Genomic DNA, 113488 nt, shown 5'->3' on the forward strand with positions numbered 1-113488 from the left:
AGCTTCAGAGATGGGGGTCAGGATGGCCACTTGGAGATCAGAAGGTGTTCTCAGAGAAGAGGTGGGGTGCTAGGCAGCATTCTAAAATGGCCTATGATTCTCACCCCGGGGTAGCCCCCTCTCCTCGTGCGAGTGTGGGTGGAAACTCTGACTTGCTTCTCACCAAAACAACGAAAGAAGTTAGCCGATTTAATTAAGGTCCCTAATCAGTTGACTTGACCTGATCGAAAGGGAGACTGATTATCCTGGGTGGGCCTGACCTAAGCAGGTGAGCCCTCTAAAGGAGAGTTAGGTCTTCCCGAAAGAAGGGATTTAGAGCACAGAGATGCTCTCCTGCCTGCCGGCCTTATAGCCCAATAGCCCTGTTGTGAACTGCCTGTGGAGGGGCGGGCCCCAGCCGTGGAGGGCCTCAGTCTTACAACCAACTTCATGGAACTTGGCTCTGCCCAAATCTGAATGAGCTTGACTGGACACTGAGCTCCAGGTGGGGCCTCAGCCCAAAGCCTCTTTGCAGCCTGGTGAGACCCTGAGCAGAGGACCAGTCAGGCTGTGCCCCAACTCCTGCCCTATAGAAACTTTATGATCATGTCCTGCCCTATAGAAACTGTAAGATCATCAGTGGGTGTTGCTTTAAGCTGTTATATTTGTGGCAACTTGTTACACGGCATAGAAAACAAATACAGGTGGAGATGGAGCTTGGCCGTCCACCTTGAGCTTGGCCTTCCTCTGCCCATGACACACCCAACAACTCCAGACCCACTACACAGGAGAAACGAAGCCTTTGCTCAAATTATTTGCCAAGCCACAGGGAGATCCTCCCGTCTTACCTCCTTCCAGGCCATTCTGCACAAGCTGGCAGATTTCTTGCCTTAAAACCCAGTCTTGATCTCATCCCTCCCCTGTCTAAAGCCTCCTGTGGCTCCCGAGGTCTCTTTCGGCAACATTCCATCACCCAGGCCGGGTGTTTGGGGCTCGACCATCTGGCCCTGCTCTCCCTGTCCAGCCTCAACTCCCCCCCCCCCCCGCCCCACCTTGCCCCCTGCCCTAGACTCTCCAGATAATCCCTCCAGACAGTCCCTTTTCCCTGCCACACTCCTTCCTCAGGCTGTTCCCCTGTGGCCTTGAACATACATTCCAACAAGGGTTACAATGTTGTGCAAAGTCAAATTCTAGACAGTCAGAAGATAGCTCCGTGTGTCTGGGGGAGTTCTGTGTAGTTTGAAAAAGAATAATTTAATGTTATAATTTTTTATTTGGAAATGAGAGGAAAAACCCTATTATTTTCATAATTCACACTTTAAAAAGTGAAGCTACTCCAAGTCTTCTTGGCAGACACAGATACCGAGGGGAGCAACCTTTGTCCCGTGAGTGGCCACACGGCAGGCCTTCCAAGGACCAGAGGTACAGAAACATGACCTACCTCACAGTCTCTTTTGGAGATATTATACACACACACACACACACACACACACACACACACACACACTGATACATGGTGTATCTGTGTCTATACATGTTAAATACATACAAATATTATATGTATTTAGATGCATATTATATGTATTTAATATACATAGATACATAAATATATTATGCCTATTACATATAATATGCATATACGTAATAAGCATTGTAAAAAAAATCTGGAAAGTAATAAACCATAATGTGAACAGTGATTTTCTCAGGGACGTGGGATTGTGGGTGGTCTCTGGTCTTTGTATATACACTTGTAAATTTCCCGACTTGGATACTAAAACGTGACAAAACTCTTTTAAAAATCCCATCCAAATTGGAACCATGTTTTTGGAGGACAATATATGCCACAAACCTTAAACACATGCCTTCCACTCAGTAATTCTATTTCTGGATACGTACCTTCAAGAAACGGACACGCACAGAGATTTCTGTTCGCAGATGCCCATGACGGTACTGCTAATGCTGACGCAGCCTGGAGAATTAATTTCTCCAACAGTAAGGGCAGATCAAATAAATGACAAGGTTACCCAGGATGACGGAATACCAGGGAGCTGTTAAAATTCGTGTTATTGACCATAGAGAGCCCCGGGAGGAAACGCAGAGATCCGTTAAGGAAAATCTCGAGTGATGACAAAAGAGCCAGTCTGACCTGTTGGCTGCAAGCCGGGGAGCCACAGGTGTCACTGTGAGCCGCTGATGCCACCCACAACTGTGACACACCGTCTCCCCAGTGCCGAGAAACCCTTCACAAGCACTTTCTGTCGAGGATCCCACGCCGGAGAAAAGCACTTGTGAGTCCCGATCTCTGTTATATGTACACACACGCACACAGAGATAGTCATTTTACATGCCATTCATTCACTTCATAGACACATCCTAGGAGCCAGGTACTCTTCCAAGACCTGGGGACATGGGCACAGCAGGAAACAGCAGGGACCCAAACCCCTGACTCCCAGGGGCGCACGGTCTAGGGGAAGAGACCAACAGTGAAGAAGATCAGGAAGAGGCCAGCCTCTTGAGAACACAGCCTCCCTCCGAGGGGGCTGGAAGCCACACAGGAGAAGCCTCTGGCTCTGGGTGGGGAGTGCACCGTGGGGTCCCAGGGTAGGCTCCAGGATCCGGCTATGACCCAGGCCCCCATGACCTCGGGCACAAGTGAGTGTCCCGGAGCGCCCGGAGCGTGACCCAGGACGGCCCCTGCATGCTGAGGGTATGAGGGGTATGGAAAGTGTTTATTTTCTTCTTTGAGCTTTTCTGGAGTTTCTGAACCTTCAACATTGACCCTTCCTCATACATATAATTAACAGCTAAAAAAAAAACCCAAAAAACAAAAAACCCATCCCCTTTTCAGGTTCCAATTCAAAGGATACCTCTCCTGGGAAGCCTGGCTGGATTCCCCCTGCCGGACAGACACCCCCTCTTCTGTGACTGCCTGAGGCCCAGCCCCCTTAGAACTAGAAGGGGTTGGTCTATTTGCCCTGGCCAGCCTGGAAGCCCATTCCCGAGGGCAGTGGCCTCCTAGGGACACACACACACACAGAGGCTTCTGTGGGTCCCGTGGGAATTGGGCTCTACTTCTGCAGGGGGTCGCCAGATCCTGTCCCTGCCTCCAGGATGGTGAAATCAGGCTTCCTTGCCCTCTCAACACTTGCCTGTGACTCTAGGTCTCTCTCACACCAGGAATCCACTGGACCAGGGAGCCCCAGGAGTTCCTGGCGGGGGACCTCATGGGACAGAGACCACCAGCCATCACCTGTCCTGGGCTTCCTGCAAAGCCCTCGCCCACAGCCCACCCTTCACCCCCCCATCCCAAGCTTGGGTCAGGAGGGTGGAGTAGCTCCAGAGAGCAGGCCCAAGTCAGGTCGGGTGGTGGCAGGCACGGGGACCAGGGCAGGACAGCTCGCACTCAGTACCTGGCGCCCTAGGCGGCCTTGGGGGTGGTCGAGTGCACCAGCTCAGCAGTGTGGTCTGGTCTCAGGGGCCCTGCCTGGCTCATCTCGCCTGCTATGAAACAGGCGCTGGCTTCCCGGGGCCTGGGTGTGCAGCCTCAGGGCAGCTGCTGCCAGGAGGCTGCTCCCAGCCCTCCCCTCTCCTGGACTGTGTCCGCCCAGGGGGCAGGAGCAGAACAGGGCCCTGGGCGTCCTCTTCCCCTGCAAAACCCTGCAGCTCCTGCCAACTGCCCCTTGACAGCACCCTGGACGGGCCCCTCCCTGCTCTCCGCTCACACCTGCCTTTCCCCTGGCCCTCCCGATCCCGGGCGGGCAGGGGGGTACTGTCCATGGCGCTCAGTGAGCAAGGACCCCTGCCTGGCCGTCAGCTCCACTTTGCTGGCTTTCTCAGAGCGCCTCCTAGGACACAGACCCAGCTACACTGATCCCCTCCAATGTCCCCAACATGGCCCCAAAGCCTCAGATGAGCCCCACTGCTGCTGACCTGCTTAGCTTCATTCCCTGCATGTCCCCAACTCCTTTATCTTCCCTCCACCACCCACCTCCCCTCGCTCTTCTCCCTCCCACCCCTCACCTCCTTTCTCCCCTCCTCCCCTCTGCCTCCCACCTTCCTTATGCCTCCTACCACCCCTCCCCCTCCCATCTCCCCTCCATCCCCAGATCTTCCCTCCACCCCCACCCTCTCCTCCACCCCACCCTCCCCTCCACACACCCCACCTTCCCTCAGCCCCTTCCTCTCCAACTCCCCCCATTCCTCCATCCCCCCATCTTCCCTCCATTCCCACAACCCTCCACCCTCGACTTCCCAGCCACAAGACCCCAGGAGACTGAGCTCTGCTCAGCATTGCCCCTCAATTTCCTCAGCTTGGATATTCCCCCTAAAACAAATCTGTCTTACCTCCATTCTCGGGTGAGTTGCTGCCTCCCCCTGGAAGCTCCTCCCCAGCAGGGTTCTAAGGTTCCCCCTGTGCTCCCACTGCCCCATCTCCCCCATTAGGGTGCTGGCACTTGGGGTTGTCACCATCTGTCATCCTGCTGCCCCCCTCCCCTGCTTGGCACCACACCTAAGGGGATTCCACAGAGGTGGATGAATGGGGGACAAGGCACAGGGGCTCCATGGGGCCACCCCCTTCACGCAGGCCCTGAGTTCACAAGGTTCCCGTCGGTGTCAGATGCCCTCGTCGCCCAGCTCTGCACTGGGCACGGCGCCCCCTCAGCCCCTCTTTGCCCCAGGAAGGAAAATATTACAATATAAAAACACTGGGTCTGTCCCTCTGGCCTTAACCATACCCCAGCTCAGGGACGTTGGGCAAGTGACTCCTCCCCTCTGAGCCTTACTTCCCTCCTCAAAAAGCAGAAATGCCTCCCCCCTGGGATCGGTTTAAGGATAAGTGAAAAAAGATGGTCACTACGGCGCCCAATCAAGGCTTAGCAAACAGCAGGCTCTCCAGCCCAGGTGCCCTTTCGGTTCCAGACGCGCAGCGGCCGCCTGAAACTTGACGCCCATCGGTCCACTAGGGGACAGTGTTGCCCCCTCCCAGCGCAGCGCACAGAGCGCGGGGGGGGGGGGGGGGGGGCAGGGGCTAGTCCGGGATTTCTAGTGAGGCCAGGGGTGGCCTGAGCCTCCCTGAGGCCCCCACCCAGCAGGTCCATCAGCCCCCGAGGGCAGAAGTTCAGGGGCTGCAGGCTGTTGGGAGGGAGACGTGCCCAGGGGCTTCCCCAGATCCTGGGGAGAAGGGGCGGCAGTTAGGGGAATTGAGGCAGTAGGGACAGTGGTTAGAGCAGGGTTTCAGAAGCTGAAGGCCAGTTGCAGAGCTGGCCCCGCGCTTCCGGTGCTCCCCTCCTGGAGCCTCAGTGTCCTCATCTGTGAACACGGACTTGATAGACCCTCTTACTCACCCGAGGGAGGCGGCGGCTGGGGGTCCGAGCAGCTTGTTTGCTGCATGGCTTAATACCCCGATCAGGCTGTGTTTGTGTGTTTGCCAGGACCCTGTCCTGTCAGTTTGGCAGCCCCGCCCACCAACAAACTGTCCAGCGAAAATGATCAACTTGGGGGGGTGCACCCCAGGAATTGGCAGGCAAGATGTCACAAGGTGGTGGGCCAAGCGGGACAGACTCTCCATTTAATGACGAAAGCCACATATATCTCAGAACAAGAGTCTGGGAGACACACACCTTGTAGATACTGCAGGGGGCCAGAAAGTTCCTTCAGTGGTTGGTCCTTCAAGCCCCATTGTCCTTGCTTGACAGCCCTTAGGAGAGACTAACTCCTGGGGAAGAGCAGTGAACTGTCCTGGGGGCCCCTCCTACCGGCACCAGCACCTCGGAGACGACGATCCAGTAAAGGAATGGGGACTGAGCCCAGGGAGTGTTGACCGGACACAAAGGAACATAATCCCACCCACACCTCACCAAACTCTCACCATAAAAGAAATTGCAAAAGCACACCCTACCCTACCCTGGGCCCTGCTTCTAGAGGGAACTGGCAGGGACTCCCAGGCCTGGCCATCAATGGGACACAGGGGAGCTTTTTAAAAATGCAGATGCCCAGGCCCCCGCCCCCAAATTAGCTGAACTGGACTCTCTGGGGTGGGTCTAAGAAATTTGCCTTTATTAGAGCCCTGGATCTGGAAGGTCATTTGGTTTAGGAACCTGGACTGAGTCTCCCATCGCTCTTCGCGACGAAGAAGGAATGTGCTTTTTAATGTTCTGGTATTTGAGTGGAAGGTTTTCTACCAATCTTGACTTCTCTACGTGGTCCAACAGCCACTTCCCCCAGAAATCCAAGGGGCACACACGCACTCGTGTGTGCACACGCTTATGCAAACACACACAGGCCCGCGACGCCCAGGATCCCATGTTCAGCGGGTTGCCAAGAAGCCAGGTTCCCGGGGCCTATCACAATCTTGAAGGGATGCCCAGTCCCCCAGGTACAGTCACCGTGGCTCGTGGCCCGTGGTCTGGTGGCTGAGGAGGTGTCCACGGCGGGTCACAGGTGGCGGGCTGCTTCCCAGATGATTTGCAAGGCCATGGAGGCGCAGGGGAGCTGGGCCACGGTGTAGGCCAGGGAGCGAGTGGGCGCCCGCAGCTTGCCCAGGTAGGCCACGGTGTGCACCATGCGGCCCAGGAAGAAGACGAGGAAGTGCATCCGGGCGACGAAGGGGTCAGGCCCCAGGACGGAGTAAACGAAGCCCAGGAACAGGAAGGGGTAGATGGTCTCCATGTCATTCCGGTGGGCTCTGGGAAGGCAAGGGCAGGCGGTCAGCCGGGGTGAGCAGTGAGCGTATCGTGGAGGCTGGGGCCCCCTGCCCGGAAATGCCCCGCGTCACCGGGTGCCAGACTCAAGTCCATTCACCGCCAGGACAAACGGACACCACAGAGGCAGGAGAGACGGCCCCACTTATGGGCTAGTAGCCACCACAGACAGCAGGCTGGGGTTCTCTTGCCAAGCCCTAGGTCTTTCCAGGACTGGGGTCCGGCCACATGCCCCACCCTCTCCCCATCCGGCCTTGGACACCAGGTGGGAAAAGTGGGGCTCTGAGGGGCTGAGAGCCGGGGTCGGGCCTAGGTCAGCCTCGAACCCATGCCCTTTACCACTAGGGCAGGCTTCTCTGAGGCCACCCTCCTTCTGAATGTAGGTGCCTGGGCCTTCCTGAGTGGCACAGGCTAGAGCCCAAGAGCCTGCATCCGAAACCCTCGCCTGTCTTATTCTGCCCCATAACCCAGCAGCCCTCCTTCCCCTTCCAGGGATCATGGTAACAGAGCTGCACGCACTCCGAGCCGACCCATCGCTGGGCGCCGGGGAAACTCTTCATTTCATCCGTGCTATCCTGCTTCCTCTTTGTTGTGTTTTGTTTAAAATGATCAAGTGTGTGAGTATGTGTGGCGGTGCCGGTGGAGGGGGGGCGTGGAAGGGCTGTGCACAACCCCCACCATAACTAAATGACCAAGAAAGAAAACTCACCCACTTCTGCTAAGAGTTGGTTCACATTTTCCATGCCTCCCGCTACCGGGCAGCTTCCTTGGGGAGAGGTGGGAAGGTCAAGTCCCGTAAATTAGAGACTGAGCCAGCGACTGATGGCATGTTCGAAGAATAAACAAGATCCCAGCACCGGGGCTGTGACCTCCCCCAAGGCCGGGCCGCATGTGTTGAGGCATGGAACCCAAGCTCCTTCTCCAGGCCCTTCCAGCTGGAAGGCGTCTCACCGATGCTGTGCCAGGAGGCCAGGCCCAGTCCAGGAGCTCCTGTGTGCGCCCTGCCGCAGAGCCCTCCTCTTCCCTGCCGCTTGCCAGGAGAGCCCGAGGCCAGGGCTGACCTGGGGCTTAGGGAATCGGGTGGGCTGCTCAGGGCCGGGAGGAGGCCTTCATTGGCAGCCCAGTGCTGCAGGGGTCTCTGCCTCTCGACGGGGGTGGGGACCAGGGAGGAGACGCTTGCACCAAAGCCTGACTGATAAGGGGTCATCCACAGGTCGTCCCTACAGGGGAAGAACTTTCCAGGGAGTGAGATTGGCAAATGCAAAGGTGGGGATGAACATCGGGTGTTCGAGGCACAGGAAAGTGACCCAGGTGTCTGGAGTGTGGTGGCATGAGAGGGAGCGAGGCAGGATGGGAGCAGGAGAGGGGTCTTGTGAGGTGGGGTATGGAGCCTGGAATTCAGTCAGAGTGGATACAAGCTCCCGTTCACCCAGGGGGCCTGGATCTTCCTTAGGCCACACTCAGGACACAGCAGCTGGCGTCCGTCCCCACATCCTGGAGCCAACACGAGCCCTCCTGTCCTGCTGAATTTCCACCACAGCTGCCAGCCTCAGGGAAAGCAAGTCCGCGGCAGGGCAGGTCGCACTGGGCTGGGGGGAAGGCTGCTGCTCCCCAGTGCCCAAGAGCGGGAGGCCAGGGAAAGGACTAGAAGGGGGAGACTAGGCGGGGGGCCGCTCCCCGATCAAGCAAGCCCCTCAGCTTACTCGTGAGGTACGAATGAGGGAGGGGACCACAGGGGTCCCTCTAAAACCACTCTACCCTATGGAAATGGGGCTTGGTATCCCCACAATCCCCCTAACACTGTTAGAGGGACACCCCTGGAAAACCTACTTTGGAGAAGACGAATGCATGTGTCCCAGAATGTGGTTGCCAACCACAGATGACCCACCTGGACGAGCATTTCTGTCACACTTTTATTCTGAAGTTTCCAGAATAGTCTCACTAACAGACGAATCCCATTCATTCAGACACTTCTTAAAGCATGTATTCACTGAGGAGTGAGTCAGATTTTAGAAAGCTGTTAAGAGAGTCACCGGCCAAACCCCAAAGATGAGGGGGAGCAGGGTGGAGAGGAGGGTAGGATGGGCAAGGTGCACAGCCGGTGGGGCCCCCCACTCTGAGCAGTCCCCCCAGAAACCCGAGCAGAGGGGCTGAGCCCACCTCCCAGCTCCAGCTCTGGGGGAAGGGACGGAGGGCCTGAGGGTCACCAGTGAGGGGGGAGAGGTGGCTGGGGCCAAGAATGCCCTGGGCTCTGACTCTCAGTCCCCGGCCTGGCCCAGCCGTCATCCCTCCTCCCTTGGGTAGGTCTCAAACCACAGCGGGGGGGCCCCCACGAAACCACAAGTGGTGCCAAGGGCAGGGAGCTGTGGGGAAATCAAAGGTGAGGCAAGAAAACTCCTTCCCCTCCCTCGGGCCCGGATATGCACTGACAGACATGGAGGGAGTCACGTATAGGAGAGACGCTTGGGCAAAACGTGTCATTCCCATAATAACCACTTTTTCACATAAAAGTCACCCAAAGCCAATCCCCGCTGCTAGACTGGACTTGCTGGGACCTCCGGCGGCACCGGGCCGCCCCTCCCCCCTCCAGACGTTGCGCCACTGGCTGCTGGAGGGCAGGTGACGGGTGGGGAGAGGGAGACCTGGGGGGGGTACCCTGAGGGAGCTGGCAGGGACAGCTGCGGTCTGTCCTGCTTCCTGGACCTCCCCGTCGCCCGCACGGGCCGCATCGATGAATGACAGTTGCTCAATGTCAAAGGCAGGTATAAGGTGGAGTAAAATCGCGTTCGTGCAGAGCCCGGGCTCAGAGGGCCTGGGCAAGCCGGCTCTGCCTTCGGACCTCACAACACCCTCCTGGGGGGGCTGCTGGGGGCCCCGGGGCGTTGGCATCTACAAAATGCTTGGAATGCTGCCGTCCCCGAGGGGCTGCGTCTCTGATTCACCTGCCATCTTCCTCGTCGCCCTCGCTGCCATCACCAGCCTCGACCTGGACACGACGGTTAAGGCTCATCTCACCCTCGGCTTTGCCAGCCTCCCCGACACCCCCGGGCAGGAGCCTGGGGTTCTGCGTGCTGCTAACCCGCCCCTGGGCCTCGGGGCACCCCCCACAAAAGGCAAAATGAACGCGCTGGATGACGTCTAAGGGACTTCTAGGGCTGCGGTTTGGGGACCAATCTCCTGACAAACTGGTTCAGTGGGATTAGGCCCACACACTCCAAACAGAAACACTGCAAAGCGTGGGTCACGTGTGTGTCTTTTTTCTTTGGGGGTCACTCAGATACTTCCTCTCTGCAGTTTCATACGTGTAGACTCAGGCTTTGGCCCAAATGCACAGGAGACTCGGATAGGCTTCACGGAAGACCGTGGCTGGGTTTCATCGTTTCCCTCGAAACCTGGTTCCCGACTCCTCCCGGAGCGGGGCTCATGTTTCGGCTCTGGGGTGTTGCTAACTTGCAAGCAGATTCATCCTCCAAGAACCAAGACCTAAGGGCTTTCCTGTTTGTGCGGAAGGGTGACCCTGGCTGCACCATAAACTCTGGTCTAATATTTAACTAACTTTTGCTTCCAGAGCCTGTCCGCCTCAGGTTGCAGCCCGTTCTCTGGCAGTAGATGACGGATGTGTGCTGCTCTGAGCTCTGCACCTTCAAGGTGCCACGATGTTATGTGAGGTCAGGAGGAAGGGGAGGAGGAGCCCCAGGGGGCCAGGAGCCCCCAGGTCTGGCATGGTAAGTCCCCAGTGAACACTGTTATGTGCCAGGGTCCCCCCACGAATAAACACTTGCCGAGGATGTAAAACATGGTCTGATAAGAGGTGCTGGAAAAGTGCTGAACCGAATTCCAGCCATTTGAGCATCACTACTACAGATAGTGGGTCACTCTGATCAGAAGGAAACATTGTGTCGGGTAGGCGGAAACACCTTGTACCACGTGGGTCTGTTGTCGCTCCCTGGCTTGGTTACGGCCACCGAAAAGAAACCAAGTGTCCGACAGCTCACGTAACCACTCCAATGTCACAAGTAAGCTTTGCTACACAGAACCCCCGAACCCCATGAGAGGCTAGGCACACCCCCTCGGTGGCTGCGGGAGCCGGCTCTGGCTACCCACAGTCTCAACTGCTCAGGTCCTTCTCTGCTGCCCTGGAGAGTCAAGCCCCCAGGGGGAGGGTGGGATACGGGTCACTAGTATGGACTCGTGTATGGGTAAGGCTTTGTCCACTAACGTACAGCGCCTTGCACACAGCAGGTGCTCATTACATGTCGCATGGATGAAGTACTACACACTGTAGTTAGATTAGAAAGGGTGCATCAGGGGCGCCTGGGTGGCTCAGTCGGTTGGGCGTCTGCCTTCGGCTCAGGTCATGATCCCGTTCCCAGGACCGAGCCCCTCGTCAGGCTCCCTGCTTGGTGGGGAGCCTGCTTCTCCCTCTCCCTCTGCCCCTCCCTCTGCTCCTCCTCTCTCTCTCTCTCTCTCTCTCTCAAATAAGAAAAAAAATCTTTAAAAAAAAAGGGTGGGACAGCAAAGAATTTTACTTTCTACATTTACTTTACACATTTCTGTAATTTTTAAAAACCACAAGTATGTCATTATGTTCAACAGCCAAGACAATTAAAAGGGAAAAAAAATCACTCTCTTTCAATAAAAGAATCTCTATTATTCATACGACGGCGTCCCACCCATTTCTGCCCGGGATGCACAGAAATGCACTGAGAACCGTGTGTGTGTCTCCCGTCTCCCTCCTGTGCAGCTACCCATCCTCCCACTTCTCCCCCCAACTCTGCAGACGGTTCCCACCCCCCCCCCCGAAATGCTGCCTTCCACTCTCCAGCCCGTTGGTCTGAACTAGAGCAAACTGCCCAAAACTGGGCCATTCAGATTGGTGACGTGAAATTAACACTGAGTCTCCGATGGGATTTTACACACCCGTCTCTAAAATACCATTTTTTTGAGTAACGTTTGCTGACATGGAAAATGCTCGCCAAATAATGTTAACTGAAAAAAAAAAAATCACAACCCCAAACTGGGTATACGATGTGTACCTGATTTTATGGAAAACATTGACACAGAGGAGCTGGATGGAAACAGTGTTCGATGTCAGCGGGGATTAGAATGGGGACTGGTCTCCCTTTTGCCGCTGGGGGTTTGCAACAGGACCCAAGTTGTCTGCAACGGCCAGCCATTCTGACTTTTATAATGAGGAAAATTGTTTTGGATGGACTGGGGGGTGCTAGGCATACAAAATGAGGTTCCACTTCGCTCCGAATACGGGAGATGCAAAGGAAAATCAAAACATGACGTAAATTTTCGCCCATCGCCTTGGCAGTGTAGCCCTCCAGAGGGGAAGCTCGGAGGGGGCAGGGGAGACCTCTCCCACACCCGTGGTGAAAGTAGATTTGTGACTATTCAGCAATACTCTTCACCCCGCTCGAATGCACCCCGCAGTTTTGCTCACACATACCCGCGAAGGCAATGCGAGGTTTGGATGCACTCTGTTCATACCCGGGAAAGACTGAGAACAGCCTTAATGCCCACTGGAGGGGAACGGGTCAGACAGCTAAGGGCGATCCGTTCGGCAGGGTAGCGGCCTAAAGCCTGCAGAGCTGAGCCAGCGGGTGACACCCCGCCGTGAGCTGATGGGTTACAAACCCTGTGAATGGATCAGCAGGTGAAGGGTGACCCTTTGGGGGCAAAAAGGAAAAAGCACGCATCTGTCAGTGCAGGACGCGTCCCTGGGAAGATGCAGAGACACCGTGTTTTGCCCCCCCGAGAGCGGAGCTGGGTAGGGCCTGGAGGTCAGAGGCCGGGGGGGAGACGGGAGTTCTCACTGAGTGGCCTTCTCCAACTCTGGAATCCTGAGTCATGAGCTGGTATTACTTTTCCACAATTAATTCGAAATTGGATTGATGAATAAATGAGAACGGTCCGAGGGGATCAGGAAGGCAGAAGACCTTGGTCCTCTGGGTATCCCCCAGGTCCCGCTGCTCAGAGCTGGGCCTGGAGGGGCAGGCCGTGGCCAGGTGGAAGGGCAGGCCGTGGCCAGGTCAAGGCCCCATAGTACTTGCCTGAGGCAGCGATCCACGTCCTGGTCACTCCGACAGTACTGGAGGCCTCCGTGTCTCAAGGCGTCCTCGGGGTTGGCAAAAGCCTGGAATAGATCAGCCGAGAATGACTGTTCGAGCTCCTACTATGTGCCAAGTGCTGGCACTCGCCACAAACAAGGCTGCTATGGACTGAACGTTTGTGTGCCCTGCAAATTCATATGTTGAAAGACAAACTCCAAGGTGATGGCATTAGGAGGTGGGGCCTTCAGGGGTGATTAGGTCATAGGGGTGGAGCCCTCGCGAATGGGATTAGTGCCCACTACCCCCCCTCCCTGAAAGCTCCCTTGCCCCTTCTGCCACCGGAGGACACAGTGAGAAGACAGCCATCTGTGACCCTGAAAGCAAATCCGAATCTGCTGGCACCTTGGTCTTGGGACTTCCCAGACTCCAGGACTGTGAGAAATCAATCTGTCATTTGTAAGCCCCCAGTATGATATGTTGTTACAGCAGCCAGAATAGACTAAGGCTAAGGCCCTCCTGCCCCTGCTCTTGGGAAGTTCACAGTCTGATTGGGGAATTGCCTATGAACCAGGGAAGACCAGGTGGTGAGTGTTAAAAAACAGAAGACAAGGTTGGCCTTGAGACTGGTCACAGGAGACCTGACCAAGTCTGGGGGTCAGAGAAGGCTTCTCTGAGGCAGGGCCAGTAAAGCTGAGGTTTGAAGGATGCAACAATATTAACCAGATGAAGAAGGGTTGGAGAAACAGCATTGAAGATACACAGAACAGCATGTGCAAAAGCCCTGGGGTCAGAAGATGGGCATGTTTGAAGAACAGAAAACCAGTGTGGCTGGAGTACAGAGAACAAGGGACAGAGGCCCAAGATGAAGGGTTCTGGAGGCACTCTAAGAATTTGGACTTTGAGCTACGAGCAATGAGAGGGTTTGATGGTTGAGGGCAGAGAACCCCAGTTCTGCACTGACTAGCTGCACATTTCATTTGAAGATTTATTTATTTATTTGAGAGAGAGAGCACTTGTGCAAGTGTGCATGGGGGTTGGGGGGGAGGGCGGGGGGGGGGGGGAGAGAGAGAATCCCAAGCAGATTCCCCACTGAGCATGGAGCCCAAGGTGGGGCTCGATCTCACGACCCCAAGATCCTAACCTGAGCCCAAATCAGGAGTCAGATGCTCAACGAGCTGAGCCACCCAGGTGCCCCCAGCTGCACATTTCTTAACTTCCCTGAGCCTCAGCTCCCTCATCTGTGAGCTCTGGATCAAATGGAGCTCATTTCCTACGTGAAGAGAGAAGGGGAGATCTGGAGAGGCCTTCGCACAATGCCTGGCACCACGAGGGCACGCGATGAATGGTCTGTGGACAGCAGAGACTGAAGGTCGCGCTTGGGTCCTCGGCCGCCCACGCCCTGCACTCACGTGCCTCTGGAAGCCAGCCGCGCCAACCCCACGGCAAACCTGGATGTCAGCAGCGGCTTTCTAACGTGCTCCTCTGACGGCAACTCCTGCCTCCTCTGACTCACGAGCCCTGCTGACCTCTGCCCCCGAGCGCTGGTTTGTCCTGCCTGGTGGGGCTGCCCCTGCCCCACCCCAGAAGTGAATGCGGCCCAGGCCCGAGGCCAGTCGCTGTCAGGATCAGAGCCCCCACACCCAGAATTCCTCTCCACTGGCCCTTCAGTCGTGGCATCACCAATTCGGATGGCTCTGGCCCAGAGTCCGTGGGCCCTTTGGAGGGAGTCCTAGGGCTGTTCAGGAGCTGTTCATGGAGGTCAGGTCCATGGGGTCGCTCACCCCTAAAGAGAACTGGAGTCAGAGCCCCTGGGGTCAGAAGCGAGAGTGTCACCTCCAGCTGGGACAGGGGGCAGGCCTCTGGGTGCGCCCCCACAAACAAGCTTCTGCTGCTGCCCTCGACTGTTAATAAGTAATGAGAACCAGCAAGGGGAAACTTCAGTTCTGTGCGAGGTACTGAACCCTCCCGGCACTGCCCTGACCATCCCCTGTTTACAGATGAGGAAACTGAGCTCCCGGACTTGCCCTTAGTCCACAGCTGGTGGGTGGAGGAGCCTGAGGCCCACGTCCATCCCCTTCCCAAGGTGTGGCTCCTGGGCTCTTTCCTGGTTGACGGAACACCGAAACAGAAACCAGAGGGAAGATCCCAGATGCTAAGGAGCTTCTGGGGACAGCCCGAGGGAAGCTTGCTTTCTTCCCCAGCGACCAGGGAGAAAGGCACTCTCAGGCTTATCTCTTTCTATCCCTGAAGTCGCGTTAAAAGGGAAACTCTGTCGAGAACTCCCCCCCCCCGCCCCCCGGGCAGCTTGTGGAGCCAGACAGCCCCCTCCGCATTCCTGGGGCAAACCCCGCTAGGTGGTCTTCACAGGTAATGTCTCCTCTCAGCCCAGGGTCCTCACCTGGAAAACAAGGTGAAGGTAGTTCCCGCCTCCCCCCCCCCAAGAGTCACGGTGGGGAGTAAACACTCAGCTTCAAGGAGGGACTTGATGGGTGAACGCAGCTGTCCCCGCTGGGTGCCTGCTGCTGGGTCCCCGCTGGGTGCCTGTATCCCATATCCAGGATGGACCAACGCGGGGGGAAGGCAGGGGCCACCCACGTGCCTGTGCCTCTGGGCGTTATCTGCGCAGGGAGCGGCTCCGCCTTCAACCCTGCCTGCACCTGTGTCAGGGGCTGAGTCTGACCCCCAGCAAGATCCCGGCGCCCCGGTGTCCACCCCGCCCCACTCGAGGCCAGAGCGAGCCTTGCCTGGCTTTGGAACTGGACAAAGGGGCACAGTTTCTGGAAATGATTCCTCTACTGAATAACAGGACAGCCGGCCAGCTTGGCCCGAGAAACTTCTCGGGATCTGGCTGTCCAAAGCGAGAGCGGAGTTGTTCTGAATGGGTCGGCCCACCCACCAGCTCACCCGGGCTCAAATCTCAGCCTCTTTATTGCTGTTTTGGCTCTGGGGCTTGGATTAGTGGGGGAAATTCCTCCTTGAAAATTCCAGTGGAGGGGCGCCTGGATGGCTCAGTCAGTTGAGCATCTGACTTTGGCTCAGGTTGTGATCTCAGGGTCCTGGGAATGGAGCCCTCTGGTGCTCCCTGCTCAGTGGGGAGTCTGCTTCTCCCACTCCCTCTGCCCCTCCCCCCACTCATCCTCCCTCCCTCCCTCTCTCTCTCTCTCTCAGATAAATAGATGAAACCTTCAAAAAAAGAAAGAAAATTCCAGTGGAGCCTGTCTGGGACCTGGCCTCTGGAGGCTGCCGCGGCTTTGTAAGCGCCCTTGCCAGTGAGTTGGGAATTTCCACTGAAGGGTTTCTCGGACTCCTGGGTCGCTAGTTCCCGCTCCACCCAAATACCCAAATATCAGATCTCCCGTGCTGGGAAGCCACCAGGTCCAATGGAGGCTTTAGCCTGTCTCACTCCAGCCTCCGGGACCCGCTTCTCCGAGACACCCGCAGCCACAGTAGCACTCAGCCAGAACCCACCTGGTGGCCCAGAAAGTGAGTAAAAGCTCTTAAAACAGAGGACAAGAAGGTGCAGGCCCTGCCATCCCACAGGACTGGGAGAGGCACCTAGGTCCCCGGTCCCTCACACTCGGGCCCTTGAAAACACCTTGGCCAAGCCTCCCAGCCTGACAGCTTCCCGGCAGGGCAGCAAGAGAGCGCACGAGGGGATGTGGGGCTCGGGGTCCTGGGCAGCCTACCTTCTTCCGAAGCCGCACTTGGCCCGTGATGACAGCCACCACGTACATCTTGATGACCAGCAGTGTGCCACAAAGCAGGAAAGCCGAGAGCGCCTGGCCGCTCACCAACGCCAGGACAGGGGGAGGCATGTTGGTGGGCAGGCGGCAGCTCCGGGAAGACGGCGGAGCAGGCGTGCGGCCGTGTCTCCGGGAGCTGGAGGAGGCGGGGAGAGCCGCCAGGAGGCCTGTCTGCACTCAGCACCCGCCCACTCCGGCGCAGAGGCAGCTTCTGCCCCCAGATGCTGGGAGAAGCTGAGGGCTGAGAGGTGTCCCTGGTCCAGCCTCCGGCCCCAGACGCCCCTCCCCGGCAAATCCTCAAACCCGTTCTAATCTGCTTCCTCATCTGTAAAATGGGGGTATATGGCAGTGCCTGCCTTCTGGGGGTGTGTCAAAGCCGGACGCCTGGCAGGAGCTCCTCGGGTGGCAGACATTGCTGATTTATGCCTATTTCCCAGAGGGTCAGGGCAGGTGGTAGGCACGAGGACTGAGCTATCTGTCCCCACTCTCAGCCTGGACATTTGAACCACAGCCATACCTACGTGAGGTGACTTTGCTTTTTTGTAGTAGGTTGAATACGGGCCCCCCAAAGATGTCCGCTCCCCAATCCCCAGGACCTGGGGTTATGGCGCCATACCTGACAAAAGGGAACTTTGCAGATGGGATTCAAGTTAGAATCTTGAGCCGGGGAGATCATCCTAGATTATCTGGGTGAATCCAATTCGATCACAAGTGTTCTCCTGGGAGAGAGGCAGTAGGGAGGAAAGACATCAAGACAGGAACAGAGGTCAGAGAGGAGAGGAGACGCTATGCTGCTGGCTTCGAAGATGAAAGGGAGGTGGGCTGTCACCCAAATGATGCAGGTGACCTCTAGAAGCCGGAAAAGCCCAGGAAACAAACTCTCCCCTAAAGCTTTCGAAGGAACCAGCCTTGGGAGAGCTTGACTTTTCGCCCACTGACATTGGCTTTGGACTGCTAGCCTCCAGAACGCTAAGCTAGTAAATTGGTGTTGTTTTCAGCCATGAAATCTGGGCTGATTGGTTATAGCCACCATAGGAAACTAGAGAACACCCTTCTGTTATGTTCTGTAGCATCTCTGGGCAGGCGTACCTTGGAGATGTTGCGGGTTCGGTTTCCAACCACTGTAATAAAGCGAGTCCCGCCATAAAGCAGCTCAAAAGGAATTTTATTGGTTTCCCCGTGCACGTCAAAGGTATGCTTACACTACACTGTAGTCTGGTAAGTGTGCAAGAGCATTATGTCTAAAAAAGAGGGTACGTACCTTCAGCAAAAAATACTTTATTATTATTATTTAAAGGATTTTATTTATTTGACAGAGCGAGCACACAAGCAGGGGGAGCTGCAGGGACAGGGAGAAGCAGGCTCCCAGGGAGCCTGACATGGGGCTCAATCCCAGGACTCCGGGATCATGACCTGAGCTGAAGGCAGACACATAACTGACTGAGCCACCCAGGCACCCCCAAAATACTTTATTGCTACAAAATGGGAACCATCATCCTAGCTTTCCCTGAGTCATCCTCCCTGATCACAGATCGCTCTAACAAATACGGTAATAATGAAAAGCTTTGAAAGATTGTGAGGATTACGAAAATGTGATACAGAGAGGCAAAGTGAGCAAACACTGTTGGAAAAGTGGGGCCGACGGACTTGCTCAACAAAGGGTTGCCACAAACCTTCAATTTGTTCGGAAAAAAAACAAGAAACAAGCCCAAACCCACAGTATCTGTGAAGTGCAATAAAGCAAAGCACAATGAAATGAAGAATGCCTGCGCTTTTCTGGGAGACTCCCAGGCAAATGGTTTTATTATTTACAGGAACTTCCCGAAAGACCCATCAGCTCTTCAACAAAAACATCAACATTTTGCGCCGTCACATTCTTTGAATCTCTTGCTTCAAGACCCTCACCTTAATGTGCTCCCCCTCCTTCACCCCCTTTCCCAGGTTGGGGGCAGGACCTCCGCAAAGGCAGGAAATCTTGTCCCTTGCTTGTTTTGCCAGCACTGCTTGCTTTGCCAGGAGGTGCCCTGGGGCGGTGCGCAGGAGGAAACAATCAGTTTTCCGTGTCTTCTTCACCCTTGGGTCTGGCCAGAGGGACAGCAGTATCAGTCTGGGCCTGTCTCAAAGCAGCGGAGGCCAAGGGAAGGACTGGCCAGGGGGCAGAGACACTGGCCACGTGCGCGGGAGCAGACTCAGCTGATGTTGAATCCAGAGCCAGCCCTTGGTGACGGCAGCTTCATGGCCTTGGGCAAGCAGGTTCCTTCTCTGAACACTTTTCATCAGCTGTGATGCACAGCTGTTGTCGCTCGGCACAGCAGGTGAGAGAACCGAAGGGAGTCGTGTCTAATTATTAAGCACCTGGCACACAGTCAGCCCTCATCTGTATGAGCCTCTGAGCCTCAGTTTCCACCTCCTCAAAATGGGATAATGCTTGGGTTGCCAAGACGGAGGCTCTTGGAAACCCCTGTCCTTGCTGCTGGGGTTGGGGGGAGTGGGGTGGGGGGAGGATTGCTTGTCCATTTGCTCTGCGCCAAGCCTTCCATTATCTGGACAAAAGATGTGCTTGTAAACCTACACCCATGTTTCTGGAACATGGGGCCGCCAGCCCGGGTTGTCCCAGCCCCACAAGATAAATGAGAGGTCATGATCAGGGATGGGACATAGAAAGTATGGGATGTCCTGAATTAGGTTTTATCTCTGCCTGTATGTTTGAAGGCATCGTGCAAGCTTGCTCCTTGCTGATGTTTCTGAGAACAGAGGGTGCCTGTCGGTCCTGCCCCTGGATTGGGGAAACCGCTGGAGCGGCTGCCCGCCCTGACGACAAGTTCAGTTGTGGGGGTTGGGGTCTGGTGGCTGCACCAGCCCTAGAATCGTGGACCAGACACAGCCTAAGAGGCGACCCTGGGCGTCCGCCCTTCCCTGGACTAGGCAGCAGGCTCTGCCCTGCTTGGTCTTCCGAAACACGACAGAAAACTCACTGGCAGAGGCTAGGAAAACCAGCGTGGGCAAAGAGTGGATTCTTATCCACCCTTACCTGGAGCCAAAAATAAGAGGGACTTCGTGGGGAAGCGCTGCTGACTGACGTGCATGACTTCATGGTAGGAATCTTTTCCTCATCGTCTGCTGAAACGAACCAGCTAAGCCAGGACCTGGCAGGGAGTTCAAGCCCTTCTCTGATCTCTGGCCAAGAATTTCCCTAAAGCCTCCCGCAGCCCGTGGAAGCGGCCGCTGTTGTTTTTGGTGGTGGTGATGATGCTTCTCTCTGAGCTCCGGTGACCGTGACGTTCGTTGCCCGTAAGAGCAGGGCTCCTGCCTTGCAGGGGGTGGGCCGATGGGAGACCGTGTGTGCAAAGCACTGGGTGGGGATGGGGGTGCTCACCTGGGCCTGGCCCCGAGGTTCACGGGAAATACAACAGCGAAGGCACGAGAAGCCCCGGGGCCGCCCAGGAGGAGGCCTCCCAGGAATCAGAAATGTGTTCATATCACCCCTGGGTGGTGGCCACGCAGGTGAATATAGACGTAAGAATTTGCTGCAATGGATCTTCAGAAGTTGTGACTTTACTGTGTTAAAAGAACAAAAAACAAAACAACGAAAACAAACCCCATAAGAGGTCTCTGGTCACTGTGTACAACTCCGAGCAAAGAGGAGCCGCTTCGTGTGAGCCGCCAAGTGGCTTCTTCCAGCTCAGGCTCCTCGGCATTTCCTGAGGATCAGAGCCCCGGCTCTGGGGGCTGGTTCATTGTCTGTGACTTCAGAGGACCTTCAGAGCGAGGAGGAAGCGGCCCCACCTCGGCCGCTGGGTCCTGACCTCGGTGAGCACTGCTGGGGCTTTCTCCAGCCAGGGATGGGGAAATGCAGCGATAAAAGAAAGTTACTGCGGCTCGAGTGACCTTTGAAGTCAGATCCGTGCTTCAGTCATCAGAGCGGCATCAACCGCTTCTCCTCATTCTGGAGAAGCGGTGTTTGTGAAATGTGGCGTGTGCTCTGCGGAAGGGGTGCGGTGCAAACACAGATTAGTGCGCGTTTCCGGTGGCTCCGCAGCCCCTGCTGCGGCAGACGGTTGGGGGGGTGGGTGTCCCACAGGCCGGACCCCCTGAGGAATCCAGGATGAGCAACTCGAGGAAGGGCTGTTGTTTTTGTCGGAGGCGGCCAGCTCCCCTCTCCCTCCTACCTTCTTCTGGGAAATCGCAACTTTCCCTTTAGGAGCTGGACCCCTATTGCCTGTAATGCCGGTGGCTCGGCCAATCCGAAAACACCTCTTCTTGGGATGGGGTGGCCATGTGATCCAGGGAAGCCAATCACAATGTCCCTGGCATCAGGCCACTGTGATTGGTCCAAGCAGAGCCAATCAGAGACCTTCCCCAGGAGTTTATATTGTGACCCCACTGGAAAGACCACTCTTGGCTGTAGGACGGAGCCCTGCGACTGTAATGGCCTGAAGCTGCGCGCGACTGCTCCCTGCTTCGTGTGTGTGTGTGTGTGGGGGGGGTTGTTCTGGAAGCACCAAGGTCCCGACCCGTTGACTCACCCAGGGCCTGGGAGTTTAGGAGTTTCCTTCTTTGCTTAAACAAAACATCAGTCAAATCACGCTTGTCCTTGGCTCCAAATTGCAGTGGCTCCCATCTCGCTCAGAGTGAAAGCCGAAGTTTGGCCAATGGCCCGTGGCCTCATCCCATCTGGTCTCCATCTGGTTCTCTCTGGATTCCTTCTCTACTCACTCGGTCAGCCTAGCCACACTATCCTTTCTCTGGGCCTTCGCTCTGGCTGGGGCCTCTGCCTGGAATTCCCACCCCCCCCCCCCGCATTTGCTGCGTGACACTCACCTTCCAGTCCTTGCTCAGATGTCAGCCCCTCCAGCCCCCTCAACCACCTTCCTGTGGTTCCACAGCCTGTCCCCACCCATGGCCCTTCTGATGTCACTTCCTTGCCTCTGCTTTCTCTTTTCTTTCCACAGCTCATTTCACTCAATGACACACCATATAATTTATTTATTATCCTTACTGTCTTAACACCTGGCTTCTTAGGGCAGGGGTCTCGGTTTTGTTTGCCGATAAAGCACAAGTCCTGGTCCCATGCCTGACATAGAGACCTAACTGTAATTTATTGAATTGAATTAAGCTCCTTTGCTTAGGATTCCTTTCATTATAACCCAAAGAATCTAGACCAAGATAAGTAAAAAGCTCCTGAGTTCAGTTCTGGGTCCTGACTCCTGCCTGCCTACCTCCTAGAATCCCGGGGGGAGCCTGGCTGCCTCTCCTGACAGGCACAGAGCCCACCTGGGAAGAGGCCTGTGTGTCTCTGAGTGGGACTGGCTGCCGGGCAGGCTGGGACCAGAACAACAGAACCCGCCTCCGGTGCCTAGTCGGTTAGGACTGCAAAGACGATGCGATTTTAAATTTAGTTAGGTTACGCACTGACAGCACAAAAACACCCATCCCGCAGTGCAGAAACACAGCCGCTCACGGTTACTGACAAGGATACATGGTGAACACTAGAAGCTGCCCATCAGAGAACTGGGCTGATCTGGGGCTATGTGCCAGGCCGCTTCCCGGGGCTCTCAAGCCCGGCCTGGCCCCAAAGCCCATTCCTGCGATGGCCAAGATGGCCTTCAGGGATGGTGTCATCCCACTTAAGGACAGCAGTCGGACCGGGTGATTTGGCCACAGGATCGCTGGGCAATGTTCTCACACCCAACGCAGGCCTGATCACAGATGCCACCGTAGTTAATCCTCCAGAAGGAGGTAAGACTCTTAGACCCATTTTAGAGATATGAGGCCTGAGGCCCGGGTGGATGGTTGTACTCGCCCCGGGTCCCACAGCTGGTGGGTTCTGGCTGCGGGGCTGTATGTAGCAAGCTCTTAAGAGGCAGCAATCTTTAGTGGGTAACATAAGGTTCTTCTGCTCGCAGTACGCCTCCCTGAGGCAGGAAACTCCCCGGGAGCTCCTCGGGGGAGTGAGGAGTAGCAAGGCTGCTCAGCTCTAAAGCCCAGCAGTGAGGAAAGCCTGGGAGCCAGCCAGTAGAACCTCGTTCGGCCATCAGAAGGACCAATGTACCAACACACGCTACATCACGGATGACTCGGGAGACATCATGCTAAGAAGCCAGACCCAAAAGGCCACATAGCCTATGATTCTGTTTGTAAGAAATGTCCAGAATGGGCGAATCCTTAGAGGCAGAAAGGGGGTCGGTGGTTGCCAGGCTGTAGGCGGAGGGGGAATTCGAGTGACGATGTCAGGCGCATGGGGCTGGGGCTTTCTTTCTGGAAGACCAGACGAGAAAGTTCTAGAGATGAGACTGATGGTTGCACAACGATGTACATGGACGTAGTGCCATTGAACCTGGACACTTAGAAATGCGGTCTTTTTCGTGGAAAGGAAAAAGAGTAAAGAAAAGCCGGGCCGCCGGCTTCCTCACGGCTGTGTGTACAGCTCCCGGTGGGGTGTCTGCATAGAGCCGCGCTTAGTAAATATTTGTTGGAAGATGGGCCACCTGACTGTGTGCCCGAAATGCCGTGAATTCCTGGGCCATCCTCTTCCCCTGTCTCAGCAGAGAGAAACACACGTGTGGCTCTTCCACGCTCTGGCCCAGCGCGGCCCTTGACGGAGCCCAGCTGCTGCAGCCTGACCCGGGGCCTCGGATCCCGTTCCTGATGCACGGGGCTGCGGTCGGCAGGAGCATTTCCTGGATGCTATTTGGGGACAGCACGCAGCTGACAGGAGAGGAGCATGGGGGACGAGGGAGCGGAGAAATGTTTGTCTCAGCACAAATGCCTGCCAAGACATTTCCCGAGAAGCTGCAGTCCTCCGAGTGTGGCTCCAGGCAGAGGCTCGGGGGTCGGGGAGTGCCGAGAACTGCCCGTGCATGCAGCCCAGCACACGCTTTTGCACGCCGCCCCCGGATGCTGCTTTCCCGTGGGCATTTCCGGCGTCCGGCTTTCAGACACATCAGGAACCCATTTCCCAGAGGCTTCGCAGGAGAGCTGTGCATTCCTGGGATCACGGTTCGGCCAGCGATGGCTCAAGGGACAGCTAGCCGGGGCTTTCCCATGCAGGAAGGATGGGAATCCTTCCCGCTCTTCAGCAGCCTCCCGGACCCCAGAGCTCCTCAGTTCGACAAGAAGCGCCACCCTCTTTCTGTCAGGCCGTTGTCACAAAGACAGTATTTCTCGACTGCGGGTTTTTAAATGAATCATCCAAACACGCCAGATGCCAAAAGGGTTAAGGGGGCAAAGTGTGTGTTTCCTCCATTACCCCTGATGCCCGGGGTATCTCTGCAACTCCATGATGGTCCTTCTCACCTTGAACCCTGCCAATCTGGGGGACTCACTACTTTCTAATAATAATAATAATAATCAATAACAACGACAACAGCAGGCAGCTATCATGGAGGTAGGCGCATTTAGGTGCTTTGGGTATAAACCCACCTTGTTTTATCTTTAGTGTGCTCACCTGTGTAATGGAGAAAGAGGCTCGGGGCTATGGATGACTTCACCTAAGGACACAGATCTGGGCAGGGGTGAAGCTATCTGCAGCCAGAGCCTGGGCTCTTCACCCCCAGGCAGAGCTAAGATTTGAAGTCAAGCCAGCTGTTCCCTTCTTGCACAACTCTTGCGCAGAACTCCTTCCTTGGGCTGAGCCGGATCTGTCCTTTGGGGCCATAGGGGACACGCAGGCTCCCTTCTCCTCCCCACAGCCCTTAGAAATTGGAAGACACCGCCAGGTCAACCCTAAATCTCCTCTTCCAGGCAAAATCCCAATCAGCTCGTCCTTGGATCCCATGTTTTCCCAGCCCGCATGACCTAGTTTGTGAAGGTCCCTCTAGGAGGGGCCATAACCCTGTGTGCCACAGACCGAGTGCAGGTCAGAGAGGATCACGGCCCCTTGCTGGAGTCCCCTCATTGCCACCAGCACAGGATGGGCTGTGACGCCAAGCTACATAATTTGTGGGGCCACTTGCAAAAGGAAAATGCAGGGGCGCCTGGGTGGCTCAGTCGTTGGGCGTCTGCCTTCGGCTCAGGGTGTGATCCCAGGGTTCTGGGATCGAGCTTCACATCAGGTTACTCCGCTGGGAGCTTGCTTCTTCCTCTCCCATTCCCCCTGCTTGTGTTCCCTCTCTTGCTGGCTGTCTCTCTCTCTGTCAAATGAACAAATAAAATCTTAAAAAAAAAAAAAAAGGAAAATGCAAAGCCCCTTGTTCAAAAGTCATCGAGAGTTTCAAGCTGCTGACAGTGGAGCAGTAAATGGAGCACATGGGACCCTGTGTGGCTCCACGAGCTGGCCCTGATTCTGAGCTCAAGGTCGCTCGCTCAACATGAGCTGAGTAAGGAAGGCGTGTCTGATTCAAAGCCAGAGAAAGGATAACATCAGAGCTTGAGAGAACTTTTCATCACCTCTAATATAATAGATGACAACATTTTCTCATAAATAACAGCATGAACAACAGCAGCTTCCCCTGAGCCAGGCGTCATGCAGTATTTTTTTTTAAGATTTTATTTATTTATTTGACAGAGATAGAGACAAGCCAGCGAGAGAGGGAACACAAGCAGGGGGAGTGGGAGAGGAAGAAGCAGGCTCATAGCGGAGGAGCCCAATGTGGGGCTCGATCCCAGAACGCCAGGATCACACCCTGAGCCGAAGGCAGACGCCCAACCGCTGTGCCACCCAGGCCCCCCCCGCCCCTTTTTTAACAACACTTGTACAGGGGCACCGGGATGGCTCAGTCGGTGGAGTGTGCAACTCTTGATCTCGGGGTCATGAGTTCAAGCCCCATGTTGTGGGTAGAGATGACTTAAAAAAGAAAGAAAGAGGGCGCCTGGGTGGCTCAGTCAGCTAAGCATCTGCCTTCGGCTCGGGTCCTGATCCCAGGGTCCTGGCTTCTCCCTTTGCCTCTGCCCCTACCCCCACTTGTGCTCTTTCTCTCTCTCTCAAATAAATAAAATCTTAGAGAAAAAAAATACGAAAGAAAGAAAGAAAGAAAGAAAGAAAGAAAGAAAGAAAGAAAGAAAACAGCACTTGCATAATGTTCACTGTGTCCCTGGGAAATGATAACAATCTTCAACATCCAGTTGAAATAGGTACTAGGATTCTTCCCACCTCACAGATGAGAAAACTGAGATATGGAGTAGCTGAGTAACTCACCCAGTCACATAGCTAATAAGTGGTCTCACACCAACATTGCGGGCTAAGTCCCTTACCTCCAGGTGTCAGAGCAGATTCCTGAGGCTTGTGGGAGAGGAAACAACCATAGTAAAGAGGTCACGAGCAGAGGGATCGAACCCAGGACCACACAGTTGTGAGGCCCACACCCTCTGCAGTCCACCTTCTACCAAAGACCCAGGTAACAGGCCTGTAGTGTACGGAACAATGTCCCCCAAAAAGATATGTCCAAGTCCTAACCCACAGTATCTGGGAATGTGGCCTTCCTCGGAAATAGGGTCTGCGTGAGTCAGGGTTCTCCAGAGACACAAAACGTATATCATCACTCCTGCAATTCTAGAGGCCGAGAAGTCCCACGCATGCGCTGCCATCTGCCAACTGGAGATGCAGGGAGGCCAGGGGTGTAATTCAGTCTGAGTCCAAAATCCTGAGAACCTGGGGATTTGATGGTGTGAATCCCAGTCCAAGGGCGGGAGAACCTGGGAAGCGATGTCCCAGCTCCACGGTGAGGTTCTCCGTTCCATTCAGTCTTGGTAGATCGGCAGATCGGCTGATGCCCACCCAGCCTGGGGAGGGCAATCTTCTTGTCACTGGGTCTGCTGATTCAAATGCTAATCTCATCTGGAAACACCCTCCCGGACACACCCAGAAATAATGTTTCATCCGGGGGAGGGGAGCCCATGGCCGGTCAGGTTGACAAATGAAATGAAATCTCACAGGGTCTTCACAGAGCTACGGAAGTTGAGGACTTGGAGATGAGACCATCGCTGAAAGTGGACTCTGAATCCGATGATCCGTGTCTCTGGAAGAGGAAGGGGAGGGAGACTCAGACACGCAGAGGAAAAGGCCATGTGACGAGGAAAGCAGAGATTGGAACGATGAGGCCACACGCTGGGGAATGCCAAGGCTTCCCGGCAGCCACCAGAAGGGAGCCACGAAGAGGATCTCCCCCTCGGAGCTTCTGGAAGGAACCAACCCAGCCAGCACCTTGATTGCAGATCTCTGGCCTCCAGGACCATGAGAGGATACAATTCCGTGGTTCTCAGCCACCCAGTCTGTGGTCATTTGTGACAGCAGCCCGAGGACACTCACACGTGCCTTGTGTTTTTAGAGGTGTTTCTGTGTCCACAGAACATGCGTAGCTCCTGGTTGGATCTCCAGAGAGTGCTTACTTCATATAATCCAGCCAAAGACCGAAGATTTATTTAGCTGATACTGGCAATTTGGAAATAAATCTACCGGGGGGGGGGGCGCCTGGGTGCCTTGGTCGGTTAAGCGTTAAGCGTCTGCTTTTGGCTCAGGTCTTGATCTCAGGGTCAGGAGATCAGCCCTGCCTCAGGCTCCTTGCTCAGCAGGGAGTCTGCTTCTCCCTCCCTCTGACCCTCCTCCCCGCTTGTGCTCTCTCTCTGTCTCAAATAAATAAAAATAAATAAATAACAGCTTTAAAAAAAATCGTCAAGTTACCAGAAACTCAGTGACTTAAAGGAACAGAAATGCAGTCTTTCACAATTCTGGAGGCCAGAAGTCAGAAACTAAGGTGCTGGCAGAGCTGCGCTCCCCGCCACCAGCGTCAAGGGGAGACTCTGTTCCTTGCCTCCCCCAGCTCTTGGTGATGCCACGAGCATTCTTTGGATTGTGGCCACATTGCTCCAGCCTCTGCCTCCACCCCGCTTCCTCTCCTCCAGGTGGCTGTGTAAATCCCCCTTGGCCTTTCACTTACAAAGACACGTGATCACAGTTAGGGTTTACCTGGATAATCCAGGATGATCTCCTGATCTCAAGATTGGTAACCGGTAACCGCATCGCAATGGCAAAGAAAGGCCCCTTTTCCCTATAAGGTAACACTTGGAGGTTCCAGGACTTAGGAACTGGTATCCTTGGGATATTATTCAGCCTCCTCTAATAATCTATTTTATTTAACCCAATATATCAAAAGTATTATTTTAATATGTAGCTAATATTTTTAAATTATGAGTGAGATATTTTACTTCTTTTCATATTAAGTCTTTAAAAATCAGTGTGAATGTTGCAGGCACGGAGCATCTCCGTTTGGACTCAGCACGTCGGGGGAGCCCAAGGCCCACATCTGGTGATGGCTGCCACCGTGGGAGCCCGCTTCTTCCTCTCCCACTCCCCCTGCTTGTGTTCCCTCTCTCGCTGGCTGTCTCTCTCTCTGTCAAATAAATAAATAAAAGCTTTAAAAAAAAAAAAAAGAACCTCAGATGAAACTCATATGCCTTTCAGTTCCGATCCCACGACCTGTGAATCAAGACGTTGGAGCTGTCCTTGAGGCATGTGCCCAAATCGTGGGCTGATTTCGAGCAAGCTGAACTTAAAGGTCAAATCTGCAAAGCCCAATTTGTTGCTGAAAGAACAGCGAAACCTCCTCTTCCCATCTGTGATAATAATGCCGACCCCGGGGTTGAGTTTTACAGTTTGAAGAGCGCCGATTTTTCTGTGACCGGCTCCTATGTTGAATCTTCTTTTTTTTTTTTTTTTTTTTTTTTAAAGATTTTATTTATTTATTCGACAGAGATAGAGACAGCCAGCGAGAGAGAGAACACAAGCAGGGGGAGTGGGAGAGGAAGAAGCAGGCTCATAGCGGAGGAGTCTGATGTGGGGCTTGATCCCATAACGCCGGGATCACGCCCTGAGCCGAAGGCAGACGCTTAACCGCTGTGCCACCCAGGCGCCCCCCTATGTTGAATCTTCTTATCTCACTTTTGGAGAAGGGGAAACTGAGGCGTGGAGCGACCAAGGAACCTGTCCCCCATGGCTGGGCAGCTGAGGAGCAGGGAGGAGCACAAGCCCCAACCCAGCGCCTGGTTACTGTCGGTACCACTGCCTCCTAACCGAGCTCCATACTTCACCTCTCCGGGCCTCGCTTTCTCCATCTCTAAAATGGGCGTGATGATAGAACTTCCTTCGAGGATTCCTGAGATAAGCCAGGTGACACGTGGGACTGTGCCCGGCGTTAAATGTAAACTATCACTGCTGTTGTTGTCTTAACAACCACACCGCTGTCGCCCCAGAGGCGGAGCCCAGGGGCTGGAGATACCTGTGTGGAGGTCCATCCCCACCCCTGCTCCGTGAATTATCAGTCCAGGCCGGTGGAGACTGGTAAGGAACTAGTTACTTCACAACAGGGTAAGGATCATGATGTGTGTGTAACGGGTGAGAAGTACAGAGGAGAAAGGGGGGCTTTTGTTGGACCCTCCAGGAACCTGGTTAGCTGGTTGGAAGCCAGAGGGTGGGTGTATGGGACAAGGCCTAGAATGGGAGCCCTGCCTGAGCCGCCGTAAGGGGTGCCCCTGTACCCGCACCCAAACACAGCTAGACACACCTCTGCCAAGGAAGCACCCCAGGCAATTCCTGGGTCTGACCACCACGGCTTCCGCTGATTGGACAGTGGACAGCACCCCACTACATGCAGCCAGTGGGAGGCTAGCCAGCAGCCGATGACCGCAACAGCCCAAGAGCTACGTCTGAGCCGGTGCTCCTCGGGTGTGAACAGAGATAACCTGGAGGGCGATGGAAAGGTGGACATGGGCGTGGGAGGAGGCTGAGCTCAGCACCCCGGGGCGGGGGCGGGGGTAGAGGGGTGCTGTGAGTAGCAGGAGCAGTGCAGAGAACCTTGACAAATAAACCCCTCCGTGAATCCGCTTCTGGTCCTGGCCAGCCCTGGGGTCCTCCTCTGTGTTCCCGAAACCGGCTCAAGAGGTTCCCCCTTGTACCACCATGAGCGTCCTCACCGTAAGCCCCTCTATCCCAGAATCCTCAGAGCGGCTCTGCCTTGGTGACAACAAAAGGAGCCAGCTGCCATTAACCAGAGCTAGTTAGCACAGGTCCCTCACCTGCTCTGCAAGGCGCTGGGGTCCGTCGGAAGCCAAGGTCCCACCAAAGGCCGTTTGGGATCCCACTTGTTTTCTGGGGACTGGAGGGTAAGACGACATTTTCTGTGCAAGCCTCTAAATGCTTCCCTGTCCAGTCCCCCCAACCCTAACTCCACGCCATGAAGGCCTCCCTGCTCTCACCTTGTCCCAAGAGCTGGGTCCTCCCTGGCACGGAGGAGCACAGTATCGGCCCAGATGAGCCCCTTGCAGCCAGCAACCCCCTCCGCACTGCGTGTTTCCTGCCAGACCCTTCTCTGGGCACAACTCGGACTACATGTACCCATCAAAGGCCTCTGGAGTTGGGGGTGGGGGGTGTCACCGCCGAGCATGTCAGAGGCAGCGGCTGAGGGAAGACACCCACTAACGCTCCGGGGAGGGGGCCCAATGCCTGGGGTTAAGCAGGCACAAACTTGTCTAAGACAAACATAGGACCTGGCAAAAGAGAACAGGTTTTTCCCTCCTGGACCGGGCAGCTGAGAGATAGAGCTTCAGCTAGGGTGGGGAACGTGAGCCGGGTAGGACAGCCTGGTGATAAAATAACAATTATTATGTAACCAAATTAACAATACTACCAAACTTTATTCCTGCTAGGCACTGTGTCCCGTGCTTTATACATATTAGCTCAGTGTCTTCTCGGAACAGTCCTAGGAGGTGGGTCTGTTATTATCCCCATTTTCAAGATGAGGACACTGAGGTTCGGAGGAGTGAATCCATTTCTGTGCGAAACTGCGGTGCTGGGTACACATACACGACAGGTGTGCGTGAAGAAGACCCTCCGGGGAGCCCAGGGGATGAGGACTTGCTGGGAGGGGCCTGCTGCCGGAGCAGGTGTGGAGAGCCCTCGGGCTGACCTCCTCCGGGGCCGTCTGGTTTCGGTCCAGACTGTCCATCTCAGAGCTGCAGGCAGTAGCACGTGGGCTGTAATCGAGTGCTCCGCCCAGAGCACTGGGCTGCTGGGGGTGGGGCGGTGTCCCCGAAGTGTTCTGAACTCAGAGTCTGGAAAGGACCAGATAGGTCCCTCGCTATCCCCCCCACCCCCAGCACAAGCTGCAGCCAGGAACCCAGGTGACCGAGTTTGACAATCCTGGGAGGCTCTGACTCTCCTATCCCGTCCCGGGGACAGCAGTTTTGGGCCTCTGAATTGCATTTGCACAACATTATCCTGGAGGGGGGAAAAATGCTCTTCCTCCTGGCTGGATGCCAACTTTGCACCCAGCTTTCAGTCACTCCCCAGTTCTGCCCCGATGAAGCCACACGCCTGAGCCTGTGAGAAGGGCGGGCTTCGGATCACAATGCCAGGGTGAGTCCTTGTGGGAAGCAGGGACCTGTGATGACCCAGAATGGCAGTTTCTGAAGGTTCTAGAATGAAAGTGGGGGACTGGAGTGCCCAGCAGAGATGCCGTTCTGGCTCATTCGTTCCTTCTATCCCTGCACCCTGAGCCCAGTGCTGGGTGCCAGGGACACAGGCTCATGCCGGAGGCTTCCGGCCCTTGGGGGTGGTTTGGAGCTGTCTACCCCGTGACCTCTCTCCAACCCCGTTCTCCACCGCATGACCTCTCTCCGACCCAGGCTTGGAGTTCCGCTGGACTAGCCTCAGCCCTCCTCCCTCCTGTTTCTTAACCCTGTCCCCAGGCACCACTGCCTGAGCTCATCGGTGATGACTTCAGAGACGTCACACCCAAGGCCTTGGCCCGCTTGAGATCCGAGGGGCTTCGGCTTCTTGCCTTCCCCTCCCTGTCTCTCTCGAGCATGACTCAGGCAGGGACAGGCCCCAGGCCGAGGTCAGGCTCTCCATTTTGATGCAACCGCTTTCTTCACTCAAACCACAGGCCCCGCCGGGTGGCCCCCCCCCTTGCCTGCCTCTCAGCCCTCTGACGTCCGTCTGCCCAGATGCCGGGCAGACAGAGATCCTCACCTCTGCCGAGGTCAAGGCCAGTCTTCTGTTCTGTCCTGGCTCTGGCTGCTCAGGGGGCAGGGGTGACTGCGGGGAGGGGACCAGTGAGGAGCCTGGTGCTGCTGCCCAGAGGAGAGGCGATGGGGCCTGAGGAGAACCAGAACAGAACTGGCGGGCCTCGGTGGTAGGCTGGCTGTCTGGTTTAGAGACAGAGGAAGTGTGAAAACAAGAATGCCAGTAGCCGTCGGAAGAGTGGTTACCTCTGGGCAGAGGGCGGGTATTGACTGGGATAGGACACGAGGGAGCTTCTTGGGTGCTGAGAAATTTCTGTCTCCATCTGGGTGGATTTCATTAAAGAAGAAGAAGAAGGAGGAGGCGGAGAGGAGGAGGAGAAAGAGGAGGAGGGGGAGGAGGAAAGAAATAAAATCCCAATGGCCCAGATGTGCCTCGAATAGCTGAGTAGGTAGGGATGCCATTTACTGCGGTGGGAGCCTGGAAGAAACGCTGACTTGGAAGAAAAGATCAAGCATTCCGTTCTGTGTTAACCAATTGCTGGCCATCTAAATTGTTCCCAGTGCATTCCCCAGGAGAAACAATGCCAAGACGGGCATCTGTGTGCATTCAGATATTTCTGGATCAAAGCGTGTCCTGAAGACTTCAGCTTCCCATTGCCAACAAGGTTGTCTCTGTTGGCATTCCTGCCAGCATTCATTCGTGTGTTTATCCATTCCTTCTGTGAGTGCCAACTGTGCCAGGCCCTGTCCCAGGTCCTGGAGGCACGGTGGCAAAGGAGACAGGAAGATGGCGGCCACCCCCTCCCTGGAACGCCCAGGCTGGGATGGGGAGCAGGGTAGGAAAAGGGGCTCTCTTGTTCAGAGGGATCAATTCAACCCTGAAGGGGTGCACACACTGAAAACGCTTGCCCACAACCTTGGCTTGAAACCAGGGATCAGCTGTTGGTAGTGGCATTTCTTCTGTAGCCAGAGGAAGATATATTAGAGAGCCAGAGCCTGAGGAGCTGGGGTGGGGTTGGTTGGGGGGGAGGCGTACTGCAGGAGTGAGCACAGAACGTGCGAAGGTCCTGCACCAAGGGCTACGGAGCAGGGAACGTGCGAAGGTCCTGCACCAAGGGCTACGGAGCACAGAACGTGCGAAGGTCCTGCACCAAGGGCTACGGAGCAGGGAAGCAGAGCCAGGCAAGAGGTTTGAGCTTCATCCCCAGAGCCAAGGGAACCAGGAAGGGATTTTCAGCAGCCAAGGGACTCGGATTTTTAAAACATCATCTGATTGCATTAGGGGAAGGGCTGGTAGGGATGGGTTGGGGGGAGGAGTTGAAAGTCTGTTGAATTAAGTTAGATGCTCTCTGGTCCACAGAATTTGCATTCAGGTCCTCACCACTAACTAATGGCAGCTTATACACAAAAGAAGTACGGCATTTAGTCAGCAAAATTCAAGTGATTTTAGGTTATATTGACAGAGTTTCACCATCAAGACATGGAGAGATGGCCACAATAGGGCGAGATAGTCACATTTTTAAAAAAAGTTCCAGAACAATAGCTATTGTATCAATCCCCCCTCTTTGTGTTTTTTTTTTTTTTTTGTACAAACAAAAGCAAATATCCACACATAGAAACCGCCATCCATTTGTAGAAGCAGAGAAAAAGGTCTGGAGGTAGGACCAGCCGGCCAGTAACTGGGCATCTCTGGGGAGAAGGACCAGCAATGTGGGGGACTCATCATCCCTCCTTAATTACACACTTCTGTATCGTGGGAGATTTTATTTATTTATATAGTTTTTAAAGATTTATTCATCTATTTGAGAGAGAGAGAGTGAGCGAGCATGTGAGCATAGAGGAGGGGCAGAGGGAGAGAGAGAGAGAGCCTCAGGCAGACTCCTCACTGAGCGCAGAGCCCGACTTGGAGCTCAATACCAAGCCGAAACCAATTCAGCCAACTGCACCACCCTGCACCCCCCCGTATTGTGGGAGATTTTAATCACAGGCTCATGTTTCACACAATCCAGCCTTGCTTTAACTGCCCATTTAGAGGAAATACGGGGGATAGAGGAACACATTCGATCACACCAAGAGGCAGCAAGGGACAAATCTAGGGGGTGTGGCTGTGCCTGGAACACCCGGCCCCATCTCTCCAACAGGTCACTGGCACAAAAAGGGGCACAGTAGCTTAGAACCCTGAGGACATACAATCCGATGTCATGCACGGCCCGGCTTGAATGGCAGTAGGCACAAACCAGCTATGAAGAACAGTGTGGGATTAACTGGGAAATCTTAAATAAAATCTTGCTTTAGGTTAAGAGAATTGTCTGAAATGGAAACAGGGAAATCACTGACAGATTAAAGCAGGTCATAAAACACTGTATTCTGGTCAGTCCCTTGAATGAAAGCACATCAGGATCATTAAATTGGCCCCTCGGGAGAACAGTGGACATTCTCCTACAAAGGCCGCAGCACCTGCTCGCCCAGTGTTCCGGTCGTGTGGGGTCTCAGTCGGGAAAACAAAGCCCTAAGCTGGGTCAGCACCTGCCTGGTGAAAGTTCTGGAAGTCTGGTATTCGAACAGCTATGATGTCGGTGTGGTGGGGGTGTGACATTTTTGTTTATTTTTGCTTGTTTGTATTTTCTCATTTTCTTCACGATCATGTTCTGTTTCTGTGATTTAAAAAATATTTTAAAATATACGCACACATTATGGTGCTTTTTATTTTTTAAAGCTCTCAAGTCAAAGGAAGCGAGGAGCGGCAGCCTGAGGCTCCTTACCTCCACCCTTAGACCCTTCTCTCGGTTGTTCAGGGTCTTTCCAAAAACCTATGTGAGGTCTCAGGCGGAGGAGAGATGCCGCCCTGACCCAGCCCCAGGAAACTGCACAGGGAACCAGGGCCCAAGCCCTGCGCCCCAGAACCGCGCGCCCTGGGGCCCCGCATCTTGGCCTCGCTCCATCGGCGCCACGGGATTGTGCGTTTGGTTTGTTCTCAGCCCTGACATCCCACCTGCTTTCCCCTTGCGATCTCCCGGCCTCGGGTCCCCCCCCCCCGTCACATGTGGAGCACAGTGGGCGACAGGACAGCCCCCCAGATGGGACGGAGGCGCGGGGTCAGCAAACCAAGCCGTTGAGCCGGTGTTTCAACGTCGCGGTGCTCAGAGTCGGCCAGAGTGGGTTCAAATCCCAGCTCCCCGACTCTCAAGCCGGAGGACTTGGGGCAAGGCTTTGTGGGTTCTTCTTATCGACCACACCGGGGCGATGGCAGCTCAGCTCTCTGATAAGGACACAACCTCCCGCTTCTCCTTTATAAACATGGGCGGCAGCCCCCTTGTTCTGAGGGTTCCCTGAGGTGCCCTGTGCCTCGTCCTTCCCTCAGGCGCCTGGCCCCTTCAAGTTCTCACACAGGCTTGCAATTTTCATTAATTTTGGTTCAATTCCAAATCTGGCTTCCATGACAACCAAATGCAAGGCTTAGTCCTTGATTAGATCTTGGATTAAAAAAAACAACAAACAACAAACCTAAAGGACAGTATTGGTGTAATTGGGGGAATTTGAATGTGGGCTGTATAATTGATAATATTATTATATTGAAATTAAATTGTGTAGGGTAGTGATTTGTGGTTTTACAGGCATTGACCTTAACCGTAGGAAATACATGATGAACGGTTTAGGGTTAAAGCTGAATGATGTCTGCGAAGTGCTTTCAAATGGGTCAGCAAAAGGGACAGAGAGGTGGCCCAATGGGAGAGCATTCACACTGGGTGGATCCGTGGGAAGGACATGTGAGCGTTTGTCGTAGTAGTCTTTCCATTTTTCTGTAGGTTCAGATTTTCTTCCCCACAAAATAAAATGCTACCAATTTTCTAAGAAGGAGGCTCTTGCTTTCTTGTTGTGTTAGGGACACAACTTTTGGGAACTTTTCTCCCCCTTCTCCCTGTTTTCCCTGTATCCCGCCCACTCCCCCACCTGGGGCACACGGTTGGGTGTTAACACATGTGGTGGGCTAGCCTGGGAACCTTGGCATTCTTCTTAATGCTGTCCCCAGGGAGAACCGCCACGAGCACACTTCTAGAATCACCTACCCCCCATCCAGCCCGGACATTGGTTCAGGATCATGTCTGTTTGGTCATTGCTGGCCACTGTCCTCCAGCATCCACCAGGAGACGCACTGAGCAATGTCCCCACGCAAAGGCCCACATTCTTTGACCAGAACGATAAATAGTCCCACCTAATTTAGGCTGAACCAACTTCACTTGGTCCGGAGTCATGTTTCTGTATATGGGAGGACGGTCACTGTACCCTTTGAGAGTCTAGGAAAATCGCAGAACTTCTCCCATAAAAATCATACACACTCGTTGTGCATGTCATGTCAAGAAGCTGACAGAATTTGTGAAGTCCACTCCTTGGCCCTAGGTTAAAATTTGATGGATCAGACAGAAATGGGACACAACCTAAACGTCCTTATAATGGATTACTAGTCAGCAATAAAGAGCAGTCTACGGGTATATGCTAGGACATGGATGACCGTTGAAAATATGGTGCTCAGGAAAAGAAGCCGGACACAAGTGACCATATGTTATTGACCTATTTATGTGAAATATCCAGAAAAGGCAAAGCCATAGAGACAGAAAGTAGGTTTATGGTTGCCTGGGGTGGGGACAGGAAATAACGGTAAATATGCAGGAGGGAGCATACGAGGGAGATGAACTGGTTTAAAGCTGATTAATGGTGATGGTTGCATAACTTGGTAAATTTATTAAAAATCACTGAATTGCACACATGAAAAGGGTGAGCTACATGGTATGCAAATATGCTTAATAATGTTATTTTAAAATGTCACCGGGCTAGAACATATTGACCAATAATGTTTTGTTTTGTTTCAAAGAGACTTATTTTTGACAGGCCTGCCCACCTCTGGTGGACACACGGGGCCTCATGACTTGGACCCATGATCTTATCCCTGACCTCACACCCTTTGTCCCCAAACCCTCACACATTTGTTCTGCCCCAACTGGGCTGTGCATCCCTGGGGTGGGGGTGGGAGGGAGAGAGGGGAGGGGCAGTGTCTGTCTTACTCACCACAGTGTCCCAGGACCTACACAGGAAGCTGGCCTCTTAATACTTGTCTAAGGAGTGAAAGAAGGAAAGAATGATGTCACCCCTGCCTTGGGGTCTCCAGCTGCTCCTCTTACACGTTCATCACATGTCCAACTACCCTCCTCCATGGCTGGGTGCTTGGGAATATCTTTATCCCTCAGGAGAGCATTAAACTTTGTTCACTGTGTTGCTGGCTTGACACTTCATCTTTAGTCCCTGGAATTGCTTACTTTAGAGTGGTGTGGGCATTAGCACCTAATGTTTCCTCCGTTTGGCAAAGGCCTACTATGCGCCAGGGGCTCCATGTGTGTAATCTCATTTAACCCTTGTAACAGGCCAGAGTAGGTACTATTATTATCCCCAGTTGGCAGATAAGAAAACTGAGGCCCAGAAAGGTTAAGTCAATCACCCAAGGTCACACAGCTGTTCAGAAGCAAAGCCAGGATGTGAACATAGGGCCTTTATGCCAAAGTGCAGACACTTGAGACTAAAAACGGATCATTCCATCTTCCAGAGGGTGCATCCACTTCTGGGTCATTCCTTGGGCAGGAGTGAAATTATATCAGTCAGGCGTGGGGGTGGGAGCTGGACCCCTTATTGACATGTTTTAATGCTGAAGAACTGCATCTTGGGTAATTCCAAGGATTAGGAAATAGACACTTCATCCACACAAGTGAGTGGTATTGCTGCGTCAGCTAGGGGTCCTTTTGTTACCTGGGCGCCGTTTTCGACTTCTACCTGCCTCTCCTGCTCTCAGATACATTCTCTGTATCTCAGATACAGAGAATGCTCTCAGATACATGCTTCTGTCTTGCAAAAAAAAAAAAAAAAAAAAAAAAAAAAAAAAAAAAAATCGCTTCGCTTCTTCTTTGGTTCAAGTTGCTGGCGTCATCTAGTGGTTAGACTTGGAAACTACACCAGCCTCCCTCTGAGGAGCCTCCACGTGAGGCAAGTTTTGAGGAAATGAACGCCTTCTAGCCCTTCTCTCCTGGCCAAAAATACAACGTTCTTCAGGTTCTCAGATTCTCCAGATGTGTGCAAGCTACCTCTCTGGAGGCCACCCGAACTCCCGTATTGAATTATAAACTATTTCATCGCAGGAAATAACATTTTGCTATAGCAGTTCCTTCGGCTCTCTGTATCTTTAATAGAAGGAAACTCCAAGTCCCACCCCTTTGGACTTCCTCCCCAAAAGTCATCTCCGTGCCAGAGCTGGAGTGTTTCAATTCCTTGTCATGTCTTGTTTTTACTTTAAACGTGTATGTCTCCATAAACAACGTGTAGCACATGCACATTTTTTATTACAGTTTTTATTTTAATTCCAGTTAACATACAGCATTATGTTAGTTTCAGGGGTACAATATAGTGAGTCAACAATTCTATACATTACTCTGTACACTCATGATGACATAAGTGTTCTCTTTAATCCCCATCACCTGTTTCACCACCAGCACTACCCCCCCCCCCCGGCAATTTGTTCTCTATAGTTAAAAGTCTGTTTCTTAGTTTATCCCTTTCTCTTTTGTTCCCTTTGCTTCTTTGTTTTGTTTCTTAAATTCCACATATGAGTGAAATCATATGGTATTTGTCTTTCTCTGACCTATTTCGTTTAGCATAATACTCTCTAGATCCATCCACGTTGTTGCAAATGGCAAGAGTTCATTCTTTTTTATGGCTGAATAATACTCCACTCTATCTATATCTATCTTTATCTATATCTCACATCTTCCTTATCCATTCGTCAATAGATGGATACTTGGGCTGCTTCCATAATTGCACTATTGTAAACAATGCTGCAACAAACATAGGGGTGCCTGTATCCCTTTGAATTAGTGCTTTTCTATTTTGGGGGTAAACACTCAGTAGTGTATTACTGGATTGTAGGGATAGTTCTATTTTTAACTCTTTGGGGAGCCTTCATACTGTTTTCCACAATGGCTGCACCAGTTTGCATTCCTACCAACAGTGTACGAGGGCTCCTTTTTCTCCGCATCTTCGCCAAACTTGTCATATCTTGTGTTGTTGGTTTTAGGCATTCTGACAGGTGTGAGGTAATATCTCACTGTTTTGTTTTTTTATTTGCATTTCCCTGGTGATGAGTGACGTTGAGCATCTTTTCATGTGTCTATTGGCCATCTGGATGTCTTCTTTGGAGAAATGTCTGTTCATGTCTTCCGCCCATTTTTTAATTGGATTATTTGGGGTTTGGGTGTTGAGTTGTATCAGTTCTTTATATATTTTGGACACTAACCTTTATCAGATATGTCACTTGCAAATATCTTCTCCCATTCCGTAGGTTGCCTTTTAGTTTTATTGGTTGTTTCCTTTGCCTTGCAGATGCTTTTTATTTTGATGTGGTCCCAGTAGTTTATTTTGTTCTTATTTCCCTTCTTAGGAGACATATCGAGAAAAATGTTGCTACAGCTGATGTCAGAGAAGTTGCTGCCTGTGCTCTCTTCTAGGATTTTTAGGGTTTCGGGGCTCACAGTTAGGTCCTTGATCCATTTTGAGTTTATTTTTGTGTGTGGCATAAGAAACTGGTCCAGTCTCATTCTTTTGCATGTAGCTGTCGAATTTTCCCAACACCATTTGTTGAAGAGACTGTCTTTTTCCTATTGCATCTCCTTTCCTCCTTTGTCGAAGATTAATTGACCATACAATTGTTGCTTTCTATTCTCTTTTATTGATCCATGTGTCTATTTTTGTGCCAGTACCATACTGTTTTGATGAGATTACAGCTTTGTAATATAACTTGAAGTTGGAGCACATGTGCATTTTTAATAGATAAATAAATGGTGTGCTGTGCCATAGCCTTCTGCTACTTTCCCCTTCACCTCTGGTTCCTGAGACTTATAGACATTCATACACGTAATTTAAGTCCACGCACTTTTATCTGCCACATAATATTCCACTATAGGACTAGACAATGGTTTGCTTATCCATTCCCCTAGTGATGGGAAATTAGGCTTGATTCCAATTTTTAATATTACAAATAGCCTCAACAAACATCCTCAAATGTGTCTCCCTTGCACGTGTATGAGGCCCGCTGGGGCTGGGCTTTGTACCCTCCATGCTATGAATGGGCTGCAGGTGGGCAGTTGGGAAGAGCCCAGGGTAGTCAGAGCCCTGAGCCCAGTCACCTCATCCAGCAGCCCCTCCACTGGCCCCAGTGGGATGTACTCATACATTCATTTTCTTCATGTGCCATAATGTGATAAAGGCTTGAAGAGTGGAATTTTTGGGGTCGCAGGGCACGCACATCTTCAACTTTGGCAGCTATTGCCAAATTGGTTTTGTCTTCTACCTTGTCTCTTTAACTGACTTTGGGGGGGCTCTTGCTCCCCCAAAAGATCTGGGTGACTGCCATTTCCTGGGTATGTAGCTTAGGACTGCAGACCATCCAACCATCCACTCATTTCACAAATATTTATTGGTGTCTGTGCCGGGAGTAATAAAGTCCCCATCTCTGACCTAGGAAGCTCGTGCCTTTGACAGCCTCTGTGAAACTGGAAGGCCAGCATGTGAACTTGAAAGCAGGGTGAAATCTAAGCCCCTCCGCTATTCTCAACAAGACACCCCCCTTCTCCACCATGCGCAAAGCACTGTCACAAGCTTGAAGGGTGCAAAGAGAAGGGTCACCCTTGGTTTCTTTTGAAGGGTATGATGGTTAATTTTATGTGTTAGCTGGATTAGGTCGTGAGGTGCCCATATATTTGGTTTAACATTATTTCTGGGTGTGTTCCTGAGGGAGTTTCTGGATGAGATTAACCTTTGAATTGGTAAACGGAGTAAAGCAGATTGCCCTCCCCCATGTGGGTGGACCCCATCCCACCTGTTGAAGGTCTGAGTAGAACAAAAGGCTGAGTAAGAAAGAATTCTCCGGTGAAGTGAATGAATGAAAGGACGTGGGTTTGGAACGGGGCTGAGCAGGGCTGTTGGGCAGAGTGAGAATGGCGTGGCAGACACGGGGCTGGGTTGGAGGAGCCTGGGAGAGCTGCACTAGAGGTGGATCCCTTTTCGGGAGTGGTCCTATACTCATTCGCATGGTCCATACCAGGGGATGCTGCCCCCACCCCAGGCCACAGCTGGCTGGATCAGGGGCACCTGACCCTGGCTGGGCCAATCAAATCTCTTCCCTGGGAGTTTGGAATTGGGATTCGGGGTGGAGAGAGGAGAAGAAGACCGTGAGTGTGCGGTCGCTGGGTGTCTGCAGCAGCACATACAAAGCCAGGTGCTGTGCAGAGAATGGAGCAGGTCCAGAGAGGGAAGGTGATAAGAGAAGGAGGGGGAGAGGCGGGCACTCTGGGCCTGACTCAAGTCCTCCTCTTGGCCCCCAGCATCTCTGCATGTTAGGTGAGGTACTGTGAATCTCCCCTGGCCTGATGATCCACTTCCTTTTGCTACTTTTTTTTTTTTTAAAGATTTTATTTATTTATTTGACAGAGACAGCCAGTGAGAGAGGGAACACAGCAGGGGGAGTGGGAGAGGAAGAAGCAGGCTCCCAGTGGAGGAGCCCGATGTGGGACTCGATCCCGGAACGCCAGGATCACGCCCTGAGCCGAAGGCAGACGCTTTAACGACTGTGCTACCCAGGCGCCCCCAAGTCCTTTTGCTACTTAATCCCCTGCCCATATTTCCTTAGCTTGAAACTCACAGTCCCTACGGATGCCAGCCACTACCCATCTTCTCCAGCGTTGGGTTTAGACCTCAGCAGTGTGTGATACATTTGGGCAGCAGATTTCCTTTGCCCACTGTGTTCTGCTTATCAAGTGGGTTAGCAGCCCTTGAGCCCACACCCATCGGGAGGTCAAAGGGGGTGGCTGGGTCCCAGGGGGAGAAGAAGCCAGTTTTGGGTCAAACACATCTGAGACTTGACTGGAAATAAGTGACTGCCAAGGACACACGGCCTGCAGTGGTGTGGCTGGATTTCCAAGCCAGGCCAGTCATTCCAGAGCCCGGCCCTGGTCCATCAATCTTCGGTTGACTAGGGGACTGGAGGCGGTCAGGGAACAATAGGGAGGGACTGGAGTTGTACGTATAAGCACAAGGAAGCACAACCCTCCCGGGTTCCCACTATGCCCCGCACGTCTGTCTGGCTGCACTTACATCCCACACCATGACCACGTGTTCAGTCCTCCTGCCCGAGCCCCCTGCTAAGTAAGGTGACCCCAACACTTGTCATCTCAAGTGACCCTCAGAGCAACCCTGTAAAGAAGAGACCATTGCTATACACACTCTACAAATGAGGAACCCGGGCCTAGAGAGGTTCAGTAACCTGCCCAGGGTCATACACGGGGTCATGGCAGAAGCAGAATCTGAACCCAGGCAGCTTGTCTCCTGCTTGGTGAAGGAGAGAGAGGAGCAGGTCAGTGAGTGAGATCTTGGCGGGGAGGGGGTTCAGAAGGGCCCCGAGTGTCCGTCCTGGCTCCATCGCTTTCTACTCCTATAGTAAGCATCTCCAACGCATTAGCTAACCTCTCTGGATCTCAACTTCTTCACCTGTAAAACGAAGATTTCCACTGATGCCTCACAGGGTTGCTTTAGAATTAAATGAGAGAATGACTTCATGCACCCAGAACCTGGCATTGAGTAGAATGCATTTAACAAATAAAATAATAATGTTATTTCTAAAACATGCAATATTCTATGGAAAAGTATACTAATCTGTGATAGAAAGCAAATCCATGGCTGATGGGGGAGGGGGCATGAGGGAAGATGAGAGGGAAGGATGACAAAATGAGAAGAGGAATCTTCTGGGGGTGATGGTTCCCGTGGTGGTGGTTTCGTGGGTGTATACAGATGTTAAAACTTACCAAACTGTATGCTTTAAATATGTGCAGTCTGTTGCATGTCAACTTTAACTCAGCAAAGCTGTTTAAAAGCATATGTAATATTCTATAGCTGTAAGATCTCCTAGAAACAAACTGGGTATCATTGTATACAAAAAAACAAGAAAGGAAAAGACCAAACACAGTGCACCCCAGGAGAACCCCTCTGTATAATGTAGACACTGGTAAGACTTGGATGAGAACAAGGCTTAATGTAAACAATCGGCATTTTAAATAATCTAGGCTTTGGAACTTTTTTCGTTGTCATCGATTTTTTGTGACCTTTTGAAGGTCGCAGAGGTAGTAAGGGATAGAGTCAAGATTTCAATGGGCCTGAGTCCTCCGACCAGCAGCTCACTAGCACCCTCTAGTGCTTCCCTCCCCAGGTCTCTCCAGCGTCAGGTAGGTTCCCAGTCTATCAGGTTGACTCCTGACAGTCAAATCCAAAGCTCCCCGGGAAACAGGTGTAGGGCAGAGGGAGCGCTGTCACTGGTCCTGAAAATCTCAGCCAGCAGGGAAACCAGAATGCCGAGTCCTGTCTCCAGCAGAATCACAAGCTTTCAAGACTTTTCTGGTCGCTCTTTCAACTTATGACAGCCTTGAGGAGTCAAGCTGGTGGTTTGAATGTTTCTGATCAACAATTTAAACATTGAAAGCAATGCTCCAACAGAGTGATGATAGAAAGAATAAAGGGAATGCACAGCATGAGGGCCAGGGGATGGGTGGAAGGTGAAGAAGGCACCAGGCTTCCAATGACAGTGATACAGAACGGCAGCCAGCACAGGCTTGGACAATTTATGAAAACCGAACAGACAGCCGTAAGATAGAATGTGGCTCTAAATGCCCAGAATCACTCCCCTTTGTAAGATTTGTAGCAAAAATTAGTATGAATGGAGTAGTAGTTCTAATGAAGTGGTCACCCAAGAGCCACATCAGTGCCAGCAAGACGGCAGAATTTGCGTAGCATTGAAGTCGTCCTGCAAGAGTTTTGGTGCCTAACGATGTCTAAAGAAAATATGAAACTCCTTCAGCCACCAAACGACGGTATTACAGCAATTAATAAAAAAGAACCATTGGCTGCCACTACCTTGTCCCTGATCTGACTTACATAGTCTTCATTTTCTATAGAAGCTAAGTTTCTAGATCTATCTTGCAAACCTCAGACTACTGGAAGTTCTCATTTTAAGGCAATGTATCTTAAGATACGGTAAATGATTATAATTTTTTGTCCATTTGAAATATATAAGTTGTTTTATTAAAAATTTTAAACTTTCTTAAAAGAGCAGGAGTGGAGCACATATCAGTCTCAGGATGATTATGCGGTTGGGGGGGCAACTGTGGGGCTCAGCTCTATCCATTCCTGGGGCTCCAGTGTGTCTTGGTTCCCCAGAGAGCTCTTGTGGAGGTCCTCTACTCTTAGGGCTGTCTTCCCACCCTCCATGGATTCCAGTGGCCAACTTCACAATAAACGACAAAATGATGTCAGTAAATACACTTTTAGGGGAAGAAAATATCATAGAAATGTGTAGAATAGTACAAACTGGGGGCTACTTTGGCACAAGTGTGACACCCCTGCCCATGACTGTATGATCCAAGGTTGAATACCTGACTCAGGTTGGGCCAATCAGATTCTCTCTCTACGAGGACAGTGCCAGAGCATGAAGGGTCCAGGGCTTCTGCCACGTGTCCTACATGCCCCACCCCTGGGATCCTCCCTCCTTTTCACGGGTATAAAATAGACAATTTATCCATTCCACATACACTGCATTCAGTCTTCCGAGCATTTCTGCCCATCAAGTGCAATTTACACACTTTCACGAACCAACTTCAGTTTAGAAGAATTATGTGAGCTTATGTGAGCTTATGTGAGCATGATTTTTACAACATCACTGATGGTCAGACAGTAGCATAGACAAAATTGCTTTTTTTTTTTAAAGATTTTATTTATTTATTTGACAGAGAAAGACAGTCAGCGAGAGAGGGAACACAAGCAGGGGGAGTGGGAGAGGAAGAAGTAGGCTCCCAGCGGAGAAGCCTGATGCGGGGCTCTATCCTAGAAAGCCGGGATCATGCCCTGAGCTGAAGGCAGACGTTTAAGGACTGAGCCACCCAGGCGCCCCCAAAATTGCTTTTTTTGACAAAAGAAACCTTTTATTTTAGATTTACAGAAAATCTGCAGATAGTACAGAGAGTTTCCGTGTAGCCCTCACCTGGTTCCCCGATTATTAACATCTTAATGTTAAGGGCTCCATCGTCTTGACCCAGCCACTTCCCAAAGGCCCCTCCTCCTAATACCATCACATTCAGAATATGAACTTTGGGGGATGAGCACATTTAGTCCATAGTACCATCTTTGGCCCTCAGATCAGAGTTTGGCTTATTGGAGAGTATGCTACCCTTGAACGTTAAACATATTTATTGAGCACCTGCTGTGTATATGGCACAGTTCTGAGAATTAGAGAAACAGAACATGATAGATAAGGTCCCTCCTGAAGCTCTCAGTCCAGTGAGAGAGATGGACAATAGAGAAGGACACACACAGGGTGATAGGGACAGTGGGTTATGGGGGGCGGAAGTGGGGTTACTTTAGGTAGGGCGGGTGAGCTTCAAGCTGAGGCCTGAAAGTCCTTTGCCAGGTGAGACTCCGAAGCAAGAGTCCAGGCAGAGAGAACAGGATGCTCAGGAGAGAGACGGGGCTGTGGGTTTGAGAACAAGGGAGCATGTGGGATGTGAAGGTCTGAGAAGGCAGGGGCACATCATGTAGGGCTTTGAGGTCAGAATAAAAAGGGCGGATTTTTTCCTAAGGGTCTTTGGAAGCCATTGACAGGCTGAACGCAAGAGTGACATGATCCCATTTGTTGTTAAAACGCCACCTGTCTCGGGGCGCCTGGATGGCACAGTCGTTAAACGTCTGCCTTCAGCTCAGGGCATAATCCCAGCGTTCTGGGATCGAGCCCCACATCAGGCTCCTCTGCTAGACGCCTGCTTCTTCCCCTCCCACTCCCCCTGCTTGTGTTCCCTCTCTCACTGGCTGTCCCTGTCAAATAAATAAATAAAATCTTAAAAAAAAAACAAAAAACCACCACCTGTCTCTCTCATGGGGAGTACACATTAGGGAGGATGAGTGAAGAAGCAGGGGACCCCTATGGGGCTACTGTGGCCATCCATGATGGAGGCTTGGACTGGGGGTGGCCAAGGAGATGGAGATGGTGACTAAAGAGCTTTGGAGAGGTTTTGGACATAGGGTCAGGACCCGCCAATGGACTGGAAGTAGAGTTTGGGGCGGGGGGGAAGAATCCAGGACAACCACTAGCTTTGGGTCAAAGCAACTGGTGGAAGATGGGTCCACTTCCTGAGATAAGGACCGTGGGGGAGGGACATGTTTGTAGAAAACAATCAACGCTTCTGTTTGACTGTATGGGTGCTGAGATGTCTGGAGAATAGCCAAATGGAGATGTCCAGTGTGCAGCCAGATGCAGGGTCTCGAGGGAGAAAGTTGGGGCCTCTCACTAAGGCAGAGAAGGGGGAGAGAAAAGGGGTCTCAAAGAGAGCCTCAGGGGGGCGCCTGGGTGGCACAGTGGTTAAGCGTCTGCCTTCGGCTCAGGGCGTGATCCCGGCGTTATGGGATCGAGCCCCACATCGGGCTCCTCCGCTGGGAGCCTGCTTCTTCCTCTCCCACTCCCCCTGCTTGTGTTCCTTCTCGCTGGCTGTCTCTATCTCTGTTGAATAAATAAATAAAATCTTAAAAAAAAAAAGAGAGAGCCTCAGGGCAGGTCAGGATTGTAGAGTGGAGAGACAAGGAAGATGTGGCAACAAAGAGGCTGACGGTAGAGAGGAAGGAGGCCATCTGTCCAGAGAACCAAGCTCCGGATCCATACATAAGTCCTTTCCTAGCAGCTACTAATCCAGAAGGGAGGCACCGGCTACTTAAAGTAAATGCAGAGTTACCGGGGAGGATGAACAGTCAATGCCTACTAAGCAGGGTATGATTTCCCGGAGGGATCTTCACGTTTTTTGCTCATACATCCCTCTGTGCATTTTTAGATCAACATTGAAAAATTTCATCATAAGCTTAAATGTTTACAAAAGGTCCGATTTTCTGTCTATTGTGTCAGTATTTTAAGATGATAGCTACTTTGCTCTTCTAGCATACTCAATGGAATCTAACCCCATAGCAATTTTACTTATTGTTCAGGTCTAAACTGAGGTATGGAGGAGAGCCTTCTCCAACCTGCAGATTGAGTGAGGTGCCTCGTCTGGGCCTCCCACATTACCGCACTGACCACACTGGATGTAAACCATCTGTCTGTCTCCCTTACCCCAGACGGAGAGCTCTGTGAGCACAGGGACTCTGCCCTGTCCATGCTGTATCCCCAGTATATGGCACTGAATCTGACACAGAGCCAGTGTTCATTAAATATCTGTTGATCGGTTAGCTCAACCAGTTCAGCAAAGCCTGGGCCAAGGTTACCTAGACCAGTCTCCTCACTGAACCCAACAGCCAGAGTGAACTCTGTTCTGCCCATGCCGCTCCCCGTGTGAAACCGTCTGTGGCTCCTATGGTCCCCAGAACAGAGGCCAGACTCCTTACAGGCCTTGCAGGCCTTCCCATTCCAGTCTCCCCTAGCTCTGCGCCCTCATTCTCACCAGCCTCCAGCATGTGAAATACTTCCCCAAATTGCACTTTCTGTTCTCTGTGTAGACGATGCACTCCTCACTTCTTGAGTAACTCCTTGAATTCTCAGTTTGGATGGAAGCCTTCCCTGCTCCACGGCCCCTGGGCCTCGCCTCTCCCGCGGCCCAGTGTGGGGCCCCCGCCCGCTGTCTGCCTTTCCCAGAGCCTGGAGGCTCCGGACGGCCAGGACCAATTCCCGTTCCTTCAAGGCTGTCTTCCCAGCACCGGACAAGGGGCCGACCTTAAAGCACGCAGAAGGACACAACGGGCTTCGGGTTTGACTGTGAGCCAGGGAACCGCAGTCTTCGTGCCTCCCCAGTGTTCGGTTGGGCCCGAGCCCCCACAGCGCAGAGCAGGTGTCTCAGGAAGGCAGGCAGGTGGGCAGACATGGGAGAAGCTCACTACAGCTCCAGGGGAAGGGATGACAAAGCCAAGTGTGGGGGTTCGGAAAAGGTCTAGGGCACAGAACGGTAAGAAGTAGGAGTGGGGTCCGTGAAAGCCGAGCCGCTGGACAGCTCTCGCGCCACGCACAAAGATGGCGGCACAGAGACCCGCCTCCACCAATGTGGCCGGTCCGAGGGGCGGCCCGAGGGGCGGAAGTAACGCAGCCGGAAGTCCGGTCCGATCTCGGTGGGCGGGCAACGCGGCGCGGAGGTTGGCGGGCTACGAGGGTTGCGATGCGGCAGGTTGCTCGCCTAGGTCGTGGGGCGGTGCTGGGGCTGCTGCTGGCGGTCCACGCGGTGGCGGCGTTCGAGCCCATCACCGTGGGCATCGCCATCGGAGCCGCGACGGCGCTCACCGGCTACCTGTCCTACACGGACCTGTACTGCCGCTTCGCCGAGTGCTGCCGCGAGAAGCAGCCGCTCAACGCGTCGGGTAGGGCGGGTCGGCCCGCGAGGGGTGCGGCGCTCACCCTGAGCTGAGGCGGGAGGGAGGACGGCGGGGTTTCGGTCCGGACTCCAACCCTGGAAGCCGTGCCCTCTGAGACCCATGCTCCAGATCGTGGGGCTCTGCCCAAGCTCCTTCGTAAATGCCTCGGATTCCCTCAGTACAGTAAGAAGCTGAAAGCAGCGTGCCCAGCCCTTCGCACCATGTCAGTCCTATTAAGTAGTTTTCATATGTGCAGCGGCTACCCAGAAAGCCCACATTTGGCCCTTGGTTTTCTTACAGGCCAGCAGGGGTGGCTGGGGAATAGCATGCAGCTCAGTCAAGAGAGGGCTAATCCTTGGATGAACGAACACGTTTAGCTTCCTTATCAGACACTGGAGTATTAAGGAGGACATCCGTCCAGTGCATATCCTTGGAAGTGGCATCGTGTGACTCTGCAGCCCTAGGTTCTGCCTCCGGGCGAGCCCTGGGGTTTGGCAGATACCCTGCTGGACCGCGTGCTAATATGTGCCTCTCGCTTTGGCCACCTGGGGAAAGTGCTGCTTTTCTGGTGCCTGTTTAATGTGTATTTTTCTCTCTGTTCTACGGCTGGCTCCTGCAGCCCTCAAGCTGGAATTAGAGGAGAAGCTGTTTGGGCAGCATCTGGCCACAGAGGTGATTCTCAAGGCACTGACGGGCTTCAAGAACAACAAAAATCCCAAGAAACCGCTGACCCTTTCCTTACATGGCTGGGCTGGCACAGGCAAGAATTTTGTCAGCCAAATTGTGGCTGAACATCTTCACTCAAAAGGCCTGAGGAGTAACTTTGTCCACCTGTTTGTCTCGACTCTGCACTTCCCTCACGAGCAGCAGATAAAACTGTACCAGGCAAGAGAATCCTGTTATCCTGTCCACCGGCCACTTGGACTGGTCTGGGCGACCTCCTCACTAACTCTGGCCTCTGCTGCTTCTCTTTGCACTGCTCTAGCTCCGGGCCCTCACTGAGTTAAGGCACACTTGTCCCCAGTAACCCTCTGCTGTTTGCAGAGCTCTCCTACAACTTTTTTTTCTCATTTGATTCCAAGATAATACAGTGGGGCAGGTGACATTATTTCCCTTAAAAGACAGAGCCAGGAGAGGCGAGGGGATTTGCTCCTCACAATTTCTCTGGCCTTGTGGCGAATCAGAAACTTGGGCCCCACTCTCCAGACTCGCTGTTTGCGGGGTAGCCACGTTCTGCAATGAATGAGCGGGTTCAGTGTTTCTGTCCCAGGCCTTGGTGAAGCGGATCAGTCTTAAGTGATTTGTCCTGATATGGCTGCATCAAAGTTTCCCACCTGTGATGCAGCATTTGCAGTTAGCACTGTAGACTAGAGGATTTTTCCCCCCTCAGGAGCTTTTATTTCCTTTCCTCGCATCCAAATCCTTGGCGTTGCTTTCATTCTTCAAATGAAAGCCTCAAAGAACTGACTCTTAAGACCGTTCCTCCTCCTTTTGAGATATTCTGTCTACATTTAATTTATATTAACTTGTCTAGTACGGTTCTCAATTCAATGACTGTTGTCCTTGTAAAGGTTAATCGTCCTACTGTTAGGTGAGGACATTAAATAAGAAACAGAAACAACTCAACAAGGAAGTGAAAGTGCCATGCAAACAGAGCTGGGAAATTCCTGAAAAGAAGGAATAATTTTTGTTTTTCCAGATTCTTTCATGAATCTCTAGGAATACAGCGATTAGATGAGGGGGCCTCTGGAGCCTTTCACGTTTTGGGGTGGCGGACTTGTTGCTTGGGTGTCTTTGTCTCGGGAAAGCATAGGAACAAATGCTTTCTGTGAAATGCCAGCTCCTTTGTTCACTGCATCAGTCCAGGCACTGGTTTGGGGGCACTGTGCAAGTCTGAGTCCAGCTTCTTAATTCCTCCGTATGTCTGCTGAAATTAACTTGAGATTTCAGGCCACGGTGAGCTGAAATGATGGGCTGGTTCACAGTGAACTGGTGACTATTCTTGTATCTTGCTCCTCTTATACCTGTAAAAAGTCGTATTCAACCCATCACTTGAGTTAGGTGCTAAAATGCAAGGAAGTTTTTTTCTTGTCTTTCAGTTTCCACTTTTTATAAAGTTATGGAAAAGCTGTTATGCGAATGGAGGTTAGGATGCTGTTTCCCAGAGTCCTTCGTAAAGGCCCAGAGAACTCCACGGCGCCGTGCTTCTGGTCCCCTTGGCACATCCTTTGAGCCTCTGCATCCTCTTTCTCTTATGGTTGGTCTAGGACCAGTTACAAGGATGGATTCGGGGTAATGTGAGCGCATGTGCGAGCTCCGTGTTCATATTTGATGAGATGGACAAGTTGCACCCCGGGGTCATCGACGCAATCAAGCCGTTTCTAGACTACTACGAGCAGGTGGATGGCGTGTCTTACCGGAAGGCCATCTTCATCTTTCTCAGGTCAGCGGCAGGTGCTTTCTCGGGGGCACACAAGGCACTCATTCTCCTGGTGCTAGAAGGAGATCCCGGCAACTGTCAGCCTTCTGTTGCCCAGGGACAGAGGTGCCTGGCAAAAGTGAAGTGTTGACTTCTCTTACTTTGGGGTTGCTACAGTTGGCATGGCAAGGAGCGTGAGAGCGGGAGAAAATGAATTAGATATTGCTGGTAACAGGCCATTTCGTAACCTGCACATGCCACCGAGGGTTATCAAAAGTCAGCATCGTACGACAAGTTCTGGAAAAGCAGGTTTCAAGCTCCGTGAGGGCAGACGCTTATCTTGTCCTTGTCCAGGAGCACTTCATAAATATTCCTCGGTTAAGAATAAACCTCAGAGCAGGTATGATTCCTGATTAGACACAGAATCTTACTATGTATTTTTACTCTGCTTCTTTGGCAAACTCAGCAATGCCGGTGGGGACCTCATAACTAAGATTGCCCTTGACTTTTGGCGGGCGGGAAGAAAGAGGGAAGACATTCAGCTGAAGGATCTGGAACCCGTGCTGTCTGTCGGAGTCTTCAACAATAAACACAGTGAGTCTCCCAGGCTGGGGAGCCCCCTAACCCTGCCAGCAGAGTCCCCTCCTTCTTTAAACCTTCCACAAAGGCACCGAATCTATCCGTGGGCCTTTGTGGCTTCGCTGAAGTAGGGACTTCTTCGGGCATTCCATAACAGAAACCAGTTAGGGGTAACTGACCAGTCCTTTTATCAAGCCTGTTGCACGCTTGATAGAGAATCTCGAAGGGTAGAGACATGAAGGATGTACTATTGTGGGTTGGGATCAAAATGGGCCCTGTAAGAGCAGTGAGCTTGGCCAGGTGACAGGGACAGTGATGGGAAGACCCAGCTGTGTCTTGCTTTGCAGGTGGCTTGTGGCACAGCGGACTGATAGATAGAAACCTCATCGATTACTTTATCCCCTTCCTCCCCCTGGAGTACAGACACGTGAAGATGTGTGTACGGGCAGAGATGAGGGCCCGCGGCTCTGCCATAGATGAGGACATTGTCACCAGAGTGGCAGATGAAATGACTTTTTTCCCTAAAAGCGAGAAAATCTACTCAGACAAGGGCTGCAAGACTGTGCAGTCACGGTTGGATTTTCACTGACCTCTTCCTCAAGGATGGCAAGAGGCCGCCAGAGCTCAGCAAGTGAGGGTCTTGCCTTCTGGAAGCACTTTGAAGCCCTCTTTGGGGTTTGCACTTTGCACCTGTGGACTTGCGGCCTGTAGAAGTTTCTCGGAGTCGAGTTTTGAACAGACACTCACCTGTGGAGTGCGCTTGTCATTTTGGACCTGACAGCAATCCATCTGTTAACTGCAGTGGAAGATGAACTTTTAAAATCCTGCCCCTCCCCCCTTGCGGACCTTGACAGAAGTGCCTTGCAAACAGCTGTGTGAGACCTAGGACCCGTTCTGACCCCACAGCACCCACACCTCAGAAGCTGCCGCTCTAACTCAGGGAGTTCAAGGGCCCTGCCGCCATCTGGGGAGCATTCAGTTTGCGCCTGCTGAAAACCTTCTCTGTTTCTCTGCACAGAGAGCGTCCACTGGTTTCAAGTCTTTTCAGTTGAAATCGGTGGCACCTCCAGGCACGGTGTCCGGTGGTGATGTGGGCCTGCCACGGAACATTCTCGACCAGGTGACCTATCTGCCTGTGGGGTGGGGTCTCCACCCGAGGCCTCTGCAGCAGACCAGGACTGACAGCCCTGCAGTCTGTCCGTTGCGCCTGCTGGTCCTGGAATTCCTTTGCCGTCTCTCACCCAGTATCGAGCTCAGCCTGCCTGGCCCTACTTCTGCTCCTGAACTTTGGTTGCTGCTAGATTTGCCCCCAATCACACGTCATCATGAGAGTCCAGTCAGAGTGAGGTCATTGGTTTTGAATTTGAGTCCTTGGTTCCCATGGTAAAATGTCTGTAACAATTTGTGCATGGGTCAGTCTCTCACTTTATTCCAGAGAATCATTTGAAATCCATAGGCCACGCTCAGTCTCCGTGGACAACACGTGCCAGAGTGGCCAGCTGGCAGAGCCCACGTTGCCAAAGAAGTGTAAGTACTGTACACCAGAAATGCTAGAATTTTCAAGGATATGTATGTTTTTTATGATGTTTTTACTTGTGAATCTTAGATAATAGAAAAGGGACATTTTAAAACATGGGAAGGACACCAAAAAATGGAATAATTGCCTATCTCTTTATCAGAGATCTTAACGAAAACGGTGTGCATTTTTATTGTTCAGTGCGTGGAGATAGCTGGTCATCAGACAAGGTCCCGAGTGTCCTCTGATGACGAGCACCCTCTGTGGCAGTGCCAGGCTGGACCGCCCTGGTCACTGGGAAATAAGACGGATTCCAGCCCGTGTGAATTGGGGTGTGTGTGTCACCGCTGCGACGCGACCACAGACACATTAGAACAGCGTACAGTGTGTTTATATGTAAGATGGAGAAGGAACATCTTTATGACACGGGAGTGCCTTACAGAGGGTCACCTGTAGTCTTTTAAAAATGCCAAGTTAAGGGATGCCTGGGTGGCTCAGCCGGTGAAGCGTCTGCCTTCGGCTCGGGTCATGATCTCAGGGTCCCGGGATCGAGCCCTGCGTCAGGCTCCCTGCTGAGCGGGGAGCCTGCTTCTCCCCTCCCTCCTGCTTCCCCTACTTGTGCTCTCTCTGATTTAAAAAAAAAAGAAAGACAAATTAAGGCTTAAATTTTTTGGTACGTGTTCTTGCATTGGAGCCGAGTGATAGTTCTTTCATAACCCCGTGAGGATCTGGGTCAGGGAGAGACAAGATTTTCCCTGTTCTGAGTGACGTAATTCATTCACCACGTGTAGGCCACCTTTGGACTTGTAACCTGAAGAGGCCACGGCTGACCACAGCCCAGCCTCCTTCGCCCTGTGTAAGAGGTAGAACGAGAACTTGAATTGACATACTGAATATGAAATAAAGCCTATATTTTATCATGTGACACGTCACTTGCAAACTTTTTCTTTTCCCCTAGTTTATTTGGTAACTCTGAAAAAGTTTGAGCTTGGGATGAAGGCTGTTCAACAGCTTGGGTGTCAGGCTTACTACACCCTGGACATGTTGGAAGGGAGTCTGCACGTCAGGGCTGGTCCCCCCCCCCACATACACTGGATTAGGGGATGGGTTCTACGCCACAGTTCCATGGATGAAAATGCCAGGGAGAGCTGGACTTCTTTCTAGCAAGTGTTTTCTCCTAAAATTAACATAGGAAGGAAGGATATTGAGGCAGTGGGAAAACAGGACTTTCTGCTGACATTCTGAACCTGAGCAAGGCCAGGCTCAGAGCCAGAAACCAGAGCCGGCGCAGTGAATTTCTCGCGAGCGCCACCTGGCCTCTTCTGTGTCAGTGAATCATTAACACCAACCCTCTTTCCAGGACTGAGGACAAGCCAGCTACTTTCTGAAAAGTTCAAACCCTCTTTGCCAGCATCCCACCCACTCCCCCCATTTCTTAACTGAAGGTGCTCCAGTCCCGAGACAGGACTTTCCGGGTCTGTTCCCAGCCTTGTGCCGTGTCCGCTCCAACCTGTACTGCCTCGTCTACAAAGACTGCACTTGCCAAATGAAGTCAGGGGTCTCCTGTGTTCCCTCACTCGGGGCGCCCAGGTGCTGGGGCTGCCGTCTGAGAACTTTTAGCCCGATCTGTGACTCCTGGGGATAGCTTCTGCTCCACGTCAAGAACCTTCCAACCCGTGGGGCGCCTGGGCGACTTAGTCAGTGAAGCGTCTGCCTTTGGCTCAGGTCATGATCCCTGGGTCCTGGGATCCAGCCCCACATCGGGCTCCTCGCTCAGTGTGGAGTCTGCTGCTCCCTCTCCCTCTGTCCTCCCCTCTGCTCGTGCTCTCACTCATTCTCTCGCAAATGAATACATTTTAAAAATCTTAAAAAAAAAAAAAAAAGGACCTTCCAACACTTGCAGCCGTCCTTAGGAGGCCTGGACGCCCTTGAAGAGCCTCTCTGCAGGCCAGGGGACAGGCAGAGGGGCTCCTGTGGCAGCTGGGCGCCAGCTGGTCCTCTGGGCCTACTAGAAATGGGTCCCTGGGAGCACTTAGGTCCCACACCCCAGAGGAGCCCCACCGCCGGCAGGCACACATGGGTGTTGCATACACCAAGGTACGTCTAGGTTCCTGCAGGGCTCCGTACTCCTGCCTAGCATCTCAGCTGGGGTCACGTCTCTGGATTTCAACTCTGCGGCTGGGTGTAGGAGCTCCACGAACCCCAGTACAGCTGAGCGAAGAGCAAGAGCTGTCAGGGTCCTGTGTCCCTGCGTGAAACTTCACTCCAGCCTGCACTGCACCTGTTCGGTCTTAATTCATAGCTGCAGCACATAAGACCTACGGTGGAGGGTTTTTTCCCTCCTTTAAAGATGTATTCACAGATTATACACAATTTTATTGCAAAATGGTAGCTCTTTGTAGTTATAAGCAAAAACGCTATCCTCGGCATCCTCTGGGTGGACTGGGGGGAGGGACAGTTAAACTTTCCTAAGAGGTTCTGGGAATTCTCATTAAACAACAAAAACTAGCAATGAGTACAGTTTTTAAAAATATGGCAAAACTTGCCAGACAACACATAGCTCATTCAGGAATGGAAAGCAGAGAAGGATCTTCCTTTGTGAAACTGAAGGACTGGCAGGTGAGAAGCTGGAAATACTTTTCTTTCAAAGAAACTCTGTTTCTCACCAATGTTCACAATGTTGCTACGATCATTCCCGCGGTTCACAATGTTACTGAGATCAAAACCCTTGGAAAGGGGATTTAAGGCTTATCTATCTGCAACTTGCCTGAGTGTGTCCCCTCTTACGCACTCGTCCTTTTATCTAAACACTTCATTGCCCCTTGCGACAGTCACCCTGTGACAGGTCTCATCACTGCCCCAGCCTTGGTCCCCAGTTATGCCATCCTAGGGACAACATGCCAAGAACCCAGCCTCGGGCTTTTTTTGCAGTAAAGACATCATGGTATACGATACGGTGACAAGAACTTAAAAAAACCACACAAAGCCAGGAATGTAGAGTCTGAGAAGTTTCTCATAACGTTAAAAACCATTTTAAATAAAGTTACCACATTTTCAGTAAAACTTAGACGTCCTTCCTTGAAACAGAAACGCTTGAAATTAAAACATGATTTTTACAAAATCATGAGCCCTGGGCTGAGCGGACTGGGAGCTGGCTGCTTCCTCCTCTCTGACGCCTCCAGGGGCTGTTCCGAAGTCCACGATCTGCAGGGTATGATGCCTGTAGGCTTCGCCGGATGAAAACTGCGCAGGAAAATTCCCATCCTGTCCCACAGGAAGTGTTCCCTTTAGTCCTCTTCCACAGTACGGAGCCGGGGGAGGTCCGGGAAAAGAGCCAGGTGTTTTGAGTTCCTTCTCCAACTCGAAGCAATGACTCCAGGGCCGTCAGTCATCGTAGTAGTAATCTAACTTGGTGAACACAGTTTTGCAGCCTTTGTCCGAGAAAACTCTCTCCTCTTTGGGGAAAAATGTCATCTCGTCAGCCACTTTGGTTACAATGTCCTCGTCAATTTCAAAGCCTCGGGACTGCATTTCGACTCTGATGCACATTTTTAGGTGTTTATATTCCAGGGGGAGGAAGGGAACAAAATAATCAATGAGATTTCGGTCAATTAAGCTGCTATGCCAGAAGCCACCTGGGAAAAAGAAAAAGGTGTTGTTCATCCATCCAGCACACATCCACTGGGCGTCCACTGGGGGCCAGACCCGGAGGTGGAGCCCACGATCCAGTGAGTCAGGTATAACCCGGGAGCTCGATGCCTCCGCGAAAGCCAAGCACAGGACACGTGGCACCTTCCTTAGGCCTCGGGCACAGGGGAGGCCTCCCAGATGGACCTACAGATGCGAAGCGGGAGAGACGCGGACCAGCCCCGAGTGCCAGGTACCCGCAGAGAGGCGGAGAGGGGTACGGGGCGGACCAGCATTCCAGGCTGGCAGAGCTTCAAAGAAAGTGCAAGGAGAGAGGAGGCCCCAGGGAAGGAACCGCCACTCCCTTACTTGGGACGCACTGGACTTGCAGCAGCTGGATCAGCAACAGGGCAGAGACCCACCAGCGCTGCCCGCACGTCCAAACCACGCAGCGCGCACCGCGGGACCAGGAACTGAACCTCAGAGCCATGCTGTGTGAAGATGGCGCTCTGGTGCGGCCCCAGGGCACAGCCTTTGCTGTGTGTTTTCAGCGGCGACGAGTGCTGGCTCGGCACCCACCCCATGACCCAGTCACGTCCCTTCCTGGATTCCCAGGAGGACCCAGCACACGCTCCCTCCTGATGACCGTATGCCGCTGGGTCACACCCGTGCTTCCAGAGGTGACCGTCTTCCCTTACGCTTCGCCACTTTACTCTGGGGCCTCAATCCTGGCCTCACTCTGACACCAATTCCGACGTGTGTGGCGTTTTTCCCACACCACCAAGCCACCCTCCAGCACCAGCTGGCCGTGCTACAATTCTGCTCAGTTAAAGGACAGCACTCAGGAACAGCCAGATGGAAGAGATGCACAGGGCAGGGAATGCAGGAAGGACGGGACACTTCCAGGCCCCCTCCCAGAGGACCACTCTCCCCACACTCCATGTGTTCACCCCGGAAGCTCTCTGAACTCCATCCTTCTGGGTTCTTACGGGAGCTTCGTTCCATAGGCGTGACTGATCAAATCACTCGCCACTGGCGACTGATTCCACCTCCAGCCCCCCTCCTCTCCTCGGCAGTCAGGGGACGGGACTGAAAGTTCGAACCCTCCCATCACCTGGTTGGTTCCCCTGGAAACCAGACTATGCCCTTTAGATGCTTCTCCAAAGGCCCCTTATTAACACAAACTCAGGTGTGGCTAACGGGTTTGTTATGAATATCAAGGCACCTTTGTGGCTCTTGTCACGTAGGAAATTCTGAGTGTTTTAGATCTGTGCCAGAAACGGGGACAAAGAGCGAACACACAGTTCTCGTTAGAAATCCTAACTGGAGCGTCCGTTTTCCTTTCCCAGCAGTGCTTTGCACATAACTGGTGCTCGGGAAAGATCTCACTGCCTGGATGGGGTGGAGTCTGGCCGTGGCTGCGGGGAAGAACAAAACTAATGGCCGAGCAGTAACAAGGGGCATAGCCCGTTTCCTGAAGGCCTGCTCTGCGTCAGGCAAGCCCCGGGCCCTGGGGAGAGGGCATGGAGCCGGCAGGCGTGGACGCTGGCCTCAGGGGGTCACAGCCCGACAAGCCGGCACACAGGTAATTTCAGATAGTGCCCGGGGCTGTGAGCACTGAGATGGGGTGAGTGGCCAAGGAGGACAGGCTCCTTGGCCAGAGTAGGCAGACGCGGCCTGGCTCAGGAGGTGACCTCTGGGCAGAGCCGGCACGACAAGAACCCGACCACAGGGAGAGTGTTCAGACGAAACAATGATCTCAGACAGTCTCTGGAAAAACCATCTACGGACCACTCCCCAGTTTGTACCCTCAGCCCAAGCGCCCCACCAGAAGCTCACTGAACGGCCAGCCATCTGCCCCGCATCTCTACAGGGGTGCCTCGCCCACTGTCCACGCCTGCCTCCGAGATCTCTCACCCAGCCCCACCAACTCGCAACTCCGCCGTCTGTCCCCCGAGATGGCAGCGCCACCCTTCTGCAGCTCAAGCCAGACCGCTGAATTGGTCCTCGCTCATTCCCACGCCGATCCTCTAGGAGATCTTGTTCTACCTTCCTTAGATTTCTCCCTTCAAAACGCATCCTCATCCCACCGTGTCACCCGGTCCCACGACTAGCATGGGGGGCTGGGCCACCAGCATTCGTGGCCCAGGCTGCTGCACAGCTCCTGTGTCCCTGCCCCTGCTGCCTTCAGTCTAGCCGCCCCCCACCCCCACCCCAGCAGCCAGCGTGGTCCTGTTAAAACCAAGTCTGGTCATGTCAGTGTTTGCTCAAAACACTCCAGGGGCTCTGTCCTCCATTTGAAGTTAAACCCAAAGCCTCCCTATGGCCCTCTAGGCCTTCCACGACCAGCACCCCCAGTGGAAGTCTTGCCTCTTACCCAACCCCCTTCTCCTTTGTTCCTCGGTGCCACAGTGACCCTAGGTAACCCCCCCTCAATGCTCCTGCATGTGCTGTTCCCTCTGACGGAATGCTATTCCCTGTGGTATCCACATGGCTCACTCCCTCACTCCTCGGATCAGCTCAAATGTTACCTTCGCAGTGAGCCATCCCTGATCACTCTATATAAAACTGCAGCCCATCCTCATTCCAGCACCCCCAAACCCTCGATACTGACTGCCCTTTTACCTACCGGACAGGAAGACAGATCTCTACCTCTATGTAGATACAGATATCCATCAACTGACCCATTTCCTTCCTTATTTATTATCAATAGGATGTAAACTCCATGAGAATAAGGATTTGCTTTTGTTCACTGCTATGTCTCCAGTTTTTGGACCAGTGCCTGCCACCTAGTAGGTGCTCAGTAAACACTTGTGGAATGAATGAATGAATGAATGAATGAATGAATGAGTTCAGCCATCTGCCAAGGCCGCAGTCAGTCAATGGCTGAGCCTGGTCCACCTGATTCTGAAGCTTATACTCTGGAACCCTCTGTAACCTCCCAGAACGTGGGTTCTAGGCAACAAGCCTCACCTTGCTGAAGCATTTAGGCTATGGTTCCCAGTGCATGCGTTCATACTGTTTGGCATGCCAAGGAACCATCTAACCTATTACAAAATATCCTGGCTTTCATCAGTAATAGTCTGGCTACACAAAACGGATATACAACACCCCATACTGTTTCACGTATCTCTGCAGGAGGATGAATTCCTGTTTCAAGGGAGAACTTTTGTCTTCTAAGCCCAAGAAGAAACCCGAATGGAGCAGATTTAAATGGTAACAGTCAGCCCACATGGCTCCCAGGTTACCTGTTGAGTCATTCTGCATCATGGGGAGTTCCCACCGCCAAGGGTTCAAGGTCAAAGGTGTCTGAGTTCACTGGAAAACCCATGAGCTGGGCAGTGAAAAGCTCAGGCTCTGGGACCAGGGACACCAAACAGGCTGGGTGGCCTTGGGCAAGCGGCTCCCCTCGAGCCTCCATGTCCTCCATCGTAGAAACGATGACAGTTTCTACCCCACGAGGTTACTGTGGAGATCAAAGAAAATCTGCAGGTAGGGTGTTCTATGCAGCACCCAGTGCAGAACAAGGGCCTGCCGCCTGCTTGGCTATTATTCTAGTGCACAGAATCTCCTCAGAGTTCCAGGACAACACACACAAAAAGGGACCTGACAGGTCCTCTCTTTTGGAGGCACCCACAGCAGCCCTCCTTGCTCAACTGCCTGCTTTTCTTCCACAAAGGAAAAGCATTTAGCTAAAGAAAACAAGGAACTCATTTTTTAAGACGTCAACAATCAAAGACTGTCCCTCTTTCTTTAAAACAGCACTTTCCAAAACTTTAGGGTGTCTGAAAGTCACCTGGAGTTTAACACAGATTCTTCCGAGAAGTTCTGCCTCAGTAGGTCTGGGGCAGGGACTGAGAACTGGCATTTCCGGTCAGCTCCCAGGCCGCGGCGATGCCGAAGCGCTACATCTTAGGGCCGCGGGATCACAAGCGCAAGGGTTAGTAACAGCTGGCACTTACTGTTCTTGTTATTGAAGGCCGACACGGATAAGGCTGGCTCCATGTCTTTGAGCTTGATCTCCTCCCTCTGCTTCCCATTTCTCCAGAAATCTAAAGCCACGTCTGTGATCCTTTCTGCTCCGGCATTGCTGCAACAGAATTCCGGATGAGTGAGGACTGGGTTTCGTCCTGAAGCCCAGGGACTTGGGTGCAGAGTTCTTCAAGCGGCTCCCGGCCCTGACCTTACCTGAGAAATATGAAGATGGCTTTCTGGTAGGAGACCCCATCCACGTGGTCGTAATAGTCTAGGAAGGGCTTGATGGCATCTATGAGGCCGGCGTGCATCTTGTCCATCTCATCAAATATGAAGATGGACCTCGCACAGGCGCTCACGTTGCCGCGGATCCACAACTGTAACTGGTCCTGAATGACAAGAGGGAAAAGCCAATCAAAGTTCTCAGTGAGTGCAAGAGAAATAACTGCTTCCACAATGGCCACGTTTATGGAGTGCTGTGTGCTCGGCACCACGCACACGAGTTTCTGTGGTTCCTCCCCACAACTCCATGTAGCACGTGTTGTCATACCTATTTTACAGATGAGGAGACTGAGGCATAGAGCTTCATCATCTTGCCCAAGATTACAAAATTAGTAATGTGGTAGAGCTGGGATCTGAACCCTGCCCTGCCTGGTTCCAAAGCCCCACACTGACTGTAATTCCTGTGCTGTGCGGATACAGCGATGCCATGTCACTGAGCTGCTGGTCCTTGTCATTAAAACGGCAATGTTCATCCGTATCCTGTGTACACCTGCCTTCTTTGGTCCCAAGATTACAGAGCTGGCAGGTGGGAGAGTTAGGACTCAACCAGGTGTGTCTGCCCCCAAAGTCCAGGCCATTATTAATCAGCAAGTTAAACTGTAAAAGCAATTTGCAACACTTCGGCTAAACTACATTAGGCCATTCTAGAAATGTCTCCTCTTTTACAAAATGAGTTAGATGTGATGATCTTTAGGTTGGACGTGATGACGTCCATGTCTAACCCCACTTACTAAAACGAGTATCATAGGGAGCCTGTTTTCAGCAACCACCACGAAGCTCCATGGTATACTGCTCCATACAACCTCAAACCCTCCCTAACTTCCACACCTTTCAAAGGAACCCACGCGTGTAGACGTCTTCAGGCCACTCACTCCAACAGGCAATTCCCAAATCCCACCCCACGACAAAGAAACCGCGAACGGGGCATCATCCAGGAAGGATTCCAAAATTCTGCTCTTGCCTTATACAGGGTGATGTTGGAGACATGTGGAAAGTGCAACGTGGCCACAAACAGATGGACATAGTCACTGTTCAGACCACCCTCGTAAATATTCTCCGCGATGATCTTGCTGACAAAATTTTTGCCCGTGCCCGTCCACCCGTGCAGAGAGAGGGTGAGAGGTTTCTTCGGCTTCGGGTTGCTTATGAAGCCGAACACAGCATTTAAGATGACTTTCTTTGCAAGATGCTGTCCAAAGAGCTTGCTGTCCAGATCCTTCTGCAGCGCTGGGGAAAAGCAAAGCTAGTCAGGAAGGGGGTGTCTGTGTGTCTGGCGAAATCTAGCCAAGTGTACAGGCGCGTGTGAAAGCCAGCAGAGCCAGCTAAGCTCTTCGAGCGCCGGTGAAACGCTGAGGTACGTCAGCACTTGGCCCGCAGGTGGCGGTGGGCCTGGAGGCCTCCCCCGGCCAGCCCTGCCCCTTCTCCGCGCGCCGCAGGACAGGGCTGCGGTTCGGCCGCCGCCCACGGCGCGGGAAGACTTCCCACCATCCCTCCTGCCTCCGGAGCGAAACTCTCGTAGGAGGAAGCGGCCCGGCCCGCAGCCCGCCTCCTTGGGTCTCCGACCAAACCCGGGTCGTCCGAGGTCGTGGTCGTGGCCTGGCGCCGGGCGCCACCCCAGCCAAGCCGCTCCGCCTGCGGCTCCGGCCCTGGCCCCCCGCCTCAGACTCCCGACCCCCGGCCCTCAGCCCCGACGGCCGCCCGACCCCCGTTCGACGCTCGCCCCGCCCGTCCTACCCTCCCGGCTGAGACTCCGCTTCTGGTCGCAGCACTCCGTGAAGAGGCAGTAGAGACGCGGGTAGATGTAGCCGGTGAGGACGCCAGCCAGGGCCAGTCCCAGGCTGATGGGCTCCACCGCCCGCACCGCCAACGGCGCCAGCAGCAGCAGGCCCAGCGCCGCCCGGTCCAGCTTCATACCCGGACCCGCGCCGCCCTGCGCGTTCTCGCGCTACCCCAGACCGGCGCTACGGCCAGACGACGCTTCCGGTCCCCACCCCACCCCCGCCGCGGGCGCCATTTTTGTGCGGGGCGGGTCTGATCGCGCCGCCGCGGCCGCCATCTTTGTGTGGGGCAGAGCCCCTGCCTGCTTCCGGGAGGTGAAGGCCGGGAGGACGCTGGGGGCGTTTTTTGTTTTTTTTTTTAAATAAGACTGTTTTCGGGGAACGATTTTAGAGATATACTAAAATGAAGACAGCATAAAGAGGTCCTATATACCCTCCCACGTAATTTCCCGTATTATTAACATATTAGTATGTTACATTTGTTAAAATTAATGAACCTATACTGGCCCAACTAAAGTTTGCCCATTTTTCCTTAGGTTTTACCCGATGTCCTCTATCTGACCTAGGATCCCGCCCAAGATACCACATTGTATTTCGTTCTCATGTCTCCTTAGGCTCCTCCTTGGCTAAGACTCTTTCTCAAGCTCTCCTTGGTTTTGATGACCGTGACAGTCTTGGGGGAGTGCTGGTCAAATCTTTTGTAGGACACCCCACTATTGGGAAGTAATTTCTAATGATTAGACTGGGGATATGAGTGTTGGGGAGGAACATACTTCACATGGGTAGAGTGCTATTTTCATGACATATGAAGGATACATACTAGCAACATGATTTATGACTGTTACTGACCTTCACCACCTGGATGAGGGAGTGTTCCTCAGATTTCTCCACTGAGAAGTTACTTGCACTCATTCACCCATTCATTCATGGTTTTGAGGGTTGCCCATGTGTTGGGTTATGGACTAGACCCTGGGGATTCAAGGGAAAAAAACGAGGCATACATGGTTTCTGCCTTCACTGATCATGCATTCTAATGGAGGAAAAAATATAAAAATAAAAACTATCTCCATTTTACAGATGAGAAAATAGGCTCAGAGGGAAAGAGATTTGTCCAAGGGTATAATACGCGGTGAGTAAGGCTCAACTCGGACTCCAAAGCCAAACTCCTCTAACCACAACGCCCACTCTAAAAACCAGCCCAGAGGTCAACCAACCTGCTCATCCTTCCTCATCTTGACCTGTGTTAAGTGCCTCAGGAGAATGACAGCACAGGGGGCAGCGCCCCCCAACAGCCAGCAGGTTGGAGCCATATCTCTTAATGAGAAAATCTCTCAGCAAGTTTTGCATTTGAGCTGCCCACACGCCAGGCTCTCAACACATTACCTAGTGTTGGTAGAAGGAGACACAATACAAACAAGGTTGGATTCGTTTCATATTTAATACTTAAGTGCTGAAAATGATAGAAACTTTTTCTTTCTTAATGAAAAGAAATAGATAACTTTGTAAAAGTCAGAAAATGCCAGTGTCCCTTTGATCCCATCCTAGATTTTCCTGCTGTCAGCTGGCTCCAGCGTCAACAGTGCAGGATGCATTTCTGAACTCCAGGTATTTGAAAGTAGAACACATGATTGCATATATAATAATTAACAGCGTGATTGAAAGGGTTTTGTCTCACTCTGAGCACAGCTGTTTCCTCCTGACCCCGGGCCAATATTAAGAGAAAGTCAACATATTTACAAACGAGATTTAATAATGCTCACAAGAATAGAGTTTGCCCTCAAATAGGGAAACGACACATTGTTTTGTTTCAAAAGGTTATAAATGCGGTGCCTGAAAAATCCAGCAGGTAAGCAACAGGACGAATAGAGTCTGTTTTTGGAACGGTCTGCTAGCAAATAAGCAAACTCCCATCCAAGAAGCGTTTTGTTGGGGCGGCAGGCAGGGGGTGGGGGGGGAAGGGGGTACGGAGGGGACAGCGCTATTTACATCCCATTCTGCACTTCTCCCTTTTGCCACCCTTAGTACCGTCTGTTCATCTTCTTGAACTTCTCGTAGTGATAGTCGTCAGTGGCCTTCTCATTAGCAGGACGCTTGCGGTTAGGAGGGGACCCTGCAAAGCACAAGAGGGAAAGCCATTTGCCAAACTGGAAGCCGCTGAGAGGTTTTAGCTCTGCTTAGGCTGGGACCACGCCTCTCACTCCCCCACAGGAGCCCCAGGTGCCTACCCTTGGGGATAGGAACACAGTAGGGCGGCAGTAAACACTTGTTATTTTCACTCGTGAATGACAATAAACAGAGGGTGGAGTCAGGTGACTGTATGGTGACGTGACAGCAGACGAGGTGACCAGTCAGTGGGTGTGCCACTGCAGTGACAGTTTGTACAAAGCCTGGTGCTCAGTGCTTTCAGATACAACTTCTTTTACCCCTCACAGCGATTCTAACAGGGGCACGTTGCCATCACTGTCCGGAGAGCTTAGGTGACTTCCTCAAGGTTGCTCAGAAAGTGAAGGGAGGTTGAGAGTCGAACCCGAGTCTGGGGACTCCAAAGTCCTTGCTTACTACGTGTGAGTAACACAAAGCTCTGGGAATCGAAGACTACGCAACCAAGATGTTACAGAAAATCATTTCTCAAGTGGGAGGGAGGGGAAAACAACAGCCTGGATTTTTCAGAAGCCTCAGCAACTTCAGCATTTCCTGAGATCATCCTGTTGTAGATGAAAAAGGAGAAGCCCCCCGGTGCTGGTTAGCACGAGGGAAAGGGGCACCGCTGGATGCTGCCAGTGGGGGAACGAATCGCCCCACGTCTAGGGGAGCCTTTGGGACTTCTTGGCATGTAGCCTAAGTACATGATATAGGCAAATACAGTGATTAAATAGGGAAAAATGAGGGGCACTGAGGTGGCTCAGCAGTTAAGCGTCTGCTTTCGGCTCAGGTCATGATCATGGGGTGCTGGGATCGAGTCCTGCGTTGCACTCCCTGCTCAGAGGAAAGTCTGCTTCTCCCTCTCCTTCTACCCCTCCCCCTGCTTCTGTGCACACGCATGTGCGCACTCTCTCTCTCAAATAAATAAAATCTTATAAATAAATAAATAGGGAAAAATGAGAAACCACCTAAGTGTCCAACCAGGGGAACTGCAGTATATCCATACAATAGAACATGAGATGGCCACTGACCAGGAAACTATGTATTTACTGTCACAGAGAGACAAGCAGGGCACACTACTGAGTAAAACACTATGCGATTGTGTTAAAAATGTATACAATATATCTTTCCAATACACATGTTTTTTTAAAGTCTGCAAGGTTATCCATAAAGATGTCAACAGCGCTCATCTTTGGGTGACATTGTGAGTAATTCTCAATTTATTTTTGATTACTGAAATGTCCTAACTTTTCAAGTCTCTATTCTCTTTGATAGCCCAGTGAATCCTCAGAGCAACCCCAAATGGTTGGTTTTATGATGATCCCCATTTACAGGTGAATAAAGCGAGGCTTGGAAAGGGAAAGGCAAATGGCCATGGTGCGGAGAATGGAGTGGAACCCAGGTGCGCTGGCCCCAAAGCCCAAGCTCCACCCGTGCCGACGCCACCCTGCCTCCACGGGCCTCTGCTGTACTCACGCTCAGGCTCTGGCTTCTCCGTGTCACCCACTCTCAAGGGTCGGGCTTTGGGCTCTTCTTTGTTTCTCCGTATGGGGGCATTGAGCTCCTCGTGGTAAACTGAATCAAAAGAGACCAGGGGACACGTCAGACAAGATACGGGAACCAGGGGACCTCCCCCATGGGGCAGAGCTACTCCCCCAGAAAAGCTCACATCGGTTGTGCTGCACGTAATTCACGGCCATGTTGGTGGGCACGAAAGATGTCTCGCTGTCTTTCTTCTTGTTCTGTTGCTCTGCCAGCAGGCGGGCCTTGGCATCCTCCGTGGAAATGATATTTTTTATTTTAGCGCTGCGGGGAGAAAGGAGCCATGCCATGTATTAGATCGTCTCACCTTTGGTCCTCAGACAGAACTGACGGTCAGGCTGGAAGCCCACTGGTGCACAGGGAGATCCTCTCGGGGAGCACAGTGTCCTACAGCCGACCAACTCTCCTACAGTCACGTTCTCACGTGTTCTCACAGCTGTCGGCGATGCAGGACATACTGTCCTCTTCTGATCAAGAGGAAACTGAGCCTCGGAGAGGAAAAGAGAACTGCCCAGGTCTCAGAGCTAGTAAGGCCAGAAAAGAGGCGAGAACCCAGAAGTCTCCCCACTTCCTGCTACATCCAAAGAGGATTCTGAACATCGTATTTCTTCCATGACAATCCCGTGTTAGAGCAGATGTTCTCCAAAAAATAAAAAGGAGGATCATGGGGTGGGTAAACCTTTGACATTGCTCCTGCTAGAATAAAAGAGAGGAATACAAGGGTCTGATTAGAACAGCTGAAGAGCTGTGAACAAAGATTAAACAAACACCTGTATACAAACACCAAATCATTATGTTGTATACCTGAAACCAGTATAATGTTACATGTTACCTATATCTCAATAAATAAAACATCACACTTTTGCGTTCAGGAGACTTTCCCTTAAGTCTAACAACACTGACCAATCCTTCAGACATACTGTGGGCACACAAGCATCTCAGCCGGATGGAGAAAATATAGTTATTATGTGTGGGTTTCCAAGGAGACAGGTAAGAAACAGTCCCCTTCACTTCTTTGGTGGGCTAGGGGCAGGAGAGGGGCCAGACCGGGGTCTGAAACGTACTCGATGCCTAGGTCCACCTCGGGGATGCCGCTCAGCATCTGGTTGGAAAGCATCTCTTCGGTCTTCTTTGCTGAGGAAACACGGATGTTTTCTGGAAGTTCGTAAAGACAGTCCTCTGCATTCTTCGGCTTGACTTTCTGTTCCTCGTGTTCCACAATCCCCTTCCTCTTCTTCAGCTCTGTCTCAATGTACTTCATCCTGAAATGAGAAAACCACAGGCCTCAGGGAGAGGCAGGAGGCTCACAAAACCTGTCTTGAAAATGAGTGGTCCTCAACACTGGCCCACAGAGCAGGGATGGTCCATGAAGTTTCCATCAGTCCGTGGAAAAATGAGAAACATTAAAATAACTTGAGTTTTTTCATCAAGCAAAACTTTTTCAGCTTAAAGCGCCAACCTCTATTATGAGATTATGTCCTCCCAATCTACCGGTGTTAATACAGGCAAGGTTTGCTGGAGACAGAAAGGGAATGGTAGACGGTAGTCATCTGTGTAACGGCCTTGTTAGCAAAAAAGTGGGTAAGTCCAATGTTTACTCCTACAGTGTTTAGGAAAAATATTACTAGTCAAGGAATCTAAAATCCCAAGAACCACTTTTTAAAGAATTTTTTGAAAAGCCTGGGAGGTGGGGTGACAGGGGCCAACTTTGCTGCCTTTGAATAATTTTAGAAATGTCATCTGCGACTAAACACCTTGCACTCTGTCTAACCCTAAATCGCTCACAGCTAGACTGATACCCACATGTCAGCATCCTCGTCCCTTCGGTTGGTTTCTGCGGAAAATGACGTCCCCAGGTGGAGGTCTTCCTCTTCGCTGATCCTAAAAGGAGAAGCAATGAAGCAGAGTCTTAAAGTCACAATTCAGTGAGGCTGAGCTTGATAGTATATAAATAAAACACACACAGAAAGTACATCCTGCTTATGGTTGGGAAAAAATATGTATGGGATACGTAAATAGAAGACACAGAAGCAAGCAAACCGTTGGCCTCTGGAGATTTTTCTGGGGAGTGAGTAGATACTTTAATTTCTTATTTTCTATTATTTTTTTATAATTGTGTTTTTGTGTGCTTCTTAAAAAAGAAAAACAAAACTTGCACACGGGTTTGAAACACACTCAACAATGCACCTTTACAAAAGGCGAGTATCCGTAGCACACTAAGCTAACTTTTCAAGAGTTTTTGCTTTGGGGGCGCCTGGGTGGCTCGATCGGTTGAACATCTGACTCTTTTTCTTTTTTTTTAAGATTTTATTTATTTGAGAGAGAGAGCACACAAACGGGGAGAGGCAGAGGGAGAAGCCGACTCCCCACCTGAGCAGGGAGCCTGATGCGGGGCTCGATCCCAGGACCCTGGGATCGGGACCTGCACTGAAGGCAGATGCTTAACCGACTGAGCCACCCAGGCGCCCTGAGCATCTGACTCTTGATTTCGGCTCAGGTCATGAACTCTGGGTCATGGGACTGAGCCCCACACTGGACTCCACGCTTAGCAGGGAGTCTGCTTGACAGTCTCTCTCTCCCTCTCCCTCTGCCCTTGCCCCAGCGCATGTGCGGGCATGCATTCACACTCTCTAAAATTAAAAAAAAAAAAAAAAAAAAAAAGTTTTGCTTTCATTTGTTTTTAAGCTACCGACCCTTCATAAAGCACACAGGTTACTTCAGGATATCCCACTAAAGCTGCTGCTGCAGGCCCCAGCTATCTGGGGTCACACAGACCCAGGCAGGGGTTACAGGTTAGTGTGTGTCTCAGCGAGGTCTGCACTTACTTATCTTTGCCTCTTTCTTTCAGTTTCTTCATGTCCACCATACCGCCTGTCTTCATCTGAAAGGGATCATCCTACAGAAAGAAAACACAGCTGAGAGGAAGCGTCTATATAACTGGCAGTGGACTTTTTTTTTTTTTTAAACACAATCACCCACTGGAGAGCAGCCACAGCTCCCCGTTACCCACGGAGGCCCCCACAACTCACCACTAGGGTGGTCTCTTCTTGTACCTTCTCTCCCACCAGCAGGGCCACAGCACTGAACGAAAACAAAAGGGAAGAGAGAGAGAGAGAAAGAGTGAGTAAGAGTGAGAGACAGAGAGAGACAAAAATTACATAACTGAGATATGAGGAAAAACACTCAGGAAGTTTATACGTTGCAACATTAGAGTAAAGGCAAGATCTGAGGAGTGGGCACTAAAGCCAGCTGGAAAAGCCTACGAGCATAAAACAGAGTTGGGCAAGCACTTTAGATGCTGGGTGGGGCGTACGCTGAAGTGGTACACTCTCCTAAAAAGCCATTTGACATTATCTTGGCTTGGAAATCTCATTTCTAAGATTTTGCCTTTGGGGAACACGAAGCTGAAGACAAATGTAGAAAAATACCCATCACACCCTTATTTGGTGAACATTTACAAATGACCTACTGTTCTCTACAAATGACCCCTAAGTAGGGGATTAGTTGACAAATTATGGCAAATGCAAGTGGTGGGCTAATATGCAGCCACTAGAAAGGATTTTGGAAAAATAAACCACAATGTTAATGCCTGAACTGTGAAAATGAGTTGAAAAACAGCATAGAAGAGAAGTGCTCACAATCTTTACAAAAGAGAGAAAGAAAACAGATTGGCCAGAACATTAAATGTTAACACTGGTTACCTGTAGATGGGAGAATTATGGGTGCTGCTTATTTTTTTGATTACACTTTTCTAAATTTTCCAAACTCTTAACAATCAATGTGCATTTCACAATCGGGTGCAATAAAAACACGAGTTAATAACCCGTTTCTGCACCTCTGGGGCAAACCTCAAGAGCACACAGCTCAGGCCATCTCCTGGTTAAACGTCTTTAAAGAACGCTGGACTCCTTTCAGGGCAGTGGAAGGTGTACAGTGTGCTAAGAGAAGAAGCTCTGTCTGAGGAGATAGTTGTGTGGGAGATCCAGGAGGGGGCGTGTCTCTGTCAGCTCCGCCTCCTCCTCCTTCGGGTCCCCCAGCGATACCCACCTCACCCCGTTGGGCCTCTTCCTCAAGTTTTGCACCTCGCGGGTCTCTTCTAGCTTTAATCTGGAAAAAGGCAACGCACAGACTGAGAGACCCTCCGCGGAACTCAGACTCAAAAGGCAGTTTCGACGGGCACCCCTGCCCAGATGCTGAGCCGCCGGCACAACGTTCCAGAAGGCGACCCTGCGCTTAGACCCACTGGGTGTCAGATCCACCGTGCATCCTGGGGACACCTCTCCCAACTGTGCGGCCCTGGGGCGGCGGCCTCATCCCTAAGAGCCTCAGTTTTTGTCTGCAGAAAGGGACGACAATCTCGGCTCACAAAGAGGAGCCTGGCCGGTGATTAAGTCTCACAGCCGGCTCTCTCTTCTTGCCCCTTGGAAGCCCCATCCCAAACGCACCGAACCTCCTCTGAGTCCTGCTCATCTTCTTCCGACTCTGAGTCGGCCCGGCGCCGGCGGAAACTCTTGCCGGTGACCGGCATGGTCCCGCCCGCCCCGCGGTCCGGCCGCCGCGCCCCTGTACAGTGGCCCGGGCTGCTTCCGGCGCGCAGCAGTGAGGTCAGAGCGCACAGCGCGTAGCGCACAGCTCCGGCCCCGCCCGGCCCCGCCCCAAACTTTCCTGGCCCCGCCCCCGGCCTGCACTATCCGCCTGGCCCCGCCCCCATCCGTGGCGTCCCCCTCTCCCGATTGGGCGGCCGAGGGGGAGGAGGCGGGGCGCGGCCAGCGGGCCCCACGGCCCTGCGCGGTGCAGCTGTGGGTGCGCTTGACTGACAAGGCAGCGGCGGCGCGGTTGCGACGGCAGGTGAGTTCCGGGCCGCCGCCGGCTGCTTCGGGGGGCCGGCCCTCTCCGAGCAGGGACTGTCACAGCCTGGCTTCGGGCCGGGTAGGGCCTGGCCCTGCCAGGTGCGCAGAACGCCGCTGCCAGGTGAGCGGAGCCCGGGAGCCCTGGCCGCCGCCGCCTTCTCCCCTCCTTCGGCCGGCGCCCAGGGGGTGTCCTCTGGGGCCCCGATGCCGCACTTGGAGCCCTGGGGTGTCGTTACTTCTCCGGAAGGGGGGCCGCCATCTCTTTTATTTCTGCGGGGCCTGACCCAGCGTTGAAAACACGAGTGTGGCGTGTCGGGGCGCTAACTTATTCCCCCCGGGTCTGGGCCCTGACGTGCATTTTTTTCTTTAGGGATAAAAGATGACCACTTCTTCGCAGTGGTGAATTAAAGTCCGGGCGCCGACTGCCCCTCAAATGGTGGCTTCCAGCCACTTCATCCCCGCGTCCGATGTTTTTGAACGTACTCCGGAGTGTTTGAGGGGAGGGGGCCCCTCCTCGTGTGCTTGCCGGCCTCCTCCCCGGACCTTCAGGGGCCTTGTTTTCATCCTTTGTCATGAGTACTGTCGCCGTGCCCTCCGCCCTTTCCACCCCGAGGATGCTGTGAGGATTAAGTTTATTTGAAAACAAACAAACAGGCATCAACGAACGCTTAGGAAATAGCAAAATGTATCAGTGATGGCTTACAGGACTTTTAGGAACCTCTGGAACAGTTTTCCTTTTCTCAGTATAGGCCGGTCCTTTTCTTTGAAAGCACTGCCCCTTATTAAGCCCTACTATGTGGCAGGCACTGGGCTAGGCATTATCTCCGTGAACTCTCACAGCAATCCTATGAAGCAGATCGAGTTATTTTTCATTTTGCAAACGAGGAGACTTTGGTTCAGAGAGGTGATAGGTGCTTAAGCTTACACAGCTGGAAGGTGGAGCGGGGATCAGGGGCAGGCCCCCCTCTGCTGCAGGTTCTGCACAGTACCTAGCACAGTAGCAGCTCAGTAAATGTTTGCTGCAGCTGCTGTTATTATAGCTCATCGGCTGGGGGGAGGGGCTGACGGAGACTGTTTTGGTTTCCTCTTCTGGAAGACCATTCAGACGCAGGGCAGCACTTCTGGAATGCCTTCCTTTTCTCTGGAACAGTCTCTTCCTGAGATTGCTGTTCTCTCCCTTGGACTGAGACAAATGAACTCAGGACTTCTTGGAACAGCTTTTTGGCATTGGTCAAAAGCCATATATTAAAATCTCAAAGTCTTGCCTTCTGCAGTCTGGCTCAGCCAACCCCAGATGCACCTGGGAATCACTGGACACCCTGTCCCTGCTGGCTGAAGGGGAGGCTCCCCAGGAGTTGCTGCAGGAACCCAGGGAGTCCATGTTTGCAGACATTACCCTTTTAGAGGTGGCTCTGGTTTTGCCCACCTAGCAACCCTCCCCCTAGGACGTACTGGACAGCACTAAGGAGAGGGCCAGAAAGCCAAGGACATTTCTGGACCCTTCTCCTCTGACATCCCAGGGAGGAGCGTCGGGTACAAATGAGCTGGCCCTGCTTGGCGGGGCCAGAAATGCCCAGTGCTGCGCACCCTCTGGGCTGTGGCAGATCTCACTGAGACCTGTGTAGCCGAGGCAGTGCTGGGAAAATAGCAGCTGTGAATGTGGCAGTGGGTGGCCAGGCTACGGGGCTGCAGACCCTCTTAAGTCTTGCTGGGCCTTTTTTTGGGGGGTGAGATGAAACTGCTTCTCAGAGGGAGCCTCCAGGAAATGTGGGTTCTCTTCAGTTCAGAGATGTGTCATGCTTTAATTTTGAGAGTTTGGTTGTTTAAGGAAATGTACGTGTTTGGCTTGAATTTGGGTTGGTTCACTAGCTCCTTTCTGGAGCCGGGCTTGTTTCAGGGTTCAGTGGACATTAATGTAGGTAGATTTGGGATGTAGCAACACAATTGCAGTTCGCAACCTGGCTGTAGTAAGTGTTCGGTATTTGTTGGACTAATTTACTTAGTCAGATATTTACTGAGCTTTTACTGAATAGAGCAGACACTGATCTAGGTGCTTGAAGTATGCCAGGGAGCAAAAGAGACGAAAGATCCCTGATCTAGTGGACTTTGGGTTCTTGTTTGTTTGTCTGTTTATTTAGATTTTTTTAAAATTAATTAGAGAGAATGAGAGCATGAGCAGGGGAGGGGGTGAGGGGGTGGGGAAGAGCAGAAGGAGAGGGACAAGCTGACTCCATGCTGAGGGCGGGGCTCGATCCCAGGACCCTGAGATCATGACCTGAGTTGAAATCAAGAGTTGCAGGCTTAACCACCCGAGCCGCCCAGGCGCCCCTGGACTTTAGGTTCTAATAACATAAGTATGCAGAGTATAGCAGAAGTTTATGAGTGGTATGGAAATACAGTGAGGCAAGGGAATCATGAGTGGGAGGGGGGATTGAGTTGCAAATTTAAATTGGTGTATTCTCATTTGGGATTAGGTCAGTAACACGATAAAGCAGTGGAACTGAGTTATAGGTCCTGACCCGCAGTTCAAGCCCCTGTTCTGCCACCTTACCATGTGACTCTGGGCAGGAGCCTTCCCTTCTCGGAGCCTCTTTCCCCCACTGGAGTCCCTATTCTGTCATTTCCTGGCTCTGTGACCTTTGGCGTGAACCTCTCTGACCCTTCTGCTTTGCGGTTTTAGGGGTCTTAGTCTGAGTTTCTGCTTATACTTATGCACTCCAGGGTTTGTGGCTTCTCAGTGACTGGGGGCCAGTCAAGGCTTCCAGCCTGCTAACCCCCAGAGACTGCCAGCCTGGGGTGGCCCCAAACCCATGCCCTCTCCAATTAACTGACTCTTCCAGAGCCTGGGAACAAATTGCAGTGCCAGGCTTCAGAGGTGTTACCGTAGACTTCAGGAGTTTAAGTTGAGCAGAAAAATGCTGTGAAGCATGACTCAGAAGTGGCTCTTGTGAGGGAGGCCCGAGGAAGCTGCCCTCCAGATGTAGGTGTTTGGCTTGGAGGAAGTGAAGATCACCCCCACCAGGCTGGTTGGGGCTGTTGGGGAGACTGTGGAGCTGACAGTTCAGAGCACTGACTTCAGGGTGGGCAGTCCCAAGTTCAAATTCTGGATCAGAGGCTCAGTAGCTGTGTGACCTCCAGCCAGTTACTCCACCTCTCTGAGCCTCAGCCTCTCCTCCTTTAGTGATGGAAGTGGAGATGGGTTTAGCTCCCAGTTGTTGCCTGCCCTCCAGGATAGTGGTAAGGATTCAGTGAGGTCTGTGTCAGTGCATGGGGCCATTCTGGGCAGGGGCTAGGTGGGTAAGGCTAGGTGGGTAAGGCAAACTGGAGGTGTGGGAGAACGGAGGTGTGGGGGAAGCAAGACTTGTCAAGGCAGGAGGCTGAGGGAGTCAGGAGGTTGTTGGATTCTTAGGGAATTAAGGCTGGGTTGGCGGAAGGGATGTATTTGGGCTTTAGGGGAAATGGAGTCGCTTGGAAGTAGGACAGAGAGAAGAGGGCAGGAGGGAGGGAAGGATCATGCTCTGAGGGCCAGAGGGTCACGGAGGGGTGTGGGCAGGTATGTGGAGTGTGGGATGGCTGGTATAATAAGGATCAGGGCAGGTGTCTGTCTGTGTTGGCGCGGGCTTGGCTGCATCCCCTCTCCTGTCCTAAGGAACTGGCCTCCTAACTGGGAGGAGGAGGTAGCCAGAAATGCCAGGAAGATGATGAGTAATGGGCACCCTAGGCCTGGTCTGAGCGGCTGATGCCAGGCCCAGAGGTGCTGCCTGCCTGCCCGCCCCCTGGCTGGGGGCACTTTCCCCCTTCCTTGCTTCAGGCCCCAGGGAGGGAAAAGTGCTCAGTGTCCCTCAGGCTGAACCCTCTCAGAAGCCTCACCGGGGCCTGCGATGGGTGGGCTCTGGGCCAGACCTGCCAGGGCCTCCCTCCCCCAGCTTTCTCTGCCCCAGGAGAGGAGGCTGGCCTGGCCAGTGGGGAGGGGGAGGTGCCTTGCTGACTCCCAGCAGCACAGCTTCTCCCGGAGGGCCTGTTCCCGGGGGCCAGCTCCCCCGGTAGCATAGGTTGGTTTCCCTTTCAGTCTTTATTAAGTGCCTGCTGTGTGCTCTCCAGTTATTTGCACAGAGGCAAGAGTGGGAAGCGCCGTGAAGGCAGATACAGCCGGGCTCCCTCCTCACTGTGTCGCTTCCTCACTGTATGGTCTTGGGCAAATGGCTTCCTGTGTCTGGGCCTCCATTCTTCCTCCCTAAGATGAAAAACAGCTTTCCTTACGTGAAGAGTGTAGGAGAAGCACTGGGCATAGCGCCTGGTCAGAGTCAGCGCTGTCCTGGGCCACAGAGCCCTGGCTGAAAAGCGGGTGGAGGGCACCCTTAGGCGTGTCACTCACATTCCTACCCATCTCTGTCCCCTGATCTATAAACCATGGCCACAAACACAAATTATCGCACAGAACATTTCTGAGCGTCCTTACTTGTAAATACAGACCCTGAGCCCCCCTGGAAGTCTGTGTGATCCGAATGCTAAATCCTCCCTATGCATTGTCTCCCTGCACCCTCCCGCAACACTAGTTGCTGTCTCTGTCCCCATTTCACGGATGTGGAAACTGAGGGGCGACTGATTCATTTAAAGACACACAGCTTGCGAGTGACCAGCAAGGCGCTGAACGCAGGGCTAGCTGTCTCATTGCCTTCTGGAATTAGGGTCAGCCCCAGGGCTAACGTATGTGAAGCATCCGACTCGGGGAAGACCGCAGGAAAAGGTGGCTGCCGCTAGTACCGATCGCATCCCTGGTGGCTACGTATGGCTACCCTGGGGTTGAAATATGGGCCTCCGTGCCCCATGAGGGCAGGGCCCAAACCTGGCGTGTGTGCCATTATCCCAAGCCAAGCCAGTTGGGCACCAAGATAAAACGAAGTGAAAGCTCCTAGCCAGTGGAGATAAGTGGAGTGCAGCCCTTGTAGACCAGGCGCTTCTGGCGTTTCAGGTCCTGCGTGCGGAAGAGTAAACACCCAAAGTTTACAGTACTACCACTCAACTTTGCCCTTTTTAACCATCAACTTTGAAAAAATGTTACCAACCCTCAAACTTTCTATGTTGGTCATGCTCAGACACTGCTGGTAGCAGATAAATTTATATAGCGGATCTAGAGGGAAGTTGGTCAATATGTATCCAGAGTCTTAAGCACATACATTTTGACCTAGTAATTTTTCCTGGGTCAAAGATATAGTCAAAGATTTATATTTCAAAATATCTCTCACTGCCTTATTTATAATGGCAACACACACACACACACACACACACACACACACACACACAAATACCCTAAGTGTCCAAGAGCAGGAAAGCAGCTAAGTAAGGTGTAGCTTAAATTGTATGTGAGGTATTAGCCATTAGAAACGAAGTTGTTGAAAAGAAGTTTAGTGATAGGAGAAATGTACATGGTATAAACAGAAAAACCTAGTATACAAACTGTATCTGTTATATTCTAGTGTCGTTATTTAAATTAGGCACTACACACAAACGAGACTTACTAACACAGTAACCCCCCCCCCCACAGGATCGCAGGTGATTTTTATGCCATTTTATGTTTGTCGGTGTTCTCCAACTTTTACAGAGGTGTATCGTCATTGTATTGAAACCACAGAAAAAGCCTTTTTCTATTTCCAGGGTAGGTGGGAGGAGAGGAAAAATTTTAACCCAATACGGAAGTTAATGAGCCAAAAGCAAAGGTGTTAAGAGCAGATCTCAAGCAGATGAGTCACGTGGTGAAAGGTTATACTTTGAAGCCACTTGGGTAGCAACTGTGCCACTTCCTCTCTGAGAACTTCGGGGGGGGGCACTCAGATGCTGCCCCCTCTCTAAAATGGACCTCAGGTGTCCTGGTCACACTCTGGGGGTCTGGAGAGCCCCGAGGGGATGGAGGTTGTGCTCCCCCAGTGTTCTCTCGGGGATTGGGGGAAAAGCAAGGGCCCAGGAGGGACACCTTACGTACCAAAGAGGCCAGACACGTGTTCTTTTTATTTTGGAAACTTTAAAGGTAATTACAAGTAACCTATCAGGTCGTGTATTACAAAAGCAACATCAGTTCATTGTTAAAATGCAGACAAACAAGAAAGGAAGGGGCACCTGGTGGCTTGGTTGGTTAAGCGTCTGCCTTTGGCTCATGTCATGATCCCAGAGTCCTGGGATGGAGCCCCACATCAGGCTCCTGGCTCAGTGGGGAGTCTGCTTCTCCCTCTCCCTCTGCCTCTCCCCCTGCCCATGCTCTCTCTCTCTGTATCTCTCTGTCTCAAATAAATAAATAAAATCCTTAAAAAAAAAAAAGGAGGAAACAAAAATCACTTGATTCCATCCCCCCAGGAATGATGATAGCATAGTTGTTGTAGGCACAAAGCAAGATTAGTTTACCAAAATGGAATTTTCCTATGATAGTGTTTTATAGCTTTTTGTACTTTTGAGCCATCCAGCAAGTATTTACTGAGAAGTCACTGTTCCAGGTGTCATTCTGGGTATTTGGGATACAGCAGTAAACAAAACTGATCCCTGCCCTTGGGGGGGTATGGTGCTTACATTCTGAAGAGGAAACAGGCATTAGACAGAAAAACAGGTAAATGATGAAAATGATTACTGAGCACGCCAGGTATGGGCCAGGATGAGCAGAGGGCCTTCCCTCAGAGAGAGGATGGTGGGGGAGGGTGGGACTGCATTCAGCAGGGTGGCCAACAGATGCCTTTCCTGGTCAGGGGACAGTGAAGTGGAGAGAGGACAGAGACAGTGGACAGCATGGTAGGGCCCAATGGGGACCAGTCTCTTTCCTGGTCATTGTATATTTCAATTCATCATCATTCTCTGCCCCTCCCCCCTTATTTATTTGTTTGTTTGTTTATTTAAAGTAGGATCCACACCCAGCATGGAGCCCAACGTGGGGCTTGAACCGTGAGATTAAGACCTAAGCTGAGATCAAGTCTGGCGGTTAACTGACTGAGCCACCTAGGCCCAACATCCCCATTCTAAAATTTCTTTTTAATGGTGTGATACTCTCTCTCTCTGCAACTTCTGAAAATTTTATTTTTGAAAATTTTATTTTGAAATTTTATTAAAATATATATAAAATGTAGCATCTTAATCATCTTTGGTGCACGGTGCGGTGGCATTAAGCACATTCCCATTGTTGTGCAACCGTCACCCCCCATCCATCTCCAGAACTCTCCCTTCTTCCCAAACTGAAACTTTGCCCCCATTACACGTGACTCCTCCCTCTCCCTGGCAACCGCCATTCTACTTCCTGTCTCTATGGATTTGATTAAGTAGCTCATAGAAGTGGAATCGTATAGTATATATCTTTTCGTGTCTGGCTTATTCTACCTACATAATGTCCTCAAAGTTCATCTTTGTTGTAGCATGAGTCAGAATTTTCTTCCTTTTCAAGGCTAAATAATATTCTGTCGTATGGATAGAGCACATTTTGTCTATCCATTCATCTTTTGTTGGACCCTTGGGTGCTTCCTCCTTTGGTTCTTGTGAATAGTGCTGCTACGAACACGGGTGTACGAATATCTATTCAAGTCCCTGCTTGCAGTGCTTTGGGGTGTATATCAAGAAGTCGGGGGCACCTGGGTGGCTCAGTTAAGTGTCCGGCTATTGGTCTCAGCTCGGGTCTTGATCTCAGGGTTGTGCGTTCAAGCCCCATGTTGAATGTAGAGATTACTTAAAAATAAAATCTTGGGGCACCTGAGTGGCGCAGTTGTTAAGCGTCTGCCTTTGGCTCAGAGTGTGATCCCAGCATTCTGGGATCGAGTCCCACATCAGGCTTCTCCGCTAGGAGCCTGCTTCTTCCTCTACCACTCCCCCTGCTTGTGTTCCCTCTCTCGCTGGCAGTCTCTCTCTCTCTCTCTGTCAAATAAATAAATAAATAAATCTTAAAAAAATTAAAATAAAATCTTTTAGGGGCACCTGGCTGACTCCATCCATAGAGTGTGTGGTCTTAGTCTCAGGGTCGTGAGGTCAAGCCCCACGTTGGTCATGGAGTCTACTTAAAAATAAAATAAAATCTTTAAAAAAATAAAATAAGGGGCTTTTAATCAACTTTATTGAGATAAACTTTGCATACAGTAAAATGCATGCACTTTAAAGATGTCGTTCCTAAGATTTGACAGGTATAGGGACCTAAATCCCACCCCAATCAAAATCTGGAACATTCTACCACCACAGAAAGTTCCCTCTTGCCTCTTTACAGTGTAGCCTCACTCTCTGCCCCAGGCAACCACTGACCCAGTTTCTAACACCTTAGATTAGTTTTGTCCGTTCCGAAGTTTTATATGAAGAGAATCCTGGAGTGTGTACTCTTTTGTATCTGACTTCTTCTTTTGCTCAGTTTAATGTGCCTGGACCCACGTGGCTGTGCGGACCTGGGGTTCTTTTTGATGCTGAGTAGTGTTCCATTCTCTGAACAGCATGTTACTTGGCTTCAGTCTCCTGTCATTGGACCCTCGGAGGTCTTTGCAGTTTCGGGCTGTTATGTATAAAGCTTCTACGAACGTTTGTGTGCAAGTCTTTGCATGGAGCTATGTTCGCGTTTCTCCTGGGTGAATACCAATGGTGGAGTTGCAGGGTCACGTGATAAGTGTATGCTTGACTTTGGAGGAAACTGCCAGGCTATTTTCCAGCTTTTGATATTATTCTGTAGTCCTATCAATATGGGCAAATGCCTTCGCATCTTCAGCAACACCTGGTATTGAAGATTTTATTAGTTCTAGATGTTCTTGGCAGTGTGAGATGTTATCTCGCAAACAATGTTGAGCGTGCTTTCATTGATTTGGTGGCCATTCTTACTTGGGGCAGTACCCACTCAATCCTTCACCCGTTTCACAAAAGTGGACAGTTTATCCTTCTTTGGGTTGTAAGAGTTCTTTATGTATTTCGGATATTTGATAGATTCATGTACTGTGAACAGAAAAATTTTCTCCCAGGCCGTAGCTCGCTTTGTCATTCCCTAACAGCATCTTGTGAAAAGAAAAATGTTTAATTTTTTAAAAGTCCAACTCTTCAATGTTTCCTTTTATAATGACTACCTTTCGTGTCGTAGGCCTTGGCGGACTCCAGAGTTGCCAAGATTCTCTCCTACGATTTCCTCTACAAGGTCTAGAGTTCGAATGTTTGCTGTTGTTAAGTCTGAGGTCAGGAGAGCTGGCAGCCTGGGCTGCACCGGGGCTGGTCGTGGAAGGGGGGTCCGGGATGTGGGGTGGCGCGGGTCACCCCCGCTGAGGGAGGGGCATTGGCGGCAGCACCCCGCTGCCTCCACAGCCGGACCTCGAAGGCTCTGCGGGCTTTACAAAGTTCCCAAACCAAGGGTACAGAACATCGGTGGACAGGGGGCTCGAACTCAGGTCCCGGCTGTAGGGGAATCTAGATTGGGAATGTGGATGTCAGGCAAGTCCCGTTCCTCACAGATTTGTCGTCTCCGGAGCAGCCAGGTGCTTCCCCAGAATGAACGAGCCTGTGTAGGTGGGACAGTTCAGAGTTTTAATCAAAGGAGGTGGTGTTGGGGCACCTGGGTGGCTCAGTCGCTAAGCTGTTAAGCGTCTGATTTCGGCGGCTCAGGCCATGATCTCAGGGTCGTGGGATCGAGCCCCATGGCAGGTGCCCCCTCAGCGGGAAGTCTGTCCCTCTCCCCCCCCCCATTCCCACTCATTCTCTCTCTCTCTCAAATAAACAAATAAATAAATAAATAAAATCTTAATAAAAAAGAAAGAAAAGAAAAGAAAGCATGAATTTCCGGAAACAGAAGATGAGGAAGAGAGAAAGCTTGTTAAAACCAAGAAGGACCGTTCACCTGTCGCTGTGGCAGGTAGCGATCGCATGAATGCAGTGAAGGGCGAAGAGTCCGAGGAAGGCAGGGTGCTGCCGGGGTTGAGAGCGGTGAACATTGGGGTTTTATGATTCTAAGAAGTGTGTTGATAAGAACACACGCGCAAGGCTGGAAAGATGTCACTGATCATGGAGGCTCCGAGATGCGCAGCGGCGGGCGGCGGCTGCCGGGAGCCACGGCGTGCCCAGGGCCCTCCGGTGCACACGGAGGGAGGGAGCTGCGGATGCAGCAGGTGATCGAGGTGAAGGCGAGAGAAAAATGTGGAAAACCGAAGGGCTCTGAAGCTGAGCTCCGGCAGCGCCACGAGCAAATGAAGAACGAGAGGAAAAAGAATTAGGGGAAGATGTCATCAGTGTGACAATGAGAAAGCAAACGGGGCATCTCAAGGATGTATTTTAGAATAACCCGGCTCTTCCAGAACCTTGAAAAAGAACAAGAAGAAAGGGAAGATCTTTCACACTCTCTATTGACCACCAATTACACAAGGTCTATGATCCATTTCTAAATAACTTTTGTGTATGATGTGAGGGAGGCCTAAAGGTCATTTTTTGCCTCCATATAGAGAGCCTCTGTTGAAAGGACTATCTTTTGCCCGTTGAATTATACCAGTCCTTTTGTTAATTTTAATTTTTGAAGATTTTGTTCAGTTATTGGAGAGAGCACACGAACGAGGGGGAGAGGTAGAGGGAGAAGGAGAAGCAGATGGCCCACTAAGCGTGGAGCCTAACGCAGGACTCGATCCCAGGACCCCGAGCCCCCGGCCCAAGCTGAGGGCAGACTGAACCACCCAGCTCCCCGCCCCCGTCGGTACCTTTTTTGAAGTCATTCGACCACAGATGTGCGGGTGTAACTCTAGACTCTTGCTTCTACTCCCTCGAGCCATATGTCTGTCTGAGTTAAGGCCACACTGACTCGATGACTGAACCTTTATAGGAAGTCTTCAGTCCGACGGTTTAAGTCTTTCAACTTTGTGATTCTTCCACATTATTTCGGCTCTTCTAGGTCTTTTTTTCCGTATACATTTTAGAATGAGTTTGTCAGTTTCTACAAGAAAGCTTGCTGGGCTTCTGACTGACATTGCATTGAATCTGTACACCGATTGGGGCAGAATGGGTATCTTGATATTGAGTGCGCCGGTCCGTGAACATCGTGTATCTCTCCCTATATTTAGATATAATTTAATTCCGTGCATAGGAAGATTCAATACTTGCATGTCTCATGGCTGCACAGTACATCCGAGTGTGGTCGTGTCATCATCTGTCCGATGCCTGTTGCTGTTCGCTTAGATTACATCCAGTTCCCCCCATTATACACGGCTTGTATCTTTGTCATTCTGTCTTTGCACATACCCTGATTACTTACTTAGAAAAAATCGGGAGCCGTGTTAACCTTCTGGACTCTTCTTTGCTATTTACCTTCTTTAAACTGATGATTTGTGTGCAGTGAAATATGGAATGTCAGTGATCCGGGCGTATTTTGGTGAGGCCCCAACAGCACAGTGATTTAGAACAGCAGGCCGCAGACGGTGGCAGCAGGCCCAGGTTATTTTGCAGAGCCCTGGAGCTAAGAATTGAAAAAAAAAAAAAGTTTTAATACATTGTAAAAAAAAAAATACAGAGAAGAATATGTGATCAAGATTGACGTAGCCCAGGGGCGCCTGGGTGGCACAGCGGTTAAGCGTCTGCCTTCAGCTTAGGGCGTGATCCCGGCGTTCTGGGATCGAGCCCCACATCAGGCTCCTCCGCTACGAGCCTGCTTCTTCCTCTCCCATTCCCCCTGCTTGTGTTCCCTCTCTCGCTGGCTGTCTCTCTCTGTCACGTAAATAAATAAAATCTTAGGGGCGCCTGGGTGGCACAGCGGTTGAGCGTCTGCCTTCGGCTGAGGGCGTGATCCCGGCGTTCTGGGATCGAGTCCCACATCAGGCTCCTTCGCTACGAGCCTGCTTCTTCCTCTCCCACTCCCCCTGCTTGTGTTCCCTCTCTCGCTGGCTGTCTCTCTCTCTCTGTCAAATAAATAAATAAATAAATCTTTAAAAAAAATAAAAAAAATAAATAAAATCTTAAAAAAAAAAAAAAAAAGATTGACACAGCCCGCAAGGCCTAAGTTATTTCCTGCCTGGCACTTACAGACAAGGTTTGCCAAGCCCGATCCAGAGCGCGGCTCTGTGCCAGACAATCTGATCAGGTAACCGCCCGAGACTCACTAGCTGGAGATTGACTTTGGCCAAGTCCTATAGTTACTTTTTTTTTTTTTTTTTAAGATTTTTTTTTTTTTTTAATTTGTTTATTTGACAGAGAGAGCCAGCCAGCGAGAGAGGGAACACAAGCAGGGGGAGTGGGAGAGGAAGAAGCAGGCTCCCAGCGGAGGAGCCCGATGTGGGGCTCGATCCCAGAACGCCGGGATCATGCCCTGAGCCGAAGGCAGACGCTTAACGACTACGCCACCCAGGCGCCCCAGTCCTGTAGTTACTTAAGCTCTAGTTCTGTTTCTTCTGTAAAACAGGGGCAGTGAGGGTACATGAAGGGTTGTTAGCCGCAGGGCTCTTTTTCTCCCCCCATCTGAAGTTGGAGGAACTTAAGTAGTCTGATTGCACGTGGGAATCCGAATGGGCCCGTCACCGTCATCCTTGTCCCGGGCACCGCTCGTGGCCCTGGGCATCAGGCTCCTGACCTGGCTCTGCCGTCTAGCTGGAGAGATGGCCACACACCAGAGACACGCCCTCCCTGCTCCCCCCAGCCTCCTCACCGTACTGCAGCACACTTGACCTCAGTGGAAACGGAAACAAACAAACAAAACCCTAAAAATCTGGCTTCGAGTGAAGAGGCCTGGAATTTAGAACCTTGAGCCCATCATTGTCATGTGACCATTTTAAATGTTAGCTTCTAACTGCCTCTCCCTCTTTGAACTGCCCACATCTGGGAGACTGTGGCCCGGCAGGGAAGGGGGGAGCAGTGGCGACACGTGGATGGACTCAGTTGTGCCTCTAGCCTGGGGTGGCTCAAGACTTGGGGCTCGGGCATTCTGAGCAGCATGGGATCCTTGGGAGGCACCACGGATGATCTAGGGTCCCAGGGGCATGCGTGGAAGGGGCTGAGCCTTCCGTCCAGAGGGTTGATGGGCAGTGGCAGCCAGAGGGAGCATTAGCTGGAGAGGCCCGTGGCCCTCTCTCACAGACCCTTGAAAGTCTCTGCTCTCGGGGATCAAAAAGGTAATGCCTAGCAGTGGCTAGCGAAGCGTCCAGCACCCCCAAGGAGGGGCTGACCCTATTTGCCAGCTCTGCACAAGCCTTCTTTAGCTATCCCGGGAGTGGTGTGTTTTTACTGTCCTTGTGGATGGATTGAGGAGCCTGTCCAGCCCGTCGATGCCTCAAATGTCCAAAAACTCACTTGCCCCTCCCAGGAGGAATTCGGGCCTATTTGCAGCCTCTGGTCGGCGCGAAGAGTGATTTTGAAATAACAGAGCTGTATGAAGTACGCTGGTTTGTCCCCCCAGGTTCCCTGCCAGAGGCCCGCGCTCACACCAGCCGGGGCGGCCCACTACTGTCAGCTGTCCACGGAGAATGCGGATGTCAGCTGCTTCCTGGGGGTGGCACTCCACACAGAGGTAGGCCCACAGCCCGCCCATCTTGGGGGTAGGCCTGAAGCACGGACCGAGGAGGAAAGTCTTCTAGGTGTAATAACGGAATAGTGGTTATGTCCTTTTTTCTTTTTTCAAGTCCTTCTGCATGCACAGATGAAATGATGTGGTATCTGGGACCCACTGCGAAAAAGAGGAAGTGGGAGGTTGGGCTGAAGCAGGGTGGGCCGCGCTTGGCTCAAGGTTGAAGCTAGGTCATGGGTACACGGGAGTGAGCCGAGCCGTTCTGTCCGCTTCTGCTAACGTTTACGGTTGCCCAAGTTAAAAAGAGGGCGAACACAGGTGGGGCCTTACGAGTCTGACCAGCTTGGCTCTCACACTCCAGATAAGAAGGAACCCCTGTTTCCCACTCTGTAAAATGGGGCTCCATCACAGCGGCCTGGAAGATGGCTGGGGAAGTTTGTCATGAAATAATGCCTGGGGACCACTTCGTGTGTTACCCGGAACCTTATCAGCACCCCGGCACAGCTGGTGCTGGCTGGGAGCCTGGGCTCGTGACCCCTGGCTGGCCATTTCTGGTGGGGAGGGGCCTCCAGGAGAGCTGGGGGTCCACCTCCCTCGGTGGACACACAGCCCCTGCCTTCGATCCAACCACCTTGGCTCCACTTCGTCTCTGGTTGGTCTGGACCTTTTCTGGCAACAGTTTGGAGCTAATATCAACAGTCAGATTCCTAGGTGCGATTTCTGCTAAAAGTTTGGGTGGCTGAAGCAAATTCAGTTATTTCTTTTTAGACATCTTCTTTGGAAATAATTGTAACTCGCGGACGTTGCCACAAATGTCCCTCAGTTTCCCCCAGTGGTACCACAGCTTTGGCATGTCCGCAGTCCGGTGGCCCAGCTGGGAGAGCTGACAACGGTACACCCCACAGGGCTTATTCCCATTTTACCAGTTTTACGTGTACCCATTTGTGAGTCCTTGAGCAACGCGCTGGGGTCGATGTTATTACCGTCATGCCCAATTCCCAGAGAAGGACAGTGAGGCTCGGAGCAGTTACGTGGCTTCCCCGAGACACCAGCTGATATGTGGCAGAGCCAGGGCTTGAGACCAAAGTTGTGCACTGAGCCAGAAGCCCGTGCCTGCCTCCCGCAGTGGCTGCCGTTAACCTCGTCTCCCTGCATTTTCTCATAGGTGAGCCCAGGCCAGAATGGGGGACACCAGGGACCTTTGCCCTCACCTTGACTCCATAGGGGAGGTGACCAAGGAGGACTTGCTGTTCAAATCTAAGGTAAAGGGTCAGACCTTCCAGGGCTGGGGCCCTTGCCCGGGGCGGGGGCTGCATTCCTGAGGTACAGAGGTTTCTGAAGGTGGCGGAAGAACCGGCTCCCCTGACCTTTTGTGTGAACGGAAGGGCCGGCATCTGTTCTGGCGGCCTTCCGGCGGCTGCGTCCTAATGGCCGGTAATTACCACTTAGCTCCCTCTGTTTGGGCACCACTAATGCTCTGTGCCTTTGCGGCTGGAGCGGTGGACAGAGCCTTTCCAGGGCGGGGCTGAATCACGCTTGGAGAGTCTGTGGCCGTTTTGACACATGGGACCCGAGGAAGGCCCCGGGAGGGCCAAAGCGTGAAAGTGGGCCTCTCTGAGTTGGGGGGGATGTGTCTTGGTCTGGAAAAAAAAATATATATATTTTTTTAAATTGAGTTTCTTTTTTTTTTTTTTTTTAAAGATTTTATTTATTTATTCGACAGAAATAGAGACAGCCAGTGAGAGAGGGAACACAAGCAGGAGGAGTGGGAGAGGAAGAAGCAGGCTCCCAGTGGAGGAGCCTAATGTGGGGCTCGATCCCAGGGATCCAGGATCACGCCCTGAGCCGAAGGCAGACGCTTAAACGCTGTGCCACCCAGGCGCCCCTGGAAAAATATTTTGAATCAGCGTAATCCTTTCCTGTGGTTCAAAATCAAACAATATAAAAACACCAACGTCAAGAAGCCCCCCCCCCCGTGCTCACCCTCCCCGTCCCCCCTTAGGGAGCCACTTACAGGAGTTTCTTTTTCTTTATGCAGATGTGCTTAGTTCTCCTTTCCCCCTTCCTTCCATAGAAGGTAGCATACGGCAGATGCTTTCGTAACTTGCTCTATTCACCGGACAGTGTATCCTGGAGCTCTGTCGACCCTGGTACATAGACAGTCTTCTCACGGGTGGGCCCTGGAGTGGCGTGGTACCTCGATGTGTGGACCCCGTAACTCAGCCTCTGCGGGCAGACACCCCGGCTCTTCGCATGGGGTGAATGTGACGCCGTGACGAATGGCCTCGTGGCAGTGCCGCTGCGTGCGGGGGGCAGAGTGTGCGGGGCACACACTCCCGGGAATGGGGTCTGGCGTCAGATTCCTAGACACGGGGCCGGCTCTTCTTTCCAGGCACCTGATGCTGGTCACGCCACCTCCCTGTACCAGCAGGTCCTGGGTGGCGTTTGGCCTGAGCTGGCTTAACCTGGGCCTGCAGGAGGGTTCAGGCCTTCAACGTACCTGTGGCTGCTTTTGGAGTAGTTTTGCTTCTCTGTGGTCTGGAGGAGGGGCCGAGCGAGGCTGTGGTGCATTTGCACTGTTCAACACCGGGTTCCGTCTGAGTCTGCACAGAGGAGTAAATGAGACGGACCGACGGGATTTTCTTCCAGAGGAGGCAGGAGTAGGGGGGATCTGAGGGCAAAGAGGTGAGCGAGGAGGGACGATCTGAGCTGGGGCATGGCAGCCTTTTGGGGGTGTTAGGCCTTCTGGAGCATCTGGAGATGTGTCAGGCCTGCATTTCAGGGAGCATGTCTTCCATCCTGCTCGGAGCATCCAGGAACCTATAAGATGAAACCACGTTGGTTTTAAAATAGCAGAAGGGGGAAGGATATGAACAGGTCAGTCACAATGGAGGAGAGGTGAATGGCCGGGAAGCTTCCGAAGGAAGATGCTCAGCTTCATGAGTGGTGGGGGGTAATGCTGACGATAGTAAGATGATGGCATTTCCATCTGCCCGACGGACCACAGGCTGATCGGATCGGAGCTGATGGTGATGGAGGGAAGGAGACCACACACGTGGTGGGGCTGGGTAGGCATTCCTGTCCCTTCGGGGACGCCGTTCCACTTCTGGGAATTTATCCAGCATGAGTTATAAAGATCCAGATACGGCAGTATTCATGGAGCGTCACGTGTAAGAGGAGAAAACTGGTGGCAACCTGAATATTCATCAAGAAGGGAACGGGGCACCGTGTGACCATTGCAGAGGACGAGGTGTGGTGTCTGTGTACAGACTCGGGAAGATGACCATGAAAAGGTGGCAGAAGCGCATGTCAGAGAAACACGTATAGTATGATCTTATTTTTCCTAAAATCACACCCCCTCCCCTAAGTATATGCATATGCATTTGTATCAGAGGAAAGTATGGAGGGACATGCTTCAGATTATTCCGGCACATATATTTATTATATGTTCTATCCTCTACTTCAAATTGTGTATAACACGTATGTGTCATCTCAGCTGTTAAAACAAGCATAACTGGGGCGCCCGGCTGGCTCAGTCGTTAAGCGCCTGCCTTCGGCTCAGGGCGTGATCCCGGGGTCCTGGGATCGAGCCCGGCATCGGGCTCCCTGCTCCACTGGGAGCCTGCTTCTTCCTCTCCCACTCCACCTGCTTGTGTTCCCTCTCTTGCCGGCTGGCTGTCTCTCTGTCAAATAAATAAATAAAATCTTAAAAAAAACAAAAACAAAAACAAGCATAACTGGGAGCCCGGTGGGCTCAGTCGGTAAAGCATGAGACTCTGGATCTCAGAGTCGAACGTTCGAGCCCCACATTGACTCAGAGCCTACTTTAAAAAAAGCGCAGGATACTTTTGTCGTTCAAGTGACTGAAAGGAAAAGGAAGCCCCAGAAGAGGGAAGTGAATTGTGGAATCAGGAAATCACAGAAGAGATGACAGATTCAGGAAGGTCAGGGGCTACTGGTGGATCTCCTGCCGCCCGCAGCACCCCAGCCTGAGACTCCGTCGGGCTGCAGACCTCAGTTCCAACCTTCTTCACCTCAACCCGTGTTTAGACACTGCCGCAAACTGGGCTTCGTGAGAATGAGAAGTTCCCGAGGAATCGTGGGAAGGGGAGGCCCGCTTTCCTGGCATGGGCTTGGGGGGCTCGACGACCCAGGCTCCCTGGCTTCCCCACCCCAAGCCTGCTTCGTAGCACAGCGGGACCTCTGAGCTTCAGTTCCTCGTCTGTCCCAAAGAGGTGCTGCACGGACTGGCGGGGGTGACATGAGCCGCGTGTGAAGAACTTAGCCGTGGTCGTCCTCAGCAGGTGTCTCTCTTGCTCTGACTGAGCCCCACGTTGTCACTGCTGTCAGAGCTGGCACTTAGAACCCGCCTCAGCGCATGGAGGCCCCTTGGGCATTGTGGAGGCTTAGCTGGGAATTGCTGTTCTGGACATGTGCAAGCAAGATTATGTAGGGCGCATCTGAAGTTGTAGCGAAGAGACCCGGAAATACAGTATCTTAAATGAGGTAGACATTTCCTTTTCTCTCCTAGAACAGTCCAGAGCTAGATAGGATGGCAGGGTGGCCCTGCCTTTCCCAACACGTGACTTTCACCTCTGAGTCCAAGGTGCCTGCCTCCGCTCCTGCCTTCTCATCTGCATTCCAGCCAGTGGAAGGAGGAGAAGGAGCTAGGGGGGTGAACAGCCCGAAGTGACACATATCACTCTCACTGTCCTCTCATTGACTAGAACTGAGCCCTGTGACCACAGTGGGGGCTGGAAACAGTCTGCAGCTGGCTGCCCATGTGCTCAGCTCAAATCCATGCATCTTGGTGCTAAGGCAAGAAGGGGAGGTGCTGGTGGACAAGAAACAGGCCCTGTCACCCAGAAGACCAGAAACATCGGTGTTTTCTGTGGTCATCAGATCTCCCAGCTTGTACAAGGCTCTGTGAAGTCACAGGGGTAGACAAAGCAGACCATCCCTCTTTCATGGAGCCCAGAGTGTAGATGGGGAGAAAGGCTTACACAGTCATCAAAGGAAGAGTGGAGGGCGCGGGAAAAGAGCATATTAATGGGTCTGTTGATTGAAGTTTCAGATGATTTTACGGAAGGTGTTTTTGTAGCACATAACGAAACAAAATTTGAGCAGTGAAGTGTAAAGTGTCCTGTGAGGAAGGACATTGAGATTGGCAGGCTGGCGAAAGCCTTTCCAAGGCAAAAAACCCTTTGAGTGGAGAGCTTTGGGGTCCAGCCGTCGGCGCCTCCGGCTGGAGCGTGTCCCCCAGGCCGCTCACACTTGGCTCTTCCCCTCACGCAGGGAGTCTGTCAGTCGTGTGGTGTTAGCGGACCAAACCTGTGGGCCTGTCTCCAGGTAAGGCATCCCTGTCGCTGTTGGGGGTGTGGAGCTTGGTCTAGACACTGGGCTGGGAGCGTCCGTCTCGGGTGGGCACTGCTGGAAACCTCAGACGGGGACATGGGGCCTGGATGCCTCAGGGGCCGGGCCCAAGTCAACAGGGTGCCAGAGTGAGGGCGAGGGCCTGGGTGCCACACAGCCAGACTCAGCTTGGCCCACGTCTCGCCATGACCCTACCCTACCCTACCCCACCTTACTCAGAGGGCAGGGGCCACTGTTAACGGTAGCCGTCCTGTCCAGCTGGAACCGCACGGTGTATAAAGCTGTCGTCCTGTGGGGTGGCAGGGTCTCAGTCACTTGTGGGTCCTGGTGGTGGAGACGGGCTAGCCCCAATCCTTGCTCCTTCCCTCTCCCCGCAGGTATCCTGCCCCTACGTTGGCTGCGGAGAATCCTTCGCGGACCATAGCACCATTCATGCTCAGGTGAGCGCCGTGGGCAGGAGCGTGGGCCCTGCGGGCGGATGGCCCAGAATTCAGGCCCTGGCTCCCGCAGCCTCCTGACTCCATCTGCCCCCTCTGGGCCTCAGAGGCTATGTCTGTAAAATGGGACTAAGCGCGGCAGGGTTGCTGCAGAGAAGCAAGAGCGGACGCGCAGGTGCAGGCCCATAGCACGTGCGCGTGTGTGGTCAGCGGCAGCCCTGGGCATTCCTGGCTGCGGGCCGCTCAGATTCTGAGCTTCCAGGCCTCTGTCCTGACGCCGCCTCTTACTGAGGCCTCCCGTGTGCAGCCGCGGGCACCTGTTGGGCCAGTGTATTCACAGCCTCATTTTGGATCTTGCCCTCTAGGCAAAACAGCATAACCTGACGGTGAACCTGGACACGTTCCGGGTGTGGTGCTACGCCTGCGAGAAGGAGGTGTTCCTGGAGCAGAGGCTGGCAGCCCACCCGGCAGGCCCCTCCCCCAGGTTCTCGGAGCAGGTAAGGGGGTGCAGCGGGGTCAGTGCCGGTGGTGGTGACATGTGTCGAGGGCAGGGCCCTGTGACCCAGGCGTCAGTGGGTCCCAGATGGCATCTGTTCCCGTGCCAGCAAATGCTTGCTGAGCCCCAGCTCTGGGCCAAGGCCCATGTGGGGGGTAGAGGACACACAGGTCTTCATGGGAAGGGCCTCCCTTTGGGAGTTTGCAGGCCGTGGGGAGGCTGTGTGCAAGGGCTTGTGGGAGCCCAGCCTGGGCCTGTGGAGAGCCCCCGCCATCCCAGCTCTAAGACCTATCCCATGGGAATCCCCAGTAGCCCGGAAACCCCCCTAACGAGGCGCCGAGTGGGGCTCTGTGCAGCACTTAAAGATGTGGGCCCGGCAAGCCCACGTGTGGAGGGTGGCCTCGGGCTGGGGTCAGCACGCCGCTATCGGGCTGGCTAGCTGCAGTGGGAGCTCGGGGAGGCCCGCGTGTGTGCCCTGCCTCCCCCACAATTACACAGCGACCGTCACGTCGTAGGTGCTCCCTAAGTGTTTGTGGAATACATTTGCAAACGTGGTTTCTTACAAAAAAAGCCTGTAAAACGGTATATGGACAGCGCCTTGTTTGGGGGCCCATGCATATAACAGTTCACCATCTGCATAGCTGTGTATAGACTGCCACTGGCTGTCTCAGGAGAGTTGCATGTCTATTGTTATTGTTTCTATTTTTTTCCCGAATTTATTACAAATTGGTAATTTTTTATTATTGTAAATAAAATACAAGATCCCGGGCTGAGGCCACCAGTGCCGTCTTTTTCTGGGGTGTCCTCTGCTCAGATGGGCTGACTCGGTGCGGGCTTGCGGCTGGGGGCTGGGCTTCCTTTCCCCCCGGGGGAACATGAGCCTCTGACCCCCAGCCCTCCCGCCCCACCTCCCGTGCTCCTGACTCGGAGACTTCCACGCAGGACTCTCCACTACCCTCCCACCCTCTGAAAGCTGTCCCTATTGCCGTGGCCGACGAAGGAGAGTCCGAGTCAGAGGATGATGACCTGAAGCCTCGAGGTAGCCGGCCCCAGAACAGAGAGCGCTGTGGGCGGGGCCCGGGGCGGGGCGGGGAAGGGCGGCCTAGAGCGGGGTGGAATGCTGGTCTGCCAGTCCTCCTCCCCTCATCCTCCACCTCAGCCCTGGGACCCTGGGCAGGCTGGCCCCTCTGACCCCGGCCTCCTCACCTGTGCAGGGCGGACGCTGGGCCGGGCTGGGTGGAGGGCAAAGCAGTCCGTCTGTTGGAGACATTCGGGTACCCACGGCTGTCGTGAGCAGGAAACACATTCACTTGCTTGGCAGGTTTCTGGGGTAGAACCCCAGCCGCCTGTGTCCTCCCCTGGTTGGGTCCCGGGGGCTCGGGAGCCACAGCTCATCTGGGAGGGGCAGGGCCCTCACCTTCCCTCCCCCGTGTGCATTGGTGTCTAGGCCTCACGGGCATGAAGAACCTCGGGAACTCCTGCTACATGAATGCTGCCTTGCAGGCCCTGTCCAACTGGTAGGTCGTCACCCTGCCTGGGAGCTGGGAGGCCTGGAGCTGTCGCCAGGCGCCCTGGAGGGCGCAGCAGCCCGCAGGCTGTGCTGTCTGTGCTACCCGCAGAGGCGTGTCTGTGGATCCACGTCCAAAGCCCTAAAAGCACACATGCCCTTTGACCCAGGAGCCCCTCCCGTCAGAATTAATCCTAGGAAGGTCAGCCGAGATGTGGAGCACGTTGCCTGGGGGGATGTTCCTATCCCGTTGTTCGTGGGGAACAGTTTGATGGTCCACATTTATTTATTTTTAGAGATTTTATTAATTTATTTGAGAGAGAGAGCGTGAGCAGTGGGGAGGGGCAAAGGGAGAGGGAGAAGCAGACTCGCTGCTGAGCAGGGAGCCTGACGCTGGGCTGGATCCCAGGACCCCAGGATCATGACCTGAGCCGAAGGCAGACACTTCACCGACTGAGCCCCCCGTGGGCCCCGGTGGGCCACGTGTACAGGCCAGCTTTACAGTGAGTGCAGGACAGTATTTACTGAATGGGAGGGGCCAGAACGTGGCACGTGGGAGGAAGGAGGTTAGGAAGGGTTGTGTGCTACAATCCCATTTGGGGGAGAAGTTCCTAATTTCTACCTAGGTTAGGCTGTTAACTCCGTGAGCCCAGGGCATTTTCTGTGCCTGGTACACAGATGTCGCATCTGGTAGGGACTCAGTCCCTGCCTACGTGAAGGAGGGAGGGCATATGTGCATAGGACCATCTGGAAGGAAATGTGTCTAAAATCTTCTGAGGAGCTGTCTCCCACGTGGTAGGATTAAGTCCCTTACTGTTCACGCATCTGTAGATGTTCCAGGGTTTCTATGATGAACACGTATTTCTCAAGTAATGAGAGACGTTCACTTGAGGAAAGGGAAGATGCCTCAAGTTGGGGAAGGTTTCCGCAGAGTGGGCTGGTGGGAGGAGCGGGCGTTGGACCCTCTGTCTGTCAGGCAGCAGCTGTCCCCTGAGCCCACGGCCCCTGAAGCGGGCAGCCCTGCAGCCTTGGGAGAGGACAGGGGGCTGTTGTAGTGTCTTGCGGTGGCCATGACAAAGCCTGGCAGGCCAGGGACTTTAAACAACAGAAATGTATTCTCTCCCAGTTCAGAGGCCAGAAGTCTGAGGTCAAGGTGCGGGCGGGGGTTGTAGCTTTTGAGGCCTCTTTCCTGACCACTAGATGCCTGCCTTCTCCCTGTGTCTTCACATCATCCTGCCTCTGGGCGTGTCTGTGTCCACATCTCCTCCTTCTAGAAGGACACAGTCATATCGGACTAGGGCCCACCCTGAGGACCTCCCTTGAATCTAATTACCTGTGTCCAAGTACAGTCACCTTCCGAAGTTGCCAGCATGTGAATTTGGGGAGACCCATGTCACCCTTCGACGGGTCATCTGCAGGCATTTCTGGCTCAGGGGCAACAGTATGCCCCCCCCCCCCTTTTGCTTCTCCAACCGGCTCTTTCTAACCAATGCCACTCGGCCCGCCTTTTCTGAGCCGGCTCTCCCCTGCCCCTAGCCCTCCACTGACCCAGTTCTTCTTGGAGTGCGGAGGCCTGGTGCGCACAGACAAGAAGCCGGCCCTGTGCAAAAGTTACCAGAAGCTGGTGTCTGAGGTCTGGCACAGGAGACGGTGAGTGACTGCGCCCCTGACCTCGGGCAGGCCTGGGATTTTTCTCTCTGCCCCTCAACCGAGCATTACCTGTGCCTTCACCCCTTGCTGCATGCTCACCACACTTCACCTGTGCGATTTTTACGGCAACCTTGTTTTACAAATTGGGGAAACTGAGGCTTTACGAGTCTTGCTCAAGGTCACCGAGCTGGTGAAAGAAGGAGCTAGAATTTGGAAGTGGCATTACCCCGAGCCTGCAGCCCCTTCCCCCACGTGTGTGCCGAGGCCCAGACGCGCACCATGACTACTCCCCAGTCCCAGCCACCACCGTGCATGTGGGAGAGACTCTCACAGGCGGTGGCTGGTGCTGACGGGGCAGGAGCTGAGCTCAGTGTGAAATGAATTTAAAGACCAGAAGTTTGGATTAGACCTGTTTCTTCAGGAAAATGGGGAATAACTTAAACTGAGTGCACAGAAATATGCCAAGTGTAAAAGCAGGTTGTAAAACAGTGCGATACAATACAGCTCCCATTCTGTCAGAAGCCATGTTGATTTTCCGTGTGTCTCTGTTTTCATGGAGAAATCCGGAAATCTTAATGGCAGTTATCTCTGCGTGGTGCTATTAGCGGTGATGTTTCTTTCCTGGGCTTTTCTAAAATTTTAGATTTTTCAATAATGAAGATGTAATACTTCTGAAATGAGAAAAAAAACCACAGTAAGTATTTCAGAAAGGAAACAAATCTCAAGCAGACTTGTCCTAGACCAGTGGGAAATAATGCCGAGCCAGTCAAGCGTTCTTTGCCCGGTTGAGCCGTGACTTGGCATTTTCCTTCTTGACTGTGGGGGTGTGCGAGCCTGCGGGGCTCCTGCCTGAGTCAGCACCTCCCAGACGTGCAGCAGACACCTCACTGCGTCTGATCCCGCCGCCCCAGGCCGCCTGCCTAGCAACCCTCGCGGGATCGTGGAGCTCCGAGCGGGCCACCTGCGCTAACAGGCCTCGTCTTCCTACAGCCCAAGCTACGTGGTTCCCACCAGCCTGTCTCACGGGATCAAGTTGGTCAACCCGATGTTCCGAGGCTATGCCCAGCAGGTAGGCCGTCCGAGCTGTGCAGGGGACACCCAGGGCCATTACCAGGCCCGTCTCTGAAGCCCAGACCAGCATGGAAAATAGCAGGGCAGCTCGGGGTTATGGGCCGGGTCCCCTCACTGCCTGAGCCCTTCGTGTGTTTGAGGACACGGTAGCCTCCCGGGGCCTGCTGGCGTTCTCTGCGCTTAGTGTGGGGGCTGTGTCCCCGCCGAGCAACTCACCTACCCCGGCCGCACGGCTGGTACACAGCGGAGGGGAGGTCTGGCCTCGGGCAGTCTGACTGCAGAGTGTGTCCGCCTCAGCACTGCGTGCGGAATGGCACGTGCTCTCTCATTTCCGCAATCACAGGCAGAATTTCACTTTTATTAAAGGAAACGTTTGATTACGAGTCTTTGTGAATCTAGGGAACCCTTTGGAAACCAGCGATCCTTTTATTGCATAAACTCAGGGGACCAAAACGAAGCAGAGTACAGCCACGTGTATACCCCAGTCCTAGGCTGAGCAGACGGTTCACATGTCCCCGTCCCCGGCCTCAGACTGCAGCGCGGCCTGGGGTTTCACTGCTGCGCTTGTGGGAGGAGCTGCACCGGTCTGGGCGGCCGTTCCTGCGGCCCGAACGTGGGGGCCAGGAACAGAGCAGTGGTCAGGCGAGGGATGTCTTCCGCCCTCTCCCTCAGACCGCCCCCCCCCCTCCGCCGCCGCCTGCCTGCCGTCCCTTCCCAGGGCCAGGGTTGCTGGGTGTTCCTCTGCTCACAAGCTCAGCTGGATGAACTCCAGGCTCCTGACCGAGAAGCCCAGTGCTGCCCAAACACCACCCTTTTTGGGGAGTGATAATGCCCTCCATGATCACGGTTCACTGTCTACTGTTTACTAAGTTGTCACTACCCGCCCCACAAGGACAGCCCTGTTTATCCTCACAGAGCTCTCCTGAGGCGGGCCCTGTCATCACCCCCGTGTTACAGGTAAGGAGCAGAGGCTCAGAGAGGCTCTGCAGCTCGCTCAGGTCACACAGCACAGGGCGGCAGGGCGGGACTCGGGCCGAGCTGGACCATTCCCCGGGCTCTCTGTGAGGACATCACGGAGCAGGGCTGCTGCCTAACACCCACCTGGACTCCAGAAGCATCCCCGTCTCTGGTTCTTAGACTTAACACAGGGAGGATTTCTGAACGTAGGCGCGGCTATGGGCCTGTGTTAATGGCCGGAACGTGCCGTCACGCTTCCACACGGCTTGAGATTCTAGCAACAAACACAGTACCTCTGTTAGAAGGAAGAACCAGAGAGAAATGTAGATGGCATATTGGGGTCCCGTTTCTTAAAAGAACCTTCTGGGACCTCTGACACAGGACCCACAAATCCTCCCCTTTCCCTCACGCAGGGTAAGCTAGTGGTTAATTTCTCTGATCTTCGAGTTCGGCACTTTGCTGAGGAAATCCATGCAGAGCCCTCCCTTCCCCATCCCAGAACTGAGAGGATGAGGCCCTTCTCTCCACGCCGGTGGTGGAAGGCCGGGGAGGCTCGGCTGGGTCTGGCCAGCCTGTGACCCAACACCGTGTTGGTCGGGCGTTGGGGCGGGGGTGCTGCTGCTGGTGCCGGGCACTGTGGGGGCCAGGACGTTGAACCTGGCGGCCCAGCATGGCACCCGATACCCCCAGCTGTTGGAGACCAGCTGCTGCCACCGTGTTCTGGCCTTCTGAAGCGCCTGGGCACGCAGCGCTCGGCTGGGCCCTGTGGGCAGGTGTTGGAAGCCTCACTGCCCAGGCTTTCTGCTCGGTTTGGCGACCCAGTCAGAGCTCAGAATAAAAGCGCCACTGCTGTGATTCGAGGCCCAAGCAGCCTGACAAGTCATGTCCACGTCTCTGGGAGCATGCCGTCCTGCCTCCAGAGCCTGTCCCCAAACCACAGACCACAATGGCAAGGCCACAGTGGGCCCGGGGACTGGCAGGAGGACGGGGAGAGCAGGGAGGCCCAGAGACAGGCTGGAGGATGCCAACGGCCTGGCCTGCCAGCGGGCATCACCCCCACAGAAGTCAGCTCAGCCCTCATGTGCGCATACGTCTTGTGGGTCCCCTTCATGCTTCCACAGGCTCCACGCCCACCCCCAGAGTCCCCTCCTGTAGGCAGCAAGGTGACTCTCCAGGCCGAACGCGACCCCTCTGCCCTCCCACGCCAAGCTGGAAGCAGGGCTACGGCTGCTTAGGAGGGAGCTGGGGTGTCACACGGACCGGTGGGGATCGTGGCTCTGCCACCTCACAGCGGTGTGTCTGGGGAGGGGCGGCTCAGCCTCTCAGGCCTCAGTGTCACTGCGGTGGAACGGGGATCGGGACAGGACTGCTGGGGGGCTACCGTTAGGGCTGCTCGGCATATCTGCACAGGGCGCCGCGAGGCCCCGTGACACGGATCAGCTGGCATCCTTGGCAGCAGAAGCAGCGGGGTGCTCGCAGCAGGTGCGTCCACCCCGGCAAGCCCTGTTGACGCCGCCCCTGCTTCCAGGACACCCAGGAGTTCCTGCGCTGCCTGATGGACCAGCTGCACGAGGAGCTCAAGGAGCCGGTGGTGGCGGCCGCGGCGGCGCTGGCGGAGGCACGGGACTCAGACTCGAGTGACACGGACGAGAAGCGGGAGGGCGACCGGAGCCCGTCCGAGGACGAGTTCCTGTCGTGTGACTCGAGCAGCGACCGGGGTGAGGGCGACGGGCAGAGCCGTGGCGGGGGCGGCTCGCAGGCCGAGGCGGAGCTGCTGATCCCCGACGAGGCGGGCCGCGCCATCTCCGAGAAGGAGCGCATGAAGGACCGCAAGTTCTCCTGGGGCCAGCAGCGCACCAGCTCTGAGCAAGTGGACGAGGACGCCGATGTGGACACGGCCATGGCTGCCCTTGACGACCAACCCGCGGAGGCCCAGCCACCATCGCCGGGGTCCTCCAGCCCCTGCCGGACCCCAGGTGCCAGACAGCCGCTCGGGGACCCCCGCCTGCTTGGTCCGGCACCTCCTGCGTGCCTGTAGCGTGGGTGGACCGCCTCAGAGCCGGGCTGTGGCTCAGCCTGCCCGTGTCGGCCCCACACCCCCGCTGGACACGGGAGGACATGTGACTTGCGGGTTTGATGGGGGCTGGGGTGGGCAAAGGGCAGAGGGCACACAGTGGGCTCTGGCCTCGGGCCCTGGGAGGTGCTGGCAAGTCCTCTTCCTGACCGGGCCGCAGAGCCAATGTGACTCCCCTGGCCCAGCCATGGTCCCCTCTTTGCCCCCAGAGCCAGACAACGAGGCCCACATGCGCAGCGCCTCCCGCCCCTGCAGCCCTGTGCACCACCACGAGGGCCACGCCAAGCTGGCCGGCAGCCCTCCCCGGGCGAGCCCCGTGAGGATGGGGCCATCGTATGTGCTCAAGAAAGGTTGGCAGGATCGGGCAGGGAGGGCCGGCCAGTGGGTCGGCGGGGCATCCGCACGTGCCGGGGGGGCTGGGAGTGCAAGTCGTGCCACGGCTGCCTTTGCAGCGGCAGCTCCTCCGAGCCCTCCTCTAGCGCCACTGGGGTGTGAGCGGGGGCGCCCCGTCTAACTGACAGCGACCTGGGCCCTGGGAGGGGAACTGTATCCCCCACCACGTGACGCACATAGGACCCCGAGTCCCGGCCAAGCAAGCCCCAGTGCCACCCCTTGCCCCAGACAGGCCGGTGGGGCTGGGCCTAGTCCCGTGCTGTGCCCCCAGCCCAGGTGCTGAGTGCCGGCAGCCGCAGGCGGAAGGAGCAGCGCTACCGCAGCGTCATCTCCGACATCTTCGACGGCTCCATCCTCAGCCTCGTGCAATGTCTCACCTGTGACCGGGTGAGCCCTGGGAGTGGGGAGCCGCGGGCCAGCCCTCAGTGGCCCTGGTGGTCCTCCCTCAGCGGGGGTGGCGGGGGAGTCGCTTCTCCACCTGAATGCCCCTGCCTTTCTGGAGGGCGAGGGCCTGGTTGCCTGGCTCCCGGGTCCAGCAGGCAGGGAGCAGACCCTCTGTCTTCCACCTGCCATCCGGTGGCTGGGGTTCAGGCTGCACCCGCTGCTTGGTCTGGGCAGGGCGGAACCCCGGAAGGTGGAAACCCAGGCTGACCTTCAACCCCACAGGTGTCCACCACAGTGGAGACGTTCCAGGACCTGTCGCTGCCCATTCCTGGCAAGGAGGACCTGGCCAAGCTGCACTCGGCCATCTACCAGAACACGCCGGCCAAGCCGGGCGCCTGCGGGGACAGCTACACCGCCCAGGGCTGGCTCGCCTTCATCGTGGAGTATATCCGGAGGTACGCCTGCCTTCCCGGCTTCCCGCCTTCCCGCCTGCTGGAGACACCAGACCGCTCTAGCCCTGGCAGGCAGCAGACCACGAACGGCGAAGTTCAGGCGTTTGCAGGGCCAAGGGCAGACTTTGGAAGGGTGCTCACCTCTGGATGTGCACGTGTTGCCTGGGTGGGGTGGGAGCTTCCTCAGCCACACTGGAAGGGCCTGGGTTGGGTGGGCCCGTGGATCAGAAGGCAGGTAAAGACGGGAGTCACCAGGCGGCAGCTAGAAAGGAGGGCGGCAGCTGGAGAGCAGGCCTGGCCCTGTGGGGAGAGCAGTGGGCACCTTTCTGGAGCCCTCACCGTGGGCCACGAGGCCCGGTCTACACCTGCCTGATGTTGGAGCCCATCTGCCCAGAGGACAGGCCAGTGCAACCGGGGCTCCTTCATAGATGGGGAGGCGAGGCTCAGGGAGACACCGGGCTGCTGGCTGCTGGTCCCAGGTGTTCGACTCCAGACCTCTGCCCATCCCACCCACCTGGGCAAGATGCCTCTCCAGGCCGGAAGTGTCCAAGTCTTGGTCTTGCCCAGGCCCTGGCAGCACCCCACCACCCCCATTCTGTCTCCCTAGGTTTGTGGTATCCTGTACTCCCAGCTGGTTTTGGGGGCCGGTCGTCACCCTGGAAGACTGCCTTGCTGCTTTCTTTGCTGCTGATGAGCTGAAGGGTGAGTGGAGTGGACTTGGCTGGGGAGGGGTTGCTCGGTGAGCATGCAGCTGGTTTCTGGAACTCCCTGTCCGTATCACCACCCCCCCACCCTCCCCACCGTCAGGTTAGGCCTGCATATCCTCCCAGCCCCACCGCCTGGAGCTCTTAGGGCTTCCTCCGTTTTTCTTTGGTTACCCGTTTGGTGGACAGAAATGCTACTGTGCTTCAATTTTGCATTTTCCTCAGTTACTGATGATTCTGGACAGTTTTTCTACATGTTTTGCCTGTTTTTTATTTCCCATTTTGAAATTTCCCATTCTTGTCCTTTTCCCATTTTTCTGTTGAATGTTTGGCATCTTATAAACCTTTGGGAAAGCTCTTTTAAAAAATAAAATTAATTGTGGGAAAACCTCCATAACCTAAAATTGCCTGTCTTAACCATTTTGAGGCGTACAGTTCGGTGGTGTTGACTGTATTCACGTTGTCGGGCATTCAGTCTCCAGCAGAGATTTTCATCCTGCAACATGGAAACTCTCTACCCCTGAGACAGCAGCCCTCTATTCTCCCCTCCCCCAGCCGCTGGTGCCCACCCTTCTACTTCCTGTGTCTGTGAACATGATGACTCTGGGGACCTCCTCTAAGTCAGCTCATATGGTATTTGTCTTTTTGTGACGGGCCTCTTTCACTCTACCTGGTGTCCTCTGGGTTCCTCTGTGTCGTAGCAGGTGTCAGAATCTTCTTCTTCTTTTTTTTTTTTTTAAGATTTTATGTATTTATTTGAAAGAAAGAGTGAGTGAGCAAGAGAGAGAGAGCACAAGCCAGGGGAGCAGCAGAGGCAGAGGGAGAAGCAGACTCCCCACTGAGCAGGGAGCCCCGTGCGGGGCTCAATCCTGGGACTCCGGGATCATGACCTGAGCCGAAGGCAGACACTTCACCGACTGAGCCACCCAGGCGCCCAGAATCTCCTTCTTTTTTTTAAAGCTGCATCGTGTTCCATTGCTAGACCACATGTTACTTACCTGTTCATTTCTCAGCGGACACCTGGGTTGCGTCTGCCTTTTGGCTCTTGTCAATAATGCTGCAACGAGCACGGGTGTGCACCTGTTCATCTCCTTCAGATTTATACCCAGAAGTGGGATTGCTCGATCGTACTGTAGTCCTATTTTTAATTTTTTGAGGAACCTCCACACTGTGTTCCATGATCCATTCCCACCAGGAGCACACACCCTTGTGTGCTTCTCCACATCCTTGCCCACCCTTGTTAATCTCATTTTGTAAAATCTCTTTTTGATTAGCGCTATTCTAACAGGTGTGGGGTAATATCTCATCACAGCTTCGATTCGCGTTTCCCTGATGAGTCATGTTGAACACCTTTTCGTGTACCTGTTGGCCATTTGTCTCTGGGAAGATGTCTACTCAGGTCCTCTGCCACTTTGTGAATGGATTATCTGGGTTTTTGTTTTGTTTTTGAGGGTTTTTTTTTTTTTTTTGTATTGATTTGAATGAATTCCGTATATATTCTGGATATTAACCCTTTATCTGATATATGGTTTCTAAATATTCGCTCCCGTTCTGTAGGGCGCTGCTTTATTTTGCAGATTGTTTCTTTCATTGTGCAGAAGCTTTTGAGTTTGATGTAGTCTCACTTGTTTATTTTTACTGTTGTTGCTTGTGCTTTCGGTGTCCTATCCAGAAAATCATCGCCAAGACCAATGTCAAAGAGCATTTTCCCCATGTTTTCTTCTAAAGTTGTACGGTTTCAGGGCTTACATTTCTTTAATCCATTTCAGGATAATTTTTAAATTTCTGTGAGTGGTAGGAGACCAGGGTCCAATTTCATTCCTTTGCACGTGAATATCTGGTGTTCTCAACACCGTTTACTGAAATGACTCTCTCCCCCACCCCCACCCCCGTTGAATATTCGTGGCCCCCTTGTCAAATATTAGTTGCCCATAGATGCCTGGGTTTATTTCTGGCCTCTCACCTCTGTTCCTTGGTCCATGTGTCTGTTGTCATGCCAGTGCCATACTGTTCTGACGACTGTCGTTCTGTGGTATAGTTTGAAGTCAGGAAATGTGATGCCTCCAGCTTTGTTCTTGCTCAGGATTGTGTTGTCCATTTAGGATCTTCTGTAGTCCCATAGGAATTTTCAGGTTGTTTTCTGTTTCTGTGGAAGATGTCACTGGACTTTTGGTGGGGATTGCATCGTGTCTCTAGATGGCTTTCGGCCGCATGGGTGTGTTGACGGTGTTTATTGTTCTGATCCAGGAACGCGGGGCGTGTACTCACTTCTTTGGTCCTTGTGTAGGAACAGCTCCGTCTTTGACCCGTCACTCTTACAACACTCCTGACGCCAGATGCGTGGAGGTTTTGCCCGCCACCAGCTGGGTATTGAGAATTCTACGCGGTTGTGATACTGTCTACCTGGGGACAGCATCAGGTCCCACAGGTTAAGGACTCAGTCCTACAGGACTTCCCCTCCCCAACTTCAGGAGATAGTCACAAGTCCTGCTTGTCATCTGTGCTTCTGACCGACCGGCTATAGATCGAAGGTTCCAACCCCTCCTCCTCGGGTTTGATAAATTTGCTAGAGCCGTTACTTACTGGATGACTGGTTTATCAGCTCAGGAACAGCCAGATGGAAGAGTTGCCCAGGGCGGGGTAGGTGGGAAGGGGTGCCGAGCTTCCACAGTCTCCGAGCTCGCTACTTTCCCTCGGTCTCCATGCATGCACCAGCTCTGAAGGTCTCCAAACCAAACCCCACGCCATCGGGATTTTTATGGAGGCTTCCTCACGTACGCGTGATCAGTTATAAACTCCTCTCTGTAGAACGCAGTGTGGCTGAAAATTCCAAACTTCTAATCATGGCTTGGTCTTTCTGGTGACCAGACCTGATTCCGGAACCATCCAGAGTCACCTTGTTATTTATTTTTTTTAAGATTTTATTTTTTTTATCTTAGAGGGAGAGAAAGAAGGAGTGAGTGCACATGTGAACAGGAGGAGGGGCAGAGGGGGGAAAGAGGCTCTCAAAAAGACTCTGCACTGAGCATGGAGCCCGATGTGGGGCTCGATCTCACGATCCTGAGATCATGACCTGAGCCAAAACCAAGAGTCGGACGCTTCACCGACTGAGCCATGCAGGTGCCCCCAGAGCCACCTGGTTAGGACAAAATTCACTGCCATCAGGAAATTCCAAGGGACTTGGGAATCCCGTGTCAGGAAGCAGGGTCAGAGAGCAAATGTCAGAACAAATGATGCTCCCAGTGCTCTTACCACTTAGGAAAGTACAAGGACTTTAGGAGCTCTGAACCAGGAACCTTGGGCTGCCTTTTCTGTCATGTCACAGCCGTCTTTGTCAATGTCTGTCATCAGTGTCGTATAGTTTCCAGCGTACAAATCTTTCACTTCCTTGGTTAAATTTCTTCCTATGTGTTTTATCGCCTTTGACACAATTGTAATTGGGATTGTTTTCTTTTTCACTCATTCGGATATTTTATTGTCAGTGTATAGAAATGCCACTGATTTTTGTACGTTGATTTTGTATCCTGCAACTTTACTGAACTCATGGATTTGTCCCAACAGTTTTTTGGTGGAGTCTTTTGGTTTCCTATGCATAAGATTATGTCACCCACAAACAGTTTTACCTCCTCTTCTCCTATTCAGATGTCTTTTATTTCTTTTTCTTGCCTTATTGCTCTGGCTAGGACTTCCAGTAGTGGGTTGAGTAGGCGTGGGGAGAGGCAGCACCCTTGTTTCATTCCTGATTTTAGGGGGAAAGCTTTTAGCTTTTCACTGTTGAAGAGGATGTTAGCAGTGGACTTGTCTTAGATGGCCTCTTATTTTGAGGTGTGTTCCCTCTACACCCAACTTGTTGAGAGCTCATATTGTGAAAGGGTGTTGAAATTTGTCAGATGCTTTTTCTGTCTCTGTTGAGAGGATCGTATGATTTTTATCCTTTATTCTATGAATGTAGAGTATCTTGTGTATTGATTTGTGTATGATAAACCATATTTGCCTCCCACGGTGAAATTCCATTTGATCACCGTGTGTGATCCTTTTAATATGATGCTGAGTTCGGTTGGCTAGAATGTTGTTGATAATTTTTCCATCTGTATTCATCAGGGATATCGGCCCATAGTTTTCTTTTCTTATCGTGTGCTTATCTCACTGTGGTATCAGGGTACTGCTGGCCTCATAAAGGGAGTTTGAGTTTTGGAAGAGTTTGAGAAGGATTGGTGTTAATTCTTTTTTAAATGTTCGATAGAATTCACCAGCAAAACCATCTGGTCCTGGACTTTTGTTTGTTGGGAGGTTTTTGTTTTGTTTCGTTTTGTTTCATTTATTACTGCTTACTCATTATTGGTCTGTTCAGATTTTCTCTTTCTTCATGATTCAGTCTTGATAGGTTGTATGTTTCTAGGAATGTGTCCATTTCTTCTAGGCTGTCCGGTTTGTTGGTGTACAATTAATTGCTGTAGTGCCTCTTAGGATCCTTTGTGTTTCTCTGGTGTCAGTTGTGAGAGTCCTCTTCCATTTATAATTTATTTTGAGTCCTCTGTCTTTCTCTCTCTCTCTTTGCTAAAGGTTTTTCAATTTTATCTTTTCTGAAAACCAACTCTTAGTTTCACTGACTTTTTTTCTATTCTTTTTCTCATCTCTGTTTTATTTATTTCTGCCCTAATCTCTGTTCTTTCCTCCCTTTTGCCAAGTTTGGGTTTAATTTAGTTTTCACTTTCTAATTCATTGAGGTGTGGTCAGGTTGTTCATTTGAGATCTTTCTCTTTTCTTAACATAGGCATTTATTGCTATGAAATTCCCTCTTACAACTGTTTTTGCTGCATCCTGTGTGTGCTGGTATGTTGTTTTCATTTCATTTGTCTCGAGATACTTCCCGAGTTCCCTTTTGACTTTTTCTTTGACCCGTCGGTTGTTGAGGCATGTGTTGTTGTGAATTTTTTAGTTCTCCTCCTGTTCATGGTTTCTAGTTTTATATCACTGTGGTTGGAAATATACTGATTATGATATTTGTCTTTCCAAATTCATGAAGGCTTGCTCTGTGGCCCAGCTCCTGAGCTGTCCTGGAGAATGATCCCTGGGCACTCGAGAATGTGTATTCCGGTGTTGTTGGATGGAATGTTCTGTATATGTCTGTGAGGTCCGTTTGCTCTGTAGTCGCTCAGGTCTGGTTCCCTTATTCATTTCCTGTCTGGACGATCTGCCCAGTGTTGAAAGTGGGGTATTAAAATCCCAACTACTACTGTATTGCTGACTATGTCTCCCTTCAGTTGTGTTAATATTCACTTTACATCTTTAAGTGCTGTGGTGTTGGAGGCATATATTTGCAGTGATTGCCTCCTCTTGTTGAGTTACTCCTTTATCGCTCTGTAGTGACCCCCTTTGTCTCTTGTGACAGATTTTTTTTTTAATTTTTATTTTTTAAAGATTTTATTTATTTATTCGACAGAGACAGAGACAGCCAGCGAGAGAGGGAATACAAGCAGGGGGAGTGGGAGAGGAAGAAGCAGGCTCATAGCGGAGGAGCCTGACGTGGGGCTCGATCCCATAACGCCGGGATCACGCCCTGAGCCGAAGGCAGACGCTCAACCGCTGTGCCACCCAGGGGCCCCTCTTGTGACAGATTTTGACTGAAAGTCTGTTTTATGTGATATCAGTGGAGCCACCTCCGCTCTGTTGGTTTCCCTCCACAGGGGATGTCTTCTTCCATCCCTCTCTCTCAGCCCCTGTGCCCTTAAAGCCGAAGTGACTCTCTTGCAGGCAGCCTGTCGGGTTGTGTCTCTCGTAAGCTTAAATCGTTACGTCCACCCCGGCTCCCATTTCCTGTCCCTGCTTACCGTTGTCTGCATTTACTGCCCTAGGTGACAACATGTACAGCTGTGAACGGTGTAAAAAGTAAGTGTGTGTGTCCCGGGCTTTCTCCCCAACTTCCCGCTCTGACCCCTCGGTCTCTCTGTGTCCCACGTACTTCCCCGCTTCCTCCAGGGAGTTTGATCCTGACCTCACAGAGGTGCTCATGTCGGGAGGGCGCTCAGCGGGCCCCGGTGCCCCTGTGCCGGGATGCTCACTGCTTCTCATCTGTCCTTCCTCGCCAGGCTACGGAACGGGGTCAAGTACTGTAAGGTCTTGCGGCTGCCCGAGGTGAGTGGAGCGGCCTCCCGCGGACTCTGTCTGCGGCTGCCTCAGGGAGCCTGAGCCGAAGAGGCCTAGGGCGAAGGGGGTCTACTGCTTCGGCTGAGAGCCCTGCTGGGAGGGGAGGCTCTGGCAGGTGGAGGGGTCATCTTTTGCTTTGTGACTTGGGACCCTCCCTCAGCTCCTCCTACACTCTGCAGGTGTGGGGCAGGGGGTGCCACCTGGAAGAAGGCAGGTGTGGGGGAGGGCCACGGCCACCACGCCATCCACATTGGGGAAGGCCTTTCTGAGGAAGTGGGTCTGAGTGAGCCCTGAGCGCGGGGGCTGGCGTCGGCCTCGTGGAGGGAGAGCGGGGACAGAGCAGGCAGGCAGAGCTCCGAGGCAGGAACGGGCTTGGCCAAACCCTGGAAGGGCCGCGTGGCCGGAGCACAGAGGAGCAAGGGCCAAGATGCGGGTGCTTGGGGTGGTGCTGAGCAGGTCTGGGAAGCCCGCATGGAAAAGCTGTGGGAAAGTCGGGGCCTCGGAACTGGTTGTCAGAGTTCTGACGTTCAGCGTCCCGCACGGACCAGCGCCGCCCTCGGGGACGGCCTGTGTGGGCTGTGTGTCCAGGTGGGCAGTGGGCAGGACCCCACGGCTGGCCTGGGCCTCTGGAAGGCTCTAGCTGCTACGTTTCCTGTATTTACCCGGAGGGTGAGATCTGAGTGGATCAAAGAGTGACCTGGTGCCAGAGCCCGGCTTGAGCCCCCGCCTGGTTACCGGGGGTCCCAGAGCCCGGCCTTGAGGCCCCACCTGGTTACCGGGGGTCCCAGGGCCCTGGCCTTGAGGCCCCGCCTGGTTACCGGAGGTCCCAGGGCCCTGGCCTGAGCCCCCACCTGGTTACCGGGCTCCCGGGGCCTGGCCTGAGCCCCCCCTGGTTACCGGGCTCCCAGGACCTGGCCTGAGCCCCCACCTGGTTACCGGGCTCCTAGGGCCCCGGCCTTGAGCCCCCGCCTGGTTACCGGGGGTCCCAGGGCCTGGCCTGAGCCCCCGCCTGGTTACCGGGGGTCCCTGGGCCCCAGCCTGAGCGCCCACCTGGTTACCGGGCTCCAGGGGCCTGGCCTGAGCCCCCACCTGGTAACTGGGCTCCCAGGGCCGGCCAGCCCAGCGTGGAAGGACCGCCGCCTCCTCCCTCCCCCAGATCCTGTGTATCCACCTGAAGCGCTTTCGGCACGAAGTCATGTACTCGTTCAAAATCAGCAGCCACGTCTCCTTCCCCCTCGAGGGACTTGACCTGCGTCCGTTCCTTGCCAAGGAGTGCACGTCCCAGATCACCACCTACGACCTCCTCTCGGTCATCTGCCACCACGGCACAGCAGGCAGTGAGTCCGCCACCCCCGCCTCACCCCTGTCCCCGTCCCCCCGGGGCGTCCGTGACCAGCCTGCCCCTCCCGCCGCAGGTGGCCACTACGTCGCCTACTGCCAGAACGTCATCAATGGGCAGTGGTACGAGTTCGACGACCAGTATGTCACCGAGGTCCACGAGACGGTGGTGCAGAACGCCGAGGCCTACGTGCTCTTCTACCGGTGGGGTCCTGGGCGGGCCCTCTTGGTGGGGTGGGCTCTGGCTCAGGGACCGCTGGGCGACCTGCGGGCCGGGATGGCCAGCACCTGCACCCTGGGCCTTTACCCTGGGTGCGTGTGGAGGGGGGTGGAGCCTGGAAGGTTCTAGGCCGCGGGCAGTAAGAGTTTCAGCTTGTAAGAAAGAGTCCTCTGGCCGTGGGGAAAGCGGGGAGCCCAAGAAGTTGAGTTTGGGTCTTCCTTGGTGCTCCCATGGGAGTGACCGTGGCCGGCATGCTGCAGGGGCCGCCGAGAGGCTGCTGGGTTGCTGAGGGGCTCGGGGTGGGGAGGGCAGTGGTAGGTGGCTGCAGACACACCCCTGGCAGGGTGTGGCTGGCGCCCCACCATGCAGGGAACCCAGACACAGCTGTTCCTAATTCCCCCGCCCCACCCCTGCTCCATCCCTGCTCTACCCCTGCCCCACCCTTGCCTCACCCCACCTTAACCTTGCTCTATCCCCGCTCCACCCCTGCCCCACTCCTGCTCTACCCACCCCTGCTCCATCTCTGCTCCATCCTTGTTCCATCCCCTGCTCTACCCCTGCACCCCCGCCCCACCCCTGCTCTGCGCACCCCTGCCCCGCCCCTGCTGCAGGAAGAGCAGCGAGGAGGCGGTGAGGGAGCGGCAGCAAGTGGTGTCCCTGGCTGCCATGCAGGAGCCCAGCCTGCTGCGCTTCTACGTGTCTCGGGAATGGCTCAACAAGTTCAACACATTCGCCGAGCCGGGGCCCATCACCAATCACACCTTCCTCTGCTCCCACGGAGGTGAGGGCGCCTCTGCGGTCCGGGGTGGGGGCGGGCGGCCGAGCCCCCAGCGCTCCATCCCTGTGCCTTCCCCCGCAGGCATCCCGCCCCACAAATACCACTACATCGACGACCTGGTGGTCATCCTGCCGCAGAACGTGTGGGAACACCTGTACGGCAGGTGAGGTGCGGCTGCTCCTGGCCGGCCGGGCGTCCGCGGGGACGGAAGCCGGGGAACCGCGTCCCCCCGCGTGTGACTGCAGCGGAGCAGATGCTTGTGGGTGTCCGCTGGGCCCCGAGAGTCGGGAGGGACAGAGACCGGCTCCAGCAAAAGCCCGCAGGTCCTCTCACCAACGGTCCCCTGTCCATCAAGACCAGAAACGGAGCTGGAGCTCGTAGCTGTCGTGTAGAGGACCCGCCTAGGCCCCGGGCCGCTCTGCAGACGGGCCGGGCAGGATGTGCCCCCCCCCCGCCAGAGAGCGGTCAGACAGGCTGAGGGGGCCTCTCCTCGGACAGGCTTTGCCCCATCCGCTGGTGGGGCGGGTACAGACTTGGCCTGGTGGTAGGTGGGTGGGTCAGAGCCCCCACGGGGAGATGCGTCCCCATATCCTGTGGGAACCCACCCTCCTACCTGCAGAGGGACAAGCTTCTGCCTCCCTTTGACATTGTCCTCGGGGTCCGGCCGAGGGGGCTGTTGGCCACAGCAGCTCCTGCCCGGTAGCCAAGAGAGGAATCGAGAATGTTAATCTGCTCTTTAGCCTTTAAACATAGCTTTGTGGCGTGCCCGCCCTGGGGCAGGCGCCAGGCCCGGTACTGTGGCCCGCGGGCACGCAGGTGCCCCTGCCAGCCGAGTGAGGGAGACAGAAAAGTCAACAGACCGTGCACAGGGCACCCAGGGTTGCCCAGCGGGTGGGCCAGGGCAGCATCGGGGAGGCTCCCCGGAGGAGGAGGAGAAACCCACCAAGTGGAGGGCAGTCATGGTTCTCGGGCATGTTCTGCCGCCTCCCTTCCTAGAACTCTCCCCTCAGGGTGTGCTCGCTCTCTCTCTCTCTCTGCCCTCCCTCCGGGTGCAGGTTTGGGGGCGGCCCCGCCGTGAACCATCTGTACGTGTGCTCCGTCTGCCAGGTGGAGATCGAGGCGCTGGCCAAGCGCAGGCGGGTTGAGATCGACACCTTCATTAAGGTGCGTGTGAGTGGGGGCGGGGTGCCGTGCCCTGGCTTCTGCTGGGGACACGCGGGGAGCTGGGGACTGAAGAGCCACGTGCAGTCAGGCTCTATTCGGAAGACCTGGCTGTGGGAGGACAGAGCGGCCGGACCCTGAAGACTTTGCCGGCAGGACGGTCGGGTTCCGGAGGCTCAGGTCATCCGCTTGTGTGTTGGAGCCGCTGTGGAAAGAACAGAGCCCTGCTTTTCGGGGCTGGTGACTCTTTATCGTGGGGGTTGCCCCACGTGTGATAGGACAGTTAGCATCTCTGGCCCCCCGCATGCCAGTGACAACAAAAACCAGCTCCGGGTATTGGCCATGCCCCTGGGAGGACAGATCTCCCCCCTAGTGAGAACCACGGGGTCTCTCAACCGGCACGGACAGGTGCACTACGTGAACAAAGCACGTGGCTAAACGACCCGGGACGACCCCGTTTAGGAAAGGGGCTTCTGCAGCGCGAGCAGGCGTGTGTGAGGCCCGGGCCCTCGGAGCAGGGTGACCGGGGACCGCCCGCCCTTCCGCAGGGGAGCTTGGGTGAAAGGCAGTAGGGGACACCGAGCTCTGTGCCCGTGCGAAAACGACGTGTCACAATAGATCACGGAGCAAAGTCAGCGCGCCCAGTTAAGTGGGGGGGGGGGCCGCCGCCGTTTGCTGCCTGAAGTATCTGGGGTTTTCTAGGAGTCGGGGGGGGGGGGTGTCGGCGGGGTGCCGGGGTAGTGGTGTGACGCTCCCCTCTGCTCCCCGCGGCCCAGCTGAACAAGGCGTTCCAGGCGGAGGAGTGCCCCGGCGTCATCTACTGCATCAGCATGCAGTGGTTTCGGGAGTGGGAGGCCTTTGTCAAGGGCAAGGACAATGGTGAGTGCAGCGCGGGCCTGTCCCTCCCCCTGCCAGCACAGGTGGTCCCCCTGCCCCAGGGCTGGCATCGCTGTCCCGTGCCCCCCACCCCGGGCCAGGCCACCCAGGGCCAGGCCTTCTTGCTGCGGCGGGACAGGAAGCGTCTTGCTCGCCCCTTCCCTCCCGTCCTGTCCCTATGGCTCCTGGACAAGGCTGCCCATCCCTCCAGCCGGCCCTTTCCTTTGGGGGTTCCGTTGCCCTAAATAAAGGTTTTAGTGGATAGATGGCTTCAGACTCTTAGGAGAGAGCGCGGACACAGTGTCCACTGACCACTTGGTTTCCAGAGGTGGAGGCAGGCCCCAGCACCGGGTGGCCTCCCAGAATCCTACACAGTCCCCAGCAAGAAACGGCCGTGCCCACGCTCTGGCCTGCCTGCGGCCGCCCTCAAAACCCTCAAGCCCCACACGGGGGCTCCCAGACTAGGGCTTGGGGCCTGGCAGGGCCAGCAGGTTCTGGGCACGGGACACTGGCCTTTCAGGGCCTACGCGCTGGCCAGGCCTCGGGGCCAGGGGAGGGGCCTCGCTGCCATCCAGCCCCTGGCACGTGAGGCAGCAGGTGCACCCCAGGGGCTCCCTGGTGGCGGTGGCGTTCAGGCTTGGCTGTGGTGGAGAGCCGGGCTCTGGAGTTGCAGCCCGCCCTCAGGCCTGGCTTTGCCTTCTGCCAGCTCTTCCCGGGCCGTTCCTCCCTTGCCTCGAGAAACAGCTCTCATGTCAAGTGCTTGCTGAGGATTACAGGAGGTTTGGGGAGGGTGCTCCACGAGGGGTCTGAAACTAGCGCCCGAGCCCCAGAAATGCCCTCTGCAGGCTCCAGGGACACTCCGAGTCCCTTCTGGCTCTTCAGCTTCTGCGGACGAGCGTCTGGTGCCCAACACCCACCCCTGTAAGGACGTCACCTGGACCCCGGGGCCCCGGACGGCCTCTCTGGGGTCACGGTGTTGGAGTCACGCCTTGAGAATGACTCCTACCTGTTGAGAGGCGGAGGGCCGTGGGGGGCTGGGAGGGCTTCCGGCTGCCACAGAGGCCCAGAGGCACTGAGACTGAGCCGCGTCTGTTCCAGAGCCCCCCGGGCCCATTGACAACAGCAGGATCGCACAGGTCAAAGGAAGCGGCCATGTCCAGCTGAAGCAGGGTGAGTCTCACCGGCTCCAGCCCTGGCCTCCCCGGCCAGCCAGGCTCCCCGCGGTCCCTCCTGGCTGCCAACGACCAGCCATTTCTGGAGCCCCCACTGCTCCTACCCGTGCCCTGTGCTGGCCTCTGCCTGCCCTTTGTGGGAACCGCACAGCCCGGGAAACGGGCGGTAGCCAGAGACGTACCTTCTGGGTCCTTAGAGAACAGACGTCCTGTGCAGCGTCCCAAGATTGCTCTTGAACAGCTTTGCACGGGAGCGCACGGGTGCCCTCCCTCCCCGGTGGGGCCCGGAGGGGTGAGGGGGCACGCGCAGGCCCAGCCCCGACCACGTGGCCTCTGGGGCCCCACAGGAGCTGACTACGGGCAGATTTCAGAGGAGACCTGGGTCTACCTGAACCACCTGTACGGCGGCGGCCCCGAGATCGCCATCCGGCAGAGCGTGGCCCAGCTCCAGGACCCAGAGAGCTTACACGGGGAGCAGAAGATCGAAGCCGAGACTCGGGCCGTGTGACTTGGTGGGCCAGTCTGTAAGTCCCCTCCCTTTGCAGAGACCCTCTCCCGCCTCCTGTGTGTTGGAAGAGCGCATCCCTGAATGCACCTTCCGTGAGGATGTTTGGAAAAACCCTCTCGTGGGCCCTGCCGGGCTGAGTGACCCAAGTGTCCCCACAGGCCCCCGCCTTGGCCCTCCTCCCTGCGGAGGGCGTGTTTGCGCCCGGAAGAGAGGCCGGCCGCTTGGGAAACCCAGATGTGTAAAGAGGCAGCAAAGTTGTTTGGGTGCCAGTGAGTAACGTCGCAACCAGGAAATACATCCACTTCGGGCTCTTCAAACGACCAGGGCTCTGCGACGTTCCTTAACTTGGGTCTTTGTGCCCACTTGTCACAGTTGTTGTGTCTGCCCCACTCCCCCACCCCCTCGCTCGCTCGGGCCCAGCTTGGGTCCCTGGAGCTCCAAGTCAGAGGCTGTGGCCTAGGGACCGAGGGGTGGGCTCCAGGCACTGTCCAGCACCTGGGACTCGCAGCTGGGAGCGGGGGTGCAGAGGGCCGACCTCGAGCAGCGGGGGTGCCGGAGCCAGCTCCTCCCTAGGCCCCACTTTAGCCCGATCCCCGGTGTCACAGAAAGGCTCCGGAACCCCGGGCTGCTCTCAGCGTTTCTCCTGCAGTCTAACGACTCTGGATTCATCTGTGATGGGGACCCAGGGTGGGGGTCGGATCTGTCGGTTGAGATTGTTTCTGGAGGCAGCTGGTCCCTGGCTCCCCATGCTGCCGAGCTGGCCCCGTGGGCTGGCTGTCGCTCGTCCCCACCACGGAACCAGATGATGAGACAGAAGTAGCCTACCCGTGTCACTGTCCTTTGCCACGAATGCGGCTTCGGGGGGGGGGCTCCCAGTTTCTCACCACACTGTCATGGGGAGCCCGGGGAGCTGTGGCTCTGGCGCAGCTCCTATGTCGGCCATGGAAGCCCGTTTTGGATGCTGAGCCAGGCCATGCTGGGGCGCTGGGACGAGCCCCTGGGCCGGGTCTCGCCTCCGGCAGCACCCACGCCCTTGGACAAAGCAGCTGGGGCGAGATGCCCACCTTGTTGGGGCCAGAGGGAACGGGGGTGGGGAAGGGGCGTCGGGACCCAGGACCCCACGCGCCGTGGCTTTCAGTCTCTAGAAGCAGATGTGGCTGGAATCCCGGCAGAGCCCCGGAAGCTGGCGCAGCACGTGGCTCAGTCTGCAGTCCTTCAACCCGGTTCCTTCCCCACCGAGGCAGCATGTGATCAAAGAACAAGCCGCTCTGGAGTCCCTTGACATTTGCTACAGTCTCTAGAAAGTTCCTGCTGCAGCCAGCGGGCGACCCCGCGGCGGGGCTGGGCGGCCTCAGGTCGCCCCCCTGGTGACAGATTCTGCGCCGGGTTAAACTTGCCCCCCATCTGCGTGGCCCCGTTGGTGTTCAGAACGTCCTAATAAATACATATGCGTTCCCCACAGCCCCTGCTGTCGTCTGTACCCGCCTCGGCAGCTCACTCTGTTAGCGGAGGGAAGAGGGGAGCTCTGCGCCGGGGAGGGCCTGCGGCGGCGGTGTGATCCGCGGTCCACACCACCGCGCATGGGAGGGGGGCACACGGGAGGGGGCTTGGCGTGGCTCCGAATCCAGACAGCCTCTGGAGGCTGCAGGAGCGCATGAGGAAGAGGGGGCCGCGAACGCATGCCTTCCTTTCCTGGAACCAGCCCTGGACCCCGAGAAGTGGGGCCCGATGT

At 53.6% G+C, this 113488-nt stretch overlaps 5 protein-coding genes and 1 long non-coding RNA gene across 14 annotated transcripts; 2 read left to right on the plus strand and 4 right to left on the minus strand.

Annotated features, from left to right (window-relative positions):
- Positions 1-6015: 6015 nt before the first annotated feature.
- On the minus strand, positions 6016-17196 carry PTGES (prostaglandin E synthase). Its single transcript, XM_026514171.4, has 3 exons — positions 16426-17196; positions 12740-12822; positions 6016-6664 (listed from the first exon to the last, which is right to left on the minus strand). Exons 1-3 carry the CDS (start codon positions 16552-16554, stop codon positions 6415-6417), a joined length of 462 nt encoding a protein of 153 aa, XP_026369956.1. The 5' UTR covers positions 16555-17196; the 3' UTR covers positions 6016-6414.
- Positions 17197-18254: 1058 nt separating this feature from the next.
- LOC130543995 (uncharacterized) lies at positions 18255-27016 on the minus strand. Its single transcript, XR_008959834.1, has 2 exons — positions 25675-27016; positions 18255-24614 (listed from the first exon to the last, which is right to left on the minus strand). It is a non-coding gene; the product is annotated as an uncharacterized LOC130543995 (long non-coding RNA).
- Positions 27017-47632: 20616 nt separating this feature from the next.
- On the plus strand, positions 47633-53331 carry TOR1B (torsin family 1 member B). The gene is made up of 5 exons (XM_026514172.4): positions 47633-47898; positions 48512-48777; positions 50160-50335; positions 50778-50905; positions 51238-53331. The coding sequence occupies exons 1-5, from the start codon at positions 47700-47702 to the stop codon at positions 51477-51479; spliced, it is 1011 nt and encodes a 336-aa protein (XP_026369957.1). The 5' UTR covers positions 47633-47699; the 3' UTR covers positions 51480-53331.
- A 2070-nt stretch (positions 53332-55401) lies between these two features.
- On the minus strand, positions 55402-62250 carry TOR1A (torsin family 1 member A). Its single transcript, XM_026514173.4, has 5 exons — positions 62025-62250; positions 61252-61517; positions 60222-60397; positions 59996-60123; positions 55402-56041 (listed from the first exon to the last, which is right to left on the minus strand). The coding sequence occupies exons 1-5, from the start codon at positions 62200-62202 to the stop codon at positions 55791-55793; spliced, it is 999 nt and encodes a 332-aa protein (XP_026369958.1). The 5' UTR covers positions 62203-62250; the 3' UTR covers positions 55402-55790.
- A 1237-nt stretch (positions 62251-63487) lies between these two features.
- CUNH9orf78 (chromosome unknown C9orf78 homolog) lies at positions 63488-70347 on the minus strand. Of its 2 annotated transcripts, XM_026514174.4 has the most exons (9): positions 70198-70347; positions 69800-69859; positions 68782-68833; positions 68578-68648; positions 67556-67633; positions 66817-67014; positions 65880-66016; positions 65687-65785; positions 63488-64178 (listed from the first exon to the last, which is right to left on the minus strand). In XM_026514174.4, the coding sequence occupies exons 1-9, from the start codon at positions 70278-70280 to the stop codon at positions 64087-64089; spliced, it is 870 nt and encodes a 289-aa protein (XP_026369959.1). In that variant the 5' UTR covers positions 70281-70347; the 3' UTR covers positions 63488-64086. The 2 variants fall into 2 exon arrangements, with proteins under 2 accessions (XP_026369959.1, XP_057169366.1); XM_057313383.1 differs by having other exon boundaries at positions 63488-65785.
- A 162-nt stretch (positions 70348-70509) lies between these two features.
- On the plus strand, positions 70510-113217 carry USP20 (ubiquitin specific peptidase 20). 8 transcript variants are annotated; one of them, XM_026514178.3, is made up of 26 exons: positions 70510-70600; positions 83951-84061; positions 85224-85320; positions 89354-89407; positions 89809-89871; positions 90234-90365; positions 91307-91403; positions 91812-91881; positions 93408-93521; positions 94512-94590; positions 97078-97525; positions 97833-97973; positions 98288-98403; positions 98683-98855; positions 99460-99554; positions 105412-105445; positions 105646-105691; positions 106812-107040; positions 107119-107245; positions 107873-108042; positions 108121-108202; positions 109095-109203; positions 109977-110079; positions 111175-111246; positions 111596-111772; positions 112895-113217. In XM_026514178.3, exons 3-25 carry the CDS (start codon positions 85240-85242, stop codon positions 111754-111756), a joined length of 2796 nt encoding a protein of 931 aa, XP_026369963.2. In that variant the 5' UTR covers positions 70510-70600; positions 83951-84061; positions 85224-85239; the 3' UTR covers positions 111757-111772; positions 112895-113217. The 8 variants fall into 8 exon arrangements, 7 of the variants coding, with proteins under 7 accessions (XP_026369963.2, XP_048079361.1, XP_048079358.1 ...); XM_048223404.2 differs by having other exon boundaries at positions 106860-107040; XR_008959835.1 differs by lacking the exon at positions 112895-113217 and adding an exon at positions 110922-110997 and having other exon boundaries at positions 70519-70600; positions 111596-111704.
- The last annotated feature ends 271 nt before the right edge of the window (positions 113218-113488 follow it).

Source organism: Ursus arctos, unplaced genomic scaffold, assembly GCF_023065955.2.
Source record: "Ursus arctos isolate Adak ecotype North America unplaced genomic scaffold, UrsArc2.0 scaffold_18, whole genome shotgun sequence".
In the NCBI taxonomy this organism is placed as follows: Eukaryota; Metazoa; Chordata; class Mammalia; order Carnivora; family Ursidae; genus Ursus; species Ursus arctos.

Excerpts from the sequence above, each read along its gene's own strand:
- CUNH9orf78 (XM_057313383.1), bottom strand. The coding sequence starts at position 70,280 with ATGCCGGTCACCGGCAAGAGTTTCCGCCGGCGCCGGGCCGACTCAGAG. Across the intron at positions 68,649-68,781 it reads AAGAAGAGACCACCCTAGTG|GATGATCCCTTTCAGATGAA; the intron begins GTGAGTTGTGGG and ends TTCTTTCTGTAG. Across the intron at positions 66,017-66,816 it reads GAGGTGGACCTAGGCATCGA|CGCTAAAATAAAAAATATCA; the intron begins GTACGTTTCAGA and ends TTCTCCCCGCAG.
- TOR1B (XM_026514172.4), top strand. The coding sequence starts at position 47,700 with ATGCGGCAGGTTGCTCGCCTAGGTCGTGGGGCGGTGCTGGGGCTGCTG. Across the intron at positions 48,778-50,159 it reads AGCAGATAAAACTGTACCAG|GACCAGTTACAAGGATGGAT; the intron begins GCAAGAGAATCC and ends TGGTTGGTCTAG. Across the intron at positions 50,336-50,777 it reads GCCATCTTCATCTTTCTCAG|CAATGCCGGTGGGGACCTCA; the intron begins GTCAGCGGCAGG and ends TGGCAAACTCAG.
- TOR1A (XM_026514173.4), bottom strand. The coding sequence starts at position 62,202 with ATGAAGCTGGACCGGGCGGCGCTGGGCCTGCTGCTGCTGGCGCCGTTG. Across the intron at positions 61,518-62,024 it reads GCGGAGTCTCAGCCGGGAGG|CGCTGCAGAAGGATCTGGAC; the intron begins GTAGGACGGGCG and ends GCTTTTCCCCAG. Across the intron at positions 60,398-61,251 it reads CCAACATCACCCTGTATAAG|GACCAGTTACAGTTGTGGAT; the intron begins GCAAGAGCAGAA and ends CTTGTCATTCAG.
- PTGES (XM_026514171.4), bottom strand. The coding sequence starts at position 16,554 with ATGCCTCCCCCTGTCCTGGCGTTGGTGAGCGGCCAGGCGCTCTCGGCT. Across the intron at positions 12,823-16,425 it reads AAGTGCGGCTTCGGAAGAAG|GCTTTTGCCAACCCCGAGGA; the intron begins GTAGGCTGCCCA and ends GATCTATTCCAG. Across the intron at positions 6,665-12,739 it reads GACGTGGATCGCTGCCTCAG|AGCCCACCGGAATGACATGG; the intron begins GCAAGTACTATG and ends TTGCCTTCCCAG.
- USP20 (XM_026514178.3), top strand. The coding sequence starts at position 85,240 with ATGGGGGACACCAGGGACCTTTGCCCTCACCTTGACTCCATAGGGGAG. Across the intron at positions 99,555-105,411 it reads TGCTGCTGATGAGCTGAAGG|GTGACAACATGTACAGCTGT; the intron begins GTGAGTGGAGTG and ends TTACTGCCCTAG. Across the intron at positions 110,080-111,174 it reads TGTCAAGGGCAAGGACAATG|AGCCCCCCGGGCCCATTGAC; the intron begins GTGAGTGCAGCG and ends CGTCTGTTCCAG.